The 115,712-nt window shown below is 42.0% G+C and overlaps 14 protein-coding genes and 1 long non-coding RNA gene across 25 annotated transcripts; 11 read left to right on the top strand and 4 right to left on the bottom strand.

The window, feature by feature from the left end:
- Nucleotides 1–4,019: 4,019 nt before the first annotated feature.
- Nucleotides 4,020–13,142, top strand: LOC130212871 (nuclear body protein SP140-like). 3 transcript variants are annotated; one of them, XM_056444139.1, is made up of 16 exons: nt 4,020–4,681; nt 6,427–6,601; nt 8,582–8,665; nt 8,895–9,014; nt 9,119–9,252; nt 9,424–9,468; nt 9,593–9,632; nt 9,744–9,860; nt 9,940–10,047; nt 10,129–10,268; nt 10,852–10,920; nt 11,049–11,182; nt 11,406–11,523; nt 11,688–11,762; nt 12,006–12,149; nt 12,253–13,142. In XM_056444139.1, the coding sequence occupies exons 1-16, from the start codon at nt 4,538–4,540 to the stop codon at nt 12,337–12,339; spliced, it is 1,734 nt and encodes a 577-aa protein (XP_056300114.1). In that variant the 5' UTR covers nt 4,020–4,537; the 3' UTR covers nt 12,340–13,142. The 3 variants fall into 3 exon arrangements, with proteins under 3 accessions (XP_056300114.1, XP_056300113.1, XP_056300112.1); XM_056444138.1 differs by having other exon boundaries at nt 8,582–8,809; nt 9,756–9,860; XM_056444137.1 differs by having other exon boundaries at nt 8,582–8,809.
- An 11,579-nt stretch (nt 13,143–24,721) lies between these two features.
- LOC130212877 (trypsin-2-like) lies at nt 24,722–26,237 on the bottom strand. The gene is made up of 5 exons (XM_056444150.1): nt 26,156–26,237; nt 25,902–26,055; nt 25,562–25,821; nt 25,166–25,302; nt 24,722–25,078 (listed from the first exon to the last, which is right to left on the bottom strand). Exons 1-5 carry the CDS (start codon nt 26,193–26,195, stop codon nt 24,926–24,928), a joined length of 744 nt encoding a protein of 247 aa, XP_056300125.1. The 5' UTR covers nt 26,196–26,237; the 3' UTR covers nt 24,722–24,925.
- Nucleotides 26,238–27,170: 933 nt separating this feature from the next.
- Nucleotides 27,171–28,977, top strand: LOC130212876 (trypsin-like). The gene is made up of 6 exons (XM_056444149.1): nt 27,171–27,210; nt 27,378–27,534; nt 27,740–27,838; nt 27,948–28,111; nt 28,427–28,563; nt 28,658–28,977. Exons 1-6 carry the CDS (start codon nt 27,171–27,173, stop codon nt 28,808–28,810), a joined length of 750 nt encoding a protein of 249 aa, XP_056300124.1. The 3' UTR covers nt 28,811–28,977.
- A 677-nt stretch (nt 28,978–29,654) lies between these two features.
- cblc (Cbl proto-oncogene C, E3 ubiquitin protein ligase) lies at nt 29,655–45,090 on the bottom strand. Of its 6 annotated transcripts, none has more exons than XM_056444144.1 (12): nt 45,022–45,090; nt 40,341–40,579; nt 39,357–40,127; nt 35,560–35,706; nt 35,326–35,482; nt 34,773–34,894; nt 34,101–34,238; nt 33,926–34,013; nt 33,644–33,775; nt 31,676–31,858; nt 31,405–31,462; nt 29,655–29,834 (listed from the first exon to the last, which is right to left on the bottom strand). In XM_056444144.1, exons 3-11 carry the CDS (start codon nt 39,731–39,733, stop codon nt 31,409–31,411), a joined length of 1,398 nt encoding a protein of 465 aa, XP_056300119.1. In that variant the 5' UTR covers nt 39,734–40,127; nt 40,341–40,579; nt 45,022–45,090; the 3' UTR covers nt 29,655–29,834; nt 31,405–31,408. The 6 variants fall into 6 exon arrangements, with proteins under 6 accessions (XP_056300119.1, XP_056300116.1, XP_056300121.1 ...); XM_056444141.1 differs by having other exon boundaries at nt 44,983–45,070; XM_056444146.1 differs by having other exon boundaries at nt 31,405–31,459; nt 44,983–45,070.
- Nucleotides 43,457–61,369, top strand: bcl3 (BCL3 transcription coactivator). Its single transcript, XM_056444140.1, has 9 exons — nt 43,457–45,336; nt 45,785–45,905; nt 53,056–53,164; nt 57,902–58,103; nt 59,137–59,225; nt 59,347–59,424; nt 59,803–59,970; nt 60,399–60,480; nt 60,569–61,369. The coding sequence occupies exons 1-9, from the start codon at nt 44,835–44,837 to the stop codon at nt 60,685–60,687; spliced, it is 1,470 nt and encodes a 489-aa protein (XP_056300115.1). The 5' UTR covers nt 43,457–44,834; the 3' UTR covers nt 60,688–61,369.
- Nucleotides 61,370–61,503: 134 nt separating this feature from the next.
- On the top strand, nt 61,504–70,377 carry ddx61 (DEAD (Asp-Glu-Ala-Asp) box helicase 61). 2 transcript variants are annotated; one of them, XM_056444600.1, is made up of 14 exons: nt 61,504–61,652; nt 62,448–62,489; nt 62,609–63,434; nt 63,826–63,889; nt 64,046–64,150; nt 64,694–64,823; nt 65,605–65,751; nt 66,088–66,182; nt 66,282–66,404; nt 66,491–66,619; nt 67,162–67,342; nt 67,431–67,532; nt 67,644–67,877; nt 68,312–70,377. In XM_056444600.1, exons 3-13 carry the CDS (start codon nt 63,277–63,279, stop codon nt 67,868–67,870), a joined length of 1,461 nt encoding a protein of 486 aa, XP_056300575.1. In that variant the 5' UTR covers nt 61,504–61,652; nt 62,448–62,489; nt 62,609–63,276; the 3' UTR covers nt 67,871–67,877; nt 68,312–70,377. The 2 variants fall into 2 exon arrangements, with proteins under 2 accessions (XP_056300575.1, XP_056300574.1); XM_056444599.1 differs by lacking the exon at nt 62,448–62,489.
- Nucleotides 70,378–70,922: 545 nt separating this feature from the next.
- On the top strand, nt 70,923–75,104 carry tomm40 (translocase of outer mitochondrial membrane 40 homolog (yeast)). 2 transcript variants are annotated; one of them, XM_056443954.1, is made up of 10 exons: nt 70,934–70,993; nt 71,079–71,263; nt 71,504–71,727; nt 71,887–72,047; nt 72,406–72,507; nt 72,621–72,726; nt 73,566–73,688; nt 73,805–73,881; nt 74,391–74,493; nt 74,604–75,104. In XM_056443954.1, the coding sequence occupies exons 3-10, from the start codon at nt 71,511–71,513 to the stop codon at nt 74,741–74,743; spliced, it is 1,029 nt and encodes a 342-aa protein (XP_056299929.1). In that variant the 5' UTR covers nt 70,934–70,993; nt 71,079–71,263; nt 71,504–71,510; the 3' UTR covers nt 74,744–75,104. The 2 variants fall into 2 exon arrangements, with proteins under 2 accessions (XP_056299930.1, XP_056299929.1); XM_056443955.1 differs by lacking the exon at nt 71,079–71,263 and having other exon boundaries at nt 70,923–70,993.
- Nucleotides 75,105–75,645: 541 nt separating this feature from the next.
- On the bottom strand, nt 75,646–77,080 carry LOC130212767 (uncharacterized). Its single transcript, XR_008835416.1, has 3 exons — nt 76,949–77,080; nt 76,774–76,862; nt 75,646–75,703 (listed from the first exon to the last, which is right to left on the bottom strand). It is a non-coding gene; the product is annotated as an uncharacterized LOC130212767 (long non-coding RNA).
- A 1,234-nt stretch (nt 77,081–78,314) lies between these two features.
- On the bottom strand, nt 78,315–80,038 carry LOC130212810 (apolipoprotein A-I-like). 2 transcript variants are annotated; one of them, XM_056444026.1, is made up of 4 exons: nt 79,982–80,038; nt 79,830–79,881; nt 79,533–79,683; nt 78,315–79,115 (listed from the first exon to the last, which is right to left on the bottom strand). In XM_056444026.1, the coding sequence occupies exons 2-4, from the start codon at nt 79,867–79,869 to the stop codon at nt 78,539–78,541; spliced, it is 768 nt and encodes a 255-aa protein (XP_056300001.1). In that variant the 5' UTR covers nt 79,870–79,881; nt 79,982–80,038; the 3' UTR covers nt 78,315–78,538. The 2 variants fall into 2 exon arrangements, with proteins under 2 accessions (XP_056300001.1, XP_056300002.1); XM_056444027.1 differs by lacking the exon at nt 79,982–80,038 and adding an exon at nt 79,952–79,974.
- Nucleotides 80,039–82,249: 2,211 nt separating this feature from the next.
- On the top strand, nt 82,250–83,730 carry LOC130212811 (apolipoprotein A-I-like). The gene is made up of 4 exons (XM_056444028.1): nt 82,250–82,282; nt 82,376–82,426; nt 82,679–82,829; nt 82,938–83,730. Exons 2-4 carry the CDS (start codon nt 82,387–82,389, stop codon nt 83,497–83,499), a joined length of 753 nt encoding a protein of 250 aa, XP_056300003.1. The 5' UTR covers nt 82,250–82,282; nt 82,376–82,386; the 3' UTR covers nt 83,500–83,730.
- A 5,549-nt stretch (nt 83,731–89,279) lies between these two features.
- On the top strand, nt 89,280–91,518 carry apoeb (apolipoprotein Eb). The gene is made up of 5 exons (XM_056444074.1): nt 89,280–89,298; nt 89,626–89,692; nt 89,785–89,938; nt 90,144–90,431; nt 90,514–91,518. Exons 2-5 carry the CDS (start codon nt 89,650–89,652, stop codon nt 90,857–90,859), a joined length of 831 nt encoding a protein of 276 aa, XP_056300049.1. The 5' UTR covers nt 89,280–89,298; nt 89,626–89,649; the 3' UTR covers nt 90,860–91,518.
- A 3,923-nt stretch (nt 91,519–95,441) lies between these two features.
- LOC130213066 (apolipoprotein C-I-like) lies at nt 95,442–96,441 on the top strand. The gene is made up of 5 exons (XM_056444478.1): nt 95,442–95,527; nt 95,833–95,900; nt 96,004–96,145; nt 96,244–96,321; nt 96,352–96,441. Exons 2-4 carry the CDS (start codon nt 95,846–95,848, stop codon nt 96,296–96,298), a joined length of 252 nt encoding a protein of 83 aa, XP_056300453.1. The 5' UTR covers nt 95,442–95,527; nt 95,833–95,845; the 3' UTR covers nt 96,299–96,321; nt 96,352–96,441.
- A 2,797-nt stretch (nt 96,442–99,238) lies between these two features.
- Nucleotides 99,239–100,566, top strand: apoc4 (apolipoprotein C-IV). Its single transcript, XM_056444418.1, has 5 exons — nt 99,239–99,312; nt 99,766–99,793; nt 99,957–100,002; nt 100,087–100,162; nt 100,322–100,566. The coding sequence occupies exons 3-5, from the start codon at nt 99,957–99,959 to the stop codon at nt 100,494–100,496; spliced, it is 297 nt and encodes a 98-aa protein (XP_056300393.1). The 5' UTR covers nt 99,239–99,312; nt 99,766–99,793; the 3' UTR covers nt 100,497–100,566.
- A 2,456-nt stretch (nt 100,567–103,022) lies between these two features.
- On the top strand, nt 103,023–105,465 carry apoa2 (apolipoprotein A-II). The gene is made up of 5 exons (XM_056444180.1): nt 103,023–103,079; nt 103,359–103,455; nt 103,685–103,729; nt 104,587–104,818; nt 105,022–105,465. Exons 1-5 carry the CDS (start codon nt 103,038–103,040, stop codon nt 105,176–105,178), a joined length of 573 nt encoding a protein of 190 aa, XP_056300155.1. The 5' UTR covers nt 103,023–103,037; the 3' UTR covers nt 105,179–105,465.
- Nucleotides 105,466–107,693: 2,228 nt separating this feature from the next.
- apoc2 (apolipoprotein C-II) lies at nt 107,694–109,145 on the top strand. Its single transcript, XM_056444306.1, has 4 exons — nt 107,694–107,828; nt 108,154–108,216; nt 108,338–108,494; nt 108,588–109,145. The coding sequence occupies exons 2-4, from the start codon at nt 108,168–108,170 to the stop codon at nt 108,673–108,675; spliced, it is 294 nt and encodes a 97-aa protein (XP_056300281.1). The 5' UTR covers nt 107,694–107,828; nt 108,154–108,167; the 3' UTR covers nt 108,676–109,145.
- Nucleotides 109,146–115,712: the final 6,567 nt, after the last annotated feature.

Below are 115,712 nucleotides of genomic sequence, written 5' to 3'. Positions count from 1 at the left end.
AAACATTTTACATTGATAGTTTTGGAAAAGCTACTTTACTTTGTAAACACAATGACCATCTTACGCCTCAGACATGTCCACAAACAACAACAAAGGGTCTAGAAAATGACTTGAGTTTACTCTAATTTTGAGAAAATCTCTCTCTATAAACTTAAAGGGCTAGATTGTAGCGTAGCGTTTAGGGCGACCTCTGAGCAGAATTGGAATATAATGTGAATGACTATGTGTCCTCAGTGAAATCATGACATCGTTGTGTATTCGTTAGCTTAGGAAGAGCCTTCATCACTCCGCAGGCAGCTCTTCATGGAGTCCGCTGTGCTGCGGACAAAACCAAACTCTGGCCCTGAACTTAAAGGCCACCGTAGTTCCCCGACACGCTTGAAGAACTGCAGCAACGTGAGCCAACACGTTTCTTTTGCGTCAACGCAGCCTCGGAAAAGGAAGAGCAAGCAGAGTATGCACTGTATGCACCTATACACCAGAACAAATTCCAGGTAGGTGTAAACCTACTTGGCAATAAATATTATTCTGATTCTGATAAGAAGAGTGAATAATGTAGGATATCTTCAGCACTGTTCTTAAAATCACGTACACTGAAATTTAGGGATTTAGTAGAGTTAAAAACAGCACAAATTATGTACAAAGCTAAACATAATTTACTTCCTGGCAATATTTAAAAAATGTTTTGAGATTGAGAAGGAGAGTATGATCTAGGGCTGCAACAACGAATCGATAAAAATCGATTATTAAAATAGTTGGCAACGAATTTCATTATCGATTCGTTGTGTCGCGCGATTATTACGGCGCTCAATAAATCACGGAGTATAAACAAAGTTGAGTTGAGCGCAGAGCGGAGGGAGAGGACAGAACGCTGCGTTGTGAGAGCCAATCAGCGCTGAGCTGCTCCTCTGTTGATGAATCTAATTGGCTGCTGCTGCTGGATGCGGTAGTCATTCACGTAGTCGGAGACATTCACGGAGCTAAGTGCGCCTCCGGGTGACGTTATGAACCCAGACACCAGTGTTGCCAGGTCCGCGGGTTTCCCGCGGAATTGGGCTACTTTTGAAGTGTTGCCGCGGGTTGCATTTTTTGTCCGCTGGTTCGGGTAGACCTATTTTGCATGCAAATTACATGAATATCTTTAAATAAAAATCCATATTTAAAATGAAATAATTTATTTATACCCAAATCCTATCAAACTGACTCCAGATCAGCACGTACACGCCGACACATCTGCGCACACAGTTGAGCACGCTCTCACTAGCCCCCCCCCCCCCCCCCCCCGTCCGTCGACAACGCTCGCAGTGGGTCACTTTCCTATTTCAGGGGGGCATCATGAAGGAGTTATGGGCATATTTTCATATTTTGAGTTCTGATATTGGGCTGGTTTTTGGGCTGGTTTTATTACTGCGGTCAAGCCAGCCGCCACTTCGAAAAACACAGTCAAGCCAGCCCGCACGATTTTTTTCAGTACACGTATATACCAGGCATTACGGTGCGAGTGTGTGAAAACTGTTTTCAAAATAAGAGCGAACTTCCGGTGAACGTGATATGATGAAACACGTCTTTAAATACAGATATAGTGATAGATTAAACTAATTGAAGAGATGAAAAATCACGAATGGTATTCATGATGAACACATGAAATGAAAGAAAGTAATTATTCCAATATTGGGATATTCTGATTTAGAATTTCAAAATGAAAGCTAAAGAAAATCACATTCATGCGCAAATGGGTGTCTAATTTCAGAATAGATTTAGAACACAATGGTGCGTAGTTACAAAATACTTTCACTTCTGATTCATGGTAGAGTACCTCAATGTGTCATCCAGAGATGATCAAGACATTCTGACGTTTGATTTCTAAATGAAAGCACTTCATAAAGAAAATAATAGTAATATATTTCCAATATTTGATATTTCTTTGAAGCAAATCTGTAAGTTTCTTGATAACAATTACACTGCGGTCTTGTTAATGGTGACCTCTGCTAGGCCCATGAATATTTTCATGAGATATTACTGTGTAGATTTTGAATGAATTCAATTTAAAGTTAGCAAAGAATAAATATTATTAATATTATGGCAATATTTGGATTTTATTTTAAGCAAATCTGAAACTTTCTTGAAAAAAGCTACAATGCAGTCTTGTTAGTGGTGAACTCTGCTAGGCCCATGAATATTTTCATGAGATATTACTGTGTAGATTTTGAATGAATTCAATTCAAAGTTAGCGAGAAATAAATATTATTCATATTATGGCAATATTTGGATTTTATTTTAAGCAAATCTGAAACTTTCTTGAAAAAAGGTACACTGCAGTCTTGTTAAGGGTGACCTCTGCTAGGTCCATGATTATTCTCATGAGATATTACTGTGTAGATTTTGAATGAATTCAATTCAAAGTTAGCGAGAAACAAATATTATTAATATTATGACTATTTGGATTTTATTTTAAGCAAATCTGAAACTTTCTTGAAAAAAGCTACAATGCAGTCTTGTTAGTGGTGACCTCTGCTAGGCTCATGAATATTTTCATGAGATATTACTGTGTAGATTTTGAATTAATTCAATTCAAAGTTAGAGAGAAATAAATATTATTCATATTATGGCAATATTTGGATTTTATTTTAAGCAAATCTGAAACTTTCTTGAAAAAAGGTACACTGCAGTCTTGTTAAGGGTGACCTCTGCTAGGTCCATGATTATTCTCATGAGATATTACTGTGTAGATTTTGAATGAATTCAATTCAAAGTTAGCGAGAAACAAATATTATTAATATTATGACTATTTGGATTTTATTTTAAGCAAATCTGAAACTTTCTTGAAAAAAGGTACAATGCAGTGGTGACCTCTGCTAGGCCCATGAATATTTTCATGAGATATTACTGTGTAGATTTTGAATGAATTCAATTCAAAGTTAGAGAGAAATAAATATTATTCATATTATGGCAATATTTGGATTTTATTTTAAGCAAATCTGAAACTTTCTTGAAAAAAGGTACATGATGGTATAATTCGAATCTTGCTTTAGTCGGACTATGCTATCTTTTGGGGGGATCTGCTGTTATCCCAATATACATGGCAGTGAGTAATTCGAATCATTGGCCGAAAGCATGTCATATCCGATACGATAGGCGGTGCTGTTTTCATTACAACTTGTGGTGATACAGCCATTTCCGCTTGACCTCTTTTTTAAAATTATTTTCTCCTCTCTTCCCTCGTGTTATGCTGTAATCTTCCTGGATCTGCCTGTAATTTCCGCCATGGATCAATAAAGCATACATCTATCTATCTATCTATCTACCAACAACATTTCGAGAAAGATGGCGAACAGAGAGACTACATCCTCTACTATTCTTCCATGGTGTTAATAGGGTACAGCGAATGGCGCTATTGGCTGAGTTGATAACGGAGAAGACGCCGCCGGCCGACGGAGACATTTAATTTATCGTCTCTTCGACTTCGGTCACGACATGGGAGGGAGGGAGGAGGGCGGCGGGATCTCGAGCATGCGCAAAGACGCAAAGTCCAGTTCCGAATCGAATTCACCTACATAGATAGATAGATATATACTTTATTAATCCCCAAGGGGATGCCGCGAGAGTCGAATTATCAACTGGATCGGACCGAGCTATCCAGGGGTGTTAATCGGATCGAAGTCGGACCGCACATAGTCCGACTAAGGTGTTTACATGAAACCGATAATTCGATTTCAGTCCGACTAAGCCAATAATTCGATTGCATGTAAACGCACTCAGTGCGTTTCATGTAAACACCTTAGTCGGACTTTGTGCGGTCCGACTTCGGTCCGATTAACACCCCTGGATAGCTCGATCCGATCCAGTTGATAATTCGACTCTCGCGGCATGTAACGGTGAATTCGATTCGGAACTGGACTTTGCGTCTTTGCGCATGCTCGAGATCCCGCCGCCCTCCTCCCTCCCTCCCATGTCGTGACCCGGAAGTCGAAAGAGACGATAAATTAATTTCTCCGTGTACCTTCGGCGACGGCGTCTTCTCTCCGTTATCAACTCAGCCAATAGCGCCATTTGCATTCGCTGTACTCCTATTAACACCATGGAAGAATAGTAGAGGGATGTAGCTTCGCCTCGCTCTCTGTTCGCCATCTTTCTCGAAATGTTGTTGGTGGTGGTGAAGAGGTCAAGCGGAAATGGCTGTATCACCACGAGTTGTAATGAAAACAGCGCCGCCTATCGTATCGGATATGACATGCTTTCGGCCAATGATTCGAATTACTCACTGCCATGTATATTGGGATAACAGCAGATCCCCCAAAAGATAGCAGAGTCCGACTAAAGCAAGATTCGAATTATACCATCATGAAAACGCACTGACTGACTTTCACAGAGAGGCGGCACAACGTTCGAGAAACAGAGACCCGCCGGTTGGGAAGGACTCCCGCCGAATATGAAATGTGATACTTTGTGATTTGTTGTTTTGTGCCAGAGACCTCGGGGGAAGTTGTTGGCGCTCACTTTCACTTCCACCGGACATTTGACTCAAAGGGACCCCTCCATGGAGCCGATGGACTGGCTGGACGACGAGGAGCTGCTGCGGTTCTTCCGCCGCTGTAAAACCGAGATGTCCTGCATGGAGAAGCCGCACACGTTCCTCTGCCAGCTCCGGGACTACGAGCTGGTGCCGGAGGACCGATACAAGGTATGGAAGCGGGAAGAAACTGCATGCGTAATAACACTGTAATAACACAATAACACGGTAATACAACTAGTAGGTGGACTGGGAATGCAGATTCTTTCATTTCAAGAACTTTATTGAGCAGTTCAGATATTACAACATAAAACTAAAGTCATTAATAAGTAAAGAGTGAACTGCTTGAACTTTAGTAGCCTATCAATGTTACGTTATGGCGTTAACAGCAGGTTACTCTGCGCATGCGCGACGGCGGAGATTCTCAATATGCGTTCTTGTCTGGACTTCTCTGTACTTGTGTTGCGTCATCAATCGCAGCCCGAGTACATGTTCCAATGCAAAGTCCGTACTCAGCGTACTTGATGAGAAACGGCCGGTGACTTGCCATTCTCCGTGACTTCGGCGTTCCTGCCGTTGCCCTTCAAAACAAAAGCTCAACATTGAGCTTTATTGACAGTGGCCGTTTCAAGCCTGCTACCCCGTTTTAAAAAGAGTTGTGGAAAGCTAATTTTATCACACCTAATAATAAAACGTTATGACTCGCACATATCTGCACTCGTTTTGTTTTGCAAAGGTTGCACGTTATTGTTGTTTTGAAATGATATGCAGTGTAAAACTCAGCAAAACTCTTTATTGCCAAATATTTGAAGTTGTTTTGTTTAGTTTTTCACATGTTGCACTGAATTGTTATTATCATAAAATTATATTAAGTGCAAATCAGGCTAATTGCAGCCACAATAAGTTCAATGTTGCACAGATAGAACTGTATTTCTTTTCTAATAAAGTGATTGAAAACTTGTATTACTTTTCTGTCTGATGGAGCAATCTGGTTTAGGTGACAGCTATATATTTATAATAAGTACCATAACCACACCAACTATCTAATCTGTTGGGCTGCACCTATTTTGCAAGCTCAATAAGCTTCTTCTTTTTTACCAAAAAATGTGAATAACAGTAAACAGTGTTGTACATTTAAATGCATCAGCTGGAGAGCAAGTGATCTGTTCCTTGATCAATCTGAAATAGAGTGTTTTGAACTGTAACATATGTCATTATTAACAGTGAAAAACACGGAGATGTGACACAAACTATTGCTTTTCTGAAAAGATCCTGTAAAAGACAAGGCCAAAATGAATTTGTTTTAAAGTGTAATGATAACAGACCACTTCATATTACTTATAACTCCTGTTTAAAATGTTCATTAAGCCACGGTGTTGTCATGCTAATCGTAAGATGTCTGAGTGTTGATGCAGCCAGAATCAATCAGTGGAAGGTGCCACATTTCGGGAGGGCTCCTGGCCGCATATACCTGGGGACCTGTGCCAAACTAAGAAGTCTTCTCGGGTCTGTAGAATATGACCCGTTGGCCCGGACATCTTGGCGGCGTGACAATATTTCATTTTAAATGGTATTTTGACAAAGAGTTAAGCAAAACATGCAAGAACACTTGCCGTTTTAAAAGTTGCAGGTAGCTGCAGGCAGCCTTTTAGCGGACACACACACGCACACACAGACACACACACACAGTAGCCCGTATACCTGCACCTGTCAGATGCTGAGCACCTCGCATGCTATCAGTCCAATTCTGCTGCCTCAGTCTGGATTCGGCTGCTGTGATGCTTCACACGGTTTATACTACATCTTAAAGAAGTTCTGTTACAGTTCTGTGATTAAAAAAAAAGCTATTCCAGCGTGTACGTTGGGGGCTACTGTAGATTTATTCTCATTTTCTCCATGCTTTTGTGTGTTTGCAGAAGGTGATTCGTATGAAGAGTAAAGACAACATACGGAAAGGTCTCTACGAGATCCTGGACTGGTTGCAACGAGAACGTCCCCAGAGCGTCCGAGAGTTCTGGAGCTGCGTCTTCAAGGACACCATCCTGAACCACTATCCCACCCTGAAGCTGCTGCGCAACAACCTCCTGGACGGTCAGTCGGTTTTATTGATTTTGATGGTCAGAGGTTTTAGTCATGAGGATTCTGCGCACTATGTTTATGCTCTTTTGGTTGTTCAGGTGGTCGTTATTCCGCCTCACTGCTCTGAGGAGCTTCTGAGTGGCAATAAATGAACAGATGTCAATTTATAATACTTATATATCTCTTTATTTGGATATATTGTTGTTAGGAATGATTAAATAAATAAATATGATTAACGCTACACGACCAATAGAAGGATCCAGATAGACTCCATCCTCTGTATCCGTTAATCCAGAAGACAACTAGAGTTAAGGTTGTAAATTACTTTGAGATATTTGTTGTTGTTATCGTCTTTAACATAATATATATATACAGTGCATCCGGAAAGTATTCACAGCGCTTCACTTTTTACACATGTTGTTATGTTACAACCTTATTTCAAAATGGATTAAATTCATTATTTTCCTCAACATTCTACACACAACAACCCATGATGACAAAGTGAAAACTGTTTTTTGCAAATTTTTGCAAATCTGTTAAAAATAAAGAACGAAAACATAACATGTACATAAGTATTCACAGCCTTTGCTCAATACTTTTACAGCCTCAAGTCTTCTTGGGTATGATTCCACAAGCGTGGCACACCTATTTCTGGGCAGTTTCTCCCATTCTTCTTTGCAGAACCTCTCAAGTTCCATCAGGTTGGATGGGGAGCGTCGGTGCACAGCCATTTTCAGATCTCTCCAGAGATGTTCAATCGGGTTCAAGTCAGGGCTCTGGCTGGGCCACTCCAGGACCTTCACAGAGTTGTCCCGAAGCCACTCCGTTGTTATCTTGGCTGTGTGCTTCGGGTCGTTGTCCTGTTGGAAGATGAACCGGCGCCCCAGTCTGAGGTCCAGAGCGCTTTGGAGCATGTTTTCATCGAGGATGTCTCTGTACATTGCTGCATTCATCGTTCCCTCAATCCTGACTAGTCTCCCAGTTCCTCCCGCTGAAAAACATCCCCACAGCATGATGCTGCCACCACCGTGCTTCACTGTAGGGATGGTATTGGCCAGGTGATGAGCAGTGCCTGGTTTCCTCCAGACATGACGCTTGGCATTCAGGCCAAAGAGTTCAATCTTTGTTTCATCAGAACAGAGAATTTGGTTTCTCATGGTCTGAGAGTCCTTCAGGTGCTTTTTTGCAAACTCTAGGCGGGCTGTCATGTGCTTTTTACTGAGGAGTGGCTTCCGTCTGGCCACTCTACCAAACAGGCCTGATTTGTGGAGTGCTGCAGAGATGGTTGTCCTTCTGGAAGGTTCTCCTCTCTTCATAGAACAATGCTGGAGCTCTGTCAGAGTGACCATCAGGTTCCTGGTCACCTCCCTGACTCAGGCCCTTCTCCCCCGATCGCTCAGTCTGGCTGGGCAGCCAACTCTAGGAAGAGTCCTGGTGGTTCCAAACTTCTTCCATTTCCGGATGATGGAGGCCACTGTGCTCATTGGGACTTTCAATGCTGCAGAAATCTTTCTGTACCCTTCGCCAGATCTGTGCCTCGATACAATTCTGTCTCGGAGGTCTATAGATAATTCCTTGAACTTCATGGCTTGGTTTATGCTCTGATATGCACTGTCAACTGTGATACCTTATATCGACAGGTGTGCCTTTCTCAATCATGTCCAATCAACTGAATTTAGCACAGGTGGACTCCAATCAAACATCTCAAGGATGATCAGTGGAAACAGGATGCACCTGAGCTAAATTTTGAGTGTCATGGCAAAGGCTGTGAATACTTATGTACATGTTATGTTTTCGTTCTTTATTTTTAACAGATTTGCAAAAAACAGTTTTCACTTTGTCATTATGGGTTGTTGTGTGTAGAATGTTGAGGAAAATAATGAATTTAATCCATTTTGGAATAAGGCATAACAAAATGTGGAAAAAGTGAAGCGCTGTGAATACTTTCCGGATGCACTGTATATATATTTTTTTATGTCATTTAAATTGCAGGCTCTTTCCATTTTGACAAACAACCAGAAGAGACGGTGGAAACGGAAGAGTCAGACGAAGAGAAGAGGAAGGTGCTTTCTGGAGGTGAGGAGGGAGAGGAGAAGCAGGAGAACTCGGTGAAGATGAAGAAGAAGAGAAAACTGAGAAATGGCGACGATGACGAGGAGCCGGCCGGTCCATCATCTCAATCGATTCCCAGGAAGAAAAAGTCCCAAAAAAAATGCTTCTGTAAGCCCCTCCCCCCCACATACACACACAAAGAAGTTTGTCGCGTGGAACAAAGAGGTCAACGTATTATTTTCCTGTTCTGCAGCCTCTCCCCTGAAGAAGGGCGAGGAGAACCACATCTGGAGCTGGCCCATCTATAAGCTGCAGCTGCCCGTGACCTGTGGGGACCAGGCGGGGACACTGAATAGAAAACTACTGGCTAAAGGTGTGTAAGACTCCAGGACTGAAGAACACACATCGTCTCCTCTAAAGAGTGAAGCGGGGCGGATGGTGACCGGTTGACATTAACGCAGCCTGTGAATGTTTCAGCGGAGAAGTGCATTGTGGTCAAGAAACGGTGGTTCACTCCCAGTGAGTTTGAGAGGTTTGCAGGGAAGAGGAGTTCCAGGAACTGGAAGACGAGCATTCGCTGTCAGGACACCCGGCTGGGGAAACTGATACAGGTTTGTATTTTTCATTTATTTATTTGTTCAGTTTATTTACACCAACAAATAATGACTGAATCAAATGTTCAAATATGAGAGTGAATCTCAGACTGTTACTTCAACGTGTGCCTCGGGACGTGGATTTGTCGGGAGCGCCGTTCATTTTCTGCTTTGTTTCTTTCGCTGCAGGAAGGTCACCTGAAAACAGGAACGTACAAAGGAGGGTGCAGAAAGGTGAGAAGAACAACTGGTGAAAATACACGAAAAGATACATTCAGATTTCATGGTGCATCTTCTCGTCGTTCGTGATCCTGATCTGAGCCATGTCCCTTATTCTTGTTCTTGTTCCTCCTGCTAGGCCAATAGGTCACTGTTCCCGTCTGGTCACGCAACTGCAGGTTTGTTTTATTCGTGATTTGATAAAACTACAGGAAAATACATGGAGTGCTTGAATATGGATACACGCTTATGTGTCAGAAAAACCAACATCCTCCTTCTGTTTTTCCTAGTGTCTGACGAAGATGAAGAAGCAGAAGAAGAAGGAGATGATGAAGAAGAAGAAGAAGAAGAGGGCCGTGAGCTGAACGAGGGCGACCGCAGCAGGGAAAGCTCCGCAGCTGTCGCAGGTGCTGTTCTCTCCAAAGTGATGATCAGGGTTTTTTAAAATTAACGGTGATCCAGACTTCCCGTGTGTGTCCATCTCAGGCGAGGCAGTGAAGAACCGGACCGAGCAGCCAGAAGTCGCCAGGAAGGTGTTCAGAGTCACGTGCCGCGGTGCAGCCGGGACTTTACACGCCAAGCGGTTCTCCTCAGGTAGCGATAACTCCTCCTCCTCCTCCTCAACACGTGTCGTTGCATGTGTACCGAGCGGCTCACGCCTCCTCCGACCACCAGGGACTTGTGGGAAGAGTATTCGCACTGAGACCAGCTGGATGACCCCGGTGGAGTTCCTGAAGGTGGCGTCGTGTCCGGCGGACGCCTCTTGGAAGAAAGAGATCCGGTGTGAAGAGGAACCGCTCAGCGTCCTCATCGAGGTGAACCTCGTCGGGCTGGTTGGAGTGATGCAATCGGAGAGAGTGGAAGCTGTAATCCCAAAGATTTCAGTCCTGTTTGATATTTTGAGTTTAATTTGAGCAGCTGGTGAATACGTGTTCTGGTCATCATCAATACGATGCATGGTGTCGACAATGACCACGACTCTATAACGATCAGGATGTAATGACGTCAAACGTCTGTTGTAGAAAAAAAAGACAGACCATGAATCTGCACACACTTTCCAGATTAAGTTCACACGATCACATCAGGCTGTCAGCCAGCATCGCCTCTCGAGGTGTTCCAGGTGCAGGAGGAGTGTCGGTCCGAGAAGGAAAGAGGTGAAGGCTTCAAACGCGGAGCAGAGACAGTATGTCGACTCCAGAAGGACATCTACCCCATCTTGGATTTAAATCCCCCTCGGGGACATAAGGGGTCATAAGGAAGTGAGGTTATTTAATTGACAGAGCAAAAGAAATGCTAGAAACATGGCGCTAATAATGCCGTGTCGTAACTAAAGATAGAGCCGCAGGATTTGTCAAGCCGGAAAAAATAACTATTTCAACTACGATTGGTCTCTTTCAGGCAAACGACTTGAGGATCCACTCGCTGCTGTGCAACTGCAGTCGGTGCAAACCAGACGGCACCGAGCTGGTAAGCCCGTTGCTACGCACGTTCTCCGTCGGCAACGCGCTGTCGACCGTAGCCGATGTTTCGGCGATGTTAAACGGTCCCCGTGGAGTCGTGTCGCCAGACTTGCTGTCGTGTGTCTGTCCCGGCAGGAGAATCAGAAGAACGATGACGAGTGTGGCGTCTGTAGAAGGGAAGACGAAGACAAGTTGGTGATGTGTGATGACTGCCCTCGCTCCTTCCACCAGAAATGTCACCTGCCCCATGTGGAAGATGTCGATTTAGGGTGAGCTTTGATAAACGGCTATATATATATATATATATATATATATATATATATATATATTATTAATTATATATATATAATATATATATATATATAATCACTGACCAAAGTAGGCTAACAGTACTTGTTAGTGGGGTTGATTTTGTGATGGAGAAATTCTCTTCATAATCTTTGATAATTGTCAGACCGTACATGATTATTTATTGTGTGTGTGTGAGAACAGAGACGACCGCCCGTGGATGTGTACTTTCTGCATATTCGGGACCAATCAGGGGTGTTATTACCAGGAGGAGCTGGAAAGAGAAGCGGCCGTGTCGCTCCCAATATCCCAACGCATTCTGGTGAGTAAACTGCGTGACCGTCTCTGTAGTGAAGCTGAAACACACTTGTTCATCTTGGTTGTCCGTGTTTTTAGCCGTACGTCTGTTTCTGTGCATGTGCAAACACCGACTGCCAGGGAAGCTCAACCTGTCCGTCCCTCATCCCTCCTTCCTTACATCAACAGGAATGCCAGTATCTCCTTCTGTATCTGTGCACGGCTGATGAGGAACAAACATTTGCCGTGGACCCACGCCTCTACGTAAGTCCCCGGATCATGACAGAGGACGCACACCGCCGGCTCCGTTTCCGCCACAGATTTGAGATCCCGCCTATTTCTTTCTTGCAGTGCACAGTGAAAGTGAACTTTTAAAAGTGTATAGACACCACACCAGCAACATTGCTACGGTTTTTATTTTCTTATACCTGTAGGACATGTTACAGTTTCAAAATAAAAGCATCTGTGGACAGAATCCGTCATTCCTTTTCCTCTTGGCACCCTCAGCTGAACGACTACTGCAGCGTGATCAAGACCCCCATGTGGCTGGGTCACATAGCCCACCGACTCCAGAAGCCACAAAACCGGATCGTTGGAGAGTTTGAGAGCGACGTCCAGCTCATTTTCTCCAACTGCGCTTTATACAACCGGGTAAGAGGCGGTGTCAGTAAAAACCCTTTAGATGCAGCGTTAAGAGTTTAACAGGCATCCTGGACATTTTGTACTGATATGGTCTGTTGTGGGTTTTTTGCAGGACAATGCTGAAATCCTCGCCACGGGAAACAGACTGAAGGAGTTATTTGACAGAGAATTTAAGAGTGTGTTCAACATCAAGGAGTAGGCTGGTGACATTACAGGGTTTTTCCTGCATAGAGAAAATGTGGGCGCGCGCCTAAGCCGTTTTCCCGAACGCCTATGACAAATCCCGAGCGCCTAAGGCAAAAAAAAGTCTGCGATGGAAAACAAACCAAAAAAAAATACATAGATGTCTGCTAATTACGTTGACATGGCAACACAGACGTGTTTTTTTGGGAGCGCCGAAGACCCATTTTGACCCAGGAAAAACCCTGCATTAACTGGGTTCAGTTATCAAACTCAGTAGCGACCGGGGAAAGGTTACGAATATGTAAATATGCCTGTGATTTGTATAGTTTTGACAATCCTTTGTGTTTGAAATATCCCAAACTAAATGATTCCTAATCAAGAGAATGCAGGGAACTTTGACTTGAATTATGAGAGCACATTTCAATCTATAATTTGATAATGCATTTAAAAGAAAGGCATTCTTCCCACTATTTATTTTCTTCAAAAAAGGCGGGGTACCAGAAATAACCAAAGCTTACATTCCACCCAACGTATGTACGATCACAAAGACCAAAGAGCTGACAGAGACAACAAAAAACATATCTGAATATATTAATTTAAACATTTTTGTTCCTGGATATCTTTTTATTGCGTGTTTTTGTATGGTGCTACATGTGAGGAGGGTTCTGCAACGAATACATTGTACAAGTCTGTATTAAACGTTGTGTTTGTCTTAAGCCTTTTGCATCGTGTCCCAGTGTCACAGCACAGGATTAAAGGGAAGTCTCTCTGTCTCCACCTCTGACCGGTTGCTTGTTTTAAAATAAAATATGAAATGTGTACATCTCGTTTACATGGCTTGTCTCCATAAACCTGCGTCTTAAAGGTAAACAGTCTATCCCAGAACTACAACTACAACTGTGGAGATGAAACCCTAAAGTTTTTATTCTGACGAGAAAAGACACATTTGCTGTTAAACTGACAGGGGGGGGGGGTCCTCTTTTATAAATCATTGTGTGATGGAGATTAAATCCTCACAATCATCTCATTATCTAAGCTTGATAGTTTACTGCGCTTGCCACAGATTGTGTAATTAATATAATGTTTCCTTTGCTGTTGGTAGTGTAGTGGTCCAAATATCTATGCTATAATACTGTTCATACTGCATATATATTATTTGATATACTGTATATACCTCATCTGTATATATCATGTATTTATATATTACGACACATGTAAATACTGTGCTCGTTAGATGCTAACTGCATTTCCTTTTCTCAGTATATATTTGTATTTATTGGAAGAAACTCACCTGAGACCAATACTCGTTCTTTCTGAAGGGCTGATTGCAGTGTTGCCAGGTCCGCGGAATTGGGCTACTTTTGAATTGTTGCCGCGGGTTGAATTTGTTGTCCGCTGGTTCGGGTAGACCTATTTTGCATGCAAATTACATGAATATCTTTAAATAAAAATCCATATTTTAAATGAAATAATTTATTTATACCCAAATCCTACCAAACTGACTACAGATCAGCACGTACACACATTTTATTTATATAATATACTGTATCTAATTACACAAGGCCATTTTAGGACCTAGGTGAAATAACTTGAGGGAAAACTGCTTTTAATGCTGACATACTAAACATTTGGTGTTACTTTGTAGATATTACAATAAATTTGTCAATGATAGCAATGCTGTTTGACTCTAAAAGCAGTGTATGGTTTGGCACGGGCATATTTTGAGTTCTCATATTGGGCTGGTTTTATTGGCCATTGGGCTGGTTTTGTCACACAGACCTGGCAACCAACCCTGAGACTCAAACTGACTCCTGCTCAGCCCAAAGTGCGACTGAAAGCGCTCGTCATCGAGACACAATTCGCGGAATAGATGGCGGTACTCGCCGTACTCTATCCTATCTTTTTTAAATATCTTGAACCAAAAACCTCAGCTTTTTTGCGGGTTGTTTCTCCTCCTCGTCCAACAACACAGCGAGGGTGTCACAGAATCACACGGGTAAGTTCAAGTGCAGAAGAAACGTCCGACTCTGGGTTTGAGAAACAAATGTTTTACTTGAAAAATGAGCAATTTGACACGAGGGGCAAAACACACAACAATCTGGCAGGGAACAAAGCAAAGACTGGGAGAATATATAAGGTGGGGAAACACAGGTGTGGGACATCAGGGATCAGCGAGACGGGAGTGGCTGGGGCAGGTGACGGGAATGACACAATCAGGAGAGGCTGAGGGCAGGTGTAGGGAATGACCAATTACTGGGGAGACAGACACAACATTTAACAGGGTGTTACAGAGGGCGAGAGTGCGACGTCTGCTTGAATCCATTTTGTAAATCAAGTTTTATCGCCCTGCGCTCGCGCCCTTAATGTTTTCTTTTTCCACCCACCTCTACATACTGGAAGCCCAGTATCAAACGGGGTGGCCACAAAAAAAGGCCCAAAAAGGGTTAGGGCTAAAAGGGGCCCCATCCCATTTGTGAATCCCAGAGAAACAAAACCACCCCGGGATGGGGTGTAGGAGTAGTCACACAAGGTGACTCTCGCCAAACCGTCCCGACCCGTTGGGGAGGGAGGCGATTGATGAATCGCTCCCCCCGTGTGGGCGGTTCAGAATCTTGTGGGATCCACAAAACCCTCTGCTGCTTTGCTGGAAATCACTTCTACTTACAGACTCTGGTTCGGTGCTCCGTGACGTCACGACTCACGAGCGACGTCACAGCACAGAACCAAAGCGCAGACATGTCATGTGACTGTTTCCATGGTGACGGACAAGGCCACGGAGATCAAGGCACTGACACGTGACTTCCACCAGGAAACCTGTTTATATTGTAACGTCTCAGACGTTATGGACTGATGACACGGAGACGGGACGGCGTTATTACTCCTTCTTTATTTGGGGCATCCTCCAACACAGACAGCGTGTTCCTCTCAGCTCCGCAGCTCCAACGTCAACAATGGTTCCCGTCAACCACACTTAACTCCCCTTCTTCCCCAGGTTAACCCCGCCTCCCCTCTACTCCGCCAATCACAGGCACGCCCCCTCGACCAGCACGCACGGTGCCACACTGTGATTGGCAGCCACTTCACAGGGTCGCTACATTACCCTCCCCTTACAAAGTTCCTTGCCCCCAAGGAACACCATTGACAACATTGTCAACAGCAGGAACAACATTAGTAAAGTAACAATACATCTCCAAAATAATGGGAAAACACTAAGAACTTTAAAAAAAATTTTTTTTTAAAGAAGGTCAGGGTGGACTACCATCACTTCCAGTGAGACCAGGGCGCATTCTTGCCCTTTCTGGAACCTACGGTCTCACTTTAACTTATTTCTCTTCCCCTAAGAAACCACAAAGTCTCTGAACCGGCCCGGGGGCCTTCTCTGTCTTCGCGGCTGAGCCGCTTGTGGGGCTGTGTCTACTGGACTAGTGGGGTCAGAGGGGGCCGTCAAACCCGGAGAGCTGGCCAGGGAGTGAGCAGGGAGGGGAGGCTGAGGAGGGGTTCCCCGTGCCACTGATGCCATTGGCGAAGCAACCCCTCTGTACGGGGCGAGTCGGTCCCTATGAAGCACCACTCTCCTTCCCTTAGGAGGTAGCTGTAGCCTGTAAACCACCTCTCCCACCCTCTCCAACACTCTGCAGGGGCCGACCCATTGGCTGTCGAGTTTTGGGCACCGGCCCTTCTTACGCACAGGGTTGTAGACCCAAACCAGTTCTCCAGCCTGAAAGTGCCTTCCTTTTTCTCTCACGTCGTAGTTGCGTTTTTGTCTCACACCTGCACTCAGTTGCTGTTTTCGAGCAAAAGCATGGGCCACTTCAAGGCGGTCCTGCAGTCTCCTGGCGTACTCAGGCCCTGGGGGGGTGTCTGGGGAATCAGGGGGCCGTCCAAAAGCCAATTCTGCTGGGGTGCGGAGTTCTCTCCCCAGCATGAGCAGCGCAGGTGTACAGGATGAGGTCTCTTGAACTGCAGAGCGACATGCCATGAGCACCAAAGGCAAATGCTTGTCCCAATCGCGCTGGTGTTGCGAAGTGAGGATGGCAAGCTGCTGGCCCATGGTGCGATGGAATCTTTCCACCAACCCGTCACTCTGAGGGCGCAGGGGCGAGGTGCGTGTCTTGTGCATGCCCAGGTGTTCGCACATGGCAGCAAACACCCGCGACTCAAAGTTCCTCCCTTGGTCACTGTGAATAGTCTCCGGTACTCCGAACCGGCTGAACATGCCTCCAACCAGGGCTTCTACGACCGTCTCTGCCTCCTGGTCTGGGATAGCATACGCCTCTGGCCATTTTGTGAAGTAGTCTATGGCGGTGAGAACATACCGATTTCCTCCATCTGAGCACGGCAGCGGACCCACCACATCCACGGCCACCCTTTCCATCGGTGCCCCAACTGGAAACTGCTGCAGTGGAGCGTGAGAGCGACCTGGGGGACCTTTCCGTGCCATACAGGGGTCACAACGGCGGCAAAAGTCTTCCACGTCCCTCCTGCACTGGCCCCAGTAGAAGCCCTTCCGGAGACGCCGCAGTGTTTTAGAAACCCCAAAATGTCCAGAACCTGCAGCTCCATGCATGGCTTCAAGCACCGCATCCCGTAAGTCCTTGGGGACCACCATCTGTCACTTTTCCTCTCCCGTTGCTGGCTCCTTCCATGCCCGCTGCAGCACGCCCTGAGACAGGCGCAGAGACCCGAACTGAGACCACAGACCTTTGGTTGCTTTGGAGAACACGGCCACCTCTTCCCACGGTGGCCTCCGCTGTGCCTCCAACCACCGTAGTGCCGGCTGTAGGTCTGCATCCTGTTCTTGGTGTTGTTTCCACTCTGCCAAGTCCACCGTCTGCAGCTCTCGGCAAACAAACTCCTCCAACCGACGAACTGCAGCACAGTCTCCTTCCTCTTCACGCAGTTCCTTCTCACGAGTCTCTCTCCGCTCGCAGTAGCGGCACATGGCCTTCGGGAGAGCGCGTCGGCATTCGTGTGGCGCGTCCCAGCCCGGTGCTCCACGATGAAGTCAAAAGCCTGCAGCTGCTCCAACCACCTGGCCACCTGCCCCTCCGGCTCCTTGAAGGTCATGAGCCACTGCAGAGCAGAGTGGTCCGTCCTCACAGTGAATGTCTGGCCACACAGATAGTACTTGAAGTGCCTAATTGACAACACCACTGCCAAGAGCTCTCTGCGGGTAACGCAGTAGCGCCGCTCAGCCTTGCTGAACGCCCGGCTGAAGTACCCCACCACTCTCTCTCCTTCGGGTCTTGTCTGAGAAAGTACTCCCCCGACGCCTGATCCGCTAGCGTCCGTGTCCAGCGTGAAAGGTAGGCTAGGGTCGGCTGGGGCTAGCACCGGCGCCTCAATCAGGGCTTGCCGAAGTCTGCTGAATGCCGTTTGGCACTGCTCTGTCCAGGCAAAGTTGCTGTCCTTCTGCAACAATTGAAACAGGGGCGCAGCAGTACACGCAAACCCTCGTACAAACCTCCTGTAGTACGAGGCCAGGCCCAAAAAACTCTTCAACTGTTTTTGGTTGGTGGGGGTGGGCCAGTCGGCGACTGCCTGCACCTTCTCCTGCATTGTGCCAATGCCCTCCCCGCCTATCCGATGTCCCAAGAAGGAAACCTCTCTGCATGAAGTGGCACTTTTCTGGGTGTAGCTTTAGGCCTGCCGCTCTGATTTTTTCCAGCACCAACCGCAATGATGCCAGGGCTTGCTCGAACGAGTTACCGTGAACCAGGATGTCGTCCAGGTAAACCAGGCACTGTTGACGTGGAATTCCTTCCAATACCTTGTCCATCAACCTGACGAAGGTGGCAGGAGCGTTACACAGTCCAAAACTGAGGACCTTGAACTGCCACAGTCCCTGTCCGGTGCAAAACGCAGTCTTTGGCCGGGCCTCCGGGGCGAGAGGCACCTGGTAGTATTCACTGCGGAGGTCCAAAGAAGAGAACCAGGAGGACCCAGAGACCAGGTCCAAAGACTCATCAATGCGGGGCAGTGGGTATGAATCTTTCCTGGTTACCCCATTTACAGGCCTGTAGTCAGCGCAGAGTCGCCAGCCACGTATCTTTTTTGGAACCATGACAACGGCTGCTGCCCAGGGGCTGTCGGAAGGCTCGATGACACCCGCCTGCAGCATGCTCTCGACCGCTTCGTCACATGCCTGTTGACGGGCCAGCGGGAGGCGGCGTGGGCGGCACTTGATAGGACGTACGTCCCCTGTGTCAATCTCATGCTGCACTAGATGAGTTTGACCTACCTCGTCTTCACTCTTTGCGAAACTGCCTCGGAACTCTAGCAGAAGATGCCACAACTGCTCCTGCTGCTGAGGGTGTAGGTCGCCACAGTTCTTGCTCCACACCTCCCTCACCGCCATCAGCGTCCCATCCACCTCCACCTCCTTCTGGACCAACCCGGACGGGGGCGTAGTTGTGAAGCTCATAGTGTGGTCAGACGACGCAAGGGTTGCCCCAGGGGAGACAGTGAGGGGGCCTGGGTTGCTGTCTACAGTCTCTACAGTACTCGCTGATGGTGCGGGAGGTCCGGAGGGAGGCAGTGCAGGGGTGAGACTGGGGATCATCGCGATAGCAGGCCCTCCTTGGAAACTCACTGTGCATCGTTGCAGGTCTAACTGGCAGCCTGTGGCCCTCAAAATGTCCACACCCAGAATACATGGGTCCTGTACGGCCGCTATCCACACCTGATGACAGACCGTCGCTCCCCCCACCGATATGGTCAGTAGACCTCTGCCTTTCATGGGTGCCAGCTCTCCGGTGACAGTGCGCAGTCGAACAGTGGTGTCGTCGAAACGAATCCAGCCTGGGACCATGTCTGGTCTAACCAGGGTTACCGTTGACCCTGTGTCCAATAGCGCCAAGCAGGGCACTCCTTCCACAGTGATGGGGACATAGCACGAGTCTCCCTTACCAGTACGTCCCACTGCCACAACAGGCTCCAGTTCTGAGTCGTCGTCTGCTTCTGGGGACGTGGAGTCTGGTGCCCCGGTGTACTGTTGGGCTCCTGCTGTCGAGACTTGAGGATGGGGTTTGGAGTTGGGGTCGGGTCCGATATCCTCCTCTATGCGAGCCCTGAACCGTTTCCCTGAGACCCGCTTGACTTGGGGCACTCCTGGCTAAGTGCCCTGGCTGACCGCACCCCAGCAGAGCCTGGGGCCGGGCGTGGTCGGTGTGCTGGTTGTAGAGACACGGCTCTAATCAGTTCAGTCACCCATGCTGGTCTCTCTCCTCTGAGTGACTCGGCATTGCAGACCGCACGGCAGGTGGACCTCTCTTTGACCGCGTTCAGCCGCTACACCCCACACATTCTCTCTCCACGGCCATCTCCAAGGCCGACTGCAACGACTGTGGGTGTTGTAGTTGCACTTGGACCCGCAACTCAGTGGGGGAGATTGCTCTGATGAACTGGTCCCGTGCCAGCTCGCTTTGTACTCCGGGGGGCATGTGTACATAGGCCCTCAGTGATAAGCTTTCAATGTAATTGGCTAACACACGCAGCGGCTCCCCAGGTTTTCTGCAGCGGTTATTTAGCTCATTACGCAGGAGCTCCGGCTGTAAACATTGTCCAAACCGCCTCTGCAGGGCCCCCACCAGCGCTTGATAACTCCGCCTGTCCTCCGGGCTCAGCAGTAGGAGGCAGGACAGCGCATCGTCCGTGAGACACAACGCCAGCTGCAGTGCTTTAGTCTCCGTGGACCATCGCCCAGCATGTGATAGAAGTTCAAATTGGGCAAGGAAGGCTTCCCAGGCCGCCTTACCGGAGTATTTCGACGTTTTTACCGTCGGCGTTGCAACTGAGTGTTGGCCGCAACCCTCTTCCGGTATCGCTACATTCCGCGGAGAAACGGCGCGAAAAGTTGCTGCGGGACTCAAACCCGCGTCTCTGGCCATCTTCGCTGCAGACTCTCTCAGGCGATGCCTCGCCTCCCTTGTAGCTCCCGTGAACTCTCTGGCGATGTCCTCTGACCATCCGCAAGCTCCCTCCTCCTCCATGTCTCTATCTTCTCTCTTTACCTTCGTCCCGCCGACACGATCCATGCCAAACAGTCGGCTAACCGGCTAGCTCTCTCCACGCTAGGTTAGCTCTCTACCGGATTTATCGATTTTGTTAGTCCGAAATCCCACTTCTGACACCAATGTAACGTCTCAGACGTTATGGACTGATGACACGGAGACGGGACGGCGTTATTACTCCTTCTTTATTTGGGGCATCCTCCAACACAGACAGCGTGTTCCTCTCAGCTCCGCAGCTCCAACGTCAACAACGGTTCCCGTCAACCACACTTAACTCCCCTTCTTCCCCAGGTTAACCCCGCCTCCCCTCTACTCCGCCAATCACAGGCACGCCCCCTCGACCAGCACGCACGGTGCCACACTGTGATTGGCAGCCACTTCACAGGGTCGCTACAATATGTATGTGCATGTAGTATATGTATATGTGTGTGCGTGTGTGTGTGTGTGTGTGTGTGTGTGTGTGTGTGTTACATTACATTACATGTCATTTAGCAGACACTTTTATACAAAGCTACTTACAATAAAATGTTATTTCATTTCAATTATGGCTGACTTCCCAGTTCCACCAAAGCACTGCACTATGCTATCCGGTTTGAATTGACATGATAAATACAGATTCCTAATAGTAGCTGAATGTACATGGAATTCCCTTGGCATTAATTGTTGCTTACAGATTTCCTGATATCGGGTATTATGGATTGGCAGTTTACCTTACAAATATGGCTAAAAATAAAAACGTATTCATGGATATATAATGCAGCTGTGGACTACAGTTATATTCAATTCAATTCAATTCAGTTTATTTGTATAGCCCAATTTCACAAATTACAAATTTGTCTCGGAGTGCTTTACAATCTGTACACATAGACATCCCTGCCCCAAAACCTCACATCGGACCAGGAAAAACTCCCAAATAACCCTTCAGGGGGAAAAAAAGGGAAGAAACCTTCAGGAGAGAACAGAGGAGGATCCCTCTCCAGGATGGACAGATGCAATAGATGTAATGTGTACAGAAGGACAAATTTAGAGTTTAAATTAGGGCTGTGAAACGATGAACAATTTTAATCGGATTAATCACAGGTTTTTGTGGATTAATCATGATTAATCACATATTACCGATATTCTCGGTATATTTTGTGAGAACATAGAGATTTATGACAAAAGACGGATATATACATTTATACATTCTTCTCTACAATGGTGCTGCAACTCAGCAGTTATTTAGCAGTTTTCTTCCATATGGAACATTAATACATGTTCATCCTAAACAGAATGTTTAACCCTCCTGTTACCTTTCGGGTCAATTTGACCCCATTCAATGTTTAATGTCGGTGTTCTTTGGGGTCAATTTGACCCCAGGCTGTTTTTCACTGTGTCAAACATATCAGAAATATCAACTTTTTTATTTATTTAAAGGGCTATTTAGGTAGTCAACAAACAAACATAAAGTACCTCACACTTAAACTTGGGAAGCAATATTAATTCTAATAATTTTCTGGAGGTTTTAATTGCTGGGGTCAAATTGACCCCGAGGGTAAAATATGTTAGTAAATGTAAAGGTAACAGGAGGGTTAAACAGAGCATTTTTCTCTTGTTTGTCAACCATTAACTCCACCATGATAGCCTACAATCTAAGGCCACGTTTACACATAGCCGGGTATTTACAGAAACGAAGATTTCTGCCCCTCCGTTTTCAAAAATAACGTCGTACACACAAGGTCGTTTTCAAACAAGTTTCTGTTTATATGGACCCGCATAAATACGCCCCCGGGCGCCGTCATAACTATGCCAAACCTGTAGTCGGCAGTGTAACGAGAAGGATAAAGACATGCAAACCAATCAGAATTCTCAAGACTCGAGACATCCGAGGAGTATCCTCATGTCAAGGAGGAAATAACTCGGGCGCACCTGACAACGAAAATGAAGGCAGTCGACACTGGACTTAGGAGCCAGTGTTGCCAGGTCCGCGGTTTTCCCGCGGAATTGGGCTACTTTTGAAGTGTTGCCGCGGGTTGAATTTGTTGTCCGCTGGTTCGGGTAGACCTATTTTGCATGCAAATTACATGAATATCTTTAAATAAAAATCCATATTTTAAATGAAATAATTTATTTATACACAAATCCTACCAAACTGACTCCAGATCAGCGCGTACACACATGGACATTGGACACGTCCACATACACACACTTTAAAAGCAGTGTATATGGTTTGGCACGGGCATATTTTGAGTTCTGATATTGGGCTGGTACACACAGACCTGGCAACTCTGGTAGGAGCGGCCAAACTAACTGTAAACATCGGACGCTCACATGACGTGAAGCATTTTTAGTCGCATACTGTGACGTATGACAACCTAAAACTCCGTTTGACCTAGTTCACACGCAAACACAAAAACGGAGATTTCAGAAATCTCCACTTTGGCCGGAGTTTTTAGAAATGATCGTTTTCCGTGATAAAACCTCCATTTTTGTGTAAATGAAAGGCCAAAACGCATGAAAATATATGCGTTTTCCCATCGTGTAAACGGGGCCTAAAGGTGGACAGATTGACAAGTGATTTTTTTTGCTCGGTCCCGATGCGCGCGCACGGAGCTCTGTGGCGCTCGAGACGGAGATCGATAAGTGTTAACGCAACGCGAAGAGACAGAAATGACATGCTGCTGTGGAGATACGATCAACAACAGACGTTTAGTTTAATAAAAGAACAAAGACGTGCTATAGAGAACATGTCAGGGGCCGGGCCAATCTTTTTAATGTCATACGATCTACCGACACTACGCCGCGATCGACTGGCAGGTCGCGATCGACGTGTTGAGACCCTGATCTACAGGAAGTAAAAGTCGTAACAAGGTTTCCGGAGGTGAACCTGCGGAAGGATCATTACCGATGAACAGACCGTCTGCATGAGAGCGGACAGAGTTCAGATTGAAGTGGTGTATTGGAAGCTCATTTTGCAAGTGACTTTTTTTTCGTCCCGACGACCAACAACAGACGAATTGGAAGCTCATTCTGTGCATGCGTTAAATGCGTAAAAAAAAAAAAACTAGTTAAACCTGTAATTGGATTAACTGAGTTAACGCGTTATTTTTCACAGCACTAGTTTAAATACATTCAATGAATGTGACAGAGTGTATGAATAGTTCATGGTAGACATATTCCACGATGGAGACCTCCACGATCCATCAGGCAGATGGCGGTGGGGAGGAGGAGCGGGCGGAGTCTCAACAGTGGGCGGAGTCTCAACAGGACAGTGGCGTATTCAGGAGCAGGAATTCCACGACAGATGGGGGATATTTTTATTGTATTGCTTGCTGCAAAAGAGTCAAACACGATGTGTGCCGTCACGTTCGACATAACTGATTGCTGATTTTGAACCAACAGCTTCAAATAAACGTTCATGGACAAAAAAACAAGGCAATTATGGGAAGCATGGCATTCCTTTTCTCTGAAAAGAAAGTCAAAATAATTTCAGTTTTCGGGGCATCATTGTTTATCTGAATGATGGTGATAGATCTTTTCTTTTTGTATCAGATGATCAATCAAAAATGTGCGACTTCAAGGTTGTGTGGCATCGGGTCCTCTTTGTTCCTTTGCTCAAGTGGCTTCAAAAATAAATAAATAATTAAACTTTTATTCTTCCACATTTTTAGTGAACCTCACAGAAGGATTACCTAAACTCCATCATTTTAAACTAAAGGAAGAAAGTATGAGTCATCTTCAGACACTTTCGAACCACAAAACTATGAAAGGACCTGCTGAGAAAACATCATTTATGTTTCTATTATTTCTCTGCCACCAGATTTTCGGTAAAGAAAAGACTCAAGACCAAGTTCTCAGTTGAAAATGAAACTCATTTAACACATTTCAATGGAAGTCTAAATCCTTTTTTAGATTATTGTTGGATTCTGACATTGATAAATGGGGTTTTGCAAAATCTTAACCCTTCTCTCCAGCTTTATGAAGCATTCTGCACTCAGGAGACAGAAAATCAGAATGAGAGCAGTGTCCTCAAACAAACAAAGCGTATAAATCCTATTGATGCGGTTTTTGAATGCTAAACAGCGATGCTCCATTCACTTGGTCACAGATGAAAAGCAACAGTTTGTGTGTCTTATTTTGATGAGAATCTCCTGGATTGATTGTTTGTTGATGTGGGTCAAGAAAAGGCTAATTCAAATCGAATATGTTGGATTTCCTCACAGGCTGATGCCATTGTGTGACCTTTTAAAGTCTAATGCCATTAGCTGCAACTCTGGTTTATATCTTGCCAGATTTTATATATTGTTTTAGTGGAAATGTCACCACTGACTTAAAATAAAGTACTCTGTACTATTATTGCATTGGGATCAGATCCTTCAGTATTGTCAACAATAATGTAAACACAGATGCATCACAACAGTGTAGATTTTATTGATTGTGTCCTGATTGTGTCCCCCCCCCCCCCTCACACACACCCCACACTGTCGGTCATTGTGTCTCTCAGCCTCTCTCCCGCCGCTTTTCTTTTTGACACTACCTCCTGACTCTTTCAGTTTCAATCTCCCTCTGGTTTCCCCTCTCTCTCGTAGCTCTGTGATGGGAGATCACAGCCTAGATGTATCTGGAGAGAATATCGTTGATCCAGGGCATCAGTGAGCAGACTTTGGTGTAAACACCCGGGTAGTTGGGTTGAGCACAGCCCTGGCCCCAGGAGACAATACCCTGCAGTTCCCCATTACACACCAGAGGACCACCAGAGTCGCCCTGAGCAGGCAAGAGAGAAGAGTTTATTCCTTCCATCATTTCATCCCATGGAACATATTTATTTTCCGCGTAACTGTGTGGAAATACCTGACAAGCATCCTTGCCTCCCTCCAGGTATCCAGCGCACACCATGCGGTCAGTGATCATGCCGGGGTAGGAAGCATCGCAGTCCTTGTTCGACAGAATGGGGACGTCCACACACTGAAGGTAAAACGGGTTGAACACTAACAGATGGCAGCAAGAAAGAAAGATTAAGAGAGATTGTTGTGTCCATATGTTTACGTCAAGTAGGCAACATGAACATAGAATATCAAACCACTGTGGCTATCACCAACATGTCGACTTTCAGCAGCTATTTGGTTTTAATAACTGGGTTTGTTTGTCTAAAAGAAAAATTACTTTGTCTCGATTGTTAAAATCACTGTTGTTAAAATCACTTGTCTTTTAATTGACTTTTAATGTGACCATTTGGTGCTGCCTCACCTTGATCAGTGTAGATGTTTCCCCACCCGGACACTGTGCACATGTCCCCAGGTGCGGGGCAGGCTTTGGGCAGGGCGACAGGCTTCACGTACTGGTTCACGGTGACGGGGTGCGCCAGCTTCATCAGCATGATGTCGTGGTCCATGGTTTGGTAGTCGTAACTCTCGTGCCAGTAGATGGCATCCACTGACATGTACTGCTCCGTGCCCTCGTTCATCCAGATGTGGTTGTCACCCAAGATGGCAATCTGTGAAAAGGGCCTGAAATGGAGACGAGCGATGACATTTTTTCATAATCCTCTCAAATGAATCCATAGAAAAACATTCAATCGTGTACACACTTTTGCCAGCAGTGTGCAGCAGAGGCGATCCACCGGTCGTTGATGAGGGAGCCGCCGCAGAAGTGGTAGCCGATATTGAGAGACACCTGCCAGGGTTGAGAGTGGGCTTCACACTCGTAGCCACCCACAATCCTGTCATCCGTAGGTGCTGCAGCTGTGGTGTCAAAGAAAGACAAAATGTGTCATATTTACAATAGTTACCGTTTTTTTTCTTTTACCCTAAAATGGTTGTACATGCTGCAGGTGTGCTTGACCTGCAGCTCCAAGGAGCGTGACAACAATCAGGCCAATCATCTTGTGGCTGACTCGACCTTCTTGTGACCACACTGGACTGGACGTGAGTCCTCCACTGCATTTATACCTGATTATATACTCCTCTTGTGTCTTTCCATGCTTCCCCTCCTCCTCCACACCTCCACCCAATGTACACCCACCCCCGAAACTAGCGCCCTAATCTCTTCCCTTAAAAAACACCTTATCTTCTCATGTGCCAGGTGTATCCTTTCAGTTAATAAGTGAGCCCTATCTTACATATTTCTGGCCAAGGTGAAACTGTAGTCAACATTTTCTGCACCTGTCACCGAAATAAATGTGCCTATTATTTCAATGAGTGACACGTGGAACTTTTATCTGACACCACAATACATTATTGTTAACAGCCATATCATGTTAATACATAGGTTGAATACAATAACAGATCATTGTTTATTTGGCCCTTATTAGAGCTTAAAGGCTGTTGATTGCTGTCTGACACAGAAAGAGAAAAATACAATAATATAGTGTTCTGCTTTCTCACCTCTCTTGGCTTTTGTTCAAGTGGAACCAAAAGCGGAACCAGAAAACAGAACTTTTTTTTCTTTAACCAAATTACTATTCATAATATATTTGCCATGGAGTCTCTTGGTAATTTTATTAAATTTGTTTCTAATACTGGCCCAAACCTAAAATAAGGTTATATAACACATTTTGGGGTTTGCTGTTGCAGCTTGCCAACAATTAGTGACACATTGGAGAAATATACATGTGTTGAGACCTTGGTCTACATTTCTAAATAAGGCACAGTGATAACATTAAATCAGGGGTGTGCTACGATAGGTCAGATGCATGCCCGTCCACAAAACAAGGAAAGTAGTGCCAAATTTGGGAGGAAAGAGGGAGGAGATGAGGTCGGGGGTAAAGTGGGCAGGGGGGACGAGCAAAGCGAGGCTGGTGGGCTATAAATATGAGCCAGGGTGTGTCCAGGTGTCTTCTGATCTTCCACCTGACACCATGACACTGCTGGCTCTGCTGCTGATGATTGGAGCTGCTGGTAAAGAGAGAGATATACACACGGATACATATCAGAACACACACACTCACACACAAAGCCATACATGTGTACTGTAACATCAGCAATGTCCTAAATGGGGTGGAAAGTTGCGGTTCACGGTGACTTTAACTCAGATGTGTCTCATTCTCTGTTTGTGCGCTTGGCAGCGGCAGTTCCCCGTGAAGATGGCCGGATCATTGGCGGCCAGGAGTGTGAACCTCACTCTCGGCCATTCATGGCGTCCCTCAACTACGGTTACCACTTCTGTGGCGGCGTGCTCATCAACAAGCAGTGGGTGCTCTCTGTTGCTCACTGTTGGTACAAGTAAGTATGCATCAATGGAGAAAATATGACTTTCACGTCTTATTTGCGTTATCCTCTCGTTGCCATGTTGGGTTTGCCACTGTGTCTTGCTTGATTTTTATGCATTTCCACCCCTTTGAGATAGAGAGACATATATAAGAAACCAAAAAGTGTAATATTTGTCTTCTTTCGCATTCTCATTGGAATATTTCACTTCCGCTCTAAGCCCCTATGAGATGCAGATCATGCTGGGAGAACATGATGTGCGAGTGTTTGAGGGTACAGAGCAGCTCATGAAGACCCAAAACATCATTTGGCACCCTAGGTGAGTGAAAATTGAAAAAATCCATTGCACAATTTTATTCTTGTCTGATTCATTTATTCAGTGTGGAGAAACAGCTCCAGTCTGATTTTTCATTTTTCTCCATGGGCAGTTATGACTACCAGACTCTGGATTTTGACATCATGTTGATCAAACTCTTCCACCCAGTGGAGGTGACCGCAGCAGTCGCTCCCATCCCATTGCCCACAGAGTGCCCGATGGGGGGGCTCCCCTGCTCTGTGTCTGGCTGGGGCAACACTGCCATAGATGGCGAGGGTGGGTTGATTATGATGTTGGATTCGAGGCTTCCACTGGGGGCTGTCAAAGTTAACTTCTTTAAAATCACAAATTGAAATAACAAATAACATCTATATTCTATATTGTCAACAAATCCCATGAAAAACTCAAACCCAGCAGTGAATTGAACCTCCAAACAAAAGTATTTCCTGTGTAGCCAGATTCTGATGTTACTTGTTGTATAATTGGTGTCCATCAATTAAATCACTGAAACACACCGTTGCACTGGGTGAAATGATGTTTTAATACAACCATATTAGGTTTCCATGACTATCTCTGTTCTGCCTGTTGCAGTGAACATGCCCACCCGTCTGCAGTGTTTGGATGTGCCCATCGTGGATGATGAGGACTGTGAGAAGGCCTATCCTGACATGATCTCTCGCAGGATGGTGTGTGCCGGATACATGAATGGAGGCAGAGATGCCTGCAATGTGAGTTTCACAATAGATGTTTCTGAACACTAACTGGATTCACAGAATTGTGTGTGTGGAAGAATTAATCGCCTGCTCACACTCACTTTGTCAGGGTGACTCCGGCAGCCCTTTGGTGTGTTCGGGAGAGGTCCAGGGCCTGGTGTCATGGGGTCAGGGATGTGCTCTGCCTAACTACCCCGGAGTCTACGTCAAAGTGTGTGAGTTCATGAACTGGATTCAAGACACCCTGGATGCCAACCCCTGAAGAAATTACCCATTTTCACATTTTCAACTGGTTCCTCTCATTCCTGCTTTCTTTTACTTTACTTTTCTGTCTTTCTCCTTTGAAGTTTCTCTCGCTCATGTATCCATAATGAACATTTGCCAGAATGAAGACAACTAAATAAAACCATTTGGTACATATTCACTTTTCATTTGTCTGATCATGTCCATTATGTGAGAAAAAAAACCCACACCAAATATAACTATAGAAGTTTAAGTATATATGTCAGTTACAGTTTTATTTAATTTTCTTACCATATAAGACGGTTTTGTGTCGTTACATAGAGCCATTTATTTACTCACATAACTTATTCGTAAGAACAAACTTAAGGTATCGGTTGAATGACGAGGTTTATTATTTATATATTACATTTCAATATAGATAGATAGATAGATAGATAGCAAAGTGCAGCACACTGGCGACAACCGACTGGTACAGCGTTGATGTTGGCCCCAGGACACTCAGAGGTTCTCTGGTCTTGGCCACGCTCAGCTCCTCCCGTCCATATGTGATTGTCCCCCTTCGTTTGTTCATATCATATTACGTTTTCAAATATCGAGCCTTTAATTAATTTCTATTATTTCACGGAGGATCAGAAAACACTTTAATTATAAAGATAGAGGACTGAACCTCCTGTGGAGGTAATGCCAGTGTGATTATTGAACAGTAGGAGGCTGTTTTCTACTTCCTCTCAGTCCCACCCACAGCATCACAACTTCAGCGGTGTGGTTGACACACACCGCCATTTACCGTTAAACATGACACCGGAAAATATTCTTACATCCAACCAGGGCTGATTTCTGGATTAAAGATATGTTAGTCAGTAAGTATTTCTCCCTTTCGTAAAAGAGTCTTTATTTTGCGGAAGTTTCTTTTCTATCAGGACGACATTGTTCTCGTCATGTCTGCCGGGTCACCGTTGTCTTCTCTGAGTCCTGCTCTCCACTCCTCCCTCTCTTTATGTCTCCGTCTGTTTGACTGGACCGTCCGAGCCCCGTTGCTCCACCTACATGAACACAAACAGAGATGCCTCTAAAATGGTTTCATTCTAAAATGAGATGTATCAACTTTTTAGATAAACGAAAGAATCATAGCATGAGACTAGTATTAGATTATGAGTTTACAATTAACTTTTTACTGGAGTTGAGAATTCTTGCAGAGAAAACCTGAATGCTTACATAAGTGGCGTCAAAGCCATTGCATGGTGGGTGTGACATGAGGGTCGAACACCGGGAGTGAAACTAAAGTTGAATCTACTTATCTCCACAGCAAACTTGGGGACCTGACAAACAAAAGGGGCACTAATCGCAGTTTTAATTGCTGCATTGCATTGCAATCATTTCTAGAACGAAGCCATTGTTCATGTCATTAAATATTATTTATTGTCAAAATGTCTGCTGTTAAAAGGTCGATGAATAGGATTAATTTGGGAACAATAAAATAACAGAATTATGGAGTCAGGTGAGCAAGATTCGTTCAGAAAGCATAAAACACGTCACGCACGGGAAAATATCGACAGATTTCTGCGAGGAAACAAAAGATGTATTTGCATAAAAGAACCAAATGAAAGGAACAAGCAGTTCATATTCTTTCTAATATTATTTAAATAATAATAATCATTTTGTGACAAGTGTTCCCAGTATGCTATCAATTTCTGAATCTGGGGAGGCTTTACATGTTTGTTCTTTTTATTCTTTCAACAGAAACCATTTTGGAACCACCCTATAATCTGCTTACATTTTTAGGATAATCTGCGTAGTGTAGAATAATCTCTTTTATTTACATTTCAACACTTTGTGCACAGTTCAGGATATAAGGCTATTTAATGCCATCATTTCCTGTCAACACTCCTTGCTTCTGTGATTAAGTCAGCGCTGCTTAAAACATCAAATGGAAACAAAATAATTTAGCAAACTCCTTTATATGTCTGTAGCATGATAATCTTTACTGATGAACACTGCAAACATAAAAAATATTGTCATTGTTGTGTCTAGCTGTTAAATTAAGATTAATCTCTGGTTTATTAACACGGTTTAAGGTTAACTCTTCCCTTTTTAAAATATCATTTTTATTAATAAGCTTTTATGTATGGATATAAATAAATAATTAAATATGCATAAAGCCATGAGCAGCCAAAGATAAAACCTATAAATATACAACAATCACAAAACTAATTGTGTAATCAGTTCAATCTGCACGTTGAGACTTTGTGCAGTTAATCTGGGTATTTAACCCTTGTGTTGCATTCGGGTCAATTTGACCCGATTCAATATTTAAATATTGAATCGGGTCAAAATGACCCGTAGGCAACACAAGGGTTAAAAGAATTGTTTTCCAATATTATGTTGAGAACTTGTTAGTGGTTACAGTAACTTGGTGGAAACGTATAGATAACTTTATTTAATTGACCAGGAGACGATAAATAAAGCTAAAATGTCAAGATCCTTAGCTCTGTAGACGAAGTCACTATGTAGAGTTTTTGCATCACGCTTAAAATGAGTCTCCTAAAGGTTTCTAGAATATGTAGAAACAAAACACATTTCCCCTTTACTGCTCTGCTTTCAACAGCGTCTTACCTTTTCATTTATGTCTGTTTTTGTGTCTTCTACGTGCTTCATTGCCACCGTCCGCCTGCTGGAGAGAAGAAAGGTGTCACAAATGCAGCCATCAGCCACTAAGGAGGGATGAAGATATCCAATACTTTTATACAATTAAATATTCAATCCATTCAATAAGTGTTGAGCCTTTTCACTCTGGACCAAAGTGGTTTTCCAACTGATAGATAAGCATGGCTGCAACTAAACTAAACAAATGATCACATACAGAAATGTATTAACACACACACACCTTCCTCAGGGCAGCCATTTCTTTTACTATCAGTTCAATGTCCTCATGGTCGTCCTCCTCTTCATCCTCAACCCCCTCATCCTCCCGCTTCCCGCTGCCTGACCGGTAAGGCTCGACGAGGATGGACTCCGTTCCTCTGATGTCGCAGCGACAGTACGGGCAGGTGTGGTCAGCTGACTTCTGCTGGATAGTTATCAACGACAGGCAGAGTAATGGAAACACTGAATGAATGTGGAGTCCATTGTCACACGTTTTCTTGAGAACAGCATTGTGTCCTTGAAGTGTGGTGGAATATCTTGGACTTGTCTTCAAAGAATAAAGGGACCAGTCTGTCGAAAAAAAGATAAAGGAGGTGGAAAATACAAGGTGCAACAGACTCTGTAGATTGTTGTTTTCCGTGCATATAAACCACATAAAGATGCAATGTTGTCACATTTTACTTATATTATTATTGTCATCATTATTGTATTCCTGTGACCAGCGAACCTCTTTACACATGTCTCCTTTTATCTAATTGTAGTTTGTCCGACTGATATACCTGTAATTGAGACAACTATTAATCGACCTATTTCAAACTCTTTAACTTTCCCTCAATGCTTTGTTCATTTTAAAAATGAACTTTAGTATTTTTTGGGGGATTCAGCTGCAAATGTGATACCTTTAAAATGGTGATTTAATTCAGAGTGCCAGTAAAGGTCGTTGTATTGTCTGATGCACTTGCTGTTGATGAGGAAGTCTGGTAGACTAACTTACAACGTTTCCATTGTGGTCTGACGTCCACAAAGCGGGTTACATTTTCTTCTGCTGTCAGTATTTCAAACACACACACACACACGCACGCACACACACACACACGCAAACACACGATCGTGAACAAAGTGAATGTGACCAACGCAGGAAAGGATGTGAGCTTATCTCACACAGGAAGTCATCAGCCAAATGTCAGGACATGCCGCTCTGCACCTTTGCAAAAGCTTGAACACCTCCAGAACAGATTGGAGGCGAGTGGTTGGCTGGCACTGTAATGTGAAGTCGGGAAAAAAGTGCACAGGCTGGACACATGATGACAACATTTTGATTTATAGGCAGACGTTTGGGATTTGGGTGCCATCTAAAATGCTAAAATGTGATTGATTACATTGAAAGCATGAACCATGTGATACTCTGTATATCTTTCTCTGACATTTAAACTGATGCTATTTGTTCTCGTCTACGATTATACAGTTGTCAGTTTACATACTGCATGGCATCTGTCATTGATAGGAATGGTTCATTTCACAGCTCTTCTTTCTTTGAACCATTGAACCGAGCGTTGTGCTTGTCCACAGTCCACAGTTATTGTTGTGGCCTAGGTGACCCAATTCAACAGCACATGCGTATGAATGTTTTTTTAAATATTGTCTTGTGTCAACAAGGCTGACAGTTGATTCAAAACAGGAAGATGGATATATAACTGCTCTTATTTGTGTTGTAGTTCCACATAAAGTGTAATAGTTCAACATAAACTAAATATAAATATGTGGATAACATGGAAATTGCCTTATATAATTAGCTTGGGTTAATAGTGTTTTTAAAGACTATTTTAATTGAGTTTTTTTTTTATTGAGGAAAGTTTTTCCATTTCAATGAGACAATCTACTCGGAGATACTGAGAAATTTAAGTTTATTGGTTTCAAATGAGTAAATCAGTCATGTCATTGATTTGTGAGTGTTATCATATGTATTAGAAAGCATGTGAATGTCACTCACACCCTTTGTTAATTTACATAAACGCCAAACCACATTCAAATTCAAAAATAAATCTAGTTTAGTCAACCGTGACAGTTTCCCTCTACTGAAAACACAAAACAGTTACAGAAACAATCTGCCGCGGCTTATCTTGCCAGTCATAAGCACAGGGGGCTGGAGACGAGCTGGTGTTTTGAAATACAGTGCAGCTATAAGGAGTAAGTGGGTGTGAGTTCATACCTGCCAGCCTGTGAGGCAGGGTTGGCACAGGAGATGCCCACAGGGCTGAATACGAGTGTCCTTATCCCTCTCCGCACAGATCTTACACAGCTGGAAGGTGCTGCCTATGTCACAGTAAAGCTCATACTGCTCCTGTCGGGTGGCGGTGTGCACAAGAGAAACAAGACAGAAAACGAGAAGAGAACAATTCTGAATATGCTTTATGTTTTCAATTGGTAAAGCCTCAGGATCCCATTGGTAGTATGAATAATTGATAAGGAGGCATGAAGAGCCTTCACTAACCTCTGTAACTTTGACTTTGCCCCTCTGGGCCGGTTCATGCAAGCTGGTCAGGTCGGGGTTAACGTCGCGGCCATCTGGGTACAGGTAGCTGCAGACGGAGGAGCACACAGCACTGAGAGCAAAAACACAAACAACGATCAAAACGAAGCAGACAGAAATGTGTGTTTGCTCTGACCAGCATTCCTTGAAGCCCTGAATGAGTGCCTGGTAGAGAGGTGTATTCTGGGGGATGGTCTGGATGATGCCACCTTGACTGGTCACATGGCCAATCGCCCACTGGCCCATTCTTGTGCAGCTTAGGCGGAAGATATAGCTAGGAGAGAAATAGATTATGAATCACACATGTAGACATTAAACAGATAAGGCACTTCAACATTATTTAGATTGTTGGTGTATATTAGTCTTTTGCAAAACACTTGCTTTGGGCTGCACTTAGTTTGGTATTTTCTGTATTTGAGCAATTAATTCAAATATAAATCCCCTCATTCTTAAAACAGCTGTAATATAGATGCTCCAGTATGGGCCGTGCCTATACTTTCATGATCTGCTGAATTTGATGTGCGATGAAATATATGCCCAAAACAAAAAAGAAATACATGGTATTTATACCACTAACAAATAGCCTCTTCCATCTGACCCATTTTTAAACTGTTCCATCGCGAATAGCCAGGTAGTTAAAGATGTAGTTCTGTGTTTCTATGTTGCTTCATGGACCTCGTTTCTTTCAAATGAGATTAATCGGGCACTCAACATCCTCCATAGTGGATGAGGTTTGAGATATGTGTGACATTTATCATTTTCTCTAGGAAGGGCATGAGTCAGGGCTTGTTGCTGTGCTCGTCTTCACCTCCCAGGTCTGTGCAGGAAGTGTTCCAGACGAGCGATGACCTGATCATAGGTGAGGAAGGCCATGTAGCCTGGATGAGTCACTGCTAGCTGGTTCCAGTTCCTTATGAGTGACCTCCAGGGCTAAAATGAGAGCAGACTCAGGATGTTCATGATGTTTCATCATTAAAGGAATAGTTCACCGTCGTGGGAAACACGCTTTTGCGCTGTCTTGCCAAGAGCTGCTGTGGATGAGAAGATACCTCTCTCGTGGACTATTTCTCTGCGGCACACAACTCCCATAGACTTGTTGTTTGACACTTACATTCGTGTTCTGACTGCATTTTAATTAGTGGGATTGATGGGGGTGGGAGGTGGATTTTGTTTTGGTTCCCTTTGGACAGAGAGAGTAGCTAAGTAGCATTATGCTAAGCTAACCAGCTGTAGTTTCATATTTAGTGTACAGATAAGAGAGAGGTATCCATTCTTCTAACTATTGGCAAGAAAGCACACAATGTCAAACTCTTTCTTTAAGAAATCTGTTTATTATTTTTGATGGGTTTCTTTCCTCTTACCTGAAACAGTCTGGTGAATATGTCAAACTCAAACACAGTGATGTGGTCATTACAGGTGAGATCTATGGTTGACTTCAGGGCCATGGACTCCATCCCTTCCTCAAAGTTGTGTACACTCCACAGCTGCTCTTTGAAAATGTTCCACCTCACGATACACCTGTGAGAAGACATTATTAGCAGAGAGAAACTGTGGACACACAACTCGACAACAACAAATTAATTACCCACACTCACTTTTTTCCAAATGAACGCATCCAAAACTCCTTAGCTTCTGTCTTAGTCAGCTTGTAGGTGTCACCTTGAAAACTGCCCCCTGGAAACATGGCCCTCAGCTCCCAGAGCATGTGACTGAACAGCAAAGACAGTTTGGTCAAGTTCTTCCTGAGAAGGAAAAACACAGCAGACTTTCAGTCACGGGTACATAAAAATAAATTATATACTTTGTTCAGACGTGTCAAAATGTTCTGGCCCTTTTGATCTCTTATACAAAAACATAAGACCATTTTGTGGGCCAATAATGAATTTGCTTCAAACTGATTCCCCTCATCTCAAGTGTGAAAGGGACATCTGCAGAAAATGCTTTCTTGAAGTTGTATATACATAAAGTATCACTAGTTTAGAGTGAAGACTCCACCTTGCACTCTGGGTGTAGGTGAAGTTGTGTTTGTCTAACCAGGCAGGCATATTCATCCATTGTGTAGAAATTGAATAAAAATAAGACAAGATCAAATTCTAAACCTCCTTTTTTAGGGGAACATACAGTATATATATATATATATATATATATATATATATATATATATTTAGCTTTGACACTAGCTTTATCTCTGAGTGACTCTCACTTTAAACATTAATGCTCATATTTTCTAGAATCAAAAAATGTCTGCATCCTAAAATCCATTGAGATTTCTTATCAGTGTTTGTTTGCTAAACAAGTTTACATGACATCATTATTTGAAAGAAATTAACATAAAAAAACCACACACTGAATATAAGATAACAGAAATGCTCATCAAATATTTGCCAGTCAAAATTAAACTTACAATTAAGCCCTCCAGGGCATAGCCAGTTTATTTTTTGTATATGAAATGTAAAACATAACTGGAATGTTCTTCTTTAATAGTAACATATTACATGTATGTGTGTTTCTTATGTTGCTCCTGCTTACAGTTGTAGTTGCAGGTTGAACGAGTTTGCACACTTTGTTAAATCCCAGTCAGAAGAGGTCGAAGCATCAATGTGTCACAGAGGATAATCTTTAAGCCTCTAACACATTCTACTGTCGCCGCCACCGTCAGTCGAATATCTCACTTCTGTTTTTAACTTCACGTGATAGAAAATTCACTTAGTAATGGAGGAGCATGTGTTTTTACCATCCAACAGTCAATGTTTTCAGAAATAGACAAAGGCTTGCAGCTTGGTGAGTCAGTGGGAAAAAACAAGCAGTAGAAAAGAGGACATTGGAGCAAGACGTCCTACAAAAATAAATAAGACGATATTTACACAATGTGTTGTGCATGTAAGCCACATTCCACGCAACATTATGTGTGCCAGATCACTGCCCATGCAGACCTGGCTGCGGTGGAAAGGCCATCTGCCATTGTGTGAAAAATGATACAATAAATCTTTAAATATATAATTTTTAGATCCTGTTGAAATAAAAGCTTTGATCAAATATAGTGGCTGTAACAATTTGTATAAATTGTTTAGTACAGTAGAGTAAAATTGTCTCAATTGGTCTAAAAGAAGAAGAAATAGATATCGTCCTGAAGTTAGATCACATGCAGATTGGGAGAAAAAAGTCTGTTCAAAGCCTGACATTCTCTCTTCTAAGCTCCAGGCTGCTCACATACTGAGATTGCTTCTGCCAAGTTTTCTCCACATTAGCATCACAAGAATGCAGGTTTGACCTTTTTTCCCCATCTTGGTCATTAGTAGTCTCAACAGGAGATGCCGACGCGGGCCAAACTCCAAATAAAGAAGTCACTCCAAAGTTGCTCCAAAATGTCCACTTTAGACTAACAGCAAACTTACTGAATGTGTTCTTTTTTTCCCTTCTCTAGCACATGGTGAAGTATTTGACTTTTGGGAACCAAGGAATATATTGAATATATTTTATTTGTGGTGATAAAAGAATCCATTCTGTTCCCAGAACGTGTTTCCTCATTACTCTTTCACTAATTATCATGACTTTCCAGATCACGCTTCCCATCTCGTCAGTCCAACTCCCTTCACCTGTTCTCTCACCTGCCTCTGGCCACGCCCACCTCGTCAATCCCTCATTCCCTTCACCTGGTCCTCATGTCCGTCTCACCTGTTGCCCATTCACTCATTAGTCCCTGTCTACTTAGGTACCCTCACTTGCCCTCGGCCATATTGTAATGTTGGACTGAAGAGATAGGAAGCAGGATCTGGAAAGACATGATAGACAAGTACAGACGTATCAGCATTGATGACGCTTCATAAGTAACGGATAATGGGGACAAGCTTTTTTGTTTTTGTTTTGTTGATTGTTTTATGTATATGTAGGTATGTGTGTGTATATATGTTTATATGGGTGTGTGAATTTGTATATATATATATATAGGTATATGTAATGGTTCTCTAAAATAAGTATTTTCATGAAAGCATAGGTTAGGGCACTTATAAGCTTGATAGCTTCAGCCTTGACCCTTTTGGTCGGCCACTTTCTACTTTTGGTGAAATTTTGATTTTTGTATGTTATTGCTGATCGAAATAAACTAAAGTCAATAGTTAGTGAAACAGGTTGACAGGATGAAAACGACAACTAAAGGAAGGTGTCGAGCTGAACTGTGACACCTCCGCCAAACAATCACGTTGCAGTTTATATTCATTGCTGTCCAAAATGTCAGACTTTTATCATATTGTACATTTGTGTGAAAATAGGTTTTGGCGAGATGACACAGTGACTTTGTCCTCCAAATTCAAATCAGTTCGTCTGAGTCTATTTGGACACATTGGACACCCGTAAATCCAGGTTAATGTTGGTGCCAAACTTTATGAAATTACCTCCAGGCATTCCTGAGTTAATGCCATCGCCCAGAGATATTTGACAAACAATTAATTAATTATCGAAATGGTTTCTGAAATAATGTTCTCTGATCCAAAAAGTTAATTATTTTGTGATTGCTGTTTTACTCTAAAATGGGAAACAACATTGGACAGAAAATGACTCAAACATGAATAATTACTTATAAGATAAGGCCAGAGGGAAAAGGGTGTAATCATTACTGAATGAATTAAGCATTTGATAAGATCATTATTTAAATGATTTACATGCAATATACATTATTGGTATACGGGACTGTCTCAGAAAATTAGAATATTGTGATAAAGTTCTTTATTTTCTGTAATGCAATTAAAAAAACAAAAATGTCATGCATTCTGGATTCATTACAAATCAACTGAAATATTGCAAGCCTTTTATTCTTATAATATTGCTGATTATGGCTTACAGCTTAAGAAAACTCTAAAATCCTATCTCATAAAATTTTAATATTTCCTCAGACCAAGTTAAAAAAAAAGATTTATAACAGCTGAGTGTTTGTCAAGGCTCAGGAAACCCTTGCAGGTGTTTCGAGTTAATTAGACAATTCAAGTGATTTGTTTAATACCCTACTAGTATACTTTTTCATGATATTCTAATATTTAGAGATAGGATTTTAGAGTTTTCTTAAGCTGTAAGCCATAATCAGCAATATTATAAGAATAAAAGGCTTGCAATATTTCAGTTGATTTGTAATGAATCCAGAATGCATGACATTTTTGTTTTTTTAATTGCATTACAGAAAATAAAGAACTTCATCACAATATTCTAATTTTCTGAGACAGTCCTGTATATTAATTAATATAAATAAATGCATTTTATATATACATATAAATATAATTAATATAAATAAATGTATATATATATATATATAAAATGCATTTATTTATATTACTACAAACGAGGAAGAAACCCTTCATACAATTCTCTCTTGAGAAAAGATGTCAGCCAGCGTCCGTCTTACCTGCAGCTGGATGTCTCCTCGAATATCTTCTCCCGCCCCTCTTTAAACAGCAGCAACGCTCTGTCGGCCTTATCCAGCAGGTTTCTGATATGGACCCTCAGGTACTTGGCCTCATCTCCCCGGGCCACCTGGCTGCCTGCTGCCCTGGAGCCTCGGTAGGGCTCCCACACCTGTGTGAGCAGTGTTGTTGTCTCTGATACCAGCTCTGGCAGGTATGGTGGACTGTTCCTCAGGCCCAGCCGGGGATTAGTGGACAGCTCGTGGAGCTTGTCCAGTCTTTTGAGGGCCTTGTTCACCAGCCGCAGGTCTCCACTGGTGAGGGACTGGGAACTCAATGTTGGGCTCAGGGAGGCTCCTGAACCTGCTGCCGCCATCATTCCGCTCTTGTGAAGTGATGTGAATCAAACCTTAAAAGTCAGTCCGTCCCTATTTAAATAGGTGTGGCATTAAGTAATAATGGACCTACTGTTTTGAGAGTTGTGAAAGCTCTCTTTTGAATATGTGAATCAGCTGTTCACTCTGGCTCAAGTTTTAAGGCGGTATTTATTGACTTCACGGTGGCTTTTGTGAGTTCCCAACTTCATCTGAAAAACACACATCTTAGCCTCCGCAAACAGCATCCATGCTTGATCCATATGATAATAATCCAACAGTATTACAGTATCCAACAATGGAGGGCATGTGTGATAACGCCATCTCTAAAGATGCCCTCCAAGCTTAGCATTTTGGCCCTGGAGATCCACAAGATCCACTCTCAATCCTCAGTCAGACCTTCAGAAAAATACAAACGTATGTATATATGTGTTTAAAAAGATTCATCACAACATCAAAAATAAAACACAAGAGGCCCAGAATGAGAACGAGTGAACTGAGGGAGGGAGGACTCAACCCAGATAGGCTAATGAAGTCTAAAACAGTTTCAACGTCTACCATCACAACTCCCTCTTCACATTCATTCTTTCTTCACCCGTCTAGCACACTTACCAGTATTCATCATGCGCACATCTCGTCAGCACAGCAGTCCCACATTGTCAGGGTCAGCAGAAAGGAGACACCTACTCCCATCACAGCGGAAACATGTCCTCTGTCATTGGCTGAAATGTCTCTGCTTCTTCTTTTTTTCTCTTTCTTGAAGTCTCTCTCTCTCTCTTTCTGTTGTCGTTAGACTCTTTGATTGGTTTCCTGGTTGCAGCAAGCCAAACAGGTTTGTTTTATTTGCTCTGCTACTCGGGCAGGCGAGAGAGAGAGAGAGAGAGCGAGAGAGAGAGAGAGAGAGAGAGAGAGAGAGAGAGAATAGTTAGTATGGAAAGGTGGAAACTCAAAACGAAAGATTAATTTTTTCAGAATCCAAGCGTGACCTCAATATAACGTGGTCTTCAGAAAGCATAGACAGTCAGACTAGTTACTATCAGACCGGATGCCTGTGTGTTCAAAGGAAAGGTCACCTCCAACAGTTGGGATTTTAAAAATAATCACCATCTTCACCTGACATTCAGCAGATTAAATGGATTGAGTTGGCATTTCGCCAGAATCCTTGCTGCAAAGTCAGTACATCCACAATTTGTGTTCATACTTAAATATTATATTAACTGTTGGATGGATTGCCACTAAATTGTGGAGAGACATCTGTGGTCCCCAGAGAATGAATCCTGAGGACTTTGGAGATGTTTCCTCTCGCGCCACCACGAGGACATTTGTAGTTTGAATGAATCGTCTCATGAATTGACAATAAAGTTAATACAGACGTGTCCTCCAAGGGATACAATGTAATTACTTTGGTGAGTCCAGCAAGAAAAGAAAGAACAAGGAAATCATGCCTTTTACCGCGATATAAATCCATCTAAAAATTTAATCTAAATAATAAAACATCTCGAATAATTCATCAATACCATTTATGAATAAATTAATAACCGCTAACAACATACATAGCTACTGTAAGTAATACTCCAATTCTAACTCAATATTTAGCTGGGCACTAATCTAAATGTATTTATATGTGTGACTGCAATATTTCTTTCAATCCGGATGTGAAGGTTCTAATTTGTTTTAGGTTAGGGATAACTTAAATTGACACTATTTTATAACTCGTTCTTGGTTTGATTTGAATCGAATACCTGATTATAGTCTGTTTAGTTATCATAATAAATATTTTGCCTTGATATATAACAAAATATACATACATTATTTACATGCACATTACTTATTGAATTAGCATTGGAAATGATGGGGAAACAATTATGTATGCTGGTTTAAAAGTGTATTTCTATGCTCACCTATATGCAATACACATATTAATAAATGTGGTCATAAATGAGCCCAGATGAAGGAATCTGTACTAGTTTATATCGTGTATCATGTTACTTTAACATTATTATATTTTTTATTATTATGTTTAGGCTATGTATATATATATATGTGTGTGTGTGTGTGTGTGTGTGTGTGTGTGTGTGTGTGTGTGTGTGTGTGTGTGTGTGTGTGTGTGTGTGTATGTATATAAACCACACAGTATACTGTCGGCGAAAATAAAAAAAGAGAAAAAGGCGAAATTAAAGTTGTCTGCTCTGCGTTCATTGACCGGAAGGTGGCGGTAGTGCACTTCTGGCCTGCATGACAGCCTCCACTGAAAAACAAGCAGTAGATCCAAAATGATCAGCTAGTTAAATTGTCCCTGATCATAGAAATACAGAGAATGTGTTTCCCTGAGGACAAACTAAGTGGGATGAAGAAACTGAGAGGGGTTTGTGCCACCAGGTTGGATTCTGTGCTAAATCAGATGAAATCATGCAGGGTCACCAGAAAGAAACCCCTTCAGAAGCAACGAGCACACGATGTTACAGACCCAGACCTGTCAGACCTGCAGTTGGAGCTCCAGCGGGAGGTGGACGGCTCCGCCCCCGGCAGCAGCAGCTTCAACTCCGGCCAGGAGCAGAGCTTCCCCTCGCTGCCCCGTCAGGTCTAGCTGGGAACCAACACCGACACCACGTGGTGGAGACCCAGGCCGTATTGCTGCACCCGCTCAGGGAAAGGGGGCACGGGAGAACCAGAACCAGGACCAGGCCTGATAGACCCCTCTGTGGTCAAATGAGAGGGAAATCTGGGGCTCGGCAACACTTCCGCTTTTGTCCACAGGGGTCGCTAAAAGCATCAGAATCAGAATCAGAACCTTTTATTGCCAACTATGTTTTCACATGCAAGGCATTTGTCATGGTGGGTGATGCAACATTGGACAGGAACATTAAACTCTCAACAACTATCAACACAGTGCAAGAATTGAAACAATATGAAAAATGTAAACAACTTTACAATCCGATGACTCAATTGAACAAAAGAAAGCTTCCTGCTCGATTATCCCCAGTTGTTCGTGTTGCAGTAGCCCCAAAACCGGCTGTAAAAGACACATGTCAAGGCCATTGAGCAGCAGCATGTCAGAACATAGTTTATTCTTTATTATTGAAATGGAGTAGAATTCTTCTAAAGGACTATGGTATTACATCACGCTTACTTTAGTGACTAGATTCACAATTTCTCTCGTGACACAAGGGGGCCTCATGCTACCTCTTGATCTGTGCCACAGATGACTCTGCATTCATTATGCTGCAGGAAACTGAGCCACTAAATATTAATATTGGTCTGGGCATCGTTGTTTAGACACTGCATATGTGCATGTTCTTTAAGCTCATCAAACCTCAGTCAACGTCTCATTGGTTAAGCACGGAGCTCTCTCCAGTGCGTGTTCAGGGTGAGACTCTCCTTGTTCTTCATAAACAATGACACTTAATGCCAGAGGAGACCCTAATGGCGGAGTGCATTGACAGCTGCAGAGCATGTTTGTGTAGTGTTAGGGTGTTTTAGAGACTTTAGACACCAAGTTTAACTTTCCGTTGCCAAGTCCACACTTCAGTGGAAAGAGGAAAGTCCCAAATTGACCCTGGTAATCAGACCCTGCGTGGTATGAGGGAGGAGTAGGATAAGATAAAAGACGAGGAGATGTATGATGTTATTTGTGTGTGTGTGGGGTGTGGGGGTGTGTGTGTGTGGGGGGGGGGGGGGGGGCATATGCATGCTCTATACACATTTATGGCTTGTAAGTGTTTGTGATCTGGTAACGTGGCCACATGCAGGGCAGTAACGGCATGGCTGATCAGCCGGTTATGATAGGGCATATTCTCTCTGTATCCCTGGATGTTTACTTCTCCTTATTCCTGCTTTTAGGAGTGCAGTTTGCAAATGATGTGTCCTCCAAATGACACCATAGTGTTAAATAATCTAGAATTAAGCGCAAGACTATACCTGAGCTTTCATATCTTGTTTACAATGTAATGAGTTCACCTATTTGCATAAATGCAGAGAATTGAGCATTTGTGATTCCAGAATATTAAGCTGCCATTTATTGAAGAGTACAATCAGCTGTAAATAATGTACCACAACTAAGACAATAGTGTCTGTTATTAAGACACCCCTTCCATGAGGGCATACGTTCAGAGAGGAAGTTTATTTTTTAAAGGCTTTTTGTTTTTGATATGATGCTAACATATACCAACACAACAACAAAATAGGTTAAGATGCCCCATTTAATTAAAAAAAAGTAGCCTATATAATTATACACACTGCATGTTGTTAAAGTCAGTCTTATGTTGCGTTCTCATCTACAATCTGTTAGGCTTATGTAATAAAGGAAATAAATAACAGAAGCACATTACCTGCAACATTTCTCAATTACACGAAAGTCAATGTTGCTCCTCAAGTCTTGAAATAGCTAAACTTGTATTTGTAACATGACCGAACCAAGCAAAGACAAATTGGAAGAAATGGAATTTTAAATAAGTGTGCCTTTTTAAACATGGCCATGAATTTCAATACATGTTGTTAGTGAACATGTTGACAATTAGGAAACAACATGCAGGCGGGGTAGCCAGCTTCAGTAGTCTATGAGCCCCAAAGCCCGAAGCATCCGAACAGAGAAAAGCATCGATCCTTGAACTTCTTGAGAAATTCAGAATTGAACTTGCATGCAAAACAGACAGATGTGAAAGAGGTCGGAAATGCAGACATAATTTTGAATTCAACGACGTGTTTTCTCTCTTTTCTCTTCTCCACTCCGTTTAATTTGCCCTTAAACCGAAACAAAACGACTATCGCGCTGAGAGGGAAAGCACCGCCAGTCTATTAAAAGCAGATCAGCGCTATCGCAGCTGCTGCGCTACCTGCAGTAGTTGCTATAGTGCGCTGGGATGCACATGACAACACTTATATTGGCGCTTCTTCGAAAACACATTTGCGTCAGAGTCGATTACTTGTAACGCTTATCTCAAATACACTGGTGACACAAAAGGAAACAGACTGATGATTTGATCGCTGTCCATTTGATTTCGCGGGGATGGGGGAAAAGCGCACCACTGGCCACTTTGGATTGGACTGATCCCACCGGCCAAACTTCACGCGCACACACCTGCCACTTCTTCAGGTCTCACCCAGTTGATGCCGAGGATCATGAACGGTGACCACCGGTCGGTTGCCACCGCGCCGCTGGATCTGCGCACCACAAACCGAGAGCGTGGGAGCGCCGGGTCGAGGTCTCCGGACTGTAAAGGTCGCGCCAAGGACGCTCGAGGGACACACAGCTCACCTGCGCGCACAGCCAGAGACAGATCGGAAACACACGCACCGGGCCCAGAACACGGCGCTGCTCGCAAACGGCCGGCGGACAAGTCTTCCTTCAGGCTGCCTTTTAGGAAACGCCCGATTCCTGTCGAGCCGGAGTGCCGAACGCAGTCGCCGGTTTTACCGGAGAGCAGAGATCGCTTCTTCTCTCCGTCGGTAGATGCGGACTTCACATTGCGAGAGAGTTTTGCCGGTCGTTTGGAAACACACGCGGGTGAAAGCAGGGTCGCCGCGGCACCAGCGACTCTCCGGCGGGCTGGAGAGGCAGGGCAGAGTCCAGATGGATATCCCGCTCGCTTCCTGCACCCGTTTGATTACGGTAAGCGTTCCTGACCGACTCTCGGTCTATTACCCCAGTAGACATAACTTGTTTTCATTTTTATTTTTAAACTCAGAGGATACAACAATAATGTGACAATAATGACAATAAGCAGGTCTGATCTTGACAATAATCACGTGTGATCGTTGTCCCACTTCAACGTCTCGCTTGAGAACACAGTGGAGTAGATGCAGCAGCAGCTGCGGCTGAATCAATGAGAACATGTCCAGTAATCTGCGCTGATTAAGAAGCGCACTGGGTCAACTCACAACTCAATATATGCATTGACACCTACATGCACAGCTGCACACACGTACTTGTTTATCAATGCAGCCTTCTTATTTGTATCTTCATCATTTTTAAATGTTTGTATTTTCTCCTCTCTCTCTCTCTCTCTCTCTCTCTCTCTCTCTCTCTCTCTCTCTCTCTCTCTCTCTCATTCCTGCAGGTCCATATCCGGTGTACTGTTTGCCTCCGGTCCCCGAGTTGACCCATCCTCTGACCCACCAGGCCGAAAGCCTGCGGACAGGTGTTGCTCTGGCGACACGTCAAGATGAAGACGGAGACACGTATGTTGGTTGGAAATCACGTATACACATGTAGTAGCTTAAAAGTGTATTATAATATATACAACTAACTTGCTTTTTAGTCAGATAGCTGTTGGCAGTCGACACTTGGCACACTTCTCATAAACTTGTATGAGTCTTCCAGCAGATTTAGAGCAGACCCAGCCCTTCTACACCTGTAGAGACCACCTGTTTGATTGAGATTCATAGTTTAAGTTTAACATCCAAAAAATGGTGAACTTCCTGGAACATGATACATGCATCTGGTGCATATTTCTGTAGATCCATTTTCACATTTGCAAAACAATAGGACCTTTCCACAGCAGACATTTAAACTTGTTAAATTAATCCACTAAGCTGCGGAAGTGAACCAGCAGAGCACAATCCCAGCAGCCCTCATTAATAATTATGTTCCTTTAGTCCTCAGCTCTACTGTGATATGTTAACATGTCATCAAGAGATCCGCTCTCTGTGGGCCTGGTGTTTTTACAACCTGACCTCTCTTCTCAAAGGAAAACATTTACCATTTTTATAAAAACTGAAATTAGATCGGTAACATAAATAACTAGAACGGGCACTCTGTAGAGCGCATATCTTCGCATATCACAAGATTGGGCATTGAATTATGAACATTTTGGCATTAGTTGCATGCCAATTGGACAAAAATGTATCGTGCTATGGTAAAAAAAAGATTTTGACCTTTCCATGACCTTGACCTTGACCTTTGACCCGATTGATCCCAAAATCGAATCAAATGGTCCCCGGATAATAACCAATCATCCCACCAAATTCCATGTGATTCAAGAAGATTTGACCTGTTCATGACCTTTGACCTTGACCTTTGACCCGATCGATCCCAAAATCTAATCAACTGGTCCCCGGATAATAAACAATCATCCCACCAAATTTCATGCGATTCGGTTCAATACTTTTGAGTTCTGCGAAAGATTTTGACCTGTTCATGACCTTTGACCTTGACCTTTGCCGATCGATCCCAAAATCTAATCAACTGGTCCCCGGATAATAAACAATCATCCGTTTTGCGAATAACACGCATACAAATAAATAAATAAATAAATACACGGCGATCAAAACATAACCTTCCGGCATTTTCAATGCGAAGGTAACAAGTCAATATGTCATTCACAGGGCTGGACCCAAACAACATCTCACGGTTTCACCTCATAAACAAAGCTTTAGGCGTTGCACAACCTGGATGTGGGTTGTGAGATACCTATAATATCATTTCAGATTATTTGTTATGCACTCTGTGACACACCTGGTTCTGCATATTGAAAAGGTACAGTCAGTCCCCCCCCCCCCCCTTCCCAATCCACCTAAATTATTTACTGCTGTTTCACTTCCTGTCAGGGAAATGTGTCGACCAGGAATGATTCACGAAGTGGCAATGGAGACTTTGATCTAATGCAACAAGCTGGAATCTGTACCACTTGAAAATGGGCTTCTTGAATAAATAGGCGTTCTTTAATTTAAAGTATCTCAGGGTGTAGGACGGGGGTTGAGAATGAGAACACTGTACAGGACACTGGAGGAGTTCTCGAGACTGAATTAATGCAAATATGTATCTTTAACGCATGATTACTTTTCTTTGTCTAAAGTTTTAACAACCACCCGCCCACACACAAACTGAAATGTCAAACGAGAACATGCACACACACACACACACAAACACACACATACACACACAAACACACACATATAGTCATATGACTAGATTAAATGACTTTGATGTTGCTGTTTCAGAAAAGTATCAGCATTATTTGCATCCAATCGAAACAAACCCGTGATTAACCAACATGTAGTGGAGCCATAAGTCCCGTGACGAGCAGCTGCTTATTGTCCCATATCGGCTTCAGAGACTCATAATCACGATGACACATCCGCAACAGACAGTGGCCAGTGAATAAGAAGAATGGAATGGATGGGGACTCTTGCAATGGCAATAATAACAAGTATATTTTAATTGTTATACTTGCAAAGATCAATGTCTGAATTTAATATATATATATATATATATATATATGTGTGTGTGTGTGTGTGATTGACAGTGTGGATTCTTAAACTCTTGCAACCTATATCTGTTTTTATTTTTCACCTTCACTTCCTATAAATTGTTGACGCTTATCCAAATGTGCAGTGCAGACACAAGGCCAAAACGAAGAACTGGTATGAACATTATGTTTTTTAGCGCCTTAATGCAACAAAGCTGCTGTGCAGAGACCTTTCACAGAATCAAACTCCTTTGTAATGCATGTTGTTGTAGGAAACTTAGTTGGAATTTTGCAGACAGAAACACTCTCAGCCCCGCCTTCACGCTGCCTGTGCGTATGCATGTGTGTGTGTGTGTGCATGTGCATAATGTAAGTGACAACGAGCATGTGCCTCTTACGTCAATGGGGTGTTCATCGGCAGTTCTCAGCGCCTCGAGCCCGTTAGTTTCGAGAAACCCAGTGAGTGCTCAGTTTTTAAACACGATTGTGGTTTTTCTCAGGTGTCTGTCTTTCTCTCTTTTCTTCTCTGCGTTTTTAAATGAATGGTCTCAAAAAAGCCAAACATCCGCTCCTTACTTCCTCATTCCTCATACCGCTTTCTTTTCATCAACTTCATATCTCTCTCTCTTTTTCTCTCTCTCTCCATTTCTGTTATCTGTCACTTGCGGATCCATGCTATCATTTGTATGGGAGATGTACATAATGATTACCTTACAGCTCGTACAAATGTATTCCTACATGGCACTCAGTCCATTGACCTTCACAATAACACCATTATCTTGGCAATACTGTGATCATTAAAACTGTCACGTAAACACCTACATGGGTAAATATTGAAACTGCAGACTTGGATTATTTCAAATTACTATGGCATGTCGACCCAATACTTATTTTGATTTTTATGTTTTTTTGGATTCTGCACATGTTCTGATCCAGGTATACACTTTCATCTTTTTTCTTTCTTTAAAGAATACTTGAAGTAAATGGAAGGGTTTTTAGGTATTTGGAGAAAAAAATAAAAGTTGAGAAAGTTAAAACTGTTCATTTGGACAACCTCAAGGTGCTAGAGGGAAAGTCAGGGGATGACAAACGGAATTAGGATTCATCCTCTGGTTACCATGGCAATCTGTGCCAAATTTCATGGCATTGATATTTCAGTCGGAACCATAGTGGTGTGCCAATAGAATTACTGACGTTACCATCCCTAGAGCCACGAGCATGAAAGACTATAGCGGCAAAATACAGAGCTTGCACTCAGATATTTTTCTGTCTCTCATTTTGCACTGTATGTTTTTCTGTTCATAGTAGAAACGAGTCCCACGGTCACACTGAAGCAACAACGTGGGTAAAGACAGTGTTTGCTTATGGTGTAAATAAGTCACTACGTTAAATATGACCCGGGTCCACAGTCATCCGACCCGTTTCACCGTCGTCCAATGCGGCTCGGTTGCAGATCTGGGAAATTGTTTTTTGTTGACGTTGATAGCCTAATATTTGCACAGATTAATGTTCAATATCGTATTCACTCACTCACTGACTGATAAGATGACTTTTTACAATTGGACACGACCCTTACAATGAATGTAAAAAAAAAGAAGATCCCACCAAACAACACATTGCTTGCTCAACCAGGTTTCCCACATGGATACCTCTGCCCCCAAAAAACGGATGTAGCATCCTTCTTCGTGACGAGCCCAGTGGACTATAAACCATAATTTCTTGTTCACTGGACGGTGGTGCTCCTCTGCTTCTCTTTTGTTTACTATTCACACACACTGACGCATCACCTCTTTGCTCAGCTGCTCCACAGACCACAGGATATGTTCGGCTTCAGTTGGATCATTCACTTTGGCTAGGTTCTCACCCTCCACACCAAACAGGATACCACACGATGCAGCCGTCTCTTTTTTTCAGAGCAGTTTCTTTGCTTCTCACACACACACACACACACTCACACAGTTACACTGGGACTGTCATTGTTAATGCGGCAGGCTCAGATCTCCTGTCTACGTCAGTGCCGCGATGCCTGGTTTTATCTGAAACTGTAGTCTGCCCCACTTCCAGTAACTAGAAACAGTAGTTTCATCTTCAGAGGAAAAAGAGAGAGATGGATGCAGATAAAGTCATGTATAAGAAGAGAGAACGTCACTTTATACCTTTTGTTAAGACAACTCTTGAGAGATTAGTTGAGCTCAATGCTTCGAGAGATACATAACTACAGCTGACTGGATGTGCTGCAGCTCGAGTGGTCACTTCAATCACAACAGGATTTTTTGCTGAGACACTGCAGTGGATTTTTAAGGCACATGATGGGTGATGATAAATGTACAGTAAATGTGATGAATGGATATTTTTGGATTCAGATTTGTTCACTATTCTGAGCTCAGTTTCAGGATCAGGGGCCAGCTGAGGAAAGAACCACCTCGCTTACACCCGTTCCAAAAGACAGTTCTGCTTTTTCTGCTGTCTGCAAATCATCTGATTGTTTATTGCAGTTTCAGTTTCAATCCACTCTCAGTTTGAGAGTTGATGTCCATGCTGGATCATTCATGACTACTGTAATACTATGCATGTTTGTACACATGCATTGTCGATGATTTGCACTTGCTTTTTGGTGGTCACATTTTAAATTGAATTCTATACACAAACATAGTAGAGCATGGCTGTTTTTTTCCTGAAACTACCAAGTGAATCTCTTGGCACTGTCAGGTTCTTGTGACGGGGTGAGGCTCAGGCGCAGAGAGACAGGCTGGACGCAATATGAATAACAAAAAAAGCACTCTTTAATGAAGCAAAACAGTTTACAAAAAAACAAGGTCCAAAAGGGGCAGGCAGGGTCAACAGGCAGAACCAGGAACACGGACAGGACGACGGGAAAAGGACACGAAACTAGAGACGACAATCCGACAGGAGACAAGGGAAAGATTGACACAATATATAGGGGGGGAAACAGGTGTACGACATCAGACATGAGCTGCCATCCGACCTCTGCAGCTCATCCAGAATGCAGCAGCTCGACTGGTCTTCAGTCTCCCGAAATTCACCCACACCACTCCGCTCCTCCGCTCTCTTCACTGGTTACCGGTGGCTGCTCGCATCCGCTTCAAAACACTGGTTCTGGCGTACCGTGCTCTGAACGGATCGGGCCCCGTCTACATCCGGGATGTGGTCACACCGTACACCCCGGCACGTTCGCTCCGCTCGGCAACAGCCAATCGACTTGTGACTCCTGCACCTCGAGCTAATCACTCGAAATCCAGACTGTTTGCTGTCCTGGCTCCTCAGTGGTGGAACGAGCTCCCCACTGACATCAGGACAGCAGAAAGTCTCTACATCTTCCGTCGGAGACTGAAAACACACCTTTTCCGACTATATCTGGATTAAAACACAGATTTGCACTTCAGTGGCACTTAAATAGCACTTACTTATGGTACTTTTGTAGTTCGACTATGTTGAGGAAATGTTACTTCCTGTATTCTTGTTGTTCTTAGTTTGTACTCTAGGTTGAAATGCACTTATTGTAAGTCGCTTTGGATAAAAGCGTCTGCTAAATGACATGTAATGTAATGTAATCAGACAGTAACGAGACAAGAGTGGCTGAGGGCAGGTGCAGGGAATTAAACAATTAAGACAGAGAAGACACAGAGGAGACATAGGAGACACGGAACACAGGAGAAACAGAACAGGGTGTTACAGGCACACGCTTCTGTTTATACTTGCTTTCATCAAGTTGTCAAAGCATTTGAGTGTTTCCACTGTGAATATCGAGATTATATAAGCATAATTCCTTGAACATGCACCAGTGTTAATAAAATGTGCAGAAAAGTGTTGTCGAGTAGCTGAATAGTGTTTGTTGTTTGCTCAAAGAAGTCTTTCAATTCTATCTATTCGAGCATATAAGTGTCGTTAATGACTTCACGTCACTCGGACACATCGCTGAGAGGAAGTGTTGAATTTCATGTTGTCACTGTAAGAATTTATTTTCTGACCACAAATTCTATGCGAGGGTGCTTTAAACTTCTCAAGAAGATTCTCTGTTTCCTGTACCATGAATGTACCGTATGTCTGAATGGGACCTATCCATTGGAGGAAGCTGACTGGGTGAACCGAAAAAGAAATCCCCTGTCAGAAAACCATACCACTGAATGGATGGATTTCACAGCACACAGAGCCACTTCAAGAAAGCTGCCATTGTTGCTGACAACAGGAAGTGACATCAGTCTGGCCCTTACTGGAAGCTTCTTTCTTGAAGAACAAAAAAGCTTGGTTTTCTGCGTTTCCCTGTCCTAAACTTTGTTCTTTCGCTTCACGTACAGACCACAGATAGTGGTTTCCCCTGAATCTTGATACGGCTGTGAAACGGGTGGTGTGAATCACAACTGTGACTCTATTTGGGAAGCTCCGGGGATAATTCAGATCCAGTTTTTTTCCCTCAGTGGCTAGAGCTGGTTGTCCTTTATCCACAAAATTGGCAGTTTGATCCCCGGCTCCTACAGTCTGCATGTCAAAATGTCGTAGTATATTGTGTCGTGGTGTGTTGTGAGTGAGTATGACGTGGCGTGTTATGGCGTGGCGTGGCGTGTTATGGCGCGGCATGGCATTGTTGGGTATGTAGTGGTGTGGCCTGGTGTGGCGCGCTATGTCATGGCGTGGTGTGTCATGTACTTCGATTCACGGTTCCTCCAGTTCACATGTATTGCAGTGTCCTTTAATTTTGAGATGAATTGCGACTAAAAAAGCGCTATATGGATGCAAGTCCATTCACCAATTACCATGTTGAATTGTCCTCAAGGGCGACAATGAACCAAGTTGCTCCCCAGGCGCTTCACAGCAGATGGGTTAAATGCAGAAAGATGTACCAATATGACAAACTTTCTTCCCAGACTAGATTTGAAAGCTCATTTTAAAACTCTACTTAAAGTGCACTGAGTTTAACGGTTCACAGAAGCAAAAGTATGAATATATCGTGCTGAAATGAAATGCCATGCCATTGTGGAGATGATTGCATTTATGTATGTGAAGTCTCTTTACGTATAACACGTGTCAGTTCGGATTAGTTATCAGATCAGGATTTTTCTACTTAAGACCTTTGTAAAAGTCTTCAGCATTTAGCTTTCAACTGTGTTTGTTGTTCATTACAGAGCTCTCCACATAGCAGTGGTACAGGAGGAGTTGGTCCTCGTCCGCAAACTGATCCAGCTCCTGCTGTGGGCTCACAGAGGCCTTGATATCTACAACAACCTCCGTCAGGTAAAACTAATGCACCTATAGGAAATGTAGAGTCTCCTATTAACCCTAAACTGCATGTCTTTGGACTGTGGGAGGAAGCCCGAGAACCCACGCTGCACAGAAGGACTGCCTGGGATTGGGCACCGAACCCGGGCCCTTCTTGCTGTGAGGTGACAGTGCTAGCCACTGCATCACCATGCAGGCTGCTAGCTTTAATTTAGAACATTTAAATCAATAGTCTAACATTTAAGGGAAATGTTGTCTTCCATCCCAAGCCTGCGGTGTGTGAATGTGTTTGAATGGTTAGTTAGAGTCCTGATGGGCACAGGTGGCACCTTACCTGATAGCCCCTGCCATCAGTGTATGAATGGTGTGAATGGGTGAATGATATGTTAGAAACACGCTCTAAAAGTACAAGTCCATTTCCCATTTCATAACACATTATGAAAGAGTGCTCAGCGTCAGACAGTCAAACATTATTATAGGTAGACGTAGAATAGAAAGGTGATGGGGCTTTCTGCCCCAACAACCACAGCATGTAAAACACATTCCCCTGCTGCCTCACCCATCTGATCACAGTAAATTGGAAAAGAATAAAAGAGGAAGTGCATTAATTTCCTTCTTGCCTTGCACTACGTTATTGCATAATCTTACAGTTATGACAGCTGATGCTTATGCAGTGGAATTCACCCTTCCTGGTTTCTTCACCTGTACTTGCCACTAGCCACAACCATGCGCATGCTGGGAAGGACTCCATGTGTTTTCCAGCCTTTTGTTTTATTTAGGACATGGTTTTCTCGTGTTCCGTTTCCCTGTAGTTCGGGTTTTTCAGGGTTTGCATGTTGGGTTTCCCATGTTGTGAAATTCAGAGGAAACAAGCCAAGATTCAAACTGAGCAAATTGTGACCCATTTGGAATGTCCTGAACCCTGCACTCGTATCTCATTATTTTTGCCTGAACTAAAAACAAATGGTTGCACAGGCTGTACAAATTTCCTGACATAAGTTGCAAACATGTCACTTCTAACTCAATATTCCGGCACATAATGACATTTTTTTCTTGCATATTTAAGGAATACACTACATTGTACTTTACTGGAACGTGTACAAGGAATTGTCTTTGAGTGTTTCCCAATCTAACCATTGGCCTTAAGCCATCACTCCTCCTTCTGTTGTCTCCACCTCCTCGCCCTGCTGATCTGCATTCTGCCAGCTTTCTTTTTTATATTCTTCAGCAGAGAAAGCAGCAGCCGTGCAGAGCTTTAGATCTCAAGGCTGGGGTTTCACGCCACATAGGACACCACAGGCTTGCTTACCAGAAATAACGCTCGCGCTATCATCAGTTGTTGTCTTTCCTCATTGCTGAGGCTTAACAGCATCGGCTTCTTGATATCCTGTTTCTACCCTGTGTAAGAAAATGCATGCATAAGATACACACACACACACATGCGCACACACAAACTCTTTTTTTCACACACTCGCTGATATTATGTCTCATGCAATTATAACCAAAAAGGGAGATTTTCAGGCACAGGTCCCATCACAGTCATTTGCCGAGCAGATTGTGTGGCATATAGAACCGATTTCAAACGGGAACTTTTTATTTTTCAAATCATTACGTTTATCAGACAGCAACATATTTTCTGGCATTGGCCAACTTCTGAAAGAAAAATAAATAAAAATACATCTTTTCCAATATTGATGACAAATCCTGAGTTTCTGTGGTTTTGAATATAGAACTTTTTGACCGAGTGTTACTATCAGTACCATAACTGAACAATACTTCAAGTGTCAGTAGTTGATTTACCTTCCACTCCACAAGCTATAATTGTAGACACAGCTGTTTGATACTCCCACACTGGTAATGCTATCAGTGTGGCTGCACAAACGTACACAATAGTGGACAACTTGTGCTGCTCTCTCCACAGCTGATGGTGCAATGCGTGGCACTGACACTAGTGGGGCTTGGGGACTGAATCCCCAAGGACCACCCGCACTAAAACATGCTCTGATTGTCATGTGCTTTAGATTAAAGACATCCACTAAAATGCATGTGATCTGCCATTTTTCAAATCTAGTGTGGGGGTGTGTGCACACGCAAGATATCCGTGTGTGTGCTTGTGTGTGTGTGTGTGTTTGTGTGCTTTAGTATCCTCGTTCCGAGAAGTCACATGACCTCCCCCCCCCCCCCCCTGCTTTGGGCTGTTTCGGAACATACCTTGGTTCAGAGGGTAGTTAACAGGGACTTTCCCTGACTGTGCGTCTCTCTCTCTCTCTCTCTCTCTCCCCCTCTCGCTCTCTCTTGATCCTCTAGTGCTGTCTCTCTCTGTCTCATTCTGTGTGTGCTGTCTTTTTTCATATCTCTCGCTGCATATATATTCAGAGAATTTAGGGCTTTAACCATAAAGAACGAACTGGCTGATGCTATGAGTGTTACTGTCAACAACACTGACATAAAGGCTTGTGATGTTTATTTGTGCAACAGGTTTGCTTTCCCCTATAGCGTTCACCACGGAAGGACAGTCTCTATCTCTAAGTGTTGCCTTTGTGTTTGGCACTGCCTACAGCCCCGGGCTGGTCTTCATGCCCAGAATTCTCCTCTCATCTTTTTACCTCCTTAATGTTGATCCGCTCATTTTGCAGGAATGCAAGTGTGCAGGAACAGACCCAGGGGAAAGAGAAGGGATTTTCCCTTGTTATCCTGTCTTTCCCCTGGACTCCCCTCTGCTGCTTCCGTCGCTTCCTTGTTTCTCCGCCCATCACCCTCTTTGCTCCCTTCACTCCCTTCCTCTTATCTTGCTGGATTTTTGTTTTAGTCACTTTGAAATCCTTTACAGGAAGCCAAAGCTAGACTGCCAACTCTGAGAAGTCTATTTTAAGGACCTTAAAAGGCCTCACTGTGGAAGATAATTTGTTACGTTCTGGAAATCATTGAAGAGGATGGGGTCAAAGTGTGTGGTCAAATTAATAGCGTAGCTTTTCACAATGACAAAACAATGGGGGATATGAATGTGTTTATGTGCAGGTTTTTTGGGGTTATCCTTGTGTGTGTGTGTGTGTGTGTGTGTGTGTAGGTGTGTGTGTATGTGTGTGTGTGAGTCACAGGATTCAGGGAAACAGGAGCTGAGGGAGGAACACTGGCATTGACACATTGAAGGAATTCCACAAAGACACTCTACCACTGCTCGACTACTTTTCGAAATAGTCTTTACTGAAACAAACCCACAGCGCGCACACACACACATACACACACACACACGCACACACACACACGCACCCACACACACACATGTATAACAGTACAGCAAAAGAGAAACTTGGAGCAACAATCTGTTCCTGATTGTTGTGTTTATTGTGTGACCTCAATAGCAACTAAAAAGTCGAGCTTAAAAGACTTCCTTTTATGACTGAAATATTGCATTGTTTAATTTAAATAGAAGGTTGTCAGTGCCCTCCCTGGCCAGAGTTTATATAATTATCAACAGGATGATACATGCTGATCTCACCCAAAGGAACATCCTAGATTGCTCAAGTGGGCTAGATTCATCCAGGCAAACAGACTGCGTACTTTTTGTTTTCCCTGTACTTGCAGGCTGCTCGTCTCTCAGAACAAGTTACTCCTAGTTTAGAATTCAACACACAGTCTCCTGCTTTGTTTTGTTGTTGTTGTTGTTGTTGTTGTTGTTTGCTCGGTGATTAGTGGTGCAATGGTCTTTTTTTCCCAGTCAGCTATTTTTTGGACTTTGATTTGATTGCTGACAACTATGAACGTTGACATTGTGTTTGTGCATGTACACGTTAGGTGTGTTTGTGTGTATGTGGGAATGGGCACTGAGCACATGTGCCTGCACATCATGATCGCCTGATATCGTGTAGTGACGATAATCATACCAGACAGACCTTGTTTATTCATAAGGCGTTGGCCTGTTCTTACAGGCATGGATCCTATTGTATCTTTGACCTTCAACCTGTAGAACAGGTTAGAGATGAAAGAAGGCCTTTACTCGAAATAGTGTCACTCCTCCTCCAATTGCACTTGCAACAATATGGTGCTAAATGATAAGATTTTTCATATTCATACCATGTCAGTCTGTTATTCATTACTTTCACCCTGGATATTATGACTTTAAAAATCTTAATTTGTCTTTCTGTCTGGCAGCAGAATATGTCAACAACTTGGCTTTCTAGTTGAGAGTTAGAGGAGATCAAACCACTCTCATATCTGAATTGTAAATATGCAGCAATACAGACTGCTGCTGGTTTAGCTTAGCATAACGATTGAAAACAGTGATGCACAGATAGTTTGCCTCTGTCCAGAGGTAACAAAATCAGGAGTAATCCTGCAAGATATAACATGTTAATTAAAGGGGCTGGTCGGCAGATTTGGTTTTCCTCAGACAAAGCCAGACTCGCTGTTTCCCCTTGTTTTCCGTCCTTTTACTTAGCTATGATAACTGCCTCCTGGAAATCAATCATGATCGGTGATTTCCACTATTGGATGAGCATTTCCATGAAGAGCATTGACGATAGCTACTTCGAAATAATGGCATCTATGAAGGGTATAAGAGATCTTTGAGGATAGAGAGTTGAAGTATTCTTCAACATTAAGGGGGGGGGGATGTCACACTCTCTGAATGCTGTCTTGTTTGTGCTGCAGGGTGAAACTATTTTGAGAAACAATATACTGCCTTTTGCGGTTATGGACCTGAATACACTGGCTTGTCTAAACTGTGACTTTTGCTCTCATCCTCCCCCTCAGACTCCCCTTCATCTGGCAGTGATCACCCAGCAGGCTAACATGGTGGAGGCTTTATTGAGAGACGGGGCCGACCCTGCAGCCTTGGACCGTAACGGCCAAACAGCGCTCCATCTCTGCTGCGAATATGACCAGCGTGACTGTCTGTCGTTTGTGCTTTCTCACTCCCAATCCTCCACATGCTTGGAGATCAGAAACTATGAGGGTAAGTTGGAGTCTACAAAAGAAGCACCTTGGTCGAGGAAAGATTTGTAAACACACACAAAGAGGATGTGAACACACACAAAGCCATTGTCAAATGAATAGTGCTTGATTTGAATGCAATAAATAGACATTTTCTCAGCATTGCTGAATTTTATGCAATAAACAAATGTCCTTTGCCTTTTTCTCATATATTCTCTGTGTTTGTGACCCAGTTTTCATTTACATATAGATATTGCAGACACTTTGATAACAATTAATTTACAATTCATTGTCCAGATGAACAACCCCACAGACTATTTACTAGTTTGTTGGGGCATAACTCTTGTTTATGTTGGGATTGTGTTGGTTGTTTTTTGATGTAAGGACAGGAAGAGTAGAAGACAAGTCCTTCCGCTGTGGTCTGGTGTAGTCTAATCCCATTGCCACATCTTCATTGTATGCATGTGATGTTAAAGCGCAGGAGACATTTGTATTGGGGTTAGGGTACAGGAGAAAGACCCCAAAATATACACATCTAAAATATTTATTTGTGGAACTGAGTTTGTATGTAGGGATCAGATCTAAGAACATGGCAGCAATAACACAACTGAATAACAAAGTTGACCCACTAGCATTGAATTAAATATTTATTGTCCAGTCCCAACAAAGCATCACAAACCAGCATTTAGTTATTTTTCTTCAATCGGCCATAAAAACACTTCCAGAAGATGACTTTCCCTGGCACCCTGTGCTGTCAGTTATTTAATGTTTTGAATCACTTTAAAATTTTAGAATCCTTTTAATGTTTAATTACATTTTCCTATGCTGAACTTCTAATGTAACATCTGTTAATAAACCACTTCTTTGCCTTTGTGTAGAACATGTGCCACATACTGCCTGTGTCTCTTAAGAGTTGATACTATGTGTGGAGTTAGTATATGTACAAACTGTTTCAGGACGGTGTATATGCATTCACAATTAGTGCAAACTGTATGTCTCTTTGTGTTTTTGCATTTGTTCACTTTAAAACTCTGCTTTATTGTCACTGTTTTCAGGTTTGAGTCCTCTCCATCTGACGGTGCTGCGTGGCCAGAAAGACTTGTCCAGAATGCTACTGGATGCAGGCGCTGACATCAATGCTATGGTCAGTCCTTGTGCTGCATTGACTCAGCACTGACTAAGTTTCACAACATCGGAAGTTTGACATTTACCGTCAATGCATCCTCTGACTCTTCCCACGGTGCTTTGTTTCTCTCTCTAATCAGGACATCAAGAGTGGCCAGAGTCCTCTCATGCATGCAGTGGAGAGTAATAACGCAGACATGATGAACTTCCTCGTTGAGGTAATGACGTGGGTGTGGGCAGGAGGAGAGAGAGGAGCTTGTGACTCTATTTGATCATTCTGGTTTTCTTTTTCCAGCTCATAAGCTGCATTCTAAGAGTTCAGTTCTTTTCTTGCTTAAATATAAGAACTTCAAAGAATTGGAGCAAAATAATCATAGTTTATCTCTATTATCAGAGCTGATGTGTTGTACATGGACAGAATTCTCTTTTCTCTTTTCTTAATCTCTTTTCTTAATCTTGTCTCTTATTCCTCTCTCCTATCTGACTGAACTTCGCCTCTCAATGGATCTATTCTGTTTCACTTTCTATTCATACACAGCTTTGTAATTGTGAAATATGAATCACATCTGTCTCAACTTCTGTTTTTCCTCTTGCAGAGAGGCTGTGATGTCGACAGCCAGTCATACAGTGGGAACACAGCCCTGCACAGTGCCTGTGGCCGAGGTCAGGTGGACACGGTGTGGCTGCTGCTGAAGAGTGGAGCTGACAGCAGTCTCAAGAACTACCACAATGACACCCCTGTGATGGTGGCTAAGAACAAGAAAGTAAGCGAAAAGATGAAGATTTTTTTTTTCTGATAGTTTCAAGAAAACACTAAACACCAAAACTTTGCCAAATTGAGAATAAACAAGTACCTTGTGATTTTCTAAATTTCCAATCGCTTACTGTAATTTCAACGATGGAAAATCCACAAAATCCTAATTCTTCAATTACATCAGAACAAATGCAAACAATTGCAAAATCTATTCACTCCGCTCTGGTTGAAATATGAGGAAGCAATGGTTGGGAGTGGAAAGTAAATGTGTGTATCCTTCCAATGTGTGTATCCTTCCCTCTAGAGGACAGATCTAAATGGTGCAGTGTTTTCCCCAACAATATTGCATTCTTGTTTAAGTCATCGTTTTATAGTTCACTGTAACTTTAATTTTAGGGCGTGCATGCAAGTTTGTAAGAAACTGTAACTGTTTTTCAGATAGCAGATGTGTTACGAGGGAGAGGCTCCAACCAGATTTGTGTGTCTGTCTCACCAAATGGGAGCAGCTTTATGGAAAATGGTATGGAAATGCACACAGGTTCACACACAGACAGATACATGCAGATAGTTTAATTTGTACTAATTAGTACAATTTGCTTCTCCTTTAGGGTCCCCATCTTCCAACCACAGTCGCGGTTGTTCACCTTTGACCACGCCACACACCCCTCATCAAAGTGCCTCCCATTCTCCAAAGACTCCATCTACGCTTGTTTTTCCATTTTACTAGCTCAAAGGTATTCTTGAGTGGAAGTTATCTACCTCCACACAGCCAACCAAAAAAGAGACATCAATGCCCACAAGGACTTCCAGAAGAAGGTTCAGCTCATGGGATGACAGACCACCAAAAGACTGCACCTGAAATTAAACTTCCCTTCAAAGCTGGCCTTCTTTTCCTGGATTCCATGCAAAAAGATGCATCCCCCTTGGGTTTAGGTGCCTGGAACGAGAGCTGCCTGCTACTTCCCTCCTCATCAAGCTGCTGTTGTGACTGAGACCAAACTAGCGACTGACAAGCTACTGCTGGATTTCGCCATATGCATCTATGAAGCAATATAAATGTGGCACTACTGTACATGGAATCAAGGCTGAACATAAAGGGCTGTTTTTTAAATGTGTTGGCTTTTACTTATTTTGTTATTTTGTTATTGAGGACTGTATGGCAAGAAATGAATGGCAAACACATATACATTTGGACACCTTAAGTCTTTTAAAATGTCTGTCTGCTTCCAGTGAGGCTGGGCAATGTCACTTGACCTCCTTAATATTACACAGTTAATATACTTTCTGACAATATCGTCACAGTACCTTTTAATATGTGTTTGTGTCTGTGCACACGTGTGTGTTGTTTTATCACTGTCGAAATGTGTTGATATTTCTTCGTTTTACATAAAATATGTACAGCAGATTCACTTTTGTCTGGATTTTGTTTATCCGTTTATCCCGCAGCTACATTTGCGAATTTGAAAGCAGCGCTGTGATTGGTCAGTGGGAGGTCCTTAGGAGCAAACAACCAGCCCAAAAACGAGCGCGCGGCCATGTTGAATTGTCAATATTCCGAAAGAAGAGACAATAGAGTGAAAACTCGGTGGATTTCTGAAACAGCGAGTGTTTACGAAACTCAATTAAACTGCCGATGAAACATTAAGCGACGGCGCAGCGGGGGAGACGTTGGGTGGATGTTGCAAATTGAAGGTAGCATGTTTTCTCCGGTTCAGAGTACATTATTATGCGTATTGATTTAGCGTGTAGCTTATGTTAACGCAATCGGGCTAAGCTAACGCTAGCATGCTAACTCAATCGTTTGGCTTGGTTAGGTTATATAAAACCGTTTCGATATAAGTTGAGGTTAACTAATTCAGACAGACTTGCTTTGCGCACTTCGTTTCTCGATTAAAAGTTAGAATATGGTTCATATTTTCGCAGACGGGAGGAGACATGGACGTTGCCGTTATCATGCTAGCTGGACGGTCAAAGCCACGTTTCTATGTATAAAGTTTTAACGCCATTTGCAGGCGAAACGTAACGTTACTAAGTAATTTACTTCGAGCTAACTTTACCGTCGACATTAACGTGTTCATGGAAGTAGATGCCCGTGGGACAGCATCCCGGTGGTTTGGCATTACTTTGTGTTTCGATCAACGGGGGTAAAAAAAAGTCCTGTGGCTAATGATATCGAGGTAACTTTCGATATAGCGTTAACTTGTTACGTCAGTTGATTCGAGTTGTGTTTTAATACTTTGGTTGAGCTCCAGCTAGCATCGGGTTAGCTCGTGTCGGTGACATAACAAAGCAGCTCCGGTTCGGTCGTTTGACTTTATTTTTCATGTCATAATTATGCTGTTGACTAGTTTCACTTTAATCTTGCCAACCGTACTTGGAGGCATTTTTGTTATTACCATTTTTCTTTGAAAACCATTTTACTGTCTAACGTTTGTTGTTGCGTTCATTTGATGGTTTTCCTAAACGTGGCCTTGTTTTTTGTTCCAGCTTATCGAAGAGAGCCGCTGGTAATGCGCGCATATCTGAAATGTACGCGACTGATATCCGGTAGCGTTGGTTTGGGTTCGTCATTGTTAAGTGCGTTGCTGTTGTGTTTTTGTCCAAGCTTTGTATTAACTTCCAACGATTGTTTTCTATTTGCCTGGCAGGTAACCTGGATTTTTTTGTTGATCGGCAATTCCAAAAGCACTTGGCAGACTGTCATCCCAACTTCTGCTGCAGAACCGAAGGAAACCGGAACAAGATAACCACAGACATTTAAAGTGGACTATCCATGTAAAAAAAATTGGCCAGTGACTTTTTTTTGTGCCAGTTTTGAACCACCACGGCAAAACCTTTTTTGTGGATTTTTTGATATCAAGGGAACAAATCATAAGGGTCTCAGTCGTGACCAAGCGGAACTTATTTTACTACTGGTCATTTTGAATGTGCAAACATAGCCCTTGGACTTATAAATCCAAGATACTCAAAGAACACAAAGAAAATTCTGGATCATCATTACAGCAAGGATAAGAGTACTCCTTCAAACCTTTTTGACAGAAAAGAGTTTATGTTTTGGTCACATATTTGATTTATTTATTCATATGAATGTTAATTTCTCCCTTTTTTGGAGAGTTGTCTTGTAAATAGACAGAATTCATACGCAGACCTCTTCTTTTCAAGAGGTTTGAACGTCAGATTGTGTACAAAATACATTCTTTAAGAACAGGAAGAAAAAGTTTTTATTTTTTTACACACTGGTGCATTAAAGCGAAACATCAGTGAAAGAGGCAAAGATAACATACTGAGGAAAATTGCCAGTTAATGTGTTGAACCCATGGCTACAGCAAGGACGGCAAACTCGGCACCAATGATTGGATTGAACAAACCAGCAAATGGGCAGCTCAGAGGACAAGCGGGACTCCTCGGGTCTGCCCAACAGCCCAATGCCCTCCAGAAGAGGACCGGCATTCCTCAAAGCAGTGGGGGCATCAAGTAAGATCCAGTGACATTTTTTAAAGAAATGTTTCATCTGTCTAGTAATCACGCATGTTCTGTAGCATGACTGCTTACACTAGATACAAAGATCTGCAACATGTAAATCTAATTTCTTTCCAGAGAACAATGCTTTGAATATGTATGTCTTGCACAAAGTTAAACCACAAACCTGTTTTGACAAACGAGAAACTCTCAATATTGTTTATTTAGCAATTATGCTTTTTATGAGATGGGGCTAGTACATTTTCAAGTTTATTACTTCTAAGGAATAATGACTTTTTTCCCGGTAAGCATCCCAGTCTTTGAGTTGTATACTGTGAAATATATTTCGGTGCCCTCCTTTCGTGTGTGTTATTTGTATAGACCTTATACAAATTCTTGCAATTAGGTTTGGTGATGACTGGAAGAAGTGCCTGGAGCTTCCTCCAAGAGACACCAGGATGAGAACTTCGGTACGGTAACATTAACAGACATGATTATTTAGATTAACAGGCCATCACTCCACTTTGACATTTCCTGTGTGAATTTGACATGTTTTGGACTGACGATGTTTGTTGGCTTTTTATGCCATTGAAAAGTAATCTTATTTCTCTGCTCGGTTCACCCAGGATGTGACATCAACTAAGGGAAATGAATTTGAAGACTACTGCCTAAAGCGGGAACTGCTTATGGGAATCTTTGAAATGGGATGGGAGAAACCGTCCCCTGTCCAGGTAAGTGAACAGTGAAGTGAACTTTATGAGTATCTAGACGACCTCAAGGGTGCTCGTTTTATAAAAAAAAAACAACAACAACAGTGCCTTCTTGTAAATCAGAATTATAAAACTTTAGAACTGCATTTACTAAAACCCTTAATGGTAATACTGACCATGTTTCACATTTGAGACGGTTCCAGATTTCACTAAACAAAATGATGCCGGTGTTCCCCTCAGGCATCTTCATTAGACATCATCCTCCCCTCTCTGACGTTTGATCATGCAACCTCGTATTCTTGTTCATGCATGCCCATGACGATGAATTTGGTTGCGAAGCAAGTTGCCTCCTTGGACAGAATAAATAAAAAAAAAGTGTGGGGTCATAATACGACAATGTTAACCTTTATGCTTGATATGGCATACCCATTTATTAAAAAGGTTGCTGACTTGGCACCTATATCTGAAAAAAAGTATTTGTATATCTGAAAAACAGACATACAAATACATGTATGTCCGAGGAACCTAACTAATTGTATTGATTGGACCTCTGTCTGCCATTAGGAGGAAAGCATTCCCATCGCTCTGTCAGGCAGAGATATTTTGGCTCGGGCCAAGAATGGCACAGGAAAAAGTGGAGCCTACCTCATCCCCCTCCTGGAGAGGATAGACCTGAAGAAGGATCACATACAGGGTGAGTTTCTGTTGCCGTAAGCAGATGTCGCGTGAGCAATGATGGACATTTAGTAAATGCTGCAGAGGAGCACAAAGTGGGACTTTCATTGAAGCAAGTGCTTGCAGGATCAGGAAATGCCACATTTAGAGAGTCTGCTAAGTCCAGTCTGTTAGCAGAGCCGTCAGAACAAATCTAAACAGCCACAAGAGGTCGTCTGTAGGAGGCAAAATGCATCCGAAACGATCATTAATCTGCAGTGTGTGTTGACGTAAAATGTGTCTCTGTTCATATTTTCCCTGATTCGAAGAAGCTTTGCATGTAGAAAAATGCATTATATATCGCCACTCGGGCTGATCAGTGTGGCTCAGTCCGATTCACTTGTTTGTTTCATATTTAAAAAGCTGTGTATAAATACTTTTCCCTCCCTCATTTGTACACATGGAACGTACAGCTAGCAAACCGTTATGAAATATTTGATACCTTTGACGAAGGGTATCAAATTAGAATCTAAGACGGCACCTTTTTTTTATACACCTTTAGCCTTTCTCTTACAAGTTAAGCACAGTTAAATGACTGCTAATATTATATTAGGACATTTTTGTAAAAAACGACAGGCAACTAGAAAGTCGAATTCGACCATTGGTTGATGATGAGAATATTTTGGAAGGGTTGAAGACGTTTGACAGATATACACGCGATATAAACATTGACGTTGAATGTAGTAGCGCCATGAAATTATACATTATTATACATGCGTAACAATTTATTTGACCATCCTTCCATTTCTGTCTCGATCCAGCCATAGTAATGGTGCCAACGAGAGAGTTGGCCCTGCAGATGAGCCAGATCAGCATTCAGCTCAGCAAGCACCTGGGAGGTGTCAAGGTCATGGCTACCACAGGTGGCACCAATTTGAGGGATGACATCATGCGTCTTGACGAGACAGGTACCTGAGCTACTATTCAAGATAGTGAAAAGAATGTCTCCATAAGGAAGATGGAAGATACTTTTTTTCCTAGAAGTCATTGGATATCTTTTTCTTGTCATTACTCATTTGTATATTGGATTGATACCAATTCCTGTTTTAGCTTTTTGAAGATTTTAGTTTTATGATCACAGCTTTTAAATGTTTTTTTTACCAGACATAACGCTATATTGACATCATGAAATATCTGCAGAATGACAACTTTTTGTTGCCCTTGGTTGGGCAATGTCCCTTTTGCAGCAGTTCTCAGTGGAACTTAACATGATTTGCTGTTTGTGCCGTCTCCTCTCCTAATAGTGCATGTAGTGATTGCTACTCCAGGCAGGATACTTGACCTTATCAAAAAGGGTGTGGCAAAAATGGATAAGGCCCAATTGATTGTGATGGACGAGGTAGGTTAGACTTTTTTTCTTTCTCTTTTTTTTCTCTCCTTAATTACCTTTTAATCATGTTTTATAAATGGCCTTTTCTTTAAATATCTCTTTACTCAGGCAGACAAGCTGCTTTCCCAGGACTTTGTGGTTCTGATCGAAGATATAATCAGCTTCATGCCAAGGGATCGTCAGATTCTGCTTTACTCTGCCACTTTTCCCATCAGTGTGCAAAAATTCATGGTGAGAACTCTTACAGCAATGATGTTCTCTGAATAGGTAACATGTGAGAATACCTTGTTTCATAATGCACTGAATGTCTCTTCCAGAGTAAGCACCTGAAGAAGCCTTATGAGATCAACCTGATGGAGGAACTGACCTTGAAGGGCATCACTCAGTACTATGCCTATGTGACAGAAAGACAAAAGGTTCACTGTCTCAACACACTGTTTTCTAGGGTAAGTGTGTGTGTGCCAGTTTGAAACAAAGTCTCAAGTTTAGGAGTGTGACCTGATATCCAATAGTTTTAGTTTGGGCGGGCAGTTCTGGTGGTTAGACCCAATACTAAAAAGGCGGTGTTACTCTGCCCTCTCCAGTTTGAAAATGTCAAGACTGATTAGTTTCATTTATTCTTTTAAAATCTAATTGATTACTATATTATCATATCTTTTTATTTATACCTCAATATAGAATTACATTTTTGTGATCAAAGATTTAATCCATATGGCCAACTCCTACTTCCAAATTATTATGTAAACAAACTTTGTTACTTTTTAAATTAAGTGTGTGGTTTTGTTCCAGTAATTCAAGAAATTGACTCGTATTGGGGCAATGTTTTGAATACCATATGAATGGAATTTTATTCAAAATGTAATGACGATGGGATACGAATAGAAGCTGCAGTTTGGCTGCCTTTTTAAAATAAACTGTGGCTTAAGTAGCCCATATGATGCCAGAGAGAGCGGGCATTCAGTAATCAATTTTCCTAAATCTATTTCAGCTTCAGATCAATCAGTCCATCATCTTCTGTAACTCAACCCAGAGGGTTGAGCTTCTGGCCAAGAAAATCACCCAACTCGGGTATTCGTGCTTCTACATTCATGCAAAGATGATGCAGGAATACAGGAACCGTGTGTTCCATGACTTCAGGAATGGATTGTGCAGAAACTTGGTCTGCACAGGTAAGTGAAGGGAGTTCAGGATTTCAGGAGAGTGGACATTTAAATTATTTTGTCAGTAAGTTGCACTCATGTACATATTTTCTTGTAGACCTTTTCACTCGGGGCATTGACATTCAGGCGGTAAATGTGGTCATCAACTTTGACTTCCCCAAAAATGCAGAGACCTACCTGCACCGCATTGGAAGATCAGGTAAGATTAACCTTTCCATAAATATTCACAACAAAGGGTTTTGTTTTACAGCTACCAATTATAAAAATCCAGCGTGACTTGTATAATGGCTAATTTATGTCTCTTTCGCAGGGCGGTTCGGTCATCTGGGTCTGGCCATCAATCTGATCACTTCAGAAGATCGCTACAACCTGAAGAACATTGAGGATCAACTGGTCACTGACATTAAGCCCATCCCCAGTTGCATCGACAAGAGCCTGTATGTGGCAGAGTTTCACTCCGTTGACCCAGATGCAGATGACGACGACATTGGTGGCGAAATCGGCGGAGCAAAAAGCAAGGAACTGGGAGCAATCTGAGTGAATGGTCAGTTATTTTTTTTCTCAGAAAATAAAAATAGAGTTCTATGGTTTATTAAACTAGATTATATGATTTGTGCCCAACAATAAAACTGGAGTAGGGATGTTTGCTCTCTGGAACCCTTCACAGCACACATTTCAGCAGCAGTTTTAAGTAAATAAATAAATTAATAAAAGCACTGACCGTAGGCTTGATGCATTTCGGTGGACATTTAAAACCCTACTCTAGCTTTAGAGTGCAATCTTGCTCATGGATAGTGTCTTCACTGAAGTTTTACAGGATTTAAAGGTGACGGTTGAGGGCTGTTGTCCTCAGCAGTCAACATAGATTTACACAGATCATCGGCACACAGTCGGCTGTCAGGTTTTGTTAAGCAGTGCCTCATTCACATGGTTTTTCAGCAATGTCTTATTCTGCTTTTGTCTTGTATTGTTTTTCAGGAGAAACACGGCGCCTGGCATTCATCATAGTATTGACGAGACATGACACACAAGATTCCGAGGGATCATTTGTTTCCCCAGTGGTCTAATTTAGATTGATTTTCATTTCCAGTTTGAGTTTACAATAATCTCCAGTTATGTCTGTGCAATATGTTAGTAATCTGGTATCTTCCCATTGCAACTTCAATCAGTTGCACGTTCTGCCACAATGCCAGAGATGGGCACTGTACATGTGATTTGTCCTCCTGCTTAAGTCAACTCGGCCACTCTCGACAATAGATGGACATTGTCGCCATTTGTACTTTGCTGTAAGAATGAAAATGTGAAACCAAAGGTAGACTTGTAGGATAAAGCCCAGCTCACATCCATGGCAGTGTGCAGATCCTGCTGACATGCCTTTTTGAGCAGATGACAAAAGAAACTCGCCCTTTTTTCTACACTCTGGTTACTTTATTGGATAAACCTGAATAATTTGTCATGCCAGGGATTTAAAAGCTGCTGGAAACATTCCTTTTTTAAATGATACTCTGTTCGTACTACTTGGCCAAAAGTGTGCCAAATTATATTCTTAAAAATAAGTAATTACGCCGTTGCCACCAGCTTGGTCGCATTCACGTTTACACCAAATTCTGAGCATGTCCTCTGCATAGCCGGGTGATGTTTATCATTAATCTGCCGTGCAGTGGAGGTGAGCCCGTCTCCTCTCGCCTCAGCGCTTATGTCTGCATACCTCTGTTCTGACACGTAGGGATTTGTTCGTCAACTTGAACCAGTCCAACCATTCTCCTGCCCTCCCTCGTTAACGAGGCACTTTCGCCGTCAGTTGCCACTCATGGGTTTTTGTATGTTGCCTGTAAACCAGCTAGACTAGTGTGGAAATTCAAGGATGTCGGCGCCAACAATCATTCCACAGTAAAATTTATTCCCTATTCAGATGTTTGGTCAGAATAGTTTTTGCATTTAGTAGCTGATTTAGACATTGAGCAGGTGCACCTGATTATAAGGCCACTGAGTAGTTATTTTTGTAACTTTTGCCATCATTCCAGGTTCGTTATAAATATATTTTTGCGGATTGTACACTTCTTTTTTTATTTTTTTTTATTTTAAAGGATTCAAAGTTGGGAGAGCTGACAGAGTTACAAAAGTAAGACTGGAGATGGCTTTAGAAACCAAAATGACCACTTTGTTCTTTGCGATGGTATAAAATATAAAAGGGCTGCTATGGTGTTCCAGTAAAGCATCGGAAACAGTGCTGCTGATGGTGAAATTGTTACTTTTTATATTGAAGTGTTATCTGTGGAAAAAATGTAAAGATGGCAGTATGTCAGTGACATTGTAATGCGTTTTGTCAAGGCACAGATCCAATAATGACTCGGTGTTTAATTGTGAAATTACTTTGATCCCTTTAAAAGTCAAAACACCAGGCAGCATTTTAAGTCTTGAGGTTATCAGTAATTAACATGACCGGATGAGGCGGGCCTTAGTTTACATGTTACCGGCCAACTTGTTCCGTCAATGTAGATTCTGTGTCCCTCCTCTCCAAAGTGCCTTAGTGTAATGTCAAACCTCTTACTTTGCCCACACTCTCGTCCCAACTTTTTATTGTAGGTAAAATGGCACCCAAACAATTCCTCATTGGTTTCAGTTTTGAAAAAGCACAGTTAAAGAATTCTCAGTTGTTTCCTATTTGAAAGAAATACATTTTTTTAAGACAAATTGTATATGATTAGTTGTCGGACTATATTACATCCGTGGGCTTCTTGACTTAAGCACAATGTCACAGAAAAGTAAGTGTTCCAAATGTATAACAATAAAATGTCCAGCTCCCCTGTTAAATTTTGGTTCCCCAATTTTTTTTCAGCCTCAGTACAGGCTTTAATCAGTACATAACACTTTTCTCGGAGTGTAACCTGAGAGTATTTTGTTCCATCACTGTATTCTTGAGAAAGGAGTACATTCATGACTCGATGACCAGTTGCTTTAATTAGAAAGACAGACAAGCAACAATTTTCTGTTAAATGTGTCAATGCCGGCGCCCGAAATGCATTAAACTCCAACTGATTTGACTCCTGTTTCGTTTTTGTCTTAATATTTGTATTTCGTAGGGCGGTGCTTTTTGTAAATGTTGATTGAATTGGTTTAATACACTGCCAAGTCTGGAGCTTCTCACAAAGCAGGTTATTGGTGTGTAAACACTCCGTTGGGTTGTGGGTACGGTTTTTCCCTCATTTTGATCCACCTAACTTAATTGTAATCCTTTAGGAGACGGGGCCAGTGTTAAAACCACAGGTCATGCCTTTATCTGTTTTTAAGGTCAGATGTTAATTTCACTGACTACTCTTTTAAAAAAAAAAATATTCTATGCGCTTATTTATATAAAAATATTGTGCTACAAGTATATGATTTGTAAATGCAGCCGTGAACTGTGCACCCTTACACAGTTGTACCCTTGGCGTGTCATTCAGTCGGAGATTGAATGAAATGAACGTTAAGCGAATGCAACGTCATCAGGAGAGGCCTCTCCCAGCTGTACTTTCAGCCAATGGCGATTGACATTGGATGCATATCATCCAATCGACGGATGACTTTCGGGGAATGGGCGGGCACTTCCCCCCCCCCGCAGTCACGGACGTTGTGGTGAACTTTGCCGGTGTTGGACTCCCCCGGACCCATACCGTCAGCGTGAGTAGCCAACACGTTAAATTGCGGAATTACGTTTAAAAGAAGATGTTCGCGTGTGTCTGAAGGCCACGTGTTGTATTCCCAGTTGCAGTAATTCCCACTCAAAGACTAATTGATCTCGTGGTCGACTCCACATGGCTAACGTCACCGCGCCTGCTAGCTAACCAACCAACCATTCCTGCGAGTCTGCATCAGCCTTCACAGGTTGCATACTGCAACCGGATGGTTTTACCGGTTGCTGACTTATCGCTGACGGTAACGAACCAAAAGGTGCAGCTCAATATATCTCGTGGTCACCAGGTTGTATTGTAAGCTCGTAGCGTTAGCTGTGGAGATTCGGACTAAGCTGGGCCTGTGCTGCAGCCGCCTGTAACGTTGCTCTTCCTGTCGGGACACTAGTGCAGACCGCTCACTGGAGCTTACTCACGGTAATGTTAGCTGGACGTGAGCTAACTAGATGCATAATGTATTCCTCCACTGTCTGTCTCTTTCTCTCCTGCTCTGTTCCAGTCAGAGTATGGGCAGTGCGTTGGCTGCCGCCTCCCCCGGTCCTGCCCCAGCAGCGGCTGGAGGTAGTCAAGGGGTCCAAGGGTTGGCGTCCGTCCCTCCAGGCTTCACGTTGCCCCCACTGTCCTCCGGCCTTCCGGCGTCTGGATCCGGCCAGCAGATGGCTGATGCAGACCCCCCACTTCCCAACCCAGGCACATACGAGGAGTGCCACCGTAAATGTAAAGGTTAGAAAATCAGCTGATGCATAGTGTGACGTAACTTCTGAATGCTGTAGTGTATTCTTCAAACGTGTTAAGTCGTTGTATTATAATACCAGTATGACTATTGGCATGATTAATTGTCTGATGGATCTTTTTTTGTTTTTGTCGCTCTCTCTGTTTTAGAGCTGTTCCCGCCGCAAATGGAAGGTGTGCGGTTAGTGGTCAACAAGGGGTTAAGTAACCACTTCCAGGTCAGCCATACTGTTACCCTCAGTACCCTTGGTGATTCTGGTTATCGATTTGGTTCCACCTACGTAGGCACGAAACAGACTGGACCAGCAGAGGTAATTATAAACTTCCCATTTCTTCAACAACCCCTTTCAATTATGTTGACATTTATCATGCTATGTTCACCATTTAGTTAAATCATGGAGCAAAGAAGCAATGAAAAACATTCAGACTTCTATTATATTTTTCTGAAGAAGCAAGCAGCAGGGATCTGCATGCAAAGGAGCTGGGGAAAAGGCTATGCTTATAATAAGTTAGTTATGGGTTTCTGATGGTATAGCTAGGTCATTTAAATGACATGTTTTGTTTTTAACAGGGTTCAAAATGGAATATGATACTTTTTTTTTTTCTCGCAATGTTTTCCCACAAGAATGCAGCGCAACTTGAATACTGATTGTGTGTTTTGTTCCCCAGTCGTTTCCAGTCATTGTTGGAGATATGGACAATACTGGCAGTCTGAATTCCCAGATCATCCACCAGCTTGCGTCTGCTGTGCGCACAAAAATAGCCATCCAGGTGTGTGGGCTTTTTGAGCGAACATCCTTACACATTGCTCAGTCTCTTTTTCAGCTCTTATGTATTGTCGTTCCACTCTCATATTTGTTGTTCCATTTTTGTGTGTGTTGCAGACTCAGCAGCATAAGTTTGTCAACTGGCAGTGTGACATGGAGTGGCGTGGGGAAGACTTCACCGCCGCTGTGACGCTCGGGAATCCAGACGTACTTGTTGGATCTGGTAGGATTTATTTGTTCGTAATGCCTCGTAACGGAGGTAGTTTCTTTGTTGCACCGTCCGCCGTTTATGAGATTGGAGTGAGACACGGAGAAAATGTGATGGTGGTGCTCTTCGCAATAAAACGTCTTTGATGGAACGTGTCGAGTCTCGGCCAATCAGCGTTAAGATGTCCGCAGCGTTTGGGGGGTTTAGGTTAACTTGAATGTCAGCCCGCTACATCTACTGCTGTCATGCTGCACGGTGGATCCAGACTTACAAGGTTCCCGTACGTTTAAAACAATTTGATTTTGCATATTTTTTTATCACCGATACTTCATTAAGAGATGGAACAGACTCAAAGCTCAGCAGAGCAGACAGTCAAAAAAGGAAGTTGGTTCATGAATGACTTTAACCATATTATATATAATGACAATATAAAGTTGTTATTACTATCATTAGGGCCCGATCACTAAATTATTAAGAGGACTTAAAATGTTTATTTAGTTTTGCGGTCAGAACAATCAAAAGACCGTAGTTATAAAAGCTTTGAGGTGTCATCAAATGACGTGGATGTGGTGTGGCGACAACAACAGAAGTCACCTGCACCCGCCGCATGCAAACAAGTTTGATAGTTAAGCCACAACACTGGGCTGGGGCGGTTGACCGTATCGTACCACTAGATGTCACACTTGAATGAGCAGCCACGACCAGCTGGTCCACCTTAAAGTGCTGTGTCACTTTTTGACCCGCCAGCCTGCGCATCACTATTTCAGACCGACATGCATGTTGGAAGACAAACTTCAAACCATGGATGATAAGAGACTGTGTATAATGACGGCTCATTTGCTACTTTCCCTCAGGCATTTTGGTGGGCCACTATCTCCAGTCTATCACACCGGCTCTGGCTCTCGGTGGTGAGGTCGTGTACCACAGGAGACCGGGGGAGGAAGGAGTGGTCACCTCCCTTTTGGGCAGATACACAGGTAAATCATTTTGGGTTTTTTACATTAACTTTTCTGTCGTGTGACCTGAATATAGGCACCTAAATATTTGCCTTATTTCACCTCATAGATGTTCAAATCACTTTATTTCTCCTCAGGGGACAATTTCGTTGCAACATTGACTTTGGGCGGGACGGGAGCTCACGCGACCTACTATCACCGAGCCAATGATCAGGTTTGTGTGGATGTATTTCTGTGCATCTGTCATGGTTTGACTCCCAATACTGATCAAATACCTGATTAGCTTAAAGGATAGATTCCCATTTTCTCACGCCTGTCTTAAAATAATCCTCACTTGCTCATATGTTTATTGAAACTGTTTTTAGTAACTGTTAACCTCCAGTCTATTCTGGCCATCAAGAGGTCCTTTCCTAAAGCAAATCAAATGTAAGCGATGGACAATCCGTGTTGGTGCAGAAACACATACGTTTCATCTTTGGCAGTCTTAGTTAAACTGTTTAGAAAACAACATGTTTCCTATGTTGCCATCCCTCCACTGCATTGCCTCTGTCCAAATAAACACCATTTACACAGATGTTTGCATTGAGCTAGGTCTGGATTTATTTTTTCCCTCATCTCTTGCACAGACGGGACACAAATTACAACATGGAATACGCATTTAGATGTCCATGTGAGTATTGAATAGATGTGATCCTAGCCTCTAACTTCTGTCTTCTCATGCAGTTGCAGATAGGAGTTGAATTTGAAGCCAGCACAAAGATGCAAGACACCCAAACATCCTTGGCTTACCAGTTGGACGTTCCCAAAGCTAACTTGGTCTTTAAAGGTAAATAAGTGCAGTATGAGTACTGATAGTAAAGCACCTACTCATTTAAGAATTTCAAACCGAACAATGTTCTTTTTAAAAGGAGTTCTTCCACTTTTTCTCGTCTGCAGGCACAGTTGACAGTAACTGGGTCATTGGGGCGACGCTTGAAAAGAAACTGCTGCCGCTGCCTCTCACGCTGGCCCTCGGGGCTTTCCTCAACCACCGCAAGAACAACTTCCAGTGTGGCTTCGGCGTCACCATTGGCTAGAGGGATGGGGGCTGCCTGGAGCCATCTCGCAGGCCACAGCTTGGACCGGCACAGAGACACACAGGAACCTGGACTAAGTTTTGGGAATTTGATTCAGAGACTCTCTCACAAATGTGATTTCTGGGCCAGACGGAGAGACAAAGGCAACGACACAGGAGCCAGCACTGGCCGAGCCATGCCGACATTCTGAGGCACACATGTCTTTCCTTTATGTTGTATTGGATGAACCCGAAGGCGAGAGATGTATATCAGAGAGCATCAGTGATGCATGAGAACACGTGATGTGCAATCAAGTGGTGAGACATAATATATATGGTGATCATGTATAATGATGAAATAAATGTGATAACTTTTTGTAAAAGTTGGCATTGTGATTACTTCTCGAGGAACAGGGAGACAGACATATGCTCAGTACCTGGTTCATATTGTTATATGTTGGGGGGTCTATTATACAATACATGCTTTAAAGCTGGGGTAGCATTTTATTTTCCTGTGATTGGGAGAGAAAATCCATAATTACCTCAGCATATTGCACAGAAAACAATGCATACCCGTCCCCCTCCCCTCTGTCCTAGGCCTTTCCTACCAGACACAGGCATGTGGTGGAAGCTTTTCGGGTACTGGTCTAGTCATTCATCATTTCAAACAACCCAATTGGGATAAAGATGAGGGGATGAGACTTCGCCCCCTCCAGATCAGTCAGCATCTAACGTTGGTGCTGGTTGTGCTTCTTTGAGAGATGCCGTCCTGTCTGCTCACTTCTCCTGCCTGAGAATCATTAAGGGGGGAAGTAGCCAAAAGCAATGACTTCTCTCTGAAATGGTCTGTGATTGGCCAAAGTCTACAGTCACAGGCTAGATTCTTTTGAATGCCGAGCCCATCTTTAAAGTCAGCAGACCCTTCTTCCTCTGGTTGCCCAGAGTCTGGTGGGTCCAGGAATTCTTCATCAGGCCACTCGAGCTGTAAACATGACAGATTTCAATATGTTAGATACAAAATACATGGTATGCAACAGTGCCCATTGTTACCGCAACTGGCTCAACTTTACTTGCCCCGCCGTCATCATAAAGGGTCATAGTATGTTTTAAATAATTAGTTATATAAGCACACAGTTTAGTATATCATAAATCGATAATATATTAAATCAAACTTCACAAAGTTGTAGAATATTGTCTCCTACAAATGTAACATAAAAGATCATACTATTTGACAACTGTTTTCAAATGTACTATAGAATTGTTATGGCATTTTTGCATTTGACTAAATGTATGTTATTTGTGACACCAATATGCAAAGAAAATTAATTGTATGTGAAAACTTACTACATTAAAATATATGAATCTGATTTATAAATAAAAAGTATATTAATCTGATATACCTTATTCCACTCAAGCTCTTACACTGCTATGTCACAGTGTCACCTCTGTGTGGCAGTCTAGCCTCTTCCATGCTATGTATCCCAGCACAATGGAACTGTAAAAATCATTTGGCATGGCTTCAAAGGCAACTTACATTTGTCAGTTTCTACCATCAGTTTTTATATATTATTTAACTTAAAGTAGCAATACCACCATTTAAATGTAATCCATTACAAGTAGTAGTCATCTAAAGTGTTATATACTAGCAACAAAAAGTACCTCACGAGAAAATTATAAATGTCCATTATGCAAAGTTACCCCTCATTTATTATTGTTTTTGATGATATTATTATTATGATTAATTATGGTAATATTATGCTAAAAAAATGTAACGCTTAAGCTGTTAATTAAAGATTAAAATAAAAATGTAAAATGTAATAGAAATGTAGAATAGTTGAAGTATAAAAAGAAATGACTAAAGTTAACTATACCTCAAAAGGACCAGTCATATAAATAACTTATATAGTTACTTTCAATGTATTGGCAGCATCTGCAGCTCGTATTTAAGAGATAAATAGACAAACCCAACCTGTGGACTTCACAGACACCACTCTTTATATATAATATATACCTCTGCTTTACAATGGCCACATACATACACAGTATACTTACAGTGTTTTGCAGTCCTATACCCATTGCTCTCCACATGATGCTACCTTTTTTAGGCTTGTAGTCAATTTTCTTTTGCACTGACCTTAGAGCTGTTGATTAAAGGTGGTACATTTTTAGACTAAAACCTCCCTGAGAAAGTTTCAACAAATTATAAACGGTAGCTTTAAGTTTGCACCTCCCCAGGATCATCTCCACATCACCATCCTGCTCTGAAATCAGACCAGCTGATGCAGCAAGGGAGCAGACAACAACACCTAAATGCATTTACAAGTGCCGCGGACAGGAGAGAGCCATCGTCTCATCTCCATGAGCACCACGCTGCTTATCTAACCGGCAGTCTAGCAACAACCTCGTGTCTACATCAAAACAACAGTCGACCTGGGTTTGTCACCACGGTGATGAAAGCAAGACGTGTCTTGTTCAAAGAAACGTGTGTACGTCACAGGACCCCTCCTTCCTCTCAGAGCTCTGAGTTGTAGTTTGAAAGGAGCAGACGTGTGTCTGAGCCTCCTGTGTTAGAAAGTAGCCGTTGGGATCCACGCCTAAATGATACCTTTTGGCTGTTTTGACTGATAATTCAGTGTGAATAGTTATTCTGAGTTGTCCACACACACGTGCTAATTCGGTGTTAAACAGGCTGTAAACGCGAGACCAGAATTGCATTTGTAAAGTCTCACAAAGCTTTGCTGTAGTTTGAATTGCAGTGTCTCACTGAGTGTAGCATGTTACATTTTGCAATTGCAATCAGGGAACATTTCATTTTAGGGCCTTGTAGGTGAGGAAAAAAAGGATCTTTGGCTTTATCTCATAAGAGCATTAACTATTACTCACTGCAGCCTAATACCAAAATATTCCCAGCCTACCCAGGAGTCAAGTTTATAATTTGTGGTATCACTTGAGATATCTAGATGTCGCAAGAATGAGCCACACATTTTCTTCAGTGCAGTGGTTTTGTCATTGGACTCTGACCCTCCACGTTGGATGCTGGCACTGTCAATAGTAAGAGGATAAGGCTGAGCGCTGTATATTTACAACAACAAGAGGTTGTGCAATTCTAGGTTTTTATGACGTAAATAACTGTAGTTTTCAATGTTCCATCAAAACGACTATGTCATTCTTTATTGAATTAAATAAGAATGCATCGGATGCTTTTCAGAGCGAAACACTTTAAGATGACATCTAATAGGATTCATAAGTGAGTTGTCTAGGCCTCTCTCGCATCGGCCACGTTTCTCACGGATATTTCTTGATTTTAGTGTTGACACTATGAAGATGCCTTTTTATGGCAAGCATTGACAAGTGGCCGATTAAGAAAAACAGTCTGCATCCGGATTAAGAAGGAAACGAAACCGACGGGAGCTAGGACGTGTTAAGACCCAGGAGAAATACTAGTCGTCTCCTTGGGAACAAAAGCTTTTTTCTTGTCCAATAATCACACCGTATCAGTGCTGTGTGCAAAAACACTGCTCGTAAACATGTGATGTCATAGGAAAACAATTCGTACATATTCCGTGAAAGACTACGAATACATATTTTCCAGATTCTTCTTTGTATGTGTTTTATGTGTGTTACAGAAATGACAAAAAAGCACATTACAGTCACCAAGTTCACAACACAATCGTATTTACATCATTGACGAGTGCAGAGGTTTGCTTTGCACCTCTATATTAGTTTAATATCGTTTATACAATTCAGACATTTCATGCTTTAAAAACCAAACAAAGCTGGCGTCTTGGTTCACGGTGGAGCAGGTGTTGAGGTTGACTTAGATTCTTTCGACAAAAGATTCATAGAGGCTCATGAGCTGGGCCTGGAGGTCATGAGCGTAGGGGTCCAGATTTTGCCTCATGTCCTCAGCATAGGGGGCTACCATCTGTTTCACCACATTAGCTCTCTGGGTCAGCTCAACCTGGACCTTCTCAGCCATGGGCGCCACACTCTCCTTGAAGTTCTGCAGGTGCTGGTCCACCTTCAACTTCAGGTCATCGGTGTAAGGCACCAGCTGAGCCTGCAGATCCTTCATACTCTGCTCCAAGTTGGTCTTCAGCTCCTCACTCTTCTGCATCAGCATGGCCCTCAGGGCCTCGGAGTCCACGGACTCGGCGTAGGGGGCCAGCTCCTGTTTCAGCTGCTCCACCCTCTGCTGGATCTGGATCTTCATCTCCTCGGTGTAGGGCTCCAGCTTTTCCCGGACGGTGCTCAGCTCCTGAGTCAGCACATTTCTCAGCTCATCGGCCTCCGCTGTGATCTTGGTCATCAGGTCCTGGGCTGCAGGGGAAAGCTGCTCCTGCAGGGTGACTGCATACTTGCTGGCTATGTCAGTGCTGTCTGCCAGGCGGAGACTAGAAGAACAGACAAAGTCATGGTGAGATCATCAGAGGTTTGTGGAAACCCACAGCGATCCTAATAACCATGTGACACAGTTCACTAACAGGCCGAGCCATCACGAGCCTTCAGCCGCTCTGCCCCTTGCCTCTGGAACTCCCTCCCCCCTGACATCAGAAACATTGACTATCATTTTATTCAAAACTCACCTCAAAACTCATCTTTTCAGGCAGGACTATGCCTGACTTGTTCCCCTCTTGGTTGCTCTGCTGCAGACTGTTCTGCTTTTTAACTGTTCTGCTTTTTAATTGTGTCCATTTTTAAATATGTTGTACGGCGACCTTGAGTGCCTTGAAAGGCGCCTTATAAAATGAATGTATTATTATTATTATTATTATTATTATTATCATGGTCCTGGGTGTCGCACAACTTACTTGATTTCCTGTCCAAACTGGGATTTCCTGATCATCTGGAGGGTGTCATCAGCTGTTTCGGTGGCCTTGGCAATGTAGTCCCAGAAAGCATCTGTTAGCACTTCCAGCTGTGGCTTGGGTGCATCGGCAATGAAGAAGTTGGCATGACAGCCTGAATGATGGACACAAACACAGCTTGAGAACCGTGCAGCAGTTCAGACATTCAGTCATGTTTGACTGCTCTTAGTTGCTAAAGTAACGCCACATTGTAGCTTTCACTATTCAGAAAAGGAAAAAAAATAAAAACGTGCAACTTACCAGACAGCACCGCAACAGCTAGTACAACAAACACCCTCATGACTGCGACGAGCTGAAAATAAACAATGATCCGGTTCACTTTTTGAGAAACATTACAAAAGTTGCAATATGTGCTCCTTAACCTTTTCTTTGGAGTGTCGTGTGATTCTCACCGGCTTTTGGCTTGTCTGTCCCTGGGAGGTAAGCAGGTGTGTGGGTGCCTCAGACTCACACTTCCATGTATATATACTGAAGCCACATGGTCATTGTCGTCAAGAGCCCAAAGTCCAGGAGTCCCTTCCATGTTGTCACGATGATTCTCTTCCCGCTTCTGGTGCTTCTCAGGGCGGCGATCACATGACTACTCGGATGCAGACACCGACACAATCTTTACAGGATAAAGCAGTAACGTGGCATTCGGTAATGTTCTAACAATGAAACCTATCTTACACCACAATAATCATTGCACTAGTTATTTTCTGACCCCTCTCTAGAAAGCATTGAGTAAATAGCAATTAACTTCCCAGGTAGTCCAGTGCAGCCTGCAGATAACTCCAGATACCCGTGGCATGCTTACACTGCTGGACTTTGTACGATGGTGAATAAGCAGCATGTATGTCAACTTACACATAATGTCAACTTTTAGTATTCAGCTAATCTAGTAGTGCAATATATTCCAGCTGACTGTGTTTCACTGACACTTTTACATTTCAGGCCGTCACTGTTGTTTTTTGTTGCTATTCTGCTGTCTTCAATGTTTTTCTTATATCTATCCTGTTATATTGTAAATTAAATGTATGTACGAGGAGAGCGTACGTGTAACCGGAGTCACATGGTCAATAAAGCTTTTTTAGATTCTGATTCTGATTGATGGCAGATGGGAAGAGTTATTTTTCGAGTACCATTTTAAGAGCATTTTAAGATGGCGTATATATAAAGAGAGAGTTACTGTCCAGAATTGTAATTATTTTCAAACTATTGAAAATAACACAAACATTTCCCTCATAAGGACATAGACTTTGTTGCTTCTCTACGAGTGGGTGCACAGCTCTTGAACGCTTCAAAGTCACTGAACACATCACACAAACATGATGTTTTTTATTTTACACGACGGCATGACACATACTGAAGTTTGTTGCAAAACCATATTGAGGCCTTGTGCTCACAACCTCTTAAATAGTATACATTAGCTACTTTTGTGGTATTTCCGTATTTGGAGCTATTCTCTACCAAGTGGTTTATGATGTCCTACTCTCAATTTGAATTTTGGATATTTTATTTATTTTCTGACGTGATTCTCAATGTAACTAAATTTGGCAAATCTCAGTGTGCAAATTCAACTTTACAACACCGTCTGTCTAACTACTGATTATGGTAACCCTGCTTTGGAGGTCGCAGTGTAGTGCGTTTAACTGTGTACCCTAAATGCACCGTGAGGGCAGAAGAGGATGCCGAATATTACAATACAAATATGTGTACATCTGGTCATGGTGCAAATGGTCCATTTTGAAAAAATGTGTTGCTTCATGCTTCAAACTATTAACCTGTATACATTATTATTTAGAAGAATAGCTTTAATAAATAGTTTGGAATACATTTAGCAAACTACAGATTCGAATATTAAAACAATATATTTGTAAAACCCAAAAAAGAAGGAGATGAATTACATATCAAACACATTTGTAAAATAGAAAGTAAAGAAAGACTCTTATGGCAAAAAGTATCAAATGTTTTGAATAAAATGCTAGTTTCAAGTCTCAGACACTATACGATCTTTTTTAAATGACAATACTATGCTGCTCTTTAAAAGTGGTTTCAGGGAGCGGGTTCATGTCTGGTGTCAATCGGACTTTGTCCTTCAGAAGCTGAAAGTGTTCGAGTCTGCAAACCTTTGGCCACATTGACAAATAGAATAGACACATACCAGAATCATCAGCCACTGTGACGTACGCTGCTACGTATCAAGCTAATAGAAACAATAACACATTCACTGTATATGTGATCAAATCTGGACATCAAAGAAATGAAGGAGATAGGAGTTGTCTTGGCAGGGAGTTATCTGTCCGCTCAGTGATTCCAGACGCGTTTATACGAACAGAGGGCAAAGTTCATCTCGGCTTAAACTTCAGGATTTTGTCAGACTCTAACACTGAATAATGAAACATTCATTGAGGTTGTCTACAAATACAAAATGAAATCAGGCAGATGGTCGTTTCTATTCATTAAGCTGTGGAAAAAATGATTGTGTCCTCCTTGTGTATGTGCATTGGTGTAACAGTCTGGGCTGGTGCATGCGTGCGGCAATAATTTATTGGAACAAAGTTTGAGTGAGCATTGCAGGGTGAGTCAAGGTGACAGCAAGACACTAAACCCTGGACTTTGGGACCAGTCTGGCTTGCTATATAAGCTGCAGACCCTCACCAGCTGAGCACAAGCACTGCAAAGTGGACTCGCAGGAACACTCGCAAAGTCAGGTAAGACGATGAAGAATTGGCTTGAAGAAGCAGCTGAGTGCTTCTTGGCGACAACCCTTTGCTAACCTTTCCATCCTCTTCATTCCTCATCAGAACGAAGAACCATGAAGGTCCTTGCTGTGCTCGTCCTCGCCGTTGTCAGTGGTGAGTGTGAGAACAAATGACCATGAAAAACAATGTGCTGGTATTCAATTCAATTCTATTCAGTTTATTTGTAAAGCCCATTTTCACAAATCAGAAATTTGTCTCAGAGTGCTTTAAAATCTGTACATATATGGTATGAACTGCATGCCTTGCTAAAGGGTACATATGAAATAGGATAAATACCCTACAATTTCGAATCAGGATGAAATATGTTGAGCTGTTCCTCACGCTGTTTGTGTGTCTGTCCAACAGCCTGCCAGGCCAACGTCTTCTATGCTGATGCACCCAAGCCACAGCTGGATGTGCTGACTGATGCCTTCTGGGACTACGTTGCCCATGCCACCAAGACAGCTGACGACACCATTGCCATGATCAGGAAGTCTCAGTTTGGACAGGATGTCAGGTATGCCGGGGCAAGGCCATTGTGACCATTGTTGACATTGGCATTTCCATCTCACAAGAGACTGAAGTAAAGGTCTAACTTCACCTCTCTGTTCCCTCTGTTGTCTAGCGCCCGTCTGACCGAGAGCACCGATGTGGTCAGCAAGTATGCAGTCACCCTCCAGGAGCAGCTCCCCCCTGCAGCCCAGGACCTGATCACCAAGGTTACCACCGAGGCCGAAGTGCTGAGAGAGCGTGTGAACCACGAGCTGAGCACCGTCCAGGAAAAGCTGGAGCCCTACACCGAGGACATGAAGATCCAGATCCAGCAGAGGGTGGAGCAGCTGAAACAGGAGCTGGCCCCCTACGCCGAGTTCGTGGACACCGAGATCCTGAGGATCATGCTGATACAGAAGAGTGAGCAGCTGAAGACCAACTTGGAGCAGATTATGAAGGATCTGCAGGCTCAGGTGGGGCCTTACACCGATGACCTGAAGTTGAAGGTGGACCAGCACCTGCAGAAATTCAAGGAGAGTGTGGTCCAGGTTGAGCTGACCCAGAGAGCCCAACAGGTGAAAGAATTGGCTGCCCCATACGTTGATGAGCTGAGGGAAAGGCTGGACCCCTATGCCCAGGACCTGAAGGCCCAGCTCACCTCCCTCTATGAGTCTTTTGTTGCCAAAGCCCTCTAAGTCAACCTCCACCTCATGTTGAACAGCAAAGAACTGCTTCTGATGAACACACATCTCAGATCCGTGTTCATGTTTTAATAACATGAAAACACTTTTGAAAGTTGAACTTGTCTTAAACTATATATATTTAAAGGTATTGAAAGCAAAGACAAGTAAGACATATGGAGTGTTGGTCTGGGACCAGACGCTGTGTTCTCTTTCTATGCTCTGAAAATAAAAGCAAAACATCAACTTGTGAGTCTGTTGGATATTTACAAAGTCATAGGGGACATTTGAAAGAGTGTTGGTCAGGTCTGAGGATGCCAAATGTTTCATATTGAATAAAATAAACAAAAGCATGTGAAACACATTGATTACAATGTGGGTAAATGGGTAAGAGACACTAGAAAAACAGTATGTCCAACGTGGTTACTCCACTTTTGGACTGTGATAAGAATGAGAGCCACCTGGTGAACATATAGAGTCCCAACACTATATATACACTACCGTTCAAAAGTTTGGGGTCATCCAGATAATTTTGTGTCTTCCATGAAAACTCACTTTTATTTATCAAATGAATTGAAAATTGAATAGAAAATATAGTCAAGACATTGACAAGGTTAGAAATAATGATTAATATTTGAAGTATTAATTTTGTTCTTCAAACTTCAAGCTCAAAGGAAGGCCAGTTGTATAGCTTATATCAGGGGTCCCCAAACCCCAGGCTGACCCCGTACCACCGCGGCTTTTGGTTGGAACAGCCGCGGAAAAAAAGTGAATAAGAAAAGACCCGTCCACCCGTGTGTACGTCTGGGCGTGTTCTGAAAGTTTAAAGTTCGGGTTTATCGGCGCAGGCGAGTCGCCGAACCCTCTGCCTCTGCTGGTTTTTGTTCCACAACACAAATCTTCACAAATTCATTTGAATCAATTCGAATTCTGTCTTTTCAAACTGTTTTCAAGTTGGTCAAGTTGGTCGCTCGCTGTGCTGCTGAGGGAACGAGGGAACAGACACACCACATGTTTTCAGACGTTGAGGAGTGGAAGAAGAGGCTTTTAAAGAACGGTAGCGGTACCACACAAAAAGACCCGACTGCAGCAAATAGACCTGCAACAACCAAAACAAACCACCCCCACCACCCCGTCCGAAAAAAAAAAAAAAAAAAAAAAAATGCTGATGCAATGGAAAGACAAGACACAGGACAAACAACGGTGTGTTCTAATGACAGCGACCAGAACAGCGGTGAGGAGAAAGAGACCAAACACACGTCTGTGTGTCGCCTGTCTTAGCGGCTCGTTGCAGGTCAAACAAGCACGGCCTCACACTAATTCGGCGTAATGATGAGTTGTAGTTTTTTTTTTTTTTTTTTATATATATAATTGTAGACGTCATGTATTACGTCATTTATATATTGCCGTCGAAAAAAATTATATTTGGACACGGAACCGGTCCGTGGCTCAAAAAAGGTTGGGGACCACTGGCTTATATCACCAGCATAACTGTTTTCAGCTGTGCTAACATAATTGCACAAGGGTTTTCTAATCAGATATTAGTCTTCTAAGGCGATTAGCAAACACAATGTACCATTAGAACACTGGAGTGATAGTTGATGGAAATGGGCCTCTATACACCTATGGAGATATTTCATTAGAAACCAGACACTTCCACCTAGAATAGTCATTTACCACATTAACAATGTATAGTGTGTATTTTTGATTAATGTTATCTTTATTGAAAAAACAGGGCTTTTCTTTGAAAAATAAAGACATTTCTAAGTGACCCCAAACTTTTGAACGGTAGTGTACCTATATATTCATGCGCAGGTAATGGCAACATAGCAGCCGGCCTTCACTCCACATACTTTACTTTTGGCGGTAGCAAGAAAGCAATAAACCCTAGCTCCACATAAAAATAATTAGGGAATAAAAAAAACTTTCTCGGATGTTCGGTACTTGCTGCAAAACATGCCCCCCGCTGCCACGCCCCCGTACGGTGACACTGTGGGTCTTGGATAGGGCTTGTTCAGGGATGCCTCTGCAGGTCTGGAAGTTCACATCAACATGTCCTGCTTCCACCTTGTTTTTCATGTTCCCCCTTGTGCCCCCATCCCTGCTGCCAGATTGCTCCCACTCGGCCTTACCCAGTGGCAAACAACATTCCTCGGCTCTGCCCCCATTTGGCGCTGACTAAGCTCAGAATTAACCCTCCGAGCACACTTGAGTTCATATTATGTTCATATTATGTTTGATCAGGTGAAGGTTTCTGTTCATATTTCCACACTACATGTTACCATTTGTCATACCTTTCCTGATTTATTAAATATTTCATGGGTTCCACTGGATTAAGGACCTCTTGCCCTTTCTTCTACTTTGTCTTCTAATCTACACTATCACAATAATTTTGACAACATATAAGTTTGCACTTTGTACCTAGAGTGTGAACATGTTTTGATGTGGGTGTTTCAAACCCAGTTAATAGGCCTACATAATAATGTAAGTAAATGAATGATTCCTTTCCGCGAAGAAATTCTGAAAAGCAACAACAAGATTTGTTTTCATTGTGTAATCAGAGAGGAGAAAATGGATGGAGAAAATGAAGTAAGACAAATCAATGTTGATCACTTATAATGACTTTCTACCACAAGACATGATTATTGTTGGTGATTAAAGCAGACTGAGTAATATAAATAGTAATAGTAAGACCCTAGGAGTGGTATTGGGCTTATTAACCAACTCTCAGCATGGAAGCAAACAAACAGATTTCCTAAAATATCAAGCTAGTCCTTTAATTAGATGTCATTTATGCTGATTTAAACTCGGTCAAATAAAAGAATTGTGGTCACTAAGATACAAGTTTCAGCTCTGCTTGAACATGAGGCTGAGGCTTGAAAAAGTAAAGAAGCGAATATATAATATTACTATATGTGGAGATACTCAGGCTTACTTTGGTTGATGGACACGCATGAGCTGCCATGCATCAAACCTCGGACCCCTTCATTACAGGCCCACGGTGCTATTAACACAGCAGCTCAGACACATCAGCTGACTGCAGGAGGATAAAAACCTCTATTCTGAACTTGAACGCCCAGTTTCACAACTTTTAATCCACAAACTTTGGAGGGATGAGATCTGAAATAAAAAACCTAATTCTGCTGACAGAAACCATCATCCAGCTGGGGTTACTCCTGTTCATTTGCTCCCGATAGACGTCACTCATTGCCTCTGTTATTGTGTAGTTTTGATGACTGCTCCAGATGAGTAGCTGTATTACCAGATGTCTTTTCTTCAATCTCTGTGTTTCACTTCCCCTCCGGTCCTCTGCCTCTTTCTCCCGAAGGGTCAGCAAAGTCAGACATGCCATTCTGAGTTTGTTCTGTCTTTCCTGTGACCTTTGTTGGTGCATGTGTGTCGTTTAGTCACTGTGGTCCAACATATCTGTTATCGCCATACTGGAAATGCATCTTTGTGTGGGCGAATGTTTCACAAGAGCTCAAAGAGGCTCTAAAAAAACAAAAAACATTGTCTTTGAGTGACAATGTTTTAGGCAGAATGGTGGGATTATATTAGTGATGTTGTTTGTGTGTTTGAACTGGATTGGACTTGTTATCTCGCTGAACATACAGTATCTTTCTCTTTGTGACACGCCTCCGGCAGTGACACACACGACAAAGTATTGTTGTGGAAAATCAAAAGTAAAAAGGTTTCTAACACAAATGTGACTAAGATCAATCTTATTGTATCTTACTTCAAATTGTATCAACCTGTTTCATATCATTGTTGATTGAGTAGCGTTTAAACAGAGAGCATTTTAATCAATTACATAACACCTGAACTATAGATGTCGTCTTCCATGCGCTAAGCCCTCAGTTGACCCCTTAGGGTTATCACACACTAATGTTATCTTGTTCTAACACTAATTATCTGACCAAGCCAACACATTCAAACTTTGTTCCCGTGTATAGTTAGTTTTCTGTAAAAGGAAATCATGTTTCGTGGACAACACAGTGCCAAGTCCTAAAGGGCAAAGGTCATGACACACAGGCAGTGATGGAAAAAACCTTTTTGTTTTTATCATGACAAATGATAAAACACACTGGTGATTCAGGACAGTTATGCCATGCCACTATACAAATATGTGCTGCTCAATAAACTGAGGTAACCACCATATTTATGTATTAAACACTTTGTTCCTCCGTGGTTACTGTATAATCTACTTATTATGTTCCTTGTCCAGTTCACATGTAACACAAATAGTTCATGTTCTCTGTGTTTTATTACCTGTAATCCTTCTTATGTAGATTGGTTTTACTGTACCTGAGTGGGATTGACTTGCAAAGATGCCATATGTTGTTGGGGGTTGTGTGACTGCAGGCGGTAGATAGTTGGGGTGTCGATGGAAGACCATTTAGATCGCAATGCAATTGTGAAAAAGCTTATTTGCATCCAGGCGCCAGGGGGATTTATCTTCCCATGAGAACAATGTTGATCAGGATCAAAGAAAAACCTTCAAAGTTGTTGTGATTTAACACAAAACCTGCAAAAGTAGCACTACCAGGCTGTAATAAAAGTAAAGGTGCATGACAATAAGGGATTTAGCAGCAAAACATGTCTAAGAATCAGAAGCACCGGTTTCACTTTTGGCACACTGATACTGTTGAGATGTCACTGAATACTGTTGCAGAATATTAAATCATGTCATCATGAATAATACTAATACTAATAAATCCTTTATTATTCCCACAGTGGGGACATTATTCTCTGCATTTAACCCATCCTTAGTAATTAAGCAGCAGTGAGCTGAAGCGCCCACAGTTCATCTTCCTAACAACATTTTCAATGGGGGAACTCAGTACATGTACTTAATCATTAAACTTAAGCACCCATTTAAGATGATTTGTAATCTATTTTGTATGCTATTTAATACTCTGATTCCACCTTTCAGATATACAGTGTTTCACAGTCCAATACATTTATTTATTGCTTTATTGGCATGACCATAGTTACTGGTTACTTTAAAGACCCATGTTTAATGATAATAACGTAAACAAAACAGTATAGAGGTGATAGTGATAGCTTCATCTCACCAGCTTTTACTTGTATTGGAGTGTACTGATTGTATATATACAGGACTGTCTCAGAAAATTAGAATATTGTGATAAAGTTCTTTATTTTCTGTAATGCAATTTAAAAAACAAAAATGTCATGCATTCTGGATTCATTACAAATCAACTGAAATATTGCAAGCCTTTTATTCTTTTAATATTTAATACTTTTTAAATTGCATTACAGAAAATAAAGAACTTTATCACAATATTCTAATTTTCTGAGACAGTCCTGTATATATATTAATATATATATTATTAATATATATATTATTAATATATATATATATATATATATATATATATATGTATATATATATATATATATATATATATATATATATATGTATATATATATATTAGTATAGTATATTATTAATATCAGCCTCTTCCAAAACACTTCAGGAAACGTGTAACGCGTTACTTTCCACCTCTGGCAGTAACACATGGGAGGTCCTGTTCACCGTGTTATTCTCAGATCGCTTAATCAAACAATACAACACCAGTGAGAACTTCGGACGCGCTGTTGGTGAACCGTTGCGTGGAGGTGAAACCGGAATCTGTGCAGACGGGATCATCATCATCACCACGTGAATGCTCGCGGGCACCCCCCCCCCTCTCCCTCCCTCCCTCCCTCCCTCCCTCGCGCAGCGGTCTCCTGCCACCGTATAAAAGCCCACAGTCACCGCGCAGGGAGCACGAAGGAAGCTCGACCTCTCAGGTGAGTGTCAGGACCGCGCGGCCTGGTGGCTTCTTCTTCTCTACTGCCAGTTTAGAGAGGAATTTATTTATGCGTGTTAGAATCGAGGTGTTTCTTCTTTCAAATCGTCATGCTGCTTAATTATGCCACATATATTTATTTAAAACGGTGACATTTTTTTCTTTAAAAAAGACACAAAACCAAATATCTTGCTTAAAATTATAGTCTTGCAAGGAGGAAGTAAAAAACAACAAAAAACAGCTGTATTACCTGTTACCTGGTGGCAGAATTTCTGCTTCATGCCTTTGCATTGCTTAACCCCTCCCCCCCTCCTTTTTTAATTCGCAGGAATAATCTGTCTATCCAACAACCATGAAGTCTGTAGCTCTGATCCTCGCCCTGGCGGTCATCGCTGGTAAGTGCACTCTCTCGGTCTCGGGTTGACGCCACTAATTCATTGGTCAGATGTGTGTATTCATCCAACTTTTCCTCTGTGCCCCATAATAGGCTGCAATGCCCGTGTTTTGCAACCGGCTGATATGCCCACAATGCAATGGGAGGAAACTGTGGATCGTTTCTGGCAGTACGTCGCTGACCTGAACAAAAAGGCTGATGGAGCCGTGCAGGACTTCAAGGACTCTCAGCTCACCAGGGAGCTCGAGTAAGTTAACGTGATCCTTCTCCTGCCATCTTGTTTTCAATAGGCAGGGACTAGATCTCCACATAGTTTCAGTGCCTCCACATCTTCCAATGTTTCCCGTCTTCTATTTTTCTCTTATTCTCGTTTCCAAAAATTCCATTTGGATAACCCCCAATCCTTGAGCTATGGTGACAATGCGTCCTCATGTCTGTCCTTCTGCTTCCAGCACTCTGATCACCGACAGCATGGCAGAGCTGACCGCATACAGAGATGACATCAACACGAAGCTGACCCCCTACACTGCGAGCGCCACTGGGCAGCTGTCTGAGGACCTGCAGCTTCTGGCCAACAGACTCCAGAAGGACATGCTGGATGCCAAGGAGCGCAGCACCGAGTATCTGGGTGAGCTCAAGACCATGATGACGCAGAACTCCGACGATGTTCGCGGCCGCATCAGCACATATTCCCGCAAGCTGAAGAAGCGCCTGAACAAGGACACTGACGAGATTCGCAAGTGAGTCAGGTTAAAGGGTTTCACACTTTATCACGCTGGTTCCCTCGAGATGAAATCTAAATGTGTCCCTCTCCCCCTCAAGCACCGTGTCCACCTACCTGGGCGAGCTCCAGTCCCGCACCTCCCACAACTTCGAAACCATGAAGGACAACGTTGAGCCCTTCGTCCAGCAGGCCAGTGACAGCGCCACCAAGAAGCTGAGCGACATCTCCACCATTCTGAAGACCCAGGCTGAAGGCTTGGGCCAGCAGCTGGAGACCCAGGCTGGAGGCATCAAGACCCAGCTGGAGTCCACCGTCCAGGACCTGCGCATCTCCCTGGAGGGCAAGATCGACGAACTGACCGACATGATCTCCCCCTATGCCGCTCACATCCGTGAGCAGGTTGAGAACCTCATGGAGAAGGTCAAGGAGACCGCCTCTAGTTAAAGAAAGACTTTCTTAATACCCTGGTAAAGAAGGGGGGGGGGGTGGGAGTTGAGAGTTGAGAGTTACTGATGATATCTTCATCCGGGTGCTCTATTGTTCAGGATAAGGGGGGGTGATGAGATGGAGGGGGGTGAGGTGGGTCTTTTACCAAACAGCCATCAGACATCTGTTTGGCTTCTTGACTGCAGTCAGCCTGTCTTCTCCTATCACCTCCCTTGATCCCTGAACACAAGCTCCCCAGTCAGTAACAGCCTCTAATACACAAACGGGAAACAATTGTTGGTAATATGCTTTGCTTTTAACGGTTTTGTATTGAGCTTCCTACATTTTGTTTGGTTGGATACATAACTGCTGATGAGACATCCTCCCTAAATGCATTAAACACAAGTGTATATCTTCTCAATAAATGCACTGAATAACAATTATGATCAAAAGACAGGAATGTGTCTGCTTGTTTTTTCTTTCGAGAGGTGAACCACTAAACTGCTCCTCTGTATTCCCTGCATTTCTTGTTGTTGTGCTTCACACAGAATGATGTCAAACTTGATGCATTTGTTGCCGATCAGTGAGTGTAATGCTACCCGTCTGACTATCGTGTCTCTTGTGTGTCATACGCCCACCATGCTGCTCACTGAGTGAATAAAGAACTTAGAAAAGATGCTCCGTGTACACTGTTTGTTTCTCTGATCAAACATGATCATACCCAAGAGTAATCTATTATTTAAGAAGAGGTTCAGTTCCATGAACAAGTGGAGCCCTAAGCTTTTCTTTTGTATATTTGGTTTCTATAGCAGCTCAACATGTCTAAAATAAAATTAACTGAGTTCCTGAAGAATGAACAATATCATCCTGAGTGACTTCTAATACACTTACATTGCTTCATCATAAACCATGACATTCATAATTGTAAGAGGCTACAGGGCTAATTATGCAACGGCATTTATCAGAAATTAGCGGCCAATTTGACCACACATGAACACAGGGTCTCATCTCTCCTTGCTGAATGGTGTCGTACCGTTCCTACAGAGGTAATTCATCTTTCTCTTTATACTCCACCCCAATTCTCTTGCTTTCTTCATTTGCCCTCCTCAGGCAGCCGACCGCCCACGACCCCTGGCCTGCAGTCCAGACTTGTAAAGATCTGTTCCCAGATTAATTTCTCTTGATCCAAGCAGAAACTTGGGAACACACCATGCCCTCAATGGGATTAGATTTATGGTGACGATATCATTTCGACCTTTATCTAGGCTCATAGCGTAATATAAGTCATGCATCAGCGCATTTGTAAAGGAATCTTTGCTCAGACATGCCAATAAGAGATATTCATATTTGTTCAGATGCTGTTTTACAGAGTGTGCCCACATGCACGCATATGTTTGCAAGCATATTGAATGTTTAAGATGCATATCATTAAACTGCTATGTTTGTTTCTCGCAGCAAATAATGTGTCACCGTCAACTATCAAAAAAAGGAAAAAATTCCCCAAAAAGATCTAAAGAAACATCTCAGTGTGGGTCTTTCTAAATTTACATTTAATTTTTCTAACTAAGAAACATAACTGCGATGCTATAGAGTTTAAAAAAAAAAGCCACATGATGAGATTTTCAGCAAGCTACATATCTGGGTCGCCTGAGGGGGAAAGATGGCGATAAATGTCCTCAACTCAGATCAGTCACTCAAATGAAAAACAAAGAAAAGACTCAGCAGGACTTTTCCTTTGAAGTGTAGAGCAGAGGCCAGTAGAGGACACCGTTTGTCCCTCGTTCCTCTCCTCTCCTCTGACCCCTCCGCTTGAATCCATGCTGCACGAGGTTGCAGCTGTGTTTTCCTTTTTGGAAGATAAAGTAAATCTAATTTGCTTCATAAAGAAACACAAACGCTGTGAGTTTCAAGAGCAAAACACACATCTTTCTGACATTCATTTTAATCAAGGACATAGCAACAGTTCAAATTGGACTGTGTGTGCCCCCCTCCCCCCTCTCTATGTCTTCACATTTCCTCTTTAACTCTTTGTACACTAACAGAAATAAAGGCAAAGGAGCAATAATCTTAAAGACGTGTTGCTTGGAATGGTATGTATACGTAGAGAAATGGAACATTCATTGATATGTCGCTGAAAGTTACATTATTTGTTCATTTAAGCTTCTTTCCTCAACAAGCAGCCTCATTCGGTTACAGGAAAACATGTTTACCCTTTTTATCCGGGTTAAAGGCCATTACATGCCAAATGAAAGAATGACTAACACTATGACGACGGGTGTTTGTCCCTCGATGCTATCACTTCTTTCAGGAACCACAGTTTATTGAGCAAATAACAGACAAGTGAAACTCCTACTTCAAACTGTCTATTGTTGCACGGATCAGTCATGGATGAAAAACCACAAGCATCCTGCGAGATCAGCACTTCTGCTCAGTCTGTTCCTATCGGATGTCTGTGCTTTGAGTACTGCCCGGCAACTTAGAACAAAAAATCACCAACTAGCAGGTGCTAGCAAGCCCATGACTGCAAGTAACCCTCCAAAAACACCCCATGCAGAGATGTCCCCTCTTATTGCGAGACCTTTATTCTCTCCATCCCCGTCAGAGCTGGCACACAACATCCATCACCCCATGAGCCCTTGGCCTGAACACAAAAACAACCTTTTTGTAAGCTTGTTATTGCCAATTGGGAGCATGGAAGACGTGCACGTTCACGCCCCACGCCTCCTACAATTATTCAAGAGGAGCTTAAATGCACGCAATCACAAGCTCATTCCTTAACCCACTGGCCACTTCATAACAAAAGAGATGGAGATTTCGTCGGTCGGATGTCGTATGTTGGTGTTAAAGCATGTGAAGGCTCATTTCACTAAATTGGCGGCTATTCGTTATGGCAATAGAACGTTATAGACCAAGTTGTTCGCAGTGAATAGGCATTTGGTCCTTTGCAGCAGACGACTCGGTGAGCAAACAGATCTCAGATCTTCAGACCAAGACTTCCTGGCTCTGACTCACCAGTTGTCATGCGGGGTTAGTGCAGTTCAACCGACTGTATTGTTTTTCTGTTCCACGCTAACTTACCAGATGGACCACATGTGGTTTTGTCTGCCTCACTTCCCTTTAAAAAAAGGGAAAGTCTGGGTAAAGAGACATCAAATGAGGTGATAGGGTACTGAGTAGAGAAGTGAATGAAACAATTCACCAAAACAAGACATCTGCTTAAAAGTGAATCTTAGGAAACTATTCAATCAGCAGAGTTGGCAAAAAGAATAAGGAATCAATACAATGAAATGTAACTAAGATTCAGATGTAAATAAAAAGTTGTACTTAGATTCAACCCCATATCACAGTTAAATATTTAACATTTACATATTTAACAATTATTTGACAGAACTTCTTTTCTCAGGAATAGTTTACAAACACAAAAGTATCATTAGTTTAAAGATGAAGAGGTTACAATATGTAACTATTAGGTATCCCCAGTTGATTAATTACAGTAAGACAAATAAGTTTGCATTACAATTATTTTCTGAAAATATATATACATTGGCTGAGATATTTTAAATATTATTGACAATACACAAATGGAACATGTTCTTGTTGAATGTCTGCCAATGTGAATACATTTCCAGAATAGCAATCTGAACATTTGATAAAGCCAGGTAAAAAAAATGTGTTGGCATTAAAATTAGACTTTTTGTAAGTCGGCTATAACCATAACATTTTATATTTTTTTGTGGTATAATTTTGTTTAAATCAGACTAGGAATGATATGTGAACAACCACTTTGTGAACTTTCTGAATATAGATAGGAATGAAACAAAATTGTTTAATGCTAATGTTAGTTAAATTGAGGAGAAATCTACATACACAAAAAAGACACTTGTTTCTGTCATGTCTTAAAGTAAAGTAAAGCGTGTGAATAAAGCCACCGCAAAGGTATGATGTGTGCAACTACACAAAACACACACAACATATCACTATTAATGGAAGGGAAAAATTATGTCATCGGAAATCTCCAAGATGTGTCTTATTCTCACAAAAAATGATTTTCATTTTGACAGTCAGGTTTATTGAGTGAAAAGCAGTCCAGTTACTTGATACCAAGAATCTCGGTTATTCATCAGCAATAACTAAGGCGGTTTGACCCAGAGAGCTCGGCTGTCACTTCAAGTCCAAAGGAGCTTCCAAATAGCGCAGCTCTATTAGTTATAGTGCTATCAGTGCTGCACTCTGCTCCTCCTGCATCACGTCTCACCTTATCTATTGACGCCATTGTTGCTGCGGGATCATTCGGACCACATCATGGTTTTATTTGACAAAAAATGTGTAACAAACACATTTCTGGGGATTTCTGATAATAAAATGGGCCATCTGACCTCTTCAGTGAGACCCTGTATGCCCATCACTGTGCTGACTTTAAATTATTCAATTACTATTGGCTCAGTGGCATCTTTATCATAATCAGTATATTTGAATGCATAATCAGTATAATTGAATGCATAATCAGTATATTGTAATGCTGGCCGAATCAAGAGGGCAGTGTTGCCTCATGGTCTCCACGTGGACATGTTGACTGAAGTCCGGTGATGTGTACGTCACTCTCCTAAAACAGAGCGGGTTTATATAGAGGAACAAACTCGGATGCTCAATCACACTCATTTCTTCCTCCTCTGAAACGGACAACAGGTATGTTTGACAAAAAGCTTTTACTTTAACCTGAGGAGAATTGTTTCTTATGGCGACACTTGCATGTCAACAATAATAAAAAGAAAAATCAACCACAAAGATTGATGGATATTGAGCTTTAAATGGTGAATTATTGCATTGTAAAGAACGGACTGGACGTAAAGGGAGCTGTCCAGTCGCTGTGGTGCTGACGCACGGAGCGCTACTTTCAGCCCTTTAAACAGCGCAATTCTCTCTCGATGCGCCATGTAAACGTGTTTATGTGCGACAGAAATAAACCGAAATCTATGTTTTTCTGTTCAAAGAGTCACCGCCAAGATGAGAGTGTACCTCGCCGTCGCCATGCTGATGCTGGCTTTTGTCGCATACACAGGTACGTCTCACGTTAATACATCAGAAACAAAGAAATCCTCGCTGCTGCTGTTTGTGTTCGTCCTCCTTCATGTCGTGTGACCGTGTCCGTGTCTCCCCGACAGAGGCTCAGGACCCGGAGCAGACCATCGAGCAGAAGTTCGCTAACTTTGGCCAGCAGATGGCTGAGGCGAGCCAGGCACTGGCGGAGAAGGCCAAGACCGCCTTAACAGAGGTCCACAACAGCAACTTCGCAACGGAGACACGGTAAACGCGCACAGGGGAAACAAGTAGGCGCACATGGTTCCACATGCACGATTTGATATCCGTGTAACACGTGGTTTGTTTTGTCTCCTCCTCCTCAGGGATTGGTTTCAGCGGCAGTATGAAACAGTGAAGGAGAAGGTGAATGGCCTGTAATCGACCCCCCCCGGCTTCAGCCAGCAGCAAAAAAATGCTATAAAGATATTAAAACAACCCGGCTCTTCAGCCCCCCCCCCTCCGGCTTCAGCCAGCAGCAAAAAAATGCTATAAAGATATTAAAACAATATTTTTGAAATATACATCCTGTGTTTGCATCATTATTTGTCAATGGAAATAAAATAATAACTTCTGAATGTTCTAAATATATTACATACATGTTAAGAGTTCTGGTGTATACACCTATGGTTCCCATACATAAATGACTGCAATTTATTAAAACACTGTGGTTAAAACACTGCAGCTGATGAACTGATATATTTATTGATAAAATATTACAGGCATAAAAATACATTTAAATGCGTAGGTTCCATTCGTTGCATTGTTTACACACAATACATTAATCGTTAACAAGATACACAACAAGCAAAACCTGATCTTATTAAGCGTCTTTGTGTATTTAGAATAGCGTTATACAAGTCTGAATTATTATTATTATTATTATTATTGTTATTATTATTATTATTGGGGAACACAATTTAGGTCAATATGAAAACTGTTGAATATTCTAAAATTAAAAAAGTTTCCAGGCTTGCAGTTAGTGATTTAAACAAGTTTAAACCACTCATGCAGAGGACAATTAGCTTTACATTAAACCGAGGTGCATCTGCTTTTCGTCATACTCAACATATTCATGATCCCCCTTTTAAGGAGATTTATTTTCTTTCTTGAGAAAAAGGAACATGAAAGCAAATCTGTAAGATGTTACGGTATTTTTGAAAAACTATTCAATGTAGTGAAGAAAGGCAAAAAAATGCTCAGCACATTTGGTCTTGGCTGGCCCAACGGTCTCTGAGAACAGTCTGGCAAAGTGTGTCTCTTTGCAGATGATGTGGTTCTGTTGGCTCCTTCAGAAGGTGACCTTCAGCATGCACAGGTTGGGACTGAGTCAGTGCCCCAAGGGAGGGAGGAGTTCAAGTATCACTAAGGATAAAACGGAGCTTGAGCTGGACAGTTGTTCCAGTGAAGTGTCAATAGAGACGGGCGATTTATTTAAATTCTTTGGCAAGAGGGAGCTGAGCTGGAAGGCAACGGTCTCAAACGCCATCAATGTTCCAACCCTCACCTAGGTCATGAGTTTGGGGTAGCGACCGAAAAAACAAGATTTAGGATACAAGCGGCCAAAATAAACTTCTTTCGTAGGATGGCTGGCTGACCCTGAGAGATAGAATGAGGAGAATAGCTGCTCCTTCATATCGCAATGGGCCAACCTGCTGCACCCACAGCCCAGCGCCAGATAAGTGGATAGTGAATGGAAGGATCGAGGGGCAAATTCAATTTTTAAAAAGATTTTAAAAAACACAATTATTCCTGAAAACATAATAAAACTAGAACGGGCACTCGGTAGAGCGCATACCTTCGCATATCACAAGATTGGGCATTGAATTATGAACATGTTGGCATTAGTTGGATACAAATTGACCGTGCTATGGTAAAAAGAAGATTTTGACCTTTTCATGACCTTGAACTTGACCTTTGACCCGATCGATCCCAAAATCTAATCAAATGGTCCCCGGATAATAACCAATCATCCCACCAAATTTCATGCGATTCGGTTTAATACTTTTTTAATTATGCGAGAAACACACATACAAATAAATAAATACACGGCGATCAAAACATAACCTTCCGCATTTTCAATGCGAAGGTAACTAAGTTCACCTTGATGAGTTCATGAAACAATCAACCGCTGACTGATCAGAATTTAATGGATTTAAAGTACTTTGACAAAATGATATCATATTAATTGGCTCTGAGGCTGATCACTTATCTGCTGGATAATAGTTGTTAACAGCTGGTACCAAAGGGCAAGTGCCAACATGGCTGCTTTTCTGGCCTTTCACAATTCCTGGGCTAAAGTCAGTGTTTATGCTGGTTAATCATCCACCAGTTGTCCCAGTTCAGTGAAATCTGTTCCTGTGAAGAGAAGATAGTGACAGAGTTCAGCATCTGTTGTGCAAAGGTCACAGATTAGGCTTGTATTGCATCAGTTGTGTGGGCTTAAATAATATTCAAATCACTTTCACTTCAACGAGTTAGTCACGACATTATGTTCAGCGTGAGACTGCATTGTACGTGTTAAAAGAACGTTGCACCTTGACTGTTAGATTTGGTTGGAAATGTTTTTCCTGATGTGACTAAACTAAAAGCAACTGGACCCTAAGATGAAATATGTTGAAACCTCCACGTTGAAAAGTTACTGCAAAGCTGTTAAATGTCAGCAAAGATATACAGTACATTCAAACATCCTTTATTATTATTATTATTATACATTAGATTTTGACACAATTGTATTTTTTGCAAAACACAATACAAATACAAAAACAATGTCTATATTTTGTATTTACATTTATAATTTGTATTTATTAAATGTACATATTTATAATAAATATAACTTTTCTGATGCAAACTGGTAGTCTGAAGTCATGTCACCGCCAGGCACGCACACGCTCGCAAACACACACACGCACACAGACACACACCCATACCCACATGCGCACACACACGCACACACCTACACCCACGCACGCACACACATGTGCACACACACACACACACACACACTTTAACACAGGACAGTACAGATGTGTAAAACCAAACACACAATTTGAAAACATGGAAATATCTCGATCCATCTGTTTATCCAGCTGTGAGATCCGAGTTCTCAGAGTTTCTGCGTCGCTGTTCTGAACTCAAAACCTCAACAGAAATGTTGAATTATTTCCATTCAGAACATTTATCAGCCCCGGAGCAAAGGGACATTTTATGGATTCTGTGGTGGACTCTGCCCACAGAAATGTTCGCTTGGCTGAAAATGTTTGACCCCCCCACTCTTCACAAACCCATAGTACTGCCAGAACAGAGACTTTGACTGGCCTGGACACACATCAGCCCCCGCTAAATGGCTCGAGCTCTCTGATCCAAAGGGCACTCGGACAGTTGGTGAACTCAGCGCAAGTTGATTTTGAAAAGATATCAAAGGTTCAAGATCTGCAGATCGACCATGAACATTGTGATCCAGATAACATTTCAAAAAGAAATTTCCAAATAATCCTCAAACTTTTGTGTGATGGATACAACAATAATCATTCGATGTTCTGTGTCTTTGAAATCTTATAATACCTAATCTCTCTAAACGTGTTCGTCCATTTGTCTGTGCAGTGTTTTCTTTGAATTTCTTAGAATGTCACAACTCTCTAAGAAATAGTAAGAGAGAGAGAAGAACCCTTATTTGTGTTGTTTTTAACACTTTAGTCAAAAACCTGTTGTTGTCTCTCAGAGTTTTTTGTCAATAAAATGCTGAAAAAAAACAAGACGGTGAACGGTCATCTGATCTGGACCAATGTTTACGCTGTTGCGGTCACCTAATACAAATAGGATGGCTTGATAACACTTGTTTGATTCAGCTCCTGTGGACCAGAGCCAGAGGAAAAGGTAAAAAAATACCCTTCACTCTCACGGTTGTTGTGACGTTAATGAACAAATTATATTTGAAATCAGGGGTTTCATTTGAAATTGTGATGATTTTATTATTGAAAAGGGACATTATGTGCTAGTTGGACAAATGAACTGGTTATAGTTGTGTTTCTCTTGGCAGATGCACACGAAAGAGCTTGTGTTCGGGCTCGTCTTACTCATGCAAGGTATGGCTTTAAAAATCATTATTCTACTTCATCAGTTCATTAATTTCTAAAAAATTCTTCGCTGACAAACATCCTCCTCCGCAGCATGTGGCCCACTTTTTGCCCAAACTCCGGCCCCTGACTCTCCAGGACTCCTGAGGAGGCTGGCGGAGAAAACCAGGTATCATGATCAGAATCATCATTATTAATGCAAGCACGTCGGATCTGTAAATGATTACCAGTTATCAGAATTGTTTGGATATTTTTGTTTGTGTGCACATCGATATGTTTGTGTTTACATGTTAAATATTACCCATTTGTGAACTTGTGCATCTCTTAGGGAAGTCAAATCTAAAGTCCAGAATTTGGGAGGACCAGTGCTGGGCTTTTTTGGCGCTTACTATGAAGACCACATCCAACCTGTGACTGACAGCTATGTCGAATGGGCCTCGAACCTCAAAAGCTCTGCGTGGGAGAAGTTACAGACGACCATTCACAATTACATGTCACTGTAAGCAAATAATACAACTGCTGTACCCCCTCAAAACTGAAGGAAAGCTGACAAATAAATGAATATTATTACCACATGGCATATCTGCAATTATTACCATTCGATGCTGATGACACTTTGCTGATGATGTCAAATACATAAATTATCTATAATAACCCCTGTTGCTGTATGGGTCCAGCTTGTCCTGCATGAGAGGCAAAAACAGAGGGGCAATGTTAAATGGCAGCAATAAATGCAATTATGTGATCAGAAGGTACATTCACCACACTCTAAAAAGCCCAACTTCAAATGTGTTGTCCTAACACATTTTTTAAAGTTGAGTCAACAAATGCCTTTGAAAAAAGTTGAACTAACTCAAAATGTCAATTTCATTAATAAAGAGTGGAATCCACTTAAAATGTTAAGTTGAGAAAACTTAATATAGTGGTTTGGGCATCTGCTGAGGTAACTAAGGCCACTGCGCATGTATGTCAGTAAACACACACACACACACACACACACATATATATATATATATATATACATATATAAATACATATATATATATGTAAATACATATATATACTACTTTAATCTTATATTTTAAATAATAAAATAATATAAAAATATTTTCTTTAGCCCCTGTTTAAAATACATTGTTTTTTGATACCATTGTTTGTTTATTATATTTAGATATGGATTAGATTTGGAAGGATATTGTCCATTGTTTAATGGCAGATTTGCTCCAGTTCAGGTTTTTGTCACTTATTGAATTAAAGGGAGCCTGTACCGTGAGAGCAAATGTTTCCCTGTATTTTGCTCAATTTATTTATTTAATTTAACAGACTATGAAGATTGAAATACTATAATACTAATGTGTAGGAGGTGACTCTTGTATGAAAGTGGTATATTTTAGTTTATAAAATCTGCATAAAAATGTCTTTTGACTTTTAAATTGTATTGTTACAGAATGGGAAGAAAAAAAATGAAAATTTAAAAGAGGCGGTGAATATTTATTATAGTCTCTGTATGCTTGTTTTCTCAAGCAGCTCAGTTTCAAGGGAATGCCATTGTCCTTCTGTGTTGTATATATGTTCCATCATATACCATTGTGGCAGCGGGGGGTGTTAAGGCTCGGCTGCAGAGTGGGTGGAGCGGGGGTGTGGTTCAGGGAACGGTGTCTGATTGTCATCAGCTGGACTGATTGGTAATCAGATTGGTAATCAGTTCAGCTGATGACGATCTGTGTTGGTTATCTGAGTCTGTCTCCATAAAGGAGCTGGACAGACAGGAGATGAGAGGAGCGTGGAAAGCAGAGACACAGTCTGCTGTGGGAATAAACCTTATTACCGAATATCCCTCTGGCTACTTGTTGCTTATTGGTGCTTTAGGGGGGGGAACCTAGTCGTGACGGCTACACACGTGTCACAACCATGTTCCAAAGCTTGTTTCAAGGCCTTGATTTTGGATTCACAAAACAGAATTTTTTCTTTTTTTTTCTTTATGCAGCCATTTTGATTTTTAAGGATGTTGACCCTCTGCTGTCTATGTTCAAGTGTTGACACCTGGAATTCATATAGTTATGCAAACAAATGTTTAGTTATTGTTAATAAACATTTTGTGTTTGAAGAAGTTTTTTTTTTTTAACTGACTTTTCCAAAGAAAACGGTGTACATTTTTAATTAATTTAAATGAAGGCAACGTTGCAAAGAATGTTGAGTGTACTCAAATAATGGGCAGTGAAATTTAGTAACAAAACATTTTAAGTTAAAAGTATGTTCTCTCAACAAACCATTTGAAGTTAAAAGTAAGTTCTCTCAACAAAACATTTCTCAACAAAAAATGTTAAATGCTGTTGATGTATGTTTTTAATCTACAAGAACACACAATTTAAAGTTTCTCCAATTTAATATTTTAAGTGTTCTGAACTTAAGTACATGAGTAGATGTAACTATCAAATGCAATATTTTAAGTAGTGTTAATTTAAATACATAAGTACGTCTGAATAGTAATGTTACGTTTGACAAACTTAAGATATCACTTTGAGTGAACTTCTTATCATAAGTTGACACAACACATTAGCCCTTAGTTGAGTGAACTCAAAAAGGCTTTGCAGCTGGTTGCCTCACTTTTTTAAGTTGACTCAATTTTTTTTTTTATAGAGTGCATATAATTTGATGTATAATATGACAAGAACGATCTATAGCTACTGAGTATAAACATGCTCTTTACTGAATGCGATACTGAATGAGTTACATTCAATTCTTACTATTCACGGCAGAAGTGTAGATGTGTTACTCTATTTTTTTTACATTTAATTATTGTACAACATTGGGTTTTATAACCCTGCAAGGATGCTGTCTCAGGTTATGAAGGTGAGGGGTGAAAGCAGAAATCCCAGCATGCATTGCTCTGGGTACAGTTCAGTGTGTCTAGACATGTCCTGGTTGGTTGACCTGCCGACCATTTGACTCTGATCAATCTCTAAGCAGACGTCATGACATTATTCTGATTCAGTGTCAAAGAATATATTTTATAATGTTGATTAGCATGAGTAGATCTACTCATGTTATATTATACTGCTGCAACACGTGAGCGGCTTTCAAAGGTTCTTTCAAAGTAACGATTTTGAATTGCATGCACCAAACACACACCTGAACGCGCTATTATCAGAAGGGCTCCAAGTGCAGCGCCGTATGAATACAGATACAATTTAATTTGACGAACGTTGCATAAGTCCTATCTCAACATGCAATATTTAAAGTGAAAATCATGTTCACTGGACTTTGTTTCGGTGAACAGTCATGTATGTGTGTATGTGTGTGTGTGCGTGCACAGTACGTGTGTGTAGGGGTGTGCATGCTCATCAGATGACGTTTGTTTGCAGTCCCCCCCTATATCATCCAGGCCAGATGTGAGCTCCCAGTTACAGACGACTCACTTTCAGAGCAGACTGTCACATCTTGGATCCAACACAACCGCAGGTAAGCGCTCCGCTTCCTGCATTTGCAGCTTCTTTTCTGAAGATACTTTTGAATGCATTTCACAAAAAGATATGTTGTTTGTGAAATAGTTAGGTATTGGATTTTTGCTTTCAGTGTTTGCGATTCCATCTTCTTACGTTACGTATTTTTGATAAAAATGTCAAATGTGGAGAGAAAATAATTGAATCACCAGACGTTGATGTTTTCTTCTTCTTTTCTTTTGTTGCAGACATGAATGCAAAATACATCTTGGCACTGGTCCTCGCTCTGCAGGGTAAGTCAATATACTAGCACACTCTGAACAATTGCAGTTCATTGGTTTTTCTTTCAACTTCAGCTTTCGATGTGAAAATTAGAAATCGTGGAAAACTGAACCATTTAAAGCAACTTTTATTTAAATGTGAATGCTTTTAATTTGTCTTGAATCCTTTTTATAAAAATGATTTAATCTAACATGTTTTCTATTGCATTATTTGCAATAAGTTAATGAAGACTGTTGCATGGCTGGCTCCTACCCTGATCTATGTGGTTAGTATGCAAGATAAGGACTGATTTTTAACCCTTGTGTTGCCTTAGGGTCATTTTGACCCGAATCAATATTACACCCTCCCCCCGCCTTTGGGTCATTTTGACCCGATTCAATGTTTCACCCTCCTGTTACCTTTATATTTACTAACATATTTTACCCTTTGGGTTCAATTTGACGCCAGCAATTAAAACCTCCAGAAAATTATTAGAATTAATATTGTTTTCCAAGTTTAAGTGTGAGGCACTTTATGTTTGTTTGTTGACTACCGAAAGAACACCGACATTAAACATTGAATGGGGTCAAATTAATCCTAAGGCGGGGGGAGGGTGTAATATTGATTCGGGTCAAAATGACCCTAAGGCAACACAAGGGTTAAATAACACATCAAATACTGGTTTAATACAATCAGCAACACTGTTATGAAGATATGCAAATTAGCTTTTCTTGGGTTCTTTGATTATTTCCCCAAAGCAATAATTTACATTTATTGTTTTTTTCCAAATTGACAGTTCTTGAGGCTCTTTTCACTGATTCCCATCTGTTTATTATTTTAATGTCTACAACACTATCATAACAATCCCATCTTTCTGATTTCATTCCAGTTTCCATGAGCCTGTGTGTGGCTCCCACACCATCGGCGGAGCTTGTTGCAAAGTATGACTCCATGAAGTCTGTGTTCTACAAGAGGCTGCTGAATGCTTTCAGCAAGCTGCAGGTCGCCGCTGCCCCGATGGTGCAGAAAGCCGGAGGCAGCGACCGTGGACAGGCCACAAAGGACTACGTTGAGGGTATCCAGAGCAAGCCTGAGTTCCAGGCTTTCGTCAAGGTTGCAACGTGAGTGTTCACTGAGAACTATTATAGGATTATTATTGACCCTGAAACCTACTGAAAACTACAAATGTGCTGTAAAAAAACAATTTATAAATCGAGAATACACTTACACATGAAATGTACGTTTTTTTCTTCTGCTGGGCAGTGGATTCATCTTTTTATTATGGAGATTTCTTAAATTAATCTGTCTTCCCTGATGTGTGCAGTGGCCTGGGAGAGGAAGTCGGTCCTTTGGTGGACAAGGCTCGCACATCACTGCTGGGTCTGTACGGACAATACGTGCGCCCCCATGTCGGCACCCAACTGAGCGAGGCCATCGACCACATTAAGGTCTACCTGGACAAATTCCTGCCCGCCGAATAAAGAAGACCAACTGGAGCAAGGCACCTGTCAGTATTAGATCATAGATCATAGACACTACACCAGTATAGCCTAAGAAAAGTGATGCACGATCCAAATACAATCCTTTGCCTCTTTCCAAATAATACGGTTTGCCAAATAATGCAGAGTTAAAAGCAAGTTGAACACCACCTATGCAAATTGTGCATGTACAGTATTAAGTGTTTTATACACTAACCAACGTCTCTGTGTGATTGTGTTTGTACATGTGTGAGTGTGTTCAATAAAATGGAAAAATGGAAACTATTGGATATGTTGATGTCATAAAGCTTCATTCTTTGGCTAACAGTACCCTATCAACACTATTTAGTGAACACAAGTAGTTACAGGCTCCACTAAGTGTTCATCATAGCTCATAACTCAATATTTGAAATCAATTTTAATAAATTCAGCAATTATTAATTTCAGCCTCATTTTAGACATGCTGGTGATTGTAACTTTCTAAGCATTCTGATTAAATGTTCAAAAAACATCCCTGCTGTGTAATTACAGAGTTCTAGACGTGACACAACAAAACTGATTTATAAAAGCTGCGTCTTTGTCCCTGGAAATATATTCTGTCATATTCATTAAATGTGTTGTAACTCTGTAACGCTTCATTCTGAACACATGGCATCTATTCTTCTGTCCATCCTGGACAGGGATCCTCCTCTGTTGCTCTCCTGAAGGGTTCTTCCATTTTTTCCTTGTGAAAGGGTTTTTACTATTTCTTGGGAGTTTTTTCTGATGCGATGTGAGGTCAAAGGTCAGGGATGTCGTATGTGTAAAGATTGTATACAGCCCGCTGAGGAAAATTCGTAATTTGTGATATTGAGCTATATACAATAAACTGAATTGATGGAAGCATGTCGTCTCCAGCAGAGCCGAGCCCTCATAGCACTGAATCAGCTGGATTCAATGAAAAGCACAAGCTGTCTGACAGTTTGAGTCCCACAGCTCAGGGTCACAGGGGTCACAAGCAACATGACATTAGAGGCTGGTAATGTTTACTTAAGACTTGATCAATATGTAGCCATTACACACAATAACAGACAATTAGTCCTAAAACCAGAAGAAATGAGATCAGAACTTGAGACTTCACTGTCGCTATTTTAATTAACAAGATTGTTATATTTTCTGTAAAAACGTTTTAATTGAGAAAACAATCTGTTCAGTTTAATTTGTATTTCCAAGAAACTTCACACATAGGTGCGAGAAGCTCTCACCTATGGAATTCTATTTAAATAATTTAAATAAATAATTAAATATGCCGATGAAAAAAAATATTAGAACTCCTGAAGTATAAAATGAAAAAAAGCACTGAAATATACATATATACATTAGTCAATAAAGGTCAATGAATAAATAAGTATCTTTTTACTTTTAAAATTTAATTTGTTTTATTCATTTCAGAGTGTGCTTGGTAATTCTTGTGCTGTTGCTTTTGTATGAATCTGTGAGATAACCACACCACATTCATTTTTATATAAAAGATGTAAAGAAAAAGGGCGAGGAAATAAATGTGGCAATTGGAAATAACAGTTCCCTGAAATGAACAAACATAATTTTTTTCTATAAAAAACAACAACTATTTCATTAGCTATTTAAATATTTTCACAAATTGTTATATGTGTAATTAGATTTATTTATATATGAATATATGTGTTGCTTCAATAATATATTTGAGGATTTCTTGGTATATTTAATAATTTATCTGTGGATTTATTCAAAATACGAGCTTTATTCTCAGTAAATGAGTCACTATTTTTACCCCGTAATGAATGCATTGCTCCTGTACAAATGTCCTGCCATGGAATCAAAACATTTACCAACCAACGCTAAAAAAACTAAAGAGAAAACTATTCAACAACAAATGTATTCATTCAAAAACAACATCAACATATTTTTTTCTTCATTCAAAAACATAAAGTAATGTGACTATATACAAATAAATACAAATTGTATGAGCAAACCACGAACAAAAGAAAATTGACAAAACCTGCGGATTTGTGTAAGTGTAAGAGAGAACATACAAATAACCCCAAATAACCTTTAAGACAAAAAAAGAGCTGCAAGGTGTCTCTTAACTGTTGCCAAGTAATTATTTAACCTAATAAGACCTAAATATTTCACAACTCAAAATAGCCGGATGACGTGTTCAACACACTCTAGACATGGTGCCATCCTAGTTGGACTTAGGACTATTGTAATGTGACATGAACGCATCACCGACATTGTGCAAGTAACAAGTGCCTCCTCGTGGAGGTTTTGGTCAGGCCAATGTGTAAGAATGTGCAAACCTAATCAATGGGAAATAATTGATCCGTGTGTCCTCAAAGGTAGTGTGCACACACACATACCCACACACACACACACAGTTCATGGAAATGTACCAACGTGATGCCCCCTCCAGCCCCTTTATGTTCCGATTCTTGTGTTGACGTAGATAGCCATGTCTGTTTTATCAAGACGCAATGTCACACACACTCCCAGAAACACACCCCGGGCAACAGTGCAGGTTTATCTTCCACAGAGTGCACTTTGGCTCTGGGAGCGAGCAGTCAATACATCCTCACTCCTATATAAACAGGTCGGGCCAGTGGTGCCTCTTACTCTGTTTCTGAAGAGGAATACAGTGAGTATACTGACACTTTTACTGAGAAAAGCATGACTTTTTAATGCTAGATGAGAAACTTTCAAGAAAGATGCATATTTTACGACGTAACATGTACGTTGAACAGAATTCTAAATCAGAATTTGTATTTATTTTTAGGCTAAAGAATAAAAAAAGACTCCGACAGAAGAGTAAAAAAGACTTATTAACGACAGTTGATATCGAATCTATCAGCACAAATCTATCCTTTCCCTCTGAGTGGATGAATGTAAAGGACAATGTCTCACCCTAGTGGATAAAGTGAGGTAAGCTTTTAAATGTCTCTTTCTATTCTCTGTCCTCATAGGCCCGAGTTACAGCATGACGAAGCTGCTGGTCGTTACTGTGCTGGTTGCACTCCTCGCTCTCAGTAAGTGCATTCTCAGACCATGACATGTACTTATGAATATGATAAATCAGTGATGAATAACATGTGTTGTTTGACTGATAACACGTGGCAACCTCTGACCCCCCTGACCTGGTGTGTGCAGGCGCTGAAAGCTTCCGTATGCCGAGGGCCGTCGAGGAGGAGCAGGGCACGCTGACCAAGATATCAGGCTCCATCAAGTCCTACTTTGACAACGCCGTCAACACGGCCAGTGGATACCTGGAGGACATCAGGGGCATGAAGCTGGAGGAGAAGGCAGCGTAAGAGATTTTAATCACAGGTTCATTGATGCACTTCTAAAACGTGTGAATTCATGTATGAAACTCATGTCTTCCTTTGTGTCGCCCACACAGGAACCTTTACACCGATACCACCACAGTCGTGAGCACCTACGCTGGCATTGTACACGATCAGTTGTATCACCTCTTTTACCAGAATTAAACAAAAACTGATCTCCAATGACCTCATCTACCTTTTCTGACAAGAACTTTCAAGCTCCACACGGTGAGGCCCATTTTTTGACATTTTGAACGTGTTATTTCACCTCATCCAAGCCTTAGAACCTAAAGGGCATCTTAAAAAATGGTGGACTCTTTGTGGTGCTTAATGTGGGCCACTGTACTGGTGTTAAAGGAAGATAACAACAGGGACTGTGAACCTTTGAACAAAACAACAGCTTGCACTGAGGAACAGGTCATAACAAGTTGGTGGGCGGTGGCAGACGAGCTCACAACATCTTATCAAGTCCCAACACATTTCTCCCTGGGTCTCAGAGTTGAGAAACCAACAGCCATCAAAATAATATAAATAATGTCATGATCTATTGCCACCGACTGGTGTTTTTAGTCATCCCTCATCCGGATACGTTTTAATATGTGTGTCATATCTTGAAATAAAACATTTAGACCAAATCTTTTTGTCCGTAGTGGATAAATGTGAATTGAGTTTAGAGTTTGATATAGTACATTGTGCATATATCTCCTTTCTAGCTGCGTAATACCTGCGTCGTTACGTGTTTATGTCTGTGTATGAATCTGCAATGAGTCGACACGCTTTTATCAGCAGAGGCAGCACCAGAACAGAGACTTCTGTTGCAATTAATAATGGATAAAAAGAAGATTAAAAAACATGCAATATGTGAGCGCAGAGAAACCGTCAGAGATGAAAGTCTTTTGGTTTTGAGGGTTCTGGCGAGCAGTGATGGGAGGATGTGTTGATTTTTAATTCGTTCATGAATCTATAACATGCGGCCTCTTCTTAAGCTACAACCAAGACAAACAACAGAGGTGTATTTGCTTTATTAAGCGGCATCTCGTATGGTTGATAAATGTATGAGGTGGCCGATGGACGCATGACAAACTACACAAAACACGACAACTGCGACTACACAACACCGATAAGTAAGATATAATGCCACATGCACATCCTGGTGCTTGCAGCCATGTTGGTATTTGTTTTCAGGGTCTGGATCAATTTGACGTCAGAATGTGTGTCAAATGTTTCCTCTCAGCCCGGCGACTGTGATCACATTAACCTTTGAAACTGATATGATTTGATCCGTGGGCATCTGCAGCTGCTGCAAAGAAGATGTAAAACAATTCTCTCCATCGCTCAGCGAGGGAAGAAGAATGCTCTGGCAACACAACTCATGGTGTGTCCCTGAGATGTGGTTTGATTATCCCGATTCCCTATACTACTTTTAAATTGAATGTATACGTCCAGTTGTGCTGGGAAGGAACGAGTAGGAGTCGCCATGTGTAGACGTGGGTAAAAATATATTCTTTCTCCTGTTTCTCCTCTGTCTCCTGTGTTCTGTGTCTCCTCTGTTTCTCCTCTGTCTTGATTGGTTCATTCCCTTCACCTGCCCTCAGCCACTCCTCTGTCTCCTTGATTAGTTAATTCCCTTCACCTGCCCTCAACCACTCCTGTCTCCCTGATTGCCTCATGCCGTACACCTGTGTTTTCCCCCTATATATTGTGCCAGTCTTTATCTCTGTCTCTTGTGGCGCTGTTTCGATGTCTCCCTCTCAGTCTGTGTTCGCATGATGATTCCTAGTGTTTTTTGTAGTTGCTTTAGAGCCACAGTTTTTATGTTTTTATCGTTTTCTGAATTAAAGTGTTTTTTGGTTCACTCAAACCTGGAGTCCAAGCCCATCTCTTTGCACCCGAGCCTCACCCCGTGACACACCCGTGACAATATTGAGTATAATATGGATGGGAGTGCTTGAGTTAGCTGCTAACGCTATGTCATGATACATATGTTGTATATGGTGGTTTATTTACATTTGAGTGGAAACACCTCAAAACAATTGCCCCCTCGTTTAAGGTTGAGACACTACAGGTACACATTTCATCTAACATGAGTATCTATCTATTGGTCTATCCATCCCAGTTAATTAGTCAGTTAACATTGAGACTGACGTCAACGTTTTATTTTATTTTGTATTCTATGTTTAAATATGGCAATCAGGCATTATCAAATGTGTTTTTTGTGAATTCAGAGAAAATCTACAGATGCAATTGGAGAAACTGCAGTAAATGTAACACTTCATATTTATTTTGGATGTTTTCTCTCCATTTCCATGTTGTGCAATGCCTCAAATAACCTGACTGGCAAATAGGAGCCTTATTTCAGGTCCTCAGTTCATCAATCATGAGGCCTTAAAGGGTATGGCTTCACAACTTTGACTCTCTCTCTTATAAGAAGGCAACAACACGACAGTGGCTACTTCTCTTGTTGGTTGCCGTCAGGTGGTCTCCTCTCTCTCTTTTATTTTATTTTATTTCACATGATGACCCCTTGTTTATGTATGATGGTATCCTTGGCATGTTGATAAAGGTTATCGCCACATCAAAAATGGATCTTATAAAAACATACAGTTATATATAGATCTTCTGTGGGATCAAATGAGTTATAAAAAAATATTAGAGAATCCAAAAGTGCTATACATCAGGAAACAAATGCAGAGATACCAAAAGCAGACTGTATGACTGAATCTTCTAACTATAAAATTACCTTTATTTTGTTGTTGTTATTATTGTTATTATTATATGTCCTAATTCAATCAATAGGATGTAGTAATTGATCATTTTGGACCTTGGTTTCACGGTTGTATTAATCTAATAATGTATTTATTTGAATGTCTTTTAAAATGTGAATCCCGGGAAGATTAGTGAGTGGTATAGCAGAAACTAATGGTCAATCAATAGAATAAACTAAGAAAACAAACAGACTGTTGTCAGAGGAGGAAATAATATGCAAATCATTATTAATACATGAAATTTGGTGAGGCAATTGAGGTAAAATGAACCTTTTTGTCAAAAGTGTCACAAACAATCACGTCACAAAGTAACCAACAGATTTTTTGCCTGAGTACCACAAGTTGTACTGAGCTCAGTAAATTGATTCCAGTGTTGTATTGTACCAACTTAGTAATAACTCAAAAATGCATTATCTATCAATTGGAAAACGATATTCATAAACTTATTTTTAGAGACTCAAAGGGGACGAAAAAACAATCAGAAAATATCTTGATATCCCAAAAGGGCAATTGGAGTTGTGCAATGTGTGACATTTGAAGACATTATAACATTGCACCATGGTAAACTAATAACTTTCTAGACCGCAGTGGGCAGACTGTCTCCACCCCGATCTCGTTTATTACTACTTACTGTGGCGCTACAACAGCTTTGATCATTTATCTACGACACAATTATTAATTTTAGAGTGCACTTAGCACAAACTAGCCATTAAAAAGACTTCAATACATCAAAGCTAAAAGTATCTGTGCACGGAAACTGCAACTGGAATCTATTGTGTCTGAACAATATCTTTCATGTACCATAATTAACGGTCTTCCTTCTTCCTTGAAAACAAGGTGTGTCACTCTAACTGAACATATGGTTTAGCGGAGGTGTCGACAATGTCTCAGATCATCTTGTTGCAGAGATTGGACTGGAAATGATGTTGGATAGTAATAAAGCAGTCTGTTCCTCTCACTGTCCTTTTAAAAAGATTGCTTGTATAAAGACTCCGGAATAATCTAACATCCCAAACTATCAGATCTACAGAGGAACATTACAAAAACAACAGGGATACAACAATGCATCTTCTCCTTCTGGTGGTTGCTTGGTGCTCACAGGTAGATATTTACTATGTTGTGTCTAAAATAAAACACATTCATGTCAGAATATCCCTTTAGTTACTCTCTTAACTTGTCGGTGTGTCGTCGGCCAGACTCCTCCATACGTGGCTGAATTACTTCACCCACATTCAACATCCCGCCATCTCAGATCCAACCTCCAGAACTTTCTGTCTGTCCCTCATACGCCTTAAAACTCGTGGTGATGGAGCTTTTGAGGCGGTAGCACCAAAGCTGGGTCCTGCAGTGGAGCTCTCGTATAATACATAATATTATGTCATATGATGCCTTTTCAGAAGCACCATCCCACTTCAGCTTTTCCAGCATCGGACACAATTCTCCCGAAGAGATAAAAAGCAAAAGCAGGGAGTCACGAATGGGCTAGGTCAGACATTTTTGTCAGCAGTTTAACATTTTTTATTTTGCATCACCTCACATGCTGTATTGCATCTTAAAAAATCATGTCTAAAGACGCCACTGTAATCTATAAAGTATTCTATCCTGCAAACATTTTATTGCAGCTTTCTTATGAATGTCTGATCTGATTACGGTTGCCTGTAGAGTTTTTCCTGTGATGGGTGTTGGTGTTTAGTGTTTCTAATCAAAATGAATAATGTGCATATCTGAAGCCTGAAACACATGTTGATGCCAGTCATCTACAAACCAACAAAACAACCTATCTGGATGGATACACACCACTCGGGGGTATTGCGAAAGTAGTCATTTTAATAATAGTTTGGCAGAACTGACTTTACACGGCCTGGGGAAGAGATGCCACAGTGTATTTGAGTGGTAACAAGTTATTCTCTGTGAAGCATGAAGTCCCACACCACAATAATAACCCACATATGCTATCTGTGTTGTTTTATAAATTGAATTTAAGATGTCCTCAACACTGACTTTTCTGTAATCATTGGTCGCAACAAGCTCCAAAAATCGTTCTGTTTTGATTAAAAACACGTCGAGTGACTCCATGGAACGAGTAGCACCACTCCCTTTAGAGCAGGGGACATTTATCATACACAGAAATAAAAATGACTTTTGCATTTTCATCATGACTCAGGGAAATGTTACCGAGTGATAAGCAGGTGTATACTTTCTAAAAGCCCATCCATATTCTGGTCATTGCAGCGCTAACAAGGCATGAACTTTCTGTTGTAATAAAACTGGCTTTCTTTAATCAGAGGACTTTCTAATTGCCTGTCAAAAGGCCCGGGCATTGACGAGCACTAATTAAAAGAGGTAGACCTTGAAAATACTATTTATACAAGGCTTAGCCCTTAATGCTGCTTGTGAAAGAAGTTGTAATGCGTAATTACCTTCGCATTGAAAATGCGGAAGGTAATGTTTTGATCGCCGTGTATTTGTATGCATGCGTGTTATTCGCATAAGTCAAAAAGTCTTAAACCGAATCGCATGGAATTTGGTGGAATGATTGGTTATTATCGGGGCACCATTTGATTAGATTTTGGGATCGATCGGGTCAAAGGTCAAGGTCATGAAAAGGTCAACATCTTCTTGAATCGCATGAAATTTGGTGGGATGATTGGTTATTATCCGGGCACCATTTGATTCGATTTGGGGATCGATTGGGTCAAAGGTCAAAGTCAAGGTCATGAAAAGGTCAAAATCATCATTTTACCATAGCGCGCGGTCAATTTATATCCAATTAGCATGCAACTAATGCCAAAATGTTCATAATGCAATGCCCAATCTTGTGATATGCGAAGGTATGCGCTCTACCGAGTGCCCGTTCTAGTTCTGGAAAGTAATCATTCTGAAGAGGGGAAGGAAGGAAGCCTTTTGTCAACAAGTGACCGATCGATGGTCCAGAATACATCGCGGTGACTAAACTGTACTTATGTTTCAAATGAACTACAAATGATGTAAAGTACTCATCGAATGAATTAGTAATAACCCCCCTTCTTGTTGTTGGAAACAGATGAGCCTTCTAAATTCCTAAAGTGTGTATCTGTGCCTGTTGTGCATGACCAGAAGTGCATGAATATGTCCCCTGACTTCCTCTTTCTGGAGCCTGGGAGATAACTGCACCGTGAGCACAGTCACAACACAAAGAAGCTGCATCTCTCTGCTTCCCACTGCACTTTTTTAATTCACTTGAACTAATTTACATCCATTTCCCATAAACCACCACCACAGAGTCTCCTGTTCCCCTTCACCACTCTCTAGCTGCCACCATCATGCTAGAGTCCATGAGTCACGGCTGCAGCAGCCGAGCCGACCCCGGCGTCTGCACCAAGCTGTGCGCGTACAATGGCGGGATCGGCGGTGTGATGGACCTCCACGCTGCCAACTGAAGCCGCTCACAGATGACATCATGAGGCCTCGGAGAGACATTTAGTCACGCACTAAATGTTAACACCATAAAACCCTTTTATACACATTTTAATGGACAGCACAAAACACAAAGTTTAGGGCTGTCCCTTTCAGCGAGACACAGCACGATGTGTTTTTGCCAAAACTGCTATACTCTCTGCAACATTAGCGGACACAGATATATAACAATATTCATGAACATCATGCAGCAAGTCTCAAATCATGCAAATCCTACGCTCAGCTACGATGAAAAATGTGGGGGAAAAAACTGTAGATATAAACAACAAAACATAAAACATCAAGTGTTCAGGCACTTTATATTTTATTCAGGAATTTTAGTGCACCCTCTGTAATTCCTCATTTCCCCTCATTTGCTTCAGCAAAAGAGTTTCCACAGCTGGCTAATAGCTGCTGCTAATTAGCTCAAAATATTTTCAGGGAACATCATGATTTCACACACGCTGACGTGTGTGTGTGACAGTGAGAGTAAATTCGACAGGATGTTTGTGTTGTTCCACACGCTGAACACCAATATCACTCGTCTTTCTTCGTGATTAAGGAACGAGCAACTTTCTTTAATTTGTGAGAAAAGTTAATCGACAAATAAGGACAATGTCAAAAATGATATTTAAAGCTGCTCAAATCAATATTTGTTATGGTAACAATATCAATGAAATAAGAGAGCGGTTACTCATGGTGAGCGAGTAGCTGCAGTCTGGTTTTTTACTACAGCACGCAACTTTAATATTTAATATTTTTGCAGCATTTTCAAACGCCGCAAGCAGCTTTTTTGTGTGTGTGTGTGCAAAAAGCTTCACAGCAGACTATACCCGCCCAAAAACAAGGCGAAGTCATATGTAATGAAACACCTAAGTGCTGCTTACATGTAAAACAATTCAATCTAATCAAGTCAAACATACTGATGTATACTATGTGTCTGAGAATACTGCATCGTGAGAAAGGTGAGCAGCATTACCGCGACTCACCACTAGGTGGAGG

The sequence above is a fragment of the Pseudoliparis swirei genome, chromosome 22 (genome assembly GCF_029220125.1).
Source record: "Pseudoliparis swirei isolate HS2019 ecotype Mariana Trench chromosome 22, NWPU_hadal_v1, whole genome shotgun sequence".
In the NCBI taxonomy this organism is placed as follows: domain Eukaryota; kingdom Metazoa; phylum Chordata; class Actinopteri; order Perciformes; family Liparidae; genus Pseudoliparis; species Pseudoliparis swirei.
Note: the sequence above shows the minus strand (reverse complement) of the source record. Positions and strands in the feature narration are given on the sequence as shown.

What these genes read in the sequence shown, in the direction of transcription:
- LOC130212871 (XM_056444137.1), top strand. Translation starts at nt 4,538, where the DNA reads ATGGAGCCGATGGACTGGCTGGACGACGAGGAGCTGCTGCGGTTCTTC. An exon ending in GGCTGGGGAAACTGATACAG is followed by an intron (nt 9,253 to 9,423) that starts GTTTGTATTTTT and finishes CTTTCGCTGCAG; the next exon opens with GAAGGTCACCTGAAAACAGG. An exon ending in CAATATCCCAACGCATTCTG is followed by an intron (nt 11,524 to 11,687) that starts GTGAGTAAACTG and finishes TTACATCAACAG; the next exon opens with GAATGCCAGTATCTCCTTCT.
- LOC130212877 (XM_056444150.1), bottom strand. Translation starts at nt 26,195, where the DNA reads ATGATTGGCCTGATTGTTGTCACGCTCCTTGGAGCTGCAG. An exon ending in CACGCTCCTTGGAGCTGCAG is followed by an intron (nt 26,056 to 26,155) that starts GTCAAGCACACC and finishes TTGACACCACAG; the next exon opens with CTGCAGCACCTACGGATGAC. An exon ending in AAACATCTACACTGATCAAG is followed by an intron (nt 25,303 to 25,561) that starts GTGAGGCAGCAC and finishes GCCATCTGTTAG; the next exon opens with TGTTCAACCCGTTTTACCTT.
- LOC130212876 (XM_056444149.1), top strand. Translation starts at nt 27,171, where the DNA reads ATGACACTGCTGGCTCTGCTGCTGATGATTGGAGCTGCTG. An exon ending in GCTGATGATTGGAGCTGCTG is followed by an intron (nt 27,211 to 27,377) that starts GTAAAGAGAGAG and finishes TGCGCTTGGCAG; the next exon opens with CGGCAGTTCCCCGTGAAGAT. An exon ending in GTTGCTCACTGTTGGTACAA is followed by an intron (nt 27,535 to 27,739) that starts GTAAGTATGCAT and finishes TTCCGCTCTAAG; the next exon opens with CCCCTATGAGATGCAGATCA.
- cblc (XM_056444144.1), bottom strand. Translation starts at nt 39,733, where the DNA reads ATGATGGCGGCAGCAGGTTCAGGAGCCTCCCTGAGCCCAACATTGAGT. An exon ending in TTCCTGCACAGACCTGGGAG is followed by an intron (nt 34,239 to 34,772) that starts GTGAAGACGAGC and finishes TTTCTCTCCTAG; the next exon opens with CTATATCTTCCGCCTAAGCT. An exon ending in CCTGCCTCACAGGCTGGCAG is followed by an intron (nt 31,859 to 33,643) that starts GTATGAACTCAC and finishes ATAACTATCCAG; the next exon opens with CAGAAGTCAGCTGACCACAC.
- bcl3 (XM_056444140.1), top strand. Translation starts at nt 44,835, where the DNA reads ATGCCGAGGATCATGAACGGTGACCACCGGTCGGTTGCCACCGCGCCG. An exon ending in TCTACAACAACCTCCGTCAG is followed by an intron (nt 53,165 to 57,901) that starts GTAAAACTAATG and finishes CCTCCCCCTCAG; the next exon opens with ACTCCCCTTCATCTGGCAGT. An exon ending in TGGTGGCTAAGAACAAGAAA is followed by an intron (nt 59,971 to 60,398) that starts GTAAGCGAAAAG and finishes ACTGTTTTTCAG; the next exon opens with ATAGCAGATGTGTTACGAGG.
- ddx61 (XM_056444599.1), top strand. Translation starts at nt 63,277, where the DNA reads ATGGCTACAGCAAGGACGGCAAACTCGGCACCAATGATTGGATTGAAC. An exon ending in AATTGATTGTGATGGACGAG is followed by an intron (nt 66,183 to 66,281) that starts GTAGGTTAGACT and finishes CTCTTTACTCAG; the next exon opens with GCAGACAAGCTGCTTTCCCA. An exon ending in TCAGTGTGCAAAAATTCATG is followed by an intron (nt 66,405 to 66,490) that starts GTGAGAACTCTT and finishes TGTCTCTTCCAG; the next exon opens with AGTAAGCACCTGAAGAAGCC.
- tomm40 (XM_056443955.1), top strand. Translation starts at nt 71,511, where the DNA reads ATGGGCAGTGCGTTGGCTGCCGCCTCCCCCGGTCCTGCCCCAGCAGCG. An exon ending in GCACAAAAATAGCCATCCAG is followed by an intron (nt 72,508 to 72,620) that starts GTGTGTGGGCTT and finishes TGTGTGTTGCAG; the next exon opens with ACTCAGCAGCATAAGTTTGT. An exon ending in AGACGTACTTGTTGGATCTG is followed by an intron (nt 72,727 to 73,565) that starts GTAGGATTTATT and finishes ACTTTCCCTCAG; the next exon opens with GCATTTTGGTGGGCCACTAT.
- LOC130212810 (XM_056444026.1), bottom strand. Translation starts at nt 79,869, where the DNA reads ATGAGGGTGTTTGTTGTACTAGCTGTTGCGGTGCTGTCTG. An exon ending in AGCTGTTGCGGTGCTGTCTG is followed by an intron (nt 79,684 to 79,829) that starts GTAAGTTGCACG and finishes TCCATCATTCAG; the next exon opens with GCTGTCATGCCAACTTCTTC. An exon ending in CAGTTTGGACAGGAAATCAA is followed by an intron (nt 79,116 to 79,532) that starts GTAAGTTGTGCG and finishes CTGTTCTTCTAG; the next exon opens with TCTCCGCCTGGCAGACAGCA.
- LOC130212811 (XM_056444028.1), top strand. Translation starts at nt 82,387, where the DNA reads ATGAAGGTCCTTGCTGTGCTCGTCCTCGCCGTTGTCAGTG. An exon ending in CGTCCTCGCCGTTGTCAGTG is followed by an intron (nt 82,427 to 82,678) that starts GTGAGTGTGAGA and finishes TCTGTCCAACAG; the next exon opens with CCTGCCAGGCCAACGTCTTC. An exon ending in CAGTTTGGACAGGATGTCAG is followed by an intron (nt 82,830 to 82,937) that starts GTATGCCGGGGC and finishes TCTGTTGTCTAG; the next exon opens with CGCCCGTCTGACCGAGAGCA.
- apoeb (XM_056444074.1), top strand. Translation starts at nt 89,650, where the DNA reads ATGAAGTCTGTAGCTCTGATCCTCGCCCTGGCGGTCATCGCTG. An exon ending in CAGCTCACCAGGGAGCTCGA is followed by an intron (nt 89,939 to 90,143) that starts GTAAGTTAACGT and finishes TTCTGCTTCCAG; the next exon opens with CACTCTGATCACCGACAGCA. An exon ending in GACACTGACGAGATTCGCAA is followed by an intron (nt 90,432 to 90,513) that starts GTGAGTCAGGTT and finishes CTCCCCCTCAAG; the next exon opens with CACCGTGTCCACCTACCTGG.
- LOC130213066 (XM_056444478.1), top strand. Translation starts at nt 95,846, where the DNA reads ATGAGAGTGTACCTCGCCGTCGCCATGCTGATGCTGGCTTTTGTCGCA. An exon ending in GGCTTTTGTCGCATACACAG is followed by an intron (nt 95,901 to 96,003) that starts GTACGTCTCACG and finishes TCTCCCCGACAG; the next exon opens with AGGCTCAGGACCCGGAGCAG. An exon ending in AACTTCGCAACGGAGACACG is followed by an intron (nt 96,146 to 96,243) that starts GTAAACGCGCAC and finishes CCTCCTCCTCAG; the next exon opens with GGATTGGTTTCAGCGGCAGT.
- apoc4 (XM_056444418.1), top strand. Translation starts at nt 99,957, where the DNA reads ATGCACACGAAAGAGCTTGTGTTCGGGCTCGTCTTACTCATGCAAG. An exon ending in GCTCGTCTTACTCATGCAAG is followed by an intron (nt 100,003 to 100,086) that starts GTATGGCTTTAA and finishes CCTCCTCCGCAG; the next exon opens with CATGTGGCCCACTTTTTGCC. An exon ending in AGGCTGGCGGAGAAAACCAG is followed by an intron (nt 100,163 to 100,321) that starts GTATCATGATCA and finishes TGCATCTCTTAG; the next exon opens with GGAAGTCAAATCTAAAGTCC.
- apoa2 (XM_056444180.1), top strand. Translation starts at nt 103,038, where the DNA reads ATGTTATATTATACTGCTGCAACACGTGAGCGGCTTTCAAAG. An exon ending in TGGATCCAACACAACCGCAG is followed by an intron (nt 103,456 to 103,684) that starts GTAAGCGCTCCG and finishes CTTTTGTTGCAG; the next exon opens with ACATGAATGCAAAATACATC. An exon ending in ACTGGTCCTCGCTCTGCAGG is followed by an intron (nt 103,730 to 104,586) that starts GTAAGTCAATAT and finishes ATTTCATTCCAG; the next exon opens with TTTCCATGAGCCTGTGTGTG.
- apoc2 (XM_056444306.1), top strand. Translation starts at nt 108,168, where the DNA reads ATGACGAAGCTGCTGGTCGTTACTGTGCTGGTTGCACTCCTCGCTCTC. An exon ending in GGTTGCACTCCTCGCTCTCA is followed by an intron (nt 108,217 to 108,337) that starts GTAAGTGCATTC and finishes TGGTGTGTGCAG; the next exon opens with GCGCTGAAAGCTTCCGTATG. An exon ending in AAGCTGGAGGAGAAGGCAGC is followed by an intron (nt 108,495 to 108,587) that starts GTAAGAGATTTT and finishes TCGCCCACACAG; the next exon opens with GAACCTTTACACCGATACCA.